Source organism: Cetorhinus maximus, chromosome 14, assembly GCF_964194155.1.
Source record: "Cetorhinus maximus chromosome 14, sCetMax3.hap1.1, whole genome shotgun sequence".
Taxonomy (NCBI): domain Eukaryota; kingdom Metazoa; phylum Chordata; class Chondrichthyes; order Lamniformes; family Cetorhinidae; genus Cetorhinus; species Cetorhinus maximus.
The window spans coordinates 70,642,949-70,787,127 of NC_135892.1; the positions used below are offsets into that span (position 1 = coordinate 70,642,949).

At 42.9% G+C, this 144,179-nt stretch overlaps 1 protein-coding gene across 1 annotated transcript; it reads left to right on the forward strand.

Moving 5' to 3' along the window:
* The first annotated feature begins 249 nt into the window (after positions 1–249).
* On the forward strand, positions 250–102,611 carry cenpf (centromere protein F). The gene is made up of 23 exons (XM_078557066.1): positions 250–531; positions 4,570–4,765; positions 20,079–20,275; positions 21,443–21,549; positions 21,989–22,080; positions 25,986–26,277; positions 28,051–28,253; positions 45,674–45,799; positions 49,166–49,294; positions 49,686–49,808; positions 52,062–52,197; positions 60,344–64,266; positions 66,547–68,829; positions 71,606–71,758; positions 72,260–72,433; positions 76,484–76,621; positions 85,771–85,923; positions 88,917–89,090; positions 94,346–94,480; positions 96,151–96,328; positions 97,422–98,018; positions 99,864–100,051; positions 101,595–102,611. Exons 2-23 carry the CDS (start codon positions 4,604–4,606, stop codon positions 101,835–101,837), a joined length of 9,906 nt encoding a protein of 3,301 aa, XP_078413192.1. The 5' UTR covers positions 250–531; positions 4,570–4,603; the 3' UTR covers positions 101,838–102,611.
* The last annotated feature ends 41,568 nt before the right edge of the window (positions 102,612–144,179 follow it).

Consider the following 144,179-nt stretch of genomic DNA (forward strand, 5'->3'; position numbering starts at 1 on the left):
TCCAATCAAGAGGCGGGCTCACTCGAATAGCGCAACGGCTGTGGCGAAACAGCCAATCAATGAAGAGGCTCGAGTTTGAATTTAAGACCAATCAAACATTGAACCTGTCAAATGTTGAAATGGACCTATCAAGGGCGTGTTTTAAACGGGCGCATTCTAAATTTATCCAATAGGAATGCTCGATCTGGGGGACCGCTGCGCAGTTGGTTAACGCACGGGTTTTAAACTCGAGCGAAACAATTTGAAGTTGGTGTTGATGGAGCTGTCGGCTGAGGTTTGCATTTTTATATTTTATTTTTGACGGTGATGTGTCCGAGTTGTTGTCGGTTCCTGTGCGCGGGGCCTGAAGCTGTTTGTAGGTGGTTTGGAGATCGCTCCCTTGGTTTGTGTTGATAGCGGCCGGTTGGGAGCTAGGGCTTTGCATCGCAACCGTCAGGGAAAATGTGAACAGCGCAAAGCCATTTAGCAAGTGAGCTGTGTTTACATGGGTTCACCTTGGTACTTGCTATCTGCCGAGCTGGAGTTCGGACGGTATGTAAAATCCTTTAAACTGAAGAGCATTGAACACTGGATGTAGTGCAAACCATTCAAGCACAAGGTTGGGAGAGTGTAAACCCGTGTAAGCAGTGTGCATAATGCAAGTCGATGTAAACTGTGAGCTGAGTGATCTGTGATAGAAGTATAAACTATGTAAATACAGTAGTAATACAAAAGCAAGATAATTTTTTTTAAAAACAGAATATGCTGGAACTACTTCGTAAGACAGGTAGCATCTGTGGCGAGAAACAGTTAACGTTGGCCCGGAACATCGTTCTCCAAATGGTTGTACCCCCCTCCCCTGCCCACATTTAAAGGCGCGCTGGAGGATCCCTCGGAAGTCTTGACACACTATGTGGGAATTGCTTGTGAAGTTTGAACTTCGAATGAACAATCCCCCTGCATCTGGAACCCTCTGAAATTGTGAGTTGGAGCCTTTGGATGGTTCTGACTCACCAGAATAGTTTATGTATGAAAGGTTAGAAGGATTAAAACCAGTTCTAACTCCTGGATAATTATACTACTGACTCACCACCACCACCACCACCACCACTCCCCGCCCCACCTGACTATTCTCACCCACTTGCCTGCCACCCTACTGCCCTCAACTCCTTGCCTTAGACACTTATCTTCGTTCTGTAGCTTCTCAAACTGGCTTTGGGACCTTAAACTCAACCCATGACCGTTACCATCTCCAAGAGCAAGGACAGCAGATACATGGAAAAACCACCACCTGGAAGTTCCCTTCCAAGCCGTTCCTTCACTGTTGCTGGGTCAAAATCCTGGAACTCCCTCCCTAACAGACCTGTGGGTATACCTGCATCACATGGACTGCAGCAGTTCAAGAAGGCAGCTCACCACCACCTCCTTAAGGGCAATTCAGGATGGGCAATAAATGCTGGTCTAGCCAGCGACGCCCACATCCCATAAATGAATTTTTAAAATCTTACTGGAATACGGCAGCTAGTGATGTAAAGAGTGGGAGTGGCTTGGCTTCCCCTAATGATCCTGCACTATGAGGAATGACTACAGAATAGGTATGCTCCGCGTTTCTGAAGAGGTTCAGTTTGAGTGAGAAATCCGGAGCTCTGGTGCAAGGTTTAAAAAAAAAAATGAGTGCGGTGGCAATCTGACGGTGAGTGCCACTCAAAAGATTTGGCCCAATGTTTCAGGTTGATGACCTTTCATCAGAACATCAGTGTTCTTTAAGCCAGTAGAAAGTGAAGAGGGCAGGAAGAACCTGAGGGAAGGTCTGTGGTAGGGTGGAGGGCAGGAGAATTTAACTAACAAAAGATTTCATGATGCAAAAGACAAAAAAGTGGTAATGGGTATAGTAAAGGCATAAAGATTGTGTCCAAATGAGGCATGCATGGCTACACAGCAGCTATCTGAATGTATCATGAAGGGATAAAGAAACAAGCCAGCAAGAAAGGCCATGGATGGAAAGGTCAGAGTGGGAGCAAGGTGGGGAATTAAAATAACAGGAAGCTTGAGGTTATTCTTGTGGACTGGATGGAGGTGTTCCACAATGTGGTCACCTGGTCTATGTTTGGTCTCCCCAGTATGGAGGAGACCACATTGTAAACAGTGAATACAGTATACCAAATTGAAGAAGTACAAGTAAATTGTTGATTCACTTGAAAAGAATATTTGGGGTCTTGGAATGTGAGAAGGGAGGAAGGACAGATGCTGCATCTCCTGTGCTTGCACAGAAAGGTGCCATAGGGAAGGGAGGGAGTGTTTGGGCGACTGAGGAGCAGGGTGTCATGGAAGGTGATGTCCATTTGAAATGCTGAAAGGGTAGGGCAGGGAAAGATATGTTTGATGATGGCATCAGACTAGAGCTGGCAAAAATGACAGAGGATAATATAGAGGTTGGTGGGGTAGAAGGTGATGATGAGAAGGACCCTATCATGGTTCTGGGAGGGAAGGTGAGAGCAGAAGAACAGGAAATGGATCATACATGGGGTGGGTGGGGGGGGGCAGTAAATCATGCTGGGTGGGAACCCTTGGTTGAAGGAAAATGAAGCCCTGTCAGAAGTGCTGATGTGGAAGGTTGCATCATCAGAACAGACACATCTGTTCTTCCCAGAATGATGATAGGGTTCCCCTTGTCCTCGAGGCTTGGGACTGGCAATGGTGAGCCAGTGGTGAGGGATTTGGTGTGAAGTGGGGTTGGGGGCATGAAGAAATGAAAGAGAGATCCGGGAGAGGACAGAAGGTGGGTTCAGGGACATGAGCAGTGGAAGAGGGAAGGGCCTGGAGTCCTGAGTTTGGTGGGAGAAGTTAAGGTAAGAAAATGAGGGGCCTAACGGGTGGTGCAGTACTGTCCAAATGTGGGCCTGTCTTAGGATGTTGGCTGGCAGAGTCCTTACTTTTGAGTTCACCTACAACATTTGAATTATTCCTGCTGAGAGTGACCTCAGGCCATGTCCTTTACAATGCATAGAAGGGAGGGCCAGCAAAACCTGCAGGTTCAGCCATGTCCCACAGAGTGGCAAGTATAACACTGGATATTAACTTGAACATTCAATAAAGAGTGAATGCGAAAACACATCGCTTCTTCCGCATTAAAGAAATGCCCTTAACTCCTCTGGAACCATCATTGCGTGCCAACCATGAGGTGTGCCAGTATATTTAACTTTCTGACTAAGCTGCCAAAATGAATAAAGTGAAACCAATGTAATGTGAAATTTAAATTTGAAAAACATCATTGCCACCTTTGTACACTCAATAAGCCTTATGTTAATGGCAATCGAGTTGGGCAGGAAAGTTGTGGCTGCGATGCAGACCCTCCTTATTGGCCCAGGAAAGCTCTTTTGCATCCCACCTGTGCTTGCTGCATTGTAAGCTGATGGCAGGTTTCACCAAATAAAAACATCCCTGCCATGCGATCGCATGTTTCCCATGCACTCTGCTGGCACTTTAAATTTAAATTGTAATCCTGTGGCCGTTGAGAATGGTGCACTAAAGTTTCGCCCTCTGTTTCTCTCAGTAGGTCTGCCAGCATCTGTGGAGTATTTCCAGCATTTTTTTGTTTTTATTAAATACAGTAGTGATCCACGAGTGAATTGTAATCCAATTTAAATATTGGGCTGTAACTTCGAACTCCCCAGCGTCGGATTGGGGGGTACCCCAAAGATGTGCTGGGGAATCCCTCTCGGGGCTTCACAGATGAGGGTTTGCATGGCAATTGCCCAGAAGCACAAACTTCCTCTGGGCAATTGCCCTGCACTGGCAACTATCCGGAAATGCGATTTTTAAAGCGCAAACTTTGGATGGTTCCAACAGGGTTATGCCAATAGTTGCTGTGAAAAACTTAGAATTAAACCTCTTCTAACTTCTGGGTAAATATTGTAAAGACTCAGACCATCTTGGTTTTCCTTCTTAAATCCGATGTTTCTGTGTCATGTAAGTGGGACATGCAAACTGAAAAGATTTTGCAGCTTCTCTATTGATCTAAACAGTCTTAGTTTGTTAGGTCAGTGTATGGAAGATAATTTCTGAAACTTCATCCACTCAGGAGATTCACTCAACAATGATTCCCAGCAGCAGCCCCCCAGAACTAATTTTCTGGAATGGACACTATATTACAGTGGTGTGTAATTTGATTGTCTCTCATCTATTGCTAGCCTACGTCAATGTGTGGCAAAACATTTCTTTCAGCAGAAAAACTACCATTAGTTCACCTTCCCGATCCCTCTGAACCACCCATCAGTTTCTTTATTATGAATCTCGAGCTTATAGACTTGTGTCCTTTTTCCCTAATGGGAATGATCCTTTTTTCTTTTAAGCTGTCATTTCTGTTCCATTGCTCTTGCTGGTATGTGAAGGGAGCCATATGCTGCTCAAGCTTCACTCAGTTTAAAATTGATAAACACTTTGTTTTGACAACAGATGTGTATGTATGTTTTCCATGCAGACTATTGTAGCAAAATCTTAGAACTCTGACATGGACTTGGTGGGCCAAATAGTGCCCTTCTGTGTCATAATGACTCTGACTAATCTAGAATTTTCCTTTTATTTTCTTAGTTCATAATTTAAATTTTTCACAAAATTGAGCAAAATGAGCTGGGCTGTAGAAGAGTGGAAAGAGGGGCTGCCCACAAAGGCTCTCCAGAAGATACAGGAGATTGAAACTCAGCTGGATAAACTCAAAAAGGAACGTCAGCAACGACAATTTCAGCTAGAATCTCTGGAAGCTGCACTGTTGAAACAAAAGCAAAAGGTGATTATTCTTCACTTGCTTAGAAATAGTTTAGTTGTTCCTAGATGTCAGCTTTTTTCTTTTAGGTGTTAGCTTTCTTAGCTAAGCCAGAGGGTTGTAAGTTGAAGAACACCAATGGGCTTGAGGAGCTAAGTATTTCTTAAAAGTACTGACCAATGTCCTTCCTTCAAACACCATCGTTTGCTGTCCCTGAGACCTTGCTTCATGCAAAACTGGCAGTTACATTTTCCTACATGTCATGATAACAGTGACTGCATTCAAAAGTAAACAATTAGTTGGAAGGTGCTATGGGATGTGTTGGGGATTTCCTTTGCTCTGCTGCAGCCTTTTAACTCCTTCTACACCATGTATAGTTAGATTAGTCCATCATTTAATGAAGGTGTTTTTAATGGTATGCTTCATGATCACGTCATGTGCATCATTGAGTACCAAGTGCATTGCTACAGTTTGGGCTTTTAAAATCCCATTTTACTAATTGCCCATCAGTGCACAATGCCATTTACTAGTTTACTTTTGTGGAGGCTAATGAGGTCCAGGTCTAGTAACCACCAATTATAAATTTCATACTCCAGTTATATAAGATTCCCAATGCATCACAGCCTGTCCTGGAAATAGTAACTGGTCTTGTACAATCCAGAATAGCTCTGGTAGCTTACATGGTAAGAATTTACAAAGTTTGGGGACTGGGGTATGTAAAACTCAGCAAGATTATTTCAATAGCAACACTCCTCTGCAATGTGTACCACTGAGAAGAATGAGATCAACGATATTACGTGACCACTGTCGCATCACATACTACCTTAACATGGTCATGTATCACCATTACTTCATTGTCACTGGATCAGTGTTCCAGCATTATCTACCAAATACCTGTTGAGGAATTAACATCAGTAAAAGAACTGCATGTTTCAAGTAACAGGCCACTTACCATTTTCCCAACACAACTAGCGTTGAACGTTCAATGTAACTTCTGCTTAGCTGGAGCACTTTCACCTCCTGTGACAGTTGGTTGTAGATTCAAACTTTATTCTAAAGACTTGAGGACATAATCTAGACTGACACTTCCAGTGGAGTGCTGAAAGAGTGCTGTACAGTTGGAAGACATTCCTTTCGAATGAGATGCTCAACTAAACTCCTATCTGCCCCCTCAAGCAGATGTAAAAGAACATGGGATTTCTCCCAGTATCCTCGACAATATTCATCATTCTACCAACGTCACACCAAACATATTATCTGGTTATTTATTGAATTATTGGTTGTGGGATCTTGCTATGGGCAGGTTGACTGCCACATTCCTCTAAATTACAGTAGTGACATCACTTCAAAATATTTCATAGATGGGAAGCAGGTTGTGAAGTGAGGTATATAAATGCAAGTTTTTTCTTTATATCAAAGTCGAGGCAAAGGATGTATCATACAGTCTTACTGGACCAAGATCTGCTTTAATGTCATCTAGTCTGTAGAAGGTAAGGCTGAAGTGCTGCCACTGAAGTTGATGGTGATGTCCTGCTGAATCTGTCCTCTGATGCTCCATGCAGCAGCATGAGGACATGACCTTGTTTGCATTGTAGATAAACTGGACCTTTGCAGAATGAAACTCCTATTGTTCACATTTAACAACAGTTGCTTAGTTGGTTTCTTCAAAGCCTTGTGAATACCATCATGATGCCCTGTACTCTGCGAAATCCAGCTGACATGTAAAGTCCCCGACTGTACCTCCACTAGGGTGATTCCCTAGTGGAGGAATTTGGTCACTCTATGAACAAAGCTATTTGTCACTTGCAGGATAGTCCCCCTGACTAAAACTGCACAGATGCCTGGGCGGCCTGAAAACATGGTGGAACTGTAAAAATGAAAGATTCCATCCCTTTAGCTGCCATGGATAGAGCAGTTGTGGCAATGGATTGAGTCTGCATATCTTCATGATAAAGCTAACAGAGATGCTCTATGGTATCCTTGGAGGTACAGGGGCACCAGATGTGAGGGCATCATTGGACCAGTGTATGTGTCAGTATTGAAATAAGTAAGGACGGGGCTGAAAAGTTACTTGGAAATCTGTAATTGGTTAGTGAATTTGGGACACTCTTAACAAAATTGAGGCTCATGCAACAGGAGGGTCAGTGTTTAATTGGGATTTTAAAAAAAATTGGCCTAAGAACAGAAAACAACGAGTCTTGATAAATGGCTATTTTTCAGACTGAAGGATGGTAGATACTGGTGTTCTCCAAGGGTTAGTGCTAGGACCACTGCTTTTGTTTTATCTATATTTGAATGAGTTGGATGTTGGAATACTGAGTAGAATTTCAAAATCTGCTGGTGAAGATGATACAAATTGCCTGCAACATGACATAGAAAAGATAGCAGAATGGGCAGGTAAGTGACAAATGGAATTTTATAGAGAAGTGTGAGGTGCTCCATTTTGGCAGAAGGAATAGGAACGGACTAATATAGACTCAATGGCACAGTTCTAAAGAGTGTGCAGGAACAGGGGGATTTGGGGGTGCATGTGTATCAATCATTGAAGGTGGCAGGACATATTGAGAGAGTGGTTAGTGAAATATATTGGACCTTGGGCTTCATAAATAGAGACATTGAGTAAAAATTCAGGGAGGGCGTGCCAAACCTTTTATAAAGCTCTGGTTAGGCCCAAACTAGAATATTACATCCAGTTTTAGTCACCATGCTTTAGGAAGGATGTGAGGATCCTTGAGAGAATGGCCCAGGAATGGGGGATTTTAGTTACAAGCATAGACTGGAAAAGCTGGGGTTTTTCTTCTTGGAGCAAAAGAGATTGAGGGGAGATTTGTAGTGTTCAAGGTTATGACAAGTTTGAATAAGGTAGACAAGGAAAAAACTGTTCCTGTTAGCTGATTGTACAAGGATGAGGGGGTACAGATTTAAGGTTTTGGAAAAAGATGCAGGGGGAATGTGAGGAGGAATATTTTTGTGCAGTGAGTGGTTAAAAACTTGGAACTCACTGCTCATGAGAGTGGTGGGAGCAGAAACAGTCAATGACTTCAAAAGGAAATTGGATGGGCACTTGAAGGAAATAAACCTGCAGGGCTATGGAGATCGAGCTGGGGAGTTGAACTGACTAGATTGCTCCATGGAGAGCTGGCATGGGCTTAATGGGCCAAATGGCCTCCTGTGATGTAAATGACTCTGATTTTCTCTATAAGGGCAGGAATATTAGACATATAAAATAGTACAATTCTGCTGCTGAAGCAGTGTTTTTGAAGTGAGGAGAGTTATGTGCAGTAATAGAATGTATTATTGTGATGGTACATTTTCTATGGCATTGGGAATATAGCAAATGTTGGTTTAAAACAATCTAAAATTAAATGTTAAGATTCCATGAATGCAAATGAAAAATGACATGTAATTGTTTATTGGAAAAACTTTAGAATTCTAAAAGTTTCTAACAAAAATATAGAAATTAAATGTGGAATGTATGAAATAATAAAATGTATTTTGTAACAATTTATTTAGATGGTGTCATAATCAAGAATATTTCTTCAGTATTTGCAACTATGTTTTAATAAAATTGGGGATCGGATCATAGAATGGTTATAGCACTGAAGCAGCCTGTCATGTTTGCAAGAGTAACTTGGCTAATCTCACTCCCCTGCCTTTTCTCCATAGCCCTGTAAATATTTTTCTCAACTAATTATCCAATTCCCTTTTGACAGCCAGGATTGAATTGGTCTCCACCAGACTCTCAGGCAGTGGATTCCAGATCTTAACCACTTGCTGTGCTTTTTAAAGTTTTTTTTCCTCTCTCATGTTGCCTTTGGCTCTTTTGTCATTCACCTTTAAATTGGTGTCTACTGGTTCTTGACCCTTCTGCCAGTGTGAAATAGTTTTTCCTTATCTACTATGTCTGACCCCTCATGATTTTGAACACCTCTACCAAATCTCCTCCCAACCCTCTTGAAGGAGAACAACCCCAGCTTCTCCAATCTACCCATGTAACCGAAGTCTCTCAACCCTGGAATTGCTTTCCTAAATCTTTTTCTGCATTGTATCTAAAACCTTCATGTCATTCCTAAATCCTGGTGCCCAGAACGGAACACAATACTCCAGTTGAGACTGAACCAGTGTTTTATAAAGGTTCGACCTAACTTCCATGCTATGCTTCTACTTGTAAGGCCCAGGGTCCTGTATGCCTCATTAATTGCTTTCTCAACCTGCCCAGCCATGATTTGTGCACAAAGGTCCCCCTGCTCCTGCATCCCTTTAGAATTGTACCCTTTATTTTATATTGCCTCTCTTTGTTCTTCCTACCAAAATTTATCACTTTTTGCCTGTCAAATGTCTGGCCATTCAGCCAGCCTGTCTGTGTCCTCTTGAAGTCTATCATTATCCTCCTCTCAGGTCCTGATGCTTCCAAGTCTTATATCACCCTGCACGCCCAAGCCTCTGTCATTAATATAGATCAAGGAACGTTGTTGCCTTAATATTCGCTCCTGAAGAACCCCATTATATGTCTTCCTCCTGTCTGAAAAACAACTCACCACTACTTGTTTTTGTCACCCAGCCAATTTCGTATCCATTCTGTCACTATCCCTTTTATTCTATAACATTGCATTTTATCCACATCTTTGTACATGTACATCACACCTGCGTTACCCTTGTCAACTCTCTCTGCTACATCATCAAAAAAACAATCAAGTCAGTTAAACACTATTGTCCCTTTTAAATTTTTGACTTTCCTTAATTTACATTTGTCAAAGTGACTGTTAATTTTGCCCTTGATTATTATTTCCAAAAGCTTCCCCACCACTGAGGTTAAGCAGATTGGTCTGTAGTGAGTTTATCCTTCCACCCTTTTGAATCTGCAATTCTCCAATGATCTGGTACCAAACCTGTATTGAAAAACGATAGGAAGATTATGGCTAGTGCCTCCACAATTTCCATCCTTATTTCCTTGATCCTTGGATGCAGCTGATCCAATCCCGGTGACATATCAACTTATAGCCAGCCTTTCTAACAACTCCTCTTTTTATCATTTTTTTTTTAGCCCATCGAGTGTTTCAACTACCTCCTCTTTGACTGATTTTTTTTTGCCATATTTCCTTCCTTGGTAAAGACAGATGCCATGTACTCATTTAGTACATCAGCCATGCCCTCTGTCTCTGTGTATATTCTCTTTTTTTATCTTTGAGCCCTAATTGACTCCACTCCTCCTTTTACTACCCTTTTTACTATTTATATGCCTATAAAAGACGTTTAGATTCCCTTTTTATATTGGCTACTAGTCTCTTCACATACTCTCTCTTTGCTGCTCTTTCTTGTTTTTTCATATTCAGTTCTCATTTGTATTCTCAACCTGACATCTGTCATACATGCCCTTTGTCTGCTTCACCTTACTCTGTCTTTAATCATTCATGGAGCTCTGACTTTGTTTGTCCTGCACTACCTCCTTGTTTGAATATGCCTGAACCATCTGTAAAGGCAGCCCATTGTTGTGTTAGTTTGGCCTGCCAATCTTTAGCTCCAATTACCTTGCCCAGTTCTTTTCTCACCCCAACAAAATTGGCCCTCCCCCAATTAAATGTTTTATCTCTGGATTGTGCCTTCTCCTTTTCCATAACCACCCTAAACATTATGATACTGTTCTTACTGTGTCATAAATGTTCTCCTACTTACACTTGATCCATCTCATTCCTCAGAAACAAATCCAACAATGCCTCCTTCCTCATTGGACCAGACATTTCAATGTCTAGAAATTCCTCCTGAACACGTCAGAAACTCTCCTTTTTCCCCCCCCACCTCCACCACCCTCCCTCCCACAGCCCTTTATATTATCACTGTCCCAGCCTATATTAGGATAATGAAGATCCCCATTATATCTACTCTACATGTGACAGCAAAATCTCAATTTGCCATTCACAAAAGTTTGTGGGAGGTGAGATGGCAAAGCTGGACGACTTCTTCACCATGAGGAGGGATCACCAGGAGAAGGTGGCTTCCTGATGGTGCCATCAACTGCACTGCTGCCCCTTATTTCTTTGGGGTAATTACAAGGGCCACCATTCAATAAATGTGCAGCTAGTCTGCAGCCACATCAAGGAATTGTTCTCAAATGAGAGCTACCCCTTCCACACATGGATAATTGAGCCCCTTCAATCCTGTCAAAGATGAAGTCAGTGAGCCTGCAACGAAAGCCTTGGAGCCACGTGTAACAATGTGGAACAAGCCATAAGTCCACTGAAGCATACGTTTCGCTGTTTAGATGGTCAAGGAAGCAGATTGGGGATGGGGGTTGGTTTCCCTACAAGAGGGTCTCCATGTTTGTGGTGGTGTGTTGTGTCCTCCACAGCCTTGCTAATATGAGGGCCTAGCTGCTACCCCCTGGAATCTGGATGGCCACTGAAGGAGGAGGAAAAAGCGAGGCGACCATAGCTGCATCTGGATGGAGCGAGAGGGACTGGATAGTGGGGCTTCGCTTCATTTGAAAGCTACTTCCCCTATGTCTAGCATAGACTCACCATCCCTTATACTACATATCCATTTCAGAGCCCTCATGACAAAGTCCCCTTGGCCTACGTTGTTCAATAAAGACTAGCAATAACCTTCATACAACAACTTTTGTCTTGCTGATGTCCTTGCCTGGCCTAGTGCTCATATGCAGTGCTACCCCAGTACAACACATCTAGTGGAAGGCTGCTGATTTTCCCTGGTGGTGATTGGAGATGGCTGTTCAGGATGCCCCTGAGTTGTTCTAGGCCTTGAGAGTTTTGCTTTGGACTGTGCAACGCCAGCATGGATGACAGCAGTCTGGGCTGGCTGGCTAGTTGAGAAACAATGGCACAGACCTGGGCAGAGTGGTAGTGGTGGGAGCTTAAATGCTACCACCCTGAGAAAGGGCAGCAGGTTTAAACTCTATGATGCCACTCCCATGGGGTGGCATCTCTGCACTCATTATCATACTCTAGAGCACAGATTGCTTACCTGCTGTCAGAGTCTACATGCCCCACTGAGCACAGACCCATGATGGCAGCTGTTTGCACTTGCATGCCAGAAGCCAGGAATCTCATGGGGCAGAATTTTTGTGGCCCTGGGGCGATAGGCTGAGAGGCAAGGGAGGGTCAGAAACATATGGAGCCATGTTGGGCTAGCATCCCAATACATTCCCGCCGCCATTAAAATAAACTAAAATCTTGCCCATGATCTCTGCCTGACTGCAGCATTGATGCATTGGCAGAACTCTGCTTATGCTGCAGTGGAAACTGAGACAGCGGCCATTAGATGCTGTATTGAGTCGGTCTGGCAGTGCTACCATGGAGGTGCCCACCACATTTATGATGGAAAGGATGGGCTCCAAGCTCTGTGTGATGCCCTTTGCCATGGTGGAATCGGAGTTCTCCATCTTCCTAACCAGTGAATAAAGGTGAGCATCTCTGTGTGCATGTGCATCAATGTTCTCCTGTAGTTTGCCCCATTGAGGTCCTCATCTGAGTCACCTGCAGCAGAACTAGTGTGTGACCTTGCCCTCTGGAGAGTTCGCACATGAGCTAACCTACCCCCTTTCTGCTTGGAGCGCACGTGCTCATTGACTCAATGCATGAGATCAGAACTCGAAACCGGCCTATAAGGTTCATGGCTGAGTGTTAGGTTGAGTGATGGTGCTTCTTCTAGGCTTATCTTCCTTCTTTTGCCCCTTAACTTGCTGCTGGAGTGTCTGAGCAGCTGGTGATCGGAAAGTACAAAGGCATAAGGGAAAAGTAAAAGATGAGGATGACTTTCTTAGAGGATAGTGAATCTGTGGAGTTCTTTACTGCAGAGGGCTGTGGAGGTTGGGTTGTTAAGTATACTCAAGGCTGAGATAGACAGATTTTTAATCAGTAAAGGAATCAAGGGTTATGGGGAAAAGGCAGGAAAGTGGAGTTGAGGATTATCAGATCAGCCATGATCTCATTAAATGGTGGAGTAGACTTGATGGGCCTAATGGCCTACTTCTGCTTGTACGTCGTAAGATAGTGGTAAGGGAAGAAAATCAGAAGGTCCATGGTCACTCCATTAGTAGTTTCTATCTTATGGCACCTTTCAGGATGTGGTTAGGAGTTACTGGAGAAGGTGCATAATGCAGCAGTGCCTTAATCCAGATTAGCCTCTACTGCACCAGATGCTACTGGCCCTGCAGCATTGCATGTGCATCAATGTTCTGCCATTTCCTCCAGGGTGCTGAGGGGATGTACATGACCTGGTTCTCCTCTAGCCCCCTGACTTTTTCTCTTGTTGTGGGTAACCTCCACCTGCAAGAGAGGGAGCTAAACGTCATTCACTGTGGGTCTGTGTGTTTGGGTGGTGCCTGCCACAGCTGAATAGCTGGAGTTACATGGAAGCAGTGACAGGTACACTGTTTTTAGTAAAACAAAAGCCAATAAATTAAACAAAAATCAATAAATGAGAGGGGATGACAGCCCCTGATGGGGCACTGTAACAAGAATCAAAACGTGAAAGGAAACTTACAGAATCAAATTACAACATCATTTCCAGGGGTGATAATGCACCCCAGCACCCAGTGGTCGTGGAAGACGCCTAGCGTACTGGTGGACACCACATGCTTCCTCTCCAGGGCTACCTGGCCACGAACATAGCCATGTTCAGACAATCAGGTCAGAGGCCTGCTGCCTGAACCTGGTGATGGCCACCTTGGCCAGGCCAAGGAACAGTCTTACAAGGAGGTCCACCCCCTCCCCAGCCCCTTCTGCACTGGATGACCAAAGATCAGGAGCATGGGGCTGAAGTACAACCAGTAATTAAGAAGCAGCCTCTTCAAATAACTAAAAGGCACTGCAATCTTGGGTAGTCTACACAAATGTGGAACACAGACTCCCTTTGGCAGCAGAAAACACATGCGGCCTGGGCAGTGAGAGGCATATGTGTGGCTACATGCTTCAAAGATATGTGTCAGTGGGGTGTGATGTCAGGGTGTTTGGAGTGAATTCTGAGTTTCAGGGTGCAATGCCGTGTGAGTGATGAGGATATGTTACATTGAGCAATGGAGAAGTGGGTAGCGTGGTGTGTGAGATGTGACATGCAGATGTGCACTTACCTTGAGCACTTGAGTGAGGTTATTGAACTTCGTTCTTAACATAAGAAATGGGAGCAGGAGTAGGCCATTCAGCCCTTTGAGCCTGTTCCAACATTCAATGAGATCTTGGAAAAGTATTGATCTTAGTCTTGAACATAGCCAATGACTGAGCATCCACAACCTTCTGGGGCAGAGAATGTCAAAGATTCACCACCCTCTTGAGTGAAGAAATTCCCCCTCATCTCAGTCCTAAATAACCTTCCCCCTATTCTGAGATTGTGCCCCCTGGTTCTAGACACCCCAGCCAGAGGAAACATACTTCCTGTATCAACCCTATCGAGTCCTGTAAGAATTTTGTATGTTTCAATGAGATCACCTCTCAATTCTAAACTCCAGAGAATAAAGGCCCAGTCTATTCAATCATTACTTATAGGACAATCCCTCCATCCCAGGAATTAATTTAGTGCACCTTCATTGCACTCCCTCTATGGCAAGCATACCTTTCCTTCGGTAAGAAGATCAAAACTGCACACACTACTCCAGGTGAGGTTTCACTAAGGCTTTATATAGTTGCAGTAAGATATCTTTATTCCTATACTTTAAACTTCTTGCAACAAAGGCCAACATACCATTTGTCTTCTTAATTGCTTGCTGCTTTGACTCTAGTACAAGGACATCTAAGTCCCTTTGAAGCTCAACACTTCCCAGCCTCTCTCCATTTAAGAAATACTCTGCCTTTCTGTACTTCCTGCCAAAGTGGTTAACCTCACATTTATCCAAATTGTGTTCCATCTGCCAGATTTTTTGCCCACCCGCTTAGCCTCTCCAAATCCACTTAAAGCATCTTTGCATTCTCCTCACAACTCAAAACTTCCACCTAGGTTTGTGTCATCTGCAAACTTGTCAATATTGGCCAGAATTTTCCAGCCCCCCAGCAGCGGGTTTCCCCGCGGTGGGGCCAGAGAACTATTGAAAGCTCCGTTCATTTCGGCAGGACCAAAGGATCCTGCTGCCGTGAAGGGCTGGAAAATTCTGGCCATTTCCTTTAATCCACACATCCAAATCATTGATACAGATTGTGAATAGCTGGGGCCCAAGCACTGATCCTTGCTGTACCCCACTAGTCGCAGCCTGCCAGCCTGAAAATGACTCATTTATTCCTACTCTACGGGGAGGATTTTCCCCTCACATAGCAGGTGTGGTGGGTGGACTCTGGAGCGGCTGTGCAATGGTCCGCTGCCCATGAATGGGCCCTGAATTGCATGCTCAAACACTCAGTGCTGCCTGGGTGGGGAGGAGGGCAAGGGCGGAAGTCAGCGCATGCATGCGGGTGTGCTCAGTAAAAGTTCCCTGAAGGCACAGAACTACCTCAGGGAGCTGAAGTTTTTCCACATTAAAAATAACATTTTTAAAAAATAAGGAAAACATGCCCCCTCATGTGACTCTGTCAGCAGGGACATGTTGTAAATGAGTTCTGAAAATTTTTATTTTTAATTAACATCAGAAACCTCATCCTACCCGTGGTTGAGGTTTCCTCAAAAATAAAAAGACCACTTGGCCAATTCACCCAACTGCCAACCGTAAGATTGGACAGGCAGGGAAAAATTCTAGTTAATTAATCGATTAATGGGCTTAACAGTCCCCTTAATTGTTGGCAGGTGCACTGTCGATCAAAATATCACGAGTGCACAATGACGTCGGGATGCTCGCACGATTTTATTACACGCTATTTCACGCTCGTGCATGTTGGGCACGCACCCGCACGCCAAGGTCTGTTAGCCAGTTCTCTATCGATGCCAGTATGTTCCCCCAATTCAATGTGCTGTAATTTTGTTTACCGACCTCTTGTGTGGGACCTTTAAAAGCTTTCTGAAAATCTAAATATACCACATCCTCTAGTTTCCCCTCATTTATTCTGCTAGTTACATCCTCAAAAAACTCCAACAGCTTTATTAAATGTGATTTTCTTTTTATAAATCCATGCTGACTTTGCCCAATCCTACCATTATTTCCTGTTTCCTGTTATCACATCCTATATTATAGATTCTCACATTTTCCCTACTACTTATGTCATGCTAACAGGTCAGTCGTTCCCCATTTTCTCTCTGCCTCCTATCTTAAATAGAGGGGTTATATTTGTCACCTTTCAATCTGCAGGAACCATTCCAGAGACTGTAGAATTTTGAAAGATGACCACCAATGCATCTACTACCTCCTCAGTCACCTCTTTTAACACTCTGGGATGTAGATCATCAAGTCCAGAGGATCTGTCTACTTTAAGTCCCATTATTTTCTCTAGTAATATTTCTTTACTAATAATATCTTGCAGTTCCTCATTTACATTAGTCCCTCGATTCTCCATTATTTCTGGGATGTTTTTAGTATTTTCCTCCTTAAAGCCAGCCACAATGTATTTGTTTAGTTTCTCTGCCATTTCCTTATTCCCCGTTATAAATTCTCCTGACTCCACTTGAAATGGACCCATATTTGATTTTGCTAAACTTTATGTTTTTGCATACCTATAGAAGCTTTTACAGCGCATTTTTATGTTTCTCTCTAGTTTACTCTCATTCTATTTTCCCCTTCTTATTCTGGGTCTTCCTTTGCAGGCATCAGAAATGCTCCTAATTCTCAGGCTTACCATTTTTTTTGACAACTTTATACGCTTCTTTGTTCGATCTAATACAATCCTTGATTACTTCCGTTAGCCACAGTTGGAACACTTTCCTTGCTGTGTTTTTATGTATTAAAGGAATATATTTTTGTTGGAAAGTGTGTGTATATTAGGTTTTTACATTAAGAGATATGAGAGTAGACAAGCAACAACTAACATTTAGTTTCCCAATCAACCATACCCAATTTGTCCCTCATACCCTCATAATTTCCTTTGTTTAGTTTTAAGACCCTAGTCTCTGACTGAACTACATCTTTCAAACGTAACTTAAAATTCTATCATATTATGGTCACTCCTTCCTAAAGGCTCCTTTACAACAAGATTATTGATTAGCCCTTTTTCAGTACATCTAAAATCACCCGTTCCCTTGTTGGTTCCTCAATGTGCTGCACTAGATAACCATCTTGCATACATTCCAAGAATTTGTCCTCCACAACATGCGTACTAAATAGGTTTACCCAGTCGATAAGTAGATTGAAATCCCCCATGATTACCGTATTACCCTTGTTACACGTACCTCTAATTTGCTGGTTTATACTGTGATTTACATTATCACTGCTGTCTATAAACAAATCCCACCAATTTTTTCTGACCCTTATTATTTCTTAGTTCCACCCAAACTGATTCCATGTCTTGATCTTTAGAACTAAGATCATCTCTCGCTACAGTACTAATGCCCTCTTTAATTAACTGAGCTACCCCCACACCTTTTCCCAGCTTCCTGTCCTTCTTGAATGTCGCATACTGATGGATATTCAGGTCACAGCTTTGATTTCCTTCTGGAATTACAGAATTGTGGCTATCAGATCATACATATGAATTTCTATTTGAGCTCACAATTTATCTGGAGAATGTTGTGGGAATTCAGATACCTTAATTCAGTTTTTTAAAAAACTTTTTTTGTAAACTCTGGCCCTATCTGCTGGCACACTCATAAGTTTGCAATCACTGTCCCTGCTAGCCATACTGTGACTATCATTACCTTTATAGCTACCGTGACCTATTATTGCCGTGTCATTTTCCTTGAATTTACACAGTCTCCCCCCCTTTGTTTAGTGTAAAGCCCTCTCTGCTTCCCTTATTATACGACTCGCTAGAACACTGATCCCAGTACGATTCGGTACAGCCCCCACTTCCCCCACTACTGATGACAGTGCCCCAATAACTGGTACCTACTCCCACACCAATTTTTGAGCATTCATCTCTCTACTTTTATTTACTTTTATGCCAAATACCACATGGTTTATGTAATAATCCAGAAATTATTACCTTTTGAGTTCTGCTTTTTAATTTAGCGCCTAACTCCTCATGCATTCTATGCAGAACCTCTTTCCTAGTTCTACCATGTCGTTGGTACCTACATGGACCACGACAACTAGATCCTCCTCCTCCCACTTTAAGTTCCTCTTCAGCCCTGAGCAGATATCCCAAACCGTGACAGCGGGTAGACAAGGCAGTCTTCTGGATTCTCGCTCTCTGCTGCAGAGAACAGTGTCTATGCCCCTGACTATATTGACCCCTACTACCGCTACATTCTTTTTAACTCCCCCATTTGAATGGCTTCCTGTACCATGGTCAACCTGTTCACCCACATTGCAGCCCGTGCTCTTGTCCATACGAGCTGCAAGAAACTCTAACCTGTTGGTCAGTTGCAAGGATTGAGGCTCCTCCACTCCCACCTTCTCGATCCCTTTACCTGCCTGTCTCACAGTCACATCCCGCTGTCCCTGACCACTAACCAAATCCGATGATGCTAACCTAAAGCGTGTAATACTTTTTGGAACAAAGTGTCTGGGTAACTTTCCCCCTCCCTGATGCGTCGCAATATCTGTAGCTCAGCCTCCAGCTCATTAACTCTGAGCCAAAGCTCCTCAAGCTGCAGGTGCTTATAGCAGATGTGGTTGCCATGGATTGCAGTGGCATCCAGGAGCTCCCACATGCTTTAGCCGTGACACATTACCCTCCTGCCATCTTTATTGTGTTAATTAAATAAATAATTTTTTCTTAATTCATTTATAGTTATCCTCCTCACCGAACTCCCTCACTCACCAAACTCCCCCTGGCATTCCGTGCACTGAAAGCAGCAGTCAGTTCAGTATGTTGCCAGGTCCATAGGACCATGCTTTGAGCATTGACTACTTTGCAACCTGCAACCACTCCCTTGGACTCCCCACCTCCCCCCACAGGGCCTCCTTTCTGCCTTCAACCACCCGACAGTACGTGTGGAGGGTAGAGATAATTGCTGAATCCAGGGCATGGCTTGCAGTGACATGGCTTCTATTTGAGGGTCCAAAACCAATTACCCTGTTGTACATTGCTACAATTTCCCTTTTATAGGGATTGCGCCTATTAAATTGGGGAGGTCGCCTGGAACACATGTTTGCTAATGAATGCTGCTTGGTCCCCTGCAGTGTGCAGTGGACGTCTGTACCGATACGTGTACAGCGGCTGCTCCTTTTGACACGCAATTACGGAAATGGAGTTGCCTTACCCAACCCCTTTTCCAATGGTCATGGGCACACTGAAACACAGCCTTCATGTATCGAAATTGAGGCAATGTAATTCCATGGTCACAGTCTTGAAATCTAGAGAGGGTAGAAGGAAAGATGATTTCCCTAATAGATAGACAATTTATATATGTATATAATTGTAGCCTGAAGGACATACAAACTAAGAATTAAGTAGTGTATTGGCTAAGGAAGGAGTGTTAAAGGAATCTCTTTTGGGGGAAAACTTGCCAAAACAGAATTAAGTGCTTTCATTGCATATACTGATTCATTTCCTTCCTCACACTGGCCTCCAAGTAGTGTCAAAATTATTTTATTTAAAAGACTTGAATTTATTTTGCATGTTTATCTCTGAAAGTTCCCAAAAACACGTTACACTCCATGAATAACTTTGAAATGGAGTGACTGCATTGTAGGTAAATGCAGCAGCCAATTTATGCAAGATACTACAAACTGCTATTGGATGACTGATTGTTTTCTTTGGCGATATTGGCTGAGGGAATAAGGAAAAGGCCAAGGGAACTTCCTGCTCCTCTTGGAATAATGAAATCTTGAATGTTCACCCTGAGCGAAATGACAGGACATGTCCAAAGGATGGCATCTCGGACAATGAAACAATATATCAGCAGAGAGTTGGAATGTCAGCCTTAATTGCAGGGGTGAAGTTCTCTGGTTGTTCTCCCGATCTTCTGTTATAACACTCTTTGTTTGTATTGCTTTTCTGGGGATTCCTCTGCTCATCCTCCACAGAAATTCACACTATATGTTTAAATCCTAAAGTCTTCTGATTTAATTGTGGGAGTGCTATCGACAGCCAAACAGATACAGTAAATCCATACTATAAGATTAGTTTGATCTTAAATCTATCATATCTGATGCTTCTATGGGAAAATAGCTTGTTAGAGCTCACTGTCTGAACTGAAATCAACAATAAACCACTCTGGGTGCATTGCACTAGAAGAATCATAGCCTATTAAGTCAAAGCCTGCAACAGGTGGTGCAAAATGCGTGTTGTGGTTATCATAAGGTAGTTTTTCTTTCTATGGTAGAAAGTATATTGATAATCATTTTTCATCATTGCTTGTAAAACAGGTAGAGAATGAGAAGACTGAAACGAGTGCTCTGAAGCGGGAGCACCAGGGCCTAATAGAGTCATGTGAAAACCTTGAGAAAACCAGGCAGAAGATTTCACATGAATTGCAGGTGAAGGAATCACAAGTTAATTACCTGGAAGGGCAGCTTGCATCAAGCAAGAAACGGATGGACAAACTTGAGCAAGAGAACAAGAGGTAAAGAGATTTTTAATACTGCGCTGAAGGATATAATAACCCATAGTCACACAAAGAATACGAAGGAGGCACTGCTTTGTGCCAAAGGGGTGCAGCACTGCTGGAAACAATACAATCAACTAGGTGACCTAAATCAGACTCCAAGTAAACCTCCACCAATTAACTTTTTTTCCCCACACTAATATAAGACTTTGGAGCATGTCCTCGAAGTTGGAAACACATGATACCTTTTCATTGGTTAAAAATGTGCAGAAGAGTAGCTTAAATGTTCAAATATTTGAATTAAATATTTGAGAAAACCTGGTGCTACAGTAGTTAGCCAGCAGAGGGTGATATTTAAATTCATAAGGCAGCTTGAACTATTTTTGGAATAACAGAACAGATTTTTTTTGCATAAGGTGTGTTTTGTCTAATCTTCTGGCTCTTACTATGAAGATAACGCTGCACTTTAGCTTATCTGGTTAAGTTGGTGAGTGGCTAAGAAGTAAAGACCAGGAAATTCAGAGTTTGTGTTCAGCCAGTTGATCTGTATATATACCAGTAAGGGTGCTACAAATGTCTTCAGTTCTTCTGCAATGAGGAAGGAAAATTCACCACGCTTTCTATTCCTACTTCGTATCCAGTAATCCCTATTGAGAGTGCACGTGCATAGATTTCATGTTGAAGACAGTGTCAGACTCTGCTGTAACGATGTGTGTGGTAAAATAGCCAACTGACTTTCTGTCTTGTTTCAAACATAAATAACAGCTACTTGGGTTAGATACTGAAGGCTAATTAGCTTTTGTAGAACTGTATCCCATCAAGGAGTTGATGTCTTCAGGAGAAAGGAAAGGAGAAAAAAAAGAGGGGAAAAAAAATCACTGTAGTCAAAATAATGTGATCACTCCTGTTTTCCTCAGGGAATTGGGAGAAATATAGGTGCAGGGAATTAATAGACATCTGAAGCTATTGCATAATTATCTTAGTGCCCAAGAAAACTGAAGACAAGTCATTGCGTAACTCGCTATTTACTATATAGACAGGCTGAGCTAGATTTGAAAGACTTTATTAGATGTTGAAATGAAACGTAAGAACTATTTTTGCTTCTGTGAATAAAAGGTCAATTTAGATTAGACTTTCATCTAACAAACTGCACTATTTTTGTTTGATTTTTAAAAAAATATGTAGATACAAGTCCGAACTAAGCCAGCAGACTGTAACGTCAGCCGATGCGCAGTCTAGAACACCACAAAGAAACCTCTCTGGAACTATGACACCAAATAAAAATGTTGCTGGTAAGCTTGGATACAATTACTATTGCCTATTTCATATTAATGTTTTAAAGGTTTAAACATTGCAAAATAAATCAGATGTGGTGGCCTTGGCTAATGGGTAGCACATAGTAAGACAGATGGTTATGCATCAAACCCTATTCAGGACTTGAGCATGTAATCCAGGTTGTCTTTTAGCTGATGGTAAGGCCAATTAACATGCCCTTTGCTGCTGCCATGACTAAGATCTGCCAATATTTGGGATCTTTCTGGTCTGTGCGGTTAGGAATCCCCAAGTGGTGCATTTAAAATGAACAGACACAGCTACACTGCTAATTGGAGAATGCAGTCACTACTGATCTTGCAGAATGTACAAAAGGTTTGAATTTTTTTTGTTAACTTTTGCGAAACAAAATTAGAGGAGTTTATTCGTTACCAAGTCATTTTGATGATTTACTTGTAGATTCAAAACTGGAGGAACTACAGGAAAAATATAGTAAAGAAGTGGAAGAAAGAAGGCGATTGGAAACGGAACTAAAAATAATTCAGACCAAGGTGAGACAAATCTTTTATATCCACTAAAGAGAATATTCTGGAAATACATAGCAGACCTGTTGACATTTAAAAAGATGGGAAAGGTGGTAACTAAACTGAACTGTTCCCAGTTCTGGCTAAAAATGTCTCAACCTGCAATATTAATTTAAATGCTCTCTTTTGAGAAGCTTTTTAGAGCTTTTATTTTCCCTTTCTATCTCTGTTTTGCCCCCTGTTAATTCCTTAGTTTAGTTCAGCATTTTGCTCTGATGAAAGGCCACAGACCTGAAATGTTGATTGTTTTTATTTCAGATTTCCAGCATGTGAAATATATTTTGTTTGATGCTATTTAGAACTATAAGGGTGAAACCTGAATTGGTGGTAATGCAAAATGGGCAATAGTGGATTGTCAAACCATATTACACTTGACCCGATTCTATTCTTCTATTGACTTCAATTGGAAAATAAAATGGGGCTGAGTGCAAAGTGGCGATTCTTGTCAGCTGTTTTTGTGCTACTGCCCAAGGCATGTTTCACCACAGCTTTTCACTTCCATATTAACATATTACAGGTATACCTTAAGGCATAATGTATGTGTAACTTTTCAATCATATAATGACACTAGAATGTGAATAATATTTATATATTCTCTCCTTAAATTTACAAAACTGAGTGACTTTGAGAACTAAAGTATTGGTTTTAATTTTCTTTACTCTTTGAATGATGAGTGCAATAAGTTGTTGATGAATTTGAAAGGAGGAAATATCACCTTATTTTCATCAGGGGCATGCTAACCTCTCTTCCATGTATCCATCTGTAAAGTCACTCTGTTACTCTTCAAAAGCTTCCCTTGCATATGTGAGGTGCAGTTAGATAGAGACTGGTTGCATGGCAAATTCCTTTTTGTTGCATATGAATGCAACACCAACTTTCACTGATGTAGAACAATGTAATACCAAGCTGCAGTTAATACTTTTACACCCTCCCTGTTACTTTTCTCTACCTCCTCTTCTAACCCTGCCCTCCTCCCCCGCTGATGAACTAAATCCATGCAATATGCTCTAGTTATTCCTAAGCAGTCCAGGATAGGAAGAGTGCAGATTTATGGCCGGGCTTTTGGAATAATTTACCTGCATTTAAATTCTGTTTCTCACTAACCCTGCTTTCTAGTTTGCTTTCCAGCTATTAGAAAAGATCTTTTTTGCAACATGAAATGGTAGAATGTCAGTTCACATTCGTAGTTTCCTGTATGGCAGGTTCTGATCTTTGCCATCAGAGAGATTCAGCTGCAAAGCACTTTCGTACAATGAAAGAGATTCATGGATACAGTTAATGTACACCAGTCTCTCACACTTCTCCATTGTAGCATCATATCAATGATCCCATAAAAATATGGGAGATAGTTATGTACAAAAATATGAATTTGGGAAAATAAGGCTACTATTAAATAATTGCCACTATTGCATGGTGTAATATTTGTTAATTAGTAATATGTTTTTATAAAATCAATGGCATTCCATTTTTAAAATGAAAACATGTCTCTGCTACCTATTGTCTCCTTAAACCTTTCCCTTACCTCCAATAAATGTAAGGAGCTCACAGACTTCTTTGTCACCAAGACTGAGGCTATCTATTAAAGTGCTACTCCTGTTTTCGCTCCTCCCCTTTCTGCACACGGCCTGAACCCTTATCTGTCTGGCTTCTCTTCCATATTCCTCCATGCTATCTTCAAGCTGACCTCATCCATCAGACCAACCTTCTGCTCCCTGAACCCCATTCCCACTTAACTGCTGAACACCTAACGTTCATTCCTGATCTCATGCTAACTGACATGTTGAATGGTTCCCTCTCCTCTCTTCTGTGCCTTGTTCCTTTACAAACTGCCCATCATCACCCACCCCAGAAAACCCATCCTCAACTCATCTATCCTTGCATACTACTACCCATCTTCAACCACCCTTTCTTCTCCAATGCCCTTGAATTTTCACATGCTCTTGGTATCAAATCTCAATCTGTGCCTATCTTTCCTGGAGTTGTTTGACTCTCTCTCCAGTCAATTTTCCACCCCTGCCATAGCATTGAATAGCCCTGAGCAAAATCATAAATGACACATTCTGACTGTTCAGTATGGCTCCTCATCCTCCTTGACCTTTCTGCCTAACCAGGGCATCTCTGGCAACAGCTTCTCTTCCAGCCTACCATTGCCTCCAACAACCCTGAGGGAATCTATCCTCTGCTGTTCCTACTTAACTACTCGGTGCACCTTGGTGACACCATCCATGGATATGGGAGTCAGCTTTCATGTGTACATTGATGACACCCAGCCTCTATACCCCCACCACCTCTCTCATCAAGGAATGGTTACGCCTATTAGTGACGTAACCATATTGTGGAAAATGGAGGGCCAAAGGCTAGACAGTTGGAATTTAAAAAGTGGAACTGTAAGCAATGTTTCCTCTAGATTTTTTCATTGTACACAACCTGTTGATTTCAATGCGCAATATTTTTCAATTTTTTTGAGCGTTGTGCATCCACAGCAACTTAAGCAGCACAGCGGTACCTTCTGAGTTGCTGTGCAGCTGCGAGTGTGCACAGCTTACAGGAAACATTGGTTGGCAGTGATTTTAGGCTCAGGGTTTGTCCTAGTATGGACACAGGAGGGAGTATGGCTGTAAGGGGGTAGGGAATGTGACTGGTGAGAGATACAAGGAAGCAGTTGGAGATGCTTGGTCTAATTGAGACCATGGGAGTGGAGGTTATGGGAGTTGAGGGGCTGGCGGTGAGAATGGGTAGAAGAGTTTATATGGGATAAATGTTTAATGTAGACTGGAGGGCAGTGAATTCAGAGGTGAGAAAGCAAGAGAAGTTGAGATGAATTATTGAGGATGAGAAAATGCAATGTGGAAGTTTAAAGAGGATAACTCAGTGCGATATTTGGGTTGGTTGCAGGCAACAACAGTTTTAAAGAAGAGATGAATTGGAGGAACAATGTGAGTTGCTTAAAAGAGGAGAGAGCCAGTGGAGGAGGGGGAGAAACCAAAGTATTAGTTGTGGTAAGAGCCACACCATTGCTGCAGTGGTTTGGCATGGCAAGTGCTGAAAACTCTAGTTTGGTAGGGAGGCTTCACTCAGGGGTAAGATGTTGCCATCCATTCTGGAGGGAGAACAATGATTATTGGTTCAGTGACTGAGTCAAATAGGGTATTGGTAGGTGAAGTGACTGGGATGGGAAAGATTTATGAGGTTAGAAACCTGCAGGCACTGTAGGCATGCAGGTCTACGAGATAGGAGGATGGGGCGTTTGTCATTGAAAATTGTTCATCCTCATCTTTCCATCTTGTCATCGCATATCCTTGTCTATTTCAGTAGCATCCCCCAGTCATCCAAATAACCCCTCATCCTGAACTCTTCATTCTACTAAATCTGGCCTTGTGCAATGCCTCTCTCCTTTCAGTCTACCTTTGGCAGGCCTGCTTTCAGCCACATAGGTCCCACGGTCTGGAATTCCGCCCCTGTCTTTCCATCTCCCTATCCTCCTCTGGGATTCTTGTTAAAATCCACTTCTTTAACTATGTTTTAGCTCCTCCCATGTAGTCTGCTTTGGTTTGGTGTCTTTTTTCGGTTACATCTTTGTGAAGCACTTTGGGATATAGTCCATATTAAAAGCACCATATAACTACTAGGTGGTGTGGTGCCTCGATCTTTCTCTTCCATAATGTAGAAAGACACTTATGCTGGTCCTCTGGATTGTACAGTGGGTTAGCACACTGTTCTGTTTCTTTTGGGACCTGGGTATGTATCCCTGATGACTAAGTAGAAGTTCATAGACTGATAGGAGTGTTCTCAATTTCAGATTAAGGAACATAGTTTTAGTGGAACTTTTGATGGAAAACTCCTTTTTGAACTGAGCTTTTACAATTTTGCAGTTGATCAACCAAACACAGCCTCAAAGCACAATTAGCCATCAGAACATTGCACGGCAGCGATCTTCTTCTGTGTTTCCATGGCAACGAGATCAGACTTCAAGCCAGCAAACCCCCCATTCACTGGAGACCCCGTTGAAGAAGGGTGTTGCCATGAATCTTCAATGGGAGCAGGAAGAAACTCCCTTGAAACACTGTCCTAAGTCGCAGCAAAAGGTCACACACTCTACAGGCTTGTTTAATAACAGTATGGACAATTCCAAGCAAGACGAACAACTGAAATTACAAAATCAAGGTATTATAGTGACCAGAGAATAACAATTGTTCAGAACTAATAATTTTGAAAGAGAAACTGCTTTTAAGCAGAATGAGGAGTACAAGCGGTGATTTTACCTATCTCACTAACAATACTTCTTGATTTGTCCTTCTCTTTTACTTTCAATCATTGTGGTGTGTTGCCGCGTTCTTCAATTTGTCACCTGCTGTTGACATAAAATATTTTCAAGTAGTTCTAGCCCAGACAGCTGCAAAATTAAACTTTCTTTATTCAACCCTAGTAATGTGCCCTGAATAAAACTTTAGAAGTGCACCCTGGACTGCACCAGAGTAAATCTTTTTTATTTCCTGCACAAGCAATATATTGACTGTTAATTATATCCCGATTAGTATTAGTTTTGTACTGTAGCTTTGAATCCTCTTAAGATGTGGATCAAGATACCCAAACTCATTTCATCGAGGATCATTATAACAGACAAAGAGAAAAAAAAACTCCGCATTAGTCAGGATAGGATTTGAATGCAGGCTCCAAGAGATTGAAGAGCAGCGTGACAGCTTATCCAATCCTAAGAAGTCATTATTCAGCAAGTAACGTGTATTTTCCACGTTTTAATCTTTGTATTGATATAAATCTACATCTGTCTAATTCCCCTAGAGGCTTTTTTTGAAAACCAAAATGCTTGTAACTAAAATTGTGTTAGTAGGTTAGTTATCCTGAATTGGATTAAATCAACTAAGTATTTGAGGAACCCTTATGTTTTCTTCACAAGCTACAGCATGCTAATGAGTGTGCTTTTGCCCTGCCAGTAAACTGTGAAGTAATGTACATTGAGCGTTTTTATTTGTGTTATTGTATGTAGCATTACCTTGTCTTTACCCAAATACACTGGGGCCCTGCTATAATGTAGTCCATGGCCACTATATCTTCAGACTGCAATATAGGTGAGACTACATTATAACTGTCATCTGTCTCGATCGACACCCTTCTCAACTTTTCTTCACTTTTAAGCCACCCACAAAGCATTGATTCAACAATCCCCATTCTTTTCAAAATGAATGCTCGCATAGCACTTTCCTTGATCTGATCGATGATTTTCAGCTTATCAGCAATGATATAAGATTTTCTTTTCTATGATTCAGTGGATATGATTTCATTTTAATCATTGTATGGTTATCAGTACAATTACGATTGGCCCATATTTGTGCAAAGGAAAATGGCTTTCAATTATGATGGGAAAATTTCACTGGCTAAGCCCTTAGTCGTGAATCTGACATCTCATTGGCTGGTTCTAAATCTAACTATTATTAAAATAACAAAGTGTAAATGATAATCCAGCAGTTAATAAAGAGCTTAGTTTTGTGAATATTAAGAATCATGTTTATTTAAATTCATATTTCCATGTAAAGTTTGACCTGAAATTAAAAAGTTTGATCAAGTTTCAATTTATTGAATTGCTTGTTGGGTGGCAATAAGTATTATCTGACAGAAACTTTTCATTTGTGGAGCATTCATAGTTCAGCATTGTTTGACACATCTTAGAAAAGACTGGAAAAATACATTCTGAAGTGATAAATTTAATGGAAAATTTTGGGTCCAAAGGCCTGCATTACTCTGAGTTCTGTATTCTCACAGTGACCCAGTGTACTCTGTATTCTTGCAATACTAGCCATTGTATTGCTCTTGAATGAAATAGTTTATTGAAATGTTTCAGGTGAAGTAAACGATTAGTTGCTATACTGCAGCAATATCTAATTTATAGTCTGATGAAAAGCACTCACTTTTTTTTTGAAGAACTGCAAGCTAAAATTTTGGATCTGGAATTTCGACTTCAAGGTCAGGAAAAAGAAATCAAAAATCACATGAACAAGCTACATGAAATTCAATTCCAGTTTGATAAAGCTAAAACAGATCTTTCAGAGAAAGAACGCAAACTGAATAAGTGCAGAGATGAATTGACCAAGGTGACTGCACAGTGTGAACAAGCCAGTAGTAAGGTACAGTAGGATCAATTAATTCACTCTTCCAAAACTATTTTTTCAGACTTGGGTACCAGTATATTCTGTGATTGTAATGTAGCTAATCGGTTTAATTTTATTCAGTCTTTTAATCTGTTAAGTGTGCAGTTTTTGGAATAACTTTATACACTACTCTTTAATGTAAGATACTTGCTTGAAACTGACTTATTCTTCATTCTTATGTTTATATTTTATCTTATGTGATTGTTACATTGAGTCTACTGCACAAAATCAGGCCATTTGGCCCATGCCAATGTTTATGCTCACATGAACTTTATGCCACTCCTGTTCATCTAACTCCATCAGCAAATCCCTTTCTCACATGATTATTAAGCTACCCCTTAAATGAATGAATTATATTTCCCTCAAATACTCCTTGTAGTAGTGCATTCCGCATCCTTGCTGCTCTAGGCAAAGAATTCCCTATTGGATTTATTAGTGACTCATATTTATGACCTCTAGTTTTAAAATCCTTCAGAAGTGGAAATATTTTCTCTATCTCTACCCTATCAAATCCTTTCATTATCTTAATGATCCCTATCAGGTGATTCCTCAGCCTTTTTTCTTGAGAAAAGTCCCCTTGCTGTTTACCTTTTCCTGGTAAGTGTATTCTCCCAGTTCTCGTCGTATCCTTGTAAATATTTTTTGCAGCTTCTCCACCTCTTCTCTATTTTTATAATTTTCTAAAGTTAATATCATATATTTATAAGACCAGAACTGTGCACAGCATGCCAAGTGTGGTCTAACCAAGGTTTGATACAAGTTTAACATAACAACAACATAACTACTGTCCCCTTTCAGCTGATGAATCAGTACTCCTCCATGTTGAACACCACTTGGAGGAAGCACTGAGGGTGGCAAGGGCATAGAATGTACCCTGGGTGAGGGATTTCACTGTCCATTACCAAGAGTGGCATGGTAGTACCATTACTTCAAGTTGGCCGAGTCCTAAAAGACATAGCTTCTAGACTGGATTTTCGGCAGGCGGCGAGAGAACCAACAAGTGGGAAAAACCTATTTGACCTCGTCCTCACCAATCTACCTGTTGCAGGTGCATCTGTCCAAGACTGTAATGGTAGGGGTGACCACCACACAGTCCTTGTGGAGACGATCCTGTCTTCACATTGAAGCTACCCTCCATTGTGTTCTGTGGTACTACCATTGTGCTAAATGGGATCGATTTCGAATAGATCTTGCAACTTAAAACTGGGCATCCATGAGGTGCTGTGGGCCATCAGCAGCAGCAGAATTGTATACAACCACAATTTGTAACCTCTTGGCCTGGCATATCCCCCACTCTACCATTACCATCAAGCCAGGAGATCAACCCTGGTTCAAGTGCCCAGTGGATGATTCCATTTCGGCGGCCTCCTGAGGTCAACAGCATCACAGATGTCAGTCTTCTGCCAAATCGATTCACTCCATGAGATGTCAAGAAATGGCTCAGGGCACTGGATACTACAAAAGCATTGGGCCCTGACAATTTTTCAGCAATAGTACTGGAGAATGACGCTCCAGAACTAGGCTGCACCCCTAGCCAAGCTGTCCCAGTAAAGCTACAACACAGGCATTTACCCAGCAATGTGGAAAATTGCCCAGGTATGTCCTGTCCACAAAAACCAGAACAAATCCCAACCTGGCCAATTACTGCCCCATCAATCTACTCTTTCTTCAGCAAAGTGATGGAAAGTGTTGTTGGCAGTGCTATCAAGCAACACTTGCTCAGCAACAACCTGCTCAGTGACATTCAGTTTGGGTTCCACCAGGGCCTCTCAGCTTCTGACCTCATTGCAGCATGGACAAAAGAGCTGAACTTGACTGCCCTTGACATTAAGGCAGTATTTGACCGAGTGTAGCATCAAGAAGCCCTAGCAAAACTGAAGCCAATGGGAATCGGGGGGGAAAAACTATTCACTGGTTGGAGTCATACCTAGCACAAAGGAAGATGGTTGAGATTGTTGGAGGTCAATCATCTCAGTCCCTGGACATCACTGCAGGAGTCCCTCAGGTTAGTGTCCTGGGTTCAGCCATCTTCAGCTGCTTCCTCAATCACCTTCCCTTCATTATAAGGTAAGAAGTAGGGATGTTTGCTGATAATTGCACAACGTTCAGCACCATTTGCAACTCCTCGGATACTGAAGCAGTCCATGTCCATATGCAGCAAGATCTAGACAATATTCAGGCTTTACCTGATAAGTGGCAAGTAACATTTGTGCCAGGCAATGACCGTCTCCAACAAGAGAGAATCTGACCCATCTCCCTTTGACATTAAATGGCATTACCATCGCTGAATCCGCCACTTTCAACATCCTGGGGGTTATCATTGACCAGAAACTAAACTGGACTAGCCATAGCAATGTGGTTGCAATATCAAGTCAGAGGCTGGGAATTCTGTGGAGAGTAACTCACCTCCTGACTCCCCAAAGCCTGTCCACCATCTACAAGGCACAAGTCAGGAGTTTCATGGAATACTCTCCACTTACCTGAATGAGTGCAGCTCCAACAATTCAAGAAGCTTGACACCATACAGACAAAGCAGCCTGCTTGATTGGCGCCCCAGCCACCATCTTCACATTCACTCCCTCCATCACCGACACACAGTGGCAGCAGTGTGTACCATCTACGAGATCCACTGCAGCAACTCACCAAGGCTCCTTCCACAGCACCTTCCAAACCCGGGACCTCTACCACCTAGAAGAACAAGGGCAGCAGATGCATGGGAACACCACCACCTGGAAGTTCCCGTCCAAGTCACTAACTATCCTGACTTGGAACTTTATTGCTGTTTCTTTACTGTTGTTGGGTCAAAATCCTGGAACTCTCTTCCTAACAGCACTGTGGGTATACCGACACCACACAGACCACAGTGGCTCAAGAAGGCAGCTCATCACCACTTTCTCAAGGTCAGTTAGGGATGGCCAATAAATGCTGGCCTAACCAGCGATACCCACATCCCATGAACAAATAAAAAGAAAATTCCCTGGCTTTCTAATTTTGTCCCCCTAGAAATGAATCCCAGGCTGTCGGCATGCAAGGGTGGGACTGACGCACAAAATGACACGATGTCATCGCACGTCATTTAGATATTTTGTTTGGCGGGCACCAGAGGCATCTGCCCACCGCCCAACTGTCAATGGCCTATTAAGGCCATTAAAAAACCAATTAAAGTTAGTAAGGCTGCCCATCTAACCTTAAGGTTGGCGGGCAGGTGAAGAGCCCTAGCTGCCTTCGAGTTTTTCAAGAAACCTCATCCACGTGCGGGATGAGGTTTCCTGAAGGTTTTATAAAATTATTAATTAAATGTTGCACAATTCACAAATATGTTCCAGCTCATGTGACACTGCCACACGATGGGACATGTTTAAATAAATTTTTTACTCCTTTATTAAAAAGCTTTACACTCATTTTAATCTCCCTGAGGCACGGAGCTGCCTCAGGGAGATTGCTGCGCTCTTTCGGGTGCATATGCGAAAAAGTGCATGCCCCGGCACTCACTCTCTCTCTCTCTCTCTCTCTCTCTCTCTCTCTCTCTCTCTCTCTCTCTACCTCTCTCTACCCCCCCCCCCCCCACCCCACAGGTAGCACTACTGGCAGTGCGTCACGATGGGCGGGCCTTAATTGGCCCACCCACGCAAAATGGTAGCGCACAGCCGATTGCGGGTGGCGATCGGCTCCGTGCCCACTACCGCCCAGCCCGCCTGACATTGGTAAGATGCAGCCCCCAGTGTTTGGTTGCTTTTTCTAATGATCCTAATAAGCTCTTTTGCTACTTTGAGTGTAACCCTAGATCCCTTTTGTCCTCTACTCATTACGACTTTTATTATTCAAGCAGTATGTGGCCCCTTTATTCTTTACTCTTTCTGCCAAAGTGCACCACCTCACCTAACCGCTTTGTATTCCTTTCATCATCCTCTTTACTTTCTATGTAGTTAGCTTATGCCTTTTTCTTTAGTTTCAGTTTTACGATTGTGTCTTTATTCATCCATGGAATTTCGCTATTGGCGAGTTTTTTTTTAGGGTAATATATTTCTTCTGATTAAAAATAGCAAAATACTGTGGACACTGGAAATCTGAAATAAAAAACAAAGTGCTTGAAATACTCAGGCAGCATTTGTGAAGAGTGAAACAGTTAACATTTCAGTTCGATGACCTTTTGTCAGGACTCCAAAAGGTCAACGACCTGAAACATTAACTTTGTTTCTCTCTCCACAAACGTTGCCTGGCTGGCTGAGTGCTTCCAGCATTTTCTGTTTTTATAACAGATTTATCCTGAACTCTCGATCACTGTTTTAAATGTTACCCTTGTAGTTCTATCTCTTTGTTGTTTTTCCAGTTCACCTTCCCTAGTTCCATTCCCATTCCCAAAGTTGGCTTCCCCCCTCCAATATTACTTTGGCCTTGGTCTTACTTATTGGTTTCATGTCAGCAACTACTTCTGTTTTCCTTGGGCGAGATAGTGGCTATAGGCAAGAAGGCGTAGGCTGATTAAGTATTCAGAAACTGAACAATAATTCCAGTTAATTAGATCCACCCTCTAATTAATGGTCTTAAATTTTTGTTTCCCAATATCAACAGAAACTTGTTGCCATTTTAAAAACTATTTTGGAAGCTGGGTACTTCTTTCCTCAGTAGAGGTGCATTGCTGCTTTGCAACCACAAACTTAAGATATTTCATTTATTTTATCATGCACAGCTAATAAGCATGAAGATGCATTTTTTTCTGCACGTTAACATTACATACATTCATTTGCTGATTTGTTTTCAATCAATGTGGGTGAGGTTTATTTTATCATAGTCATAGGGGTCTACAGCACAGAAAAAGGCCCTTTTGGCCCATTGAGTCTGTGCCGATCAAACAAGTACCTAACTATTCTAATCCCATTTTCCAGCACTAGGCTTGTATGCCATGGCATCGCAAGTGCACATCCAAATACTTCTGAACTGTTATGAGGGTTTCTGCCTCGACCACCCTTTCGGGCAGAGAGTTCCAGATTCCCACCACCCTCTGGGGTGAAAAAATTATCCCACACATCCCTTCTAAACTTCCTGTCCCTCACCTTTGAATCTATGCCCCCTGGTTATTGATCCCTCCACCAAGGGAAAAGTTCTTTCCTGTCTATCCTATATATGCCCTCATAATTTTATACACCTCAATCATGTCCTCCCTCAATCTTCTCTGATCCAGAGAAAATAACCAATCTCTCCTCGTAACTAAAACTCTCCAACCCAGGCAACATCTTGGTAAATCTACTCTGCACTCTCTCTAGTGCAATCACATCATTCCTATTATGTGGATTACAGAACTGCACGCAATACTCTAGCTGTGGCCTAACCAGTGTTTTATATAGGTCCAGCATAACCTCCCTGCCTCAGCTAATAAAGGCAAGTATCCCATATGCCTTCTTAACCACCTTATCTACCTGTCCCACTACCTTAAGGGACTGGTGGACATGCACACCAAGGTCCCTCTGATCCTCGGTACTTCCCAGGGTCCTACCATTCATCGTGTATTCTTGTGCCTTGTTTGTCCTGCCCAAGTGCATCACTTCATGCTTATCCGGGTTAAGTTCCATTTGCCACTGATCAGCCCAGCTGACCAGCCCGTCTATATCCTCCTCACCATTTACCACCCCACCAATTTTCGTGTCATCCTCGAACTTGCTGATCAACCCTCCTACATTCCACTCTAAATCGCTCATATATACCAGAAACAGCAAGTGCCCCAACACTGATCCTGGTAGAACCCCACTGGACACAGGCATCCAGTCACAAAAACACCCCTCGACCATCACCATCTGCTTTCTGCCACTCAGCCAATTCTGGATTCAATTTGCTAAATTGCCTTGGGTCCCATGGGCTCTTACCTTCATTATCAGTATCCCATCAGAAGTCTTGCTGAAGTCCAAGTAGACTACGTCAAATGCATTGCCCTCATCTACACACCTGGTCACCTTTTCCTCTTCTATTTTCTAGATTTACATAGTCTTTTTAAAAGAGGACTTTGTTTCCATATATTAATGTTGCGGTTGGGTCCTCTTCATGCAATTAGTTAATTTAGTCTGTTACCTTTTTTAACCCTGTAATATGTGACATTCAAGTAACCCATGTCACTGTTAAATTTCCATAGTTCAATTGATTTTTGGGATTCTTGTGACAGCATTGACTGGATTTCTTAAGTAATGGCCACTGTACTTGTGTCTTCCCAACCCTGCTCCTGCCTTGACTTCACCAGCCTATGGCTTATAGCTGCTGTTGTTATTCTCCTGATTTTCCTGGTATATAATAAATGCATTAAAATTTTGATCTTAGTTTTCTTAACCTGAGCTGCAAATGGATGACAAATTGGCAATGTTGTTCTTTAAGTGACACTCCTAGCCACTTTTTCCAGTCAGACATCTTGCTCAATCTCTCAATCTATCAGTGATTCACTTATCATCTTGTTCAGACAAGTCTGCCTCCAGTGTGCAAGCTAAACTCTTAATCCAAGTGGGCCAATTATTAGTATTTGCCTTGCGTGGCCCCTCTTTTCTCTTTTGCATTAAGTGTTTGAGGTCTCGAGTAATGGAGGTTAGGGATGAGTAGGTCTGAGAGCAGGAGCAAGGGTTGAATAGATAAGGCCCTGTTAATAATGTCAAGGTGAATCATGAGCTTTTCAATATTAAGTATTCCTTATTTTCTTATCTAAAAAAATAAAAGTGGCGCTTTGCATGAGCTGCTCCCTATTTTACTTCAAGCGTTATGGTAGGATATGGCTTTGCAGCAATGTTTTTCCATGTGATAAGCTCGTTATTTCAAATTATTACAGAAAATCAAGTCAAGTGAAGACCGTATGTTTTTCCTTGGCGAGGCAGCGAAAAATGAACTCTTAGTAGCTTTGGTCCACACCACACCAGGAGTACTGTGACCAGTTCTGGGCACCACTCATTAGGAAGGATAAATTGGCCTTGGAGGAAGTGTAGGGTAGATTTACCAGAATGATACCCGGACTCCAAGGGTTAAATTAGAGATTATACAAACTAGGGTTGTGTTGCCTATTATTTATAGGGTCAAGGGATGATTTGATAAAAGTTTTCAAGCTATTAAGAGGAACTGATAGAATAGTATAAGAAAAACAACTGGGGAGTCTAGGACTAGAGGGCAGAATCTAAAAAATTGAGCCAAGCCTCTCTGGAGTGAAATTAGGAAACATTTCCATACGCAAAGGGTGATAGAGGTTGAAAACTCTCCTGCAAATGGCAATTGATGCTAGGTTAACTGTTTGTTTAAAACCTGGAATTGATGGGTTTCTGTTAACCTAAAGTATTCAGTGATATGGGACAAAGGCAGATATGAGTTGGGTCATAGATCAGCCATAATCTCACTGAATGGTGAAACAGGCTCAAGGGGCTAAATGACCTACCCTGCTCCTATGAAGTTAGACAACTTTAGCAAGTGGTTATATAATTAGCATTATCAGAATTCTGGAGCAGTTTCTCTGCTTACTCTAGATTAAACAAGGTGAAATTCATAAATAAGAATTTTAAACTTGGCCCACAGAGAGACCTAGTGTATGCAAATCTTTGAGGGTATAAGGACAAGCTGGGAAGGCTGTTAAAAGAATGAGATTCTTGCTTTACTGATGGAGAAATTGAGTACAAGAGCAAGGAAGTTGTACTAAACCTTCATGAAAGACTGGTTATGCCCCAACTAGAGAATTCCATAATTCTGGGCACCACATTTGAGGGAGGATTTGAAGCTTTGATGCCTACGAGAGGGTGTAGAAGTGATTTACTTGAATGGTGGCAGGGAAGGGGGACTTCAGTTATGCAGAAAGGTTGTTCCTCTTAAGAGCAGAGACATTTGATAGAGGTGTTTAAAATCATGAATGGTTTTGAAAAAGTAAGAAGAAACTGTTTCTAACAGCCAAAGGGTCAGTAACCAGAGGACACAGATTTAAGTTGATTGGGAAAAGAGGTAGAGGTAATATAGGAATTTTGTTTTATACAGTGGATTGTTGTGATCTGGAATGTACTTTCTGAAGGGGTAGTGGATGCAGGTTTAATAGTAACTTTCAAAAGAGAAGTGGATAAATACTTGAAAGGATATAATTTACAGGGCTATGGAAAAGAGCACAGGAGTGGTACTAGCTGGATAGCGCAATCAAATAGCTGGCCCATGCCAGATGGGCTGAATGACCTCCTTTTGTGTTGTATTATTCTGATTCTATAAGCACTGTAGCTTTCAGAATTGACAGTGTAGTATAAAGGGTTAACAGATGGGATATGCTAATATATGATATAGATGATGATGTACTACTGATACCAGTCAGTCATGTGTTAGACTTGCTTTCCTGCATGTCTGCAGTCAGTCTGAGAACCAAGTCCCAACATGGTGGCAGCTGTGGAGACAGCGATGTAAAAAACACATAGGTGTTAACAAAGGAACTACTGAGTGAAGAAACCTTTGAAAACAGCTTGAGAAATTTCTGCGGAAGAAGGAGGCACACTGCAGAGAGGTAATGATGACTGTACCTGGTGAGCAGTCCCTGCCCGATTGACTGTCTCAAGGGCCTGTAGAGAGATCTCGCACTGCTGACATGGAAACGTCATTTTCTCCGGTACCAAGCAGCGTAAGGTCTTCCCAAAAATGAGCCAAAGCTTCAAGTTAGTTCCTTTATTTATGCGGTAGGTCCAGTAGCAGACGCAGGGTGTGCAGGAGTCCACTGTGGACTTTGACCCCATTATTAAAGTCTTTGACACCTATTTTAGTCCGAAGCAAAATTTAGTAATTGAACAAGCATGTTTTAACCAGTGCTCGCAGCAACCTAGGGAATCAATTGAATTATTCCTAACCGACCTATATCGCCTAGCTAGTTCTTGCAGATACAGGGCATTGAAAGATGAGCTAATCCGCGATCACATAATCGTGGGTATCCGGGATGAAAACTCTCTGACTTGCTACAGACCAAAGATGATCTTACATTGGATCAAGCAGTCAAGTATGCGAGACAGGTTGAGCTTCAGGCATTTAATCGGTCTAATTTGTGGCGACTTTGAGGCTTCACATGACTCTGTGGATTGTGTGGGCCCACGAGCAGCGGCCCCACCCATATGAAAGCCTGCCAAACCAAGCGAAAGGGTGGTAAACTCCATGCTGTCAGCCATTGAGATGCTTGTGTTGTGGCATGAAAACCCAGTATAGATGCCAAGACTGTCCAGTGATGCGGGGGGTGGTGGTGATGGGGTGGAGCGTGGAATACTTCCAGTGTGGCAAGTTTCAAGCATTTCTGCAAATCCAGTAATTTTATTCAAAGTTGCAGGCCAGCTGGTATTGATGAAACACGTTCTTTCCAAGAAATGGAAAGCCCAGAAGAAGACAAATTACAGAGTTCCTCGGTGGAGTAGAAAATCTTAATCCAGACTACTGGTCACTTAGTCCAAATTCAATGCTTTGATACTTTGATAAAGGACCTTCTGTTAACATATTAGCAGATGATCTCGACTGGCTTCAGTTGATGACTCTTTATCCAGCAGATATCAAGTTACAAGGTCCTGGCGACGTAGCCCTTCCAATCAAAGGCAGGATTATTACTCTTAGCTACAAGCGGCGACAGATCGTTGACTCTGTCTATGTTCTTCACGATCAATGTACATACCTGTTGAGTGGCGATGTTGGCATACTTCTAAGAATCATGGAAAAAGCAGATGATGCTCATCATTTAAACGACTCAGTCTTTCATGCAAAAATCTTCAGTCGTTTACTTTGAAGCAGTGGAAATTCAGCTTTCAGAAGCTGAGGAAGTTTATACGCTCAGTAAGTTCTTTTCTTTCACAGAGACACCATCCACTACACCCAGGGCAGACATGGAAGTTATGAACCTCTCCGTTCTTCATGAAGTAAGGTCAGAGCTTGCGGAGACAGAAGACACTGCAGCAGAGAGTGACCATCCCCATGAAGACCTGCTGGACCTCAATTGGCTCTTCTAAGGGAGTGATGAGGAAGAATCGCTTGCAGTGCTGAGTGATCTCGTGGAGATTGAGGTCCTAGAGATTGATTCATCTTTCCCCGTTGATGGATGCACCTTATGACGTCTCTATTGTCTTTTTAGAAGAATCAGCTGTGCTTTTAATGGCTGAGCAGCATTCAGATCTTAGTTCCATTGAATCTAACAATGTATAGCTTACTTTATCTCCTGTTGTTCATGAAGAATCTTTCATAGACAAAACTTTGCCTGAATCCAGGTTAAAGTCCATAGAGGATCACACTGCTAAAAACCTGGTACTTTCTCAGGTTGAAAAAAAGGAGGCTTATTGCAGAAACAGAGGGCTGAAAACAGTGGAAGCCCTAGAGGGGTATAGAAAGTGTAGGGGGGTACTTAAAAAAAGTAATTAAGAGAGCGAAGAGGGGTCATGAAAAAACATTGACGGGCAAGACAAAGGAAAATCCCAAGGCACTTTATAAATATATTAAGGACAAGAGGATAACCAGGGAAAGAGTAGGGACCAAAGTGGCAATCTGTGTGTGGAGCCGGAGGACGTGGATGAGGTTTTAAATGATTACTTTTCATCCGTGTTCACTATGGAGAAAGACAATGTAGGTGTAGAAATCAGGGAGGGGGACTGTGATATACTTGAACAAATTAGCATTGAAAGGGAGGAGGTTTTAGTGGTCTTAAAAGCAGATAAATCCTCAGGCCCAGGTGAGATGCATCCCAAGCTGCTTATGTGAGGCAAGGGAAGAGATTGCAGGGGCTTTGCCACTCATTTTCAAATCCTCTCTGGCCACAGGAGAGGCACCAGAGGACTGGAGGACAGCTAATGTAGTTATTCAAGAAGGGTAGTAGGGATAAACCAGGCCAGTGAGTCTAACATCAGTGGTAGGGAAACTATTGGAAAAAACTTCTAGGGACAGGATTAATCTCCACTTGGAGAGGCGGAGATTAATCAGGGATAGTCAGCATGGCTTTGTCAGGAGGAGATCATGTCTAACAAATTTGATTGAATTTTTCGAGGAGGTGACTAGTTGTGTAGATGAGGGTAGTGCAGTTGATGTCGTCTACATGGACTTCAGTAAGGCTTTTGACAAGGTCTCGTGTGGGTGAATGGTCAAGAAGGTAAGAGCTCATGGGATCCAGGGCAATTGGCAAATTGGATCCAAAACTGGCTTAGTGGCAGGAAGCAGAGGGTGATGGTCGAAGGTTGTTTTTGCGATTGGAAGCCTGTGACGAGTGGTGTACTGCAGGGATCGGTACTGACACCCTTGCTGTTTGTAGTGTACATTAATGGTTTAGATGTGAATATAGGAGGTATGATCAGTAAGTTCGCAGATGACACGAAAATTGGTGGTGTCGTAAATAGTGAGGAGGAAAGCCTTAGATTACAGGATGATATAGATGGGTTGCAAGATGGGCAGAGCAGTGGCAAATGGAATTTAATCCTGAGAAATGTGAAGTGATGCATTTTGGGAATGAAATACACAATGAATGGTCGGACCTTAGGAAGTACAGATAATCAAAGGGATCTAGGTGTACATGTCCATAGATCCCTGAAGGCAGCAGCACAGGTAGATAAAGTGGTTAAGAAGGCAAATGGGATACTTGCCTTTATTATCTGAGACATAGAATATAAGAGCAGGGAAGTTATGTTGGAACTGTATAAAACGCTAGTTAGGCCACAGCTGGAGTACTGTGTGCAGTCCTGGCTGCCAAACTAAAGGAGGGATGTGATTGCACTGGAGAGGTTGCAGAGGAGATTCACCAGGATGTTGCCTGGGCTGGAGCATTTCAGCAATGAAGATAGACTGGATAGGCTAGGGTTGTTTTCCTTAGGGCAGAGAAGGCTGAAGGGTGACTTGATAGAGGTATACAAAATTATGAGGGGCATAGATAGGAAGAAACTTTTCCCCTTAATGGAAGTGTCAATAACCAGGTGGCATAGATTTAAGGAAAGGGGCAGGAAGTTTAGAGGGGATTTGAGGAAAAATGTTTTCGCCCAGTGGGTGGTTGGAATCTGGAACACAGAGGGTGGGAGAGGCAGGAATCCTAGAATCCTCACAACATTTAAGAAGTATTTAGATGAGCACTTGAAATGCCATAGCATACAGGGCTATGGGCCAAGTGCTGGAAAATGGGATTAAAATAGATAGGTGCTTATTGGCTGGCATGGACACGATGGGCCGAAGGGCCTGTTTCAATGCTGTATAAATCTGACTCTATGAAAGTCAATTGACTTTCTTCAGGCCCAGCTGAAAGTCGTCTGCTCTTCAGAGCTGAGGGTCAGCACAGAAGCTGTGGCAGAATCTTTTGTACTTCTGAAGCTGCAGAATCCTGTACAGCAATCTTGTTCCCGAGCTGATCAACTACAGTAAATTCTTCTAATTACAGAAGATGAACTTGTCTTGTCTCCATATTCTCAGAAATTCTTCCCATTGCCCACAGTGGAGCAACCCCATACAGAGAGAAGTGTGGCTCTCTTACCACTGCTGACATAAAATAGATGGCCCTTCTGAAATATCAATGGGAAATCAACTCTTCTTTTCCTGACAGAATTACAGGAAGTTGGTTGTTTTTTTCTTTTGTTGTCTAAATTAATTGGAATCTCAGACCTTCAATACCTTTTCAGTCTTTGATACAGCATTTAATGATATAAGTGTGACGGTCTTTACTGAAGTTGAAGATCATTTCTCTTCTGAAGCTTCTTCCCAGAGTCCTTCGAGGGAACAACAAGCTCCTCAGAGTGTCCTAAGTTCTTCTCTTCTAGTCCCAGAGGATCCGAAGGTGGAATCTCTTCAGTCTTCTCTTTTGGATCAATCTTTCATTGAAAAATCTTTCTTGTCCTTATAGTTCAGTCATGCTGAAACCTACACTCTGCTTCCCAGCAACGCTGCTAAAGTGTCGTCCTTTCTACAGGATGATGAAGTCTTAAAAAATGCAGATCTCCAGACATCTTCCCTGAGGGCTGAGAATACTGAGGGAGATTGAATCCCCCTGGACAGTGACTTGGGGAGGGGAAGAGTTGGAGTTGGCTAGAATCTGTAGTTGTAGAAAGGGAGTTACAAAAATGGAATGTGAATACTTAAAAGACTTAGGGCGGAATCGTCCCACATTTGCACAAAGAGCAGTAGTGGGCAGGAAAATGATGTTTTACCCGCCGGCTGCAATGGCGGCTTTTCGCACCGTATTGTCCTATTCTTGGCACAGTCCACCTCATTAATAATGTATTCACGGGAAACATGATGGATCACTGGTGGGCGGACTCAGATTTGCCCGCTCTGCTGTGACCTCAGCTCCCCCTCGCTTTGGGCACCATATTTAAACCACACCAGAGTGCATGCCTACTTCATGTCTACAGACCAGTTCTTCTCCAGACGACAGATGGCCCTGAAAGCAAAGAAGATGGTAGCCCCAAATTTAGTGACACCTCTCTAGGGCGCCTGCTGGATGCATTGGAAGGCCACCGTGATGTCCTTTATCCCCGTTCTGGCCGCAGGAGATCCATCAGAATCGCCCATCTGGCCTGGGAGGTGGTCGCAGCTGTGGTCAGCACCACTGGAGCAAAGAGGAGGTTAATGCAGGAAGAGAATGAATGAATGCTCTCATCCACCAGGATAAATCGACCACCTCATCACTCTCAACTCACACATTCCCAAACCCTTCACACATTCACAGGGATTACACACGTCAAGGGACAATATCACTAGTTCTCACACACACCCTCACATCTCCATCAGGCTCATATCCACTGGAGATCGCATCCTCATCCCGTTCAAACATTTCACAGTGCCATATGTCTTGCTCCCACTCTCTCCGTCTGTTTTCATGCAGGAGAAGCTGGCTCACAACAGAGGGAGAGGTCCCAGACCTGGGGTGGAGTGGCCCACATTGGATCTCTCACTCACTTTGAGGAGCATGCCATTGTGCTCACTGGTGAGGATGTGGACCGTGCCTGCGTGGATGATGAGGTCGGCAGCGAACTCCCACGTGAGGATCCTGCCCACATCATCCCCCTCTCAATGCAACTGTGACTGCTCTCTCTCCTGTTTGACTCTGCTGCCATGCACTAATTATCTCTACTTGGTTCACAGGGAGCTCTGCCAAGTGACTGACTCCCTCAGCCAGCCATTCCCTCAGCTCCATCCACATCCTTACCTCCAGCCAGGAGGACACCTCCTCTAGAGAAGAGCTGGAAATAAGCAGCCTGGAAGACCCCATCTCAGCACTTACCCACACCCTCCACCAGCGCAGAGACACATCCCTCGGTGGGATCTAGACCTAGAGCAGGTTGGGTTCACAATCTGATGGTCACTGCACAGACACGTGTCAGCAGCAGGAGGAGGCAGGTTCAGCCAAGCTCCCGGGCACTCAAAGGACTGCTGGGGAAGAGGCATCTGTGAGATCTGAGTCAGATGATGAGCCTCTGGACTTGGCCTTCCAACTCATCGTGGTGAGTCAGTATAAGGCTGGGGAACGTCACACAGAGCTGTTGGAAGCCCATAACAGAGTGGCATGACAGTCAGAGGAATGCATCTTTCTGCTCTCTGATGAAGTGGTGCCTCCATGGGAAGGATGGAAGATGCCTTGGAGACCCTGGCCCAGCAGGACACAGAGATGCACGCAGACCTGCATTCCATCGTGGTAGCCATGGGTGAGTTCCTGCAGTGGCAACGTGAGAGGGAAATAGCGCACCTCAACATCCCTCAGGTGTTCTTCCCCCCCCTCGCCCCCCCTCCCAAGGAGTCAGGCCAGGATCCTCAGGCACCTAAAGGAAGGAGAAGTGGCAGTTGGACATCCCTGGGTCATTTATTCAGGAATCTCAGAGGCTGTCCTTTCCCTCCGAGTCCCCTTTGCCTTTGACCCCCTCAACCTCATCCTCTGTCACCGCAGAGGGAGCAGCTGGTCCGGAGGATGAGAGCAAAAGTGCGGGCTCTCGGACTCCTGAGGATGAAGGCCGAAGTCATCACGGGTCTTTGCACAGGATGGCTCCACCCCTGCTGTGGATGTCAAAGCAGCACCTGGAAGAAGTGGTAGGCCTAGAAAACTTAAGAAATTCTGATCACTAGTGGTTGAACACGTTTTATTGCTGTATAACCTGAAAATATATTCACTTTCACTGAATAATATGTAATGTTGCCTTTCAGCTTCATTTACGTGCTTTGTGAGTTCTCCAACTGCATCCCCCACTAGCAGTTCACAAATGGTTCTGGAGGGAGAAATGTGTCTGTGGCAGGGCCTTTCAGAGTCCTGTGCGAGCACTCTCCCACGCACACGGAGCCTTCATCCATCACACTCATCTCACTATCCTGAGCATTTTCAATGCTGCCTGCTGGGTTCCTCTTTCAGTTGCCCATCTGAGCCGACCTGCATCTCCACCCACCCACTGATCACACTCCCATGCAGCACCTGTGCCTGTCCAGCATGAGGCTTCGCTCACTTTCGATTTTGACAGCCATGGTGGTCGTTAAGATTCTTATCCAGTTCCTATCCTTCCCCCTCCCCCAGTCACCTTGCCCCCATCAATGCAGTTCCCCCGGCATCACCTTCACCTCCTCAATGTCACCTATTAACATGAGCCCTTTTCTTTCCGGGATGTCCAGGTGAAAGTACAGGTTCCCTACCTTCCTGAGAATCCCAGCCCCATCCACATTGACCTTCCTGACCTCCTCCTTCGCACCCCCAGAGGCCGTGTCTGCCTCCAAGCCCACACCAACCACCCTCGCCATCCTTTCTACAACTACAGATGCGCCCTTGCCCTCCCATCCTTCAAGCTCCCTGTGCCCCCCATTATACTCATCATTCTCTCTACCACGCCCACCCTTAGTTTGATCCCCAGGAAACAATCATTGACTCCACATCGACATCACTTTTAGGGGGGCCTATGGGCAGGTCTCTACTTATGAGTCCAGCCATGAGGGGGTGGCTTTACAACAGCTGCAAGGCTATGGCTTGCTTGGAGAAGGGGAGTAAGTGGCGTCAGGCAAGGGAAGAGGCTGCAGTGCTAGGGCGTTACTGGGGAAGGGGGATATCCCAGGGTTTGTGGGGACACATGTTGATCTGTGCAAGTGGCCTCAAGTGAAGGCTGAGGAGGCAGCCTCCAGGGGAGATGATGCCATATGGAGATGTGAGGGTATGTGTGAGAGTGAGTGGTGATGTCCCTTGAGCTGGCTGTGAGTGATTTGCCAGTGAATGTGTGATGGCCTTGTGAGTGCGTGATTTTAGAGTGATGAGATGGTTGCCTTACCTTGGTGGCAACTTTAAGCGCTTGATGGCCAGCTTCTACTGTGCAGCATTGGCATTGACCACCTCTGCCACCACCTCCCAAGCCAGAGTGGTGATGCTGATGGGCCTCCTGTGGCCATAGCGGTGGGCTCCAATGTGTCCAGAAAGCATCCCAGGGATGCGTCACTGAATCAGGGGGGCTGCAGTCTTCTTGCCTCCAGGGCCATGTCTTCTGTGCAGCAGTCCTGGGCTGGAAGCACTGAGGTGTGTGCGCAGCTGCACTTTAAATCTGGCACTCGGCATGAAGAAGCAGCAAGGTGACAGTGTGGTGGGTGAATTGGAGGCCACCCACTAGCAAGACAGTGTGTTTCCCAGGAATGCATAATTAATGAGGCAAGATTGGGATGATAAGGCATGAAAAGCTGCCATTGAGGCCGGCAGATAGAATGTTCTTTTTCCCGCCTGCTACTGCACTTGGTGCAAATCTGGGATGATTCTGCCCTAAGGCTGGTAAACTCTTTGTGAACTATGGGTGGTGGAATTAAGAAGTACATGGTGATCAGAGGTTGGACTTCTCTAACAAAACTCATCCAAAAATTAACTAGATTCTGTCCTCAGTGTTGGTATATAAATTTATAGAACATGATTATCCAATAGTGTTTCATTAGCAAGAAGTACAGCTTTTAAAATCTGTTCATGTTTAATGCTGCATTTTACAAAATTAATATAGTGAACTAAATTGCCTTGTTAATAGAAGCGGGTGGGTTCTGAGACCCACTCCCACCCCTCCCCTCAAAAATGGCGGAGGGAGGAAAAGATGGGAGAATTTCCAACCATACTGGTCGGCCCTTTTTTTTTTTGCCATCCCACCTCTGTTCCTGTCCAATCGGGGACAGGAAAATACCAGCCACCACCTTCAATGAAGAATATAAGATTCATTTGATCAGAAAGGCAAAAATATTTTCATGTCCGAATTTGACAGGACACAAGCTGCAGCTGTGTGTACAGTTGTGAAACTGTCTTATATATCTTTTGGGTCTAAGTAACACATCAAATTTAAAAGTAAAACTTAACTACATATTTGATGCATGATATTCTATGAATCTAAGCATTTTTGAAGTGATTTTCTCTTGCATGCAATAATATTTGTGGCAGAGTACATTCCAGAGCAATATAAAAGTCACATTCCTATTTTTGTCTTTGTTAGTGTGCGACGGTGGAACAAAAGCTAAAGCAAGTGTCAGATGAACTAAGCTGTCATAGGCAAAATGCTGATAGTACACGACGCAACATGGAGCAGAAGTTAAAAGACAAGGAAAGGGACTTCCAACAGGTGATAAAGAATGCACTTACAGTATATTGCATTAGCTTTACTTGTAACCAAAGCCTACTCAAGTAAAAATGCACATTATGGTTTGAAGATGAAAATAGTTGCTTTATGAAGGCAGTTTCCATACATTATTGTAACTGACATGTGCAACTTGGGAGTCCAGTCATGGGGATGTATTTCCTCTGGGCTTCTCCCCATCCCCTATCATAACTTCAAGATTGCTGCCAAAGTTAAATTGGCAGAGTGAGAGCAAATTCATTCTTTAGTTAAGCAATAGTATCACAGCTAGAGATAACAAAGAAAAAAAAACTTTTTGAGGCTGCCAATCCTGTAAACTTGAATTGGAGCAAGTGCTGAAATAAAACATCACCAATAAGTTAAATTCTGCTTTTAGCAAAGTATTTGAGAACTGTAAAGATATTTTCATGTTTCTGCACTTTTGGCATTCTAAAAAGGTGAATGGGCTGGATTTTACACCCCCCTGCTGGCAGGTTTGAAGGGTGGGCGGAGGCTCGTAAAAATCCAGTGGGTGGCTATCCCACCACCTGCCCCAGACCTATCTGAAATTTTAGGGAGGATGGGGGAGGCGTTGGGCAACCCATCCACCCTTGGGGCTATTGAGGCCCTTAAGCAGCCAATTAATGGCTGCTTAAAGGCCTCATCCAGCCCTCGCTGCTATTCTATCTAGGCTGGGGGGGAGGCTTTAGCTGCATGGGCTGATGTCAGGCAGGGAGGGTCCTCCTTTGCAGGTCCCCTGTGCCCATCTGAGGCAACACCTCCAAAATCATACCTCCCTTTTTACCCTCTGCCCTCCCCAACCCCCACCCCAGCCTTTCAAACACGGCTCACCCCTCTCGCCAGGGCCTGCCAGCTGAACCCTGGCGATGCCCCAGACCTATCTATTGGTCCAGGCTCGGCTTCATCGGGACTGTCAGTAATTCCAGCAGTGGCCACCACTCCCGTCTAGCGCTGCTAGGGCTACAGAGCTGCCAGTCATCTGATTGGCTAGTAGCTCTCAAGGCAGGACTTCCTCCCGACATAGGGGCAGATGTCTTACCTTAAAGCGATTAATGCTACTCCCTGCGTTAAATTGCTGAGGGTCACCTGTCAGTAAGGTGAGTAGGCTCACTACCAACCTTTTAGCTGGGGCATGGGAGGGGACCTGGGTGGCCTGTAAAATCCAGCCCCTTATGTTGAGAAATAGGGGGCAAAATTGGGCTCTATTAGCGCCATTTTTTAAATATGCCTCTTGAACTATAGCACTGCCGTTTTGGAGTTCCATACTGCTGCCTATGCCCTCTCTTACCCTCGCATAGCTGAACACACGTTCAGTGGCATGAAGGGACACCTTCCCACCAAACCCCTAAGTGCCATCTCAAGAGATCAACAAATACTTGATAGTCAGTTGCTGGATTATTTCTTCTGTCTGGTCCTATAATTTCTATGGATTTTGGGTGCTTTTCCTTACTTGTTTAAAGCTTCAGTTGTCCACAGGACTTGGCTGGCAGGTGCACAAGTACTTTTTGGTGACTTAAAGGCTTGTGCACAAACGAATTGCACCCAGGAGTAGGTGGCATAGTAGGGCTTCATCTGGCATCGAGCATTACTGGGAGAATGAGCAGAGGTCACACAGAACAGGACAAGTTGCTTGAATAGAGAGGAGGAGACGGAGAATGGCATTCAGCGGTGGCCCTTGACATAATGTCCAGCACTGTCTCCTCTATGGGAATAACACACAGGCAGCTTCTTCTTCCACCCACCTCCCCCATTAATTCCTGCTGCCTCCTGTTGTGTGCCACTTTCTCCTACAAGAAAAAGGGAAGCATGTTAGTGAGTGTCCTGCAATATGATTAGGTGATGTGATCGTTGCGATTGAATAATAAACACCACAGCTGGAATTTTCTGGCTTCCCCCCATCTGGTGGGATCTTCCGGTCCTGCTGAAGTACATAAGAACAGGAATAGGCAATTCAGCCCCTCGAGCCTACCCCGCCATTAATTACGATCATGGCTGATCTCATTTCCGCCTCAACTCCAATTTCTCATCCTCGCCCCATAACCTTTCAACCCATTACTAATTAAAAGTCTGCCTTATCTCCTCCTTAAATTTATTCAGCGTCCTGGCATCCACTGCACTCTGCGATAGTGAATTCCACAGATTCACGACCCTTTGAGAAAAGTAATTCCTCCTCATCTCTGATTTAAATCTACCGCCCCTTAGCCTAAAACTGTGGCCTCTCGTTCTAGAATGCCTCACAAGGGGAAACATCCGCTCCACGTTTACTTTGTCTGTCCCCTTTAGCATCTTATATACCTCAATTAGATCTCCTCTCATCCTTCTAAATTCTAGCAAGTATAGGCCTAAACTGCTCAATCTCTCCTCATAAGACAAGCCCCACATCTCTGGAATCAATCTAGTGAACCTCCTCTGAACTGCCACCAGTGCAACTACATCCTTCCTCAAGTAAGGGGACCAAAACTGTGCACAGTACTCCAGGTGAGGTCTCACCAATGCCTTGTACAGTTGCAACAACACTTCCCTATTTTTATACTCTATTCCTTTAGCAATAAATGCCAAAATTCCATTTGCCTTCCTTATTACCTGCTGTATCTGCATACTAGCTTTCAGCAATTTGTGCACGAGGACACCCAGATCCCTCTGCACTTAAGCATTCTGAAGTTTCTCTCCATTTAAATAATAAGTTACCTTTTTATTCTTCCGACCAAAATGGATAACCTCACACTCATCCATGTTAAACTCCATCTGCCAAATTTTGAAGTAAACGCACATTTGAATGGCTCGCTGCATCTGCCGTGGGGGAACCCACTGCAGCGGGGTCAGAAAATCCTGGCCTATGTTCTCAAGGGCAGTGGTGGGGTGGGCAACAAATACTGACCTTGCCAGTGACACCCACATCCCATGAACGAATAAAGATGTATTTTTTGACATCACAAGAATACTGGGGCAGATTTAAATCCACAATTCATTGAATTTACCATCTCACCAGCCATACTACTGAGGATAAGTTAAACAGGTTATAAGCATCTATACAGCAATTAGGCCCCACAGCTGAATCTTTCTGCACAACATTATCCAACAAGAAGTTACAACGGTTCCAGAATAATGCAATAACATATGATTGTAATTTCGGAGTACCAGTGCTTGACTGAGTTCTTGTAAAGTTTTTCCATCTGACACAGATAACAAATTTAAGTTACCCCAATGGATGAGGTGTTGACACAAATTGTACATAATTGTGATGTTTAGCATTTGATTTCTAAAATAATGAAGTGTGCTGTGTGTTTACTAATCTAATTTTAAGTAATGATGTTTGTGTACTTAATCTCTTAAATATCATTTGTTATGCAGGAGCTTTCTCATCAGCAACACTCTCTTCAGAGCCTGGATCAACAATTTAGCCAAATGAAAAGTAAACTGAACCAGGAGTTACAGCAAGCTAAAAATGATTATAATGTTCTGCAGTTGGAGATTGATAAAGTACGTATTTTTGAACTCAAAATTGATGTATTTAATGTATACAACTTGTAGTATTGAATTATCTGAATTAACCCACTTAATTACACATTTAGACTTTTTTTTGCCCAATTTATTAAGCACTAAATTTACCCAATCTCAGGATGTCGAATTCCCTTGTTGTGCATTAAAGCCAATGTGAACTGTGATTTAGATAATAGGTAAATTTATTCATTTTGGTGCACCAGGTGTTTCAGGCCTGGGGTTTAAGTCCATTCGTTAAGGTTTCCATTCAGGTATGTTATAATTATTTTCTATTTAGGAGAACTAATCTTTAAAAATATTTGTGTTTTACCTGTGGGCAGTTAGAGATCAAAAAATAATTAACATTTGAAATTATATTTCCTGGTTACAGGTATCAGCACACAGACAGAAACTAGAAAGAGAACTGGAGGAAATTAGGCAGCAATTATGTCATTCTAACCAAATGCTGAAGGAAAACCAGACGAAGGAAAATGATCTGATAAAAAAGCTTGAAGTAAGATTGAGTAAACAATTCAAATTGTATTTTGGAAGGATGGTCAGTTTTACTTTGCAGTTTTGTACTTTAAGTCTTTAAAATAAAAGTGTTGGTCTCTTTTTTTCCTTGCTATATGGTTTTATGCTCATTTGGGTATCAAGGCTAGGCAGCACTCAAAGAATGAGAAAGGCTAAATCACCAGTATTCAATCTACCTGCTATATCAACAATAACTTGTATTGAAATAGAGTCTTTAATGTAGAAAACATCCTGAAGCATGAAGAAGAAATGATTCTGTTCCAAATGATAGATTAGGAAGTATGAGGAGGAACTAGTCAGAGGTGGGCTTAAGAGGAGACTTAAAAGATGTGTCATGAAGATGTGCTTTATGCTAAATAATCATTTTAATCCACTGCCTAGGAACCTGAATTAAACTTAAAAAAAAGACTTTTTAACAACACAGAAACTAAAGTGCTTTGAACTCAGAGTCCAAGATGGCTAACTCCAATTTGCCTTACTATACATTCCACATTCCAGTTCATTGGACTGGAGTCAGTCTGTCTGCAAAACCCGTCAAAGACAATCACTTCAGTGGAGCATGAAGGGCTCACATCTCCTTTCTCATCATCTATGGCAATCAACTGAGGTATTCAACTGTTGGAGATGGGTCATTAAGACTAATCACTTGGACAATGAGACCCTAGGTAAAATAGCTTTCCAGACATGAGCTGATAAAGTCACCTTTAGAATAAACTGACTTTATTTTTTGTTAATCCCCTGGCAGTTGGAAAGGAAGCTAACATGATAAGTCAACTCTTTGTATGTTTTAAGCACATTTTCTCAGAAGAATTGAGAGCAAACAGCTTAGGGAGAAAAACAAAGCAGGGTCCCTCCCACATCCATTTTTTCCCAATTTTTTTTTTTTCTCTTTATTCATTCGTGGGATGTGCCATTGCTGGCAAAGCCAGCATTTATTCCCGTCCCTAATTTCCCATGAACTGACCTTGCAAGGTCACTTCAGAGGGCAGTTAAGAGTCAACCATATTGTTGTGGATCTGGAGTCACATGTAGGCCAGACCGTGTAAGGATGGCAGATTTCCTTCCCTGAAGGACATTAGTGAACAAGATGGGTTTTTACAATAATTGGTGATAGTTTCATGGTGACCATTACTGAGATTCTCACCTGGTAAGCTTTGAACACTGTTTGCTGACTGCGATCATCTAGGGATGCCCTGCTGCATACAAATTTCTTAAAAGGAATCCAACCTAGCACTACCATCTCCCAAAGAATAACCAACTCCAGCATCTACATCTTTAAATCGAAAGCGCTCAGACCATTGAATTCAGCTTGAAGCCAGCCTATCCTTCCCCACATTGTACCTGTGTATGTGTGTGAACTTTGTGTGTCTGCATATGAAAGTTGGGGCATGCTTTATTGTTTTACTTAGATCGGTGTAAGTATAATAAAGCTAAGTTCTTTCTTTGTTCAACTCAAGAAAACCTGTGCTATTGTTTTTTTTAATGACCACAGTGTGTAAATAGTTAATTACTCACTGAATTGGCAAGTATATCCTTTTCCAACAAAAAACCAGTTGGGAGGAGAGGGCAAAGAGGGAAGCCATTTGACCCTTCCTCACTTGGTCACTACAGATTGCAGGAAGCTGGAGAAGTTCAGTAAGGGAACTTGATAGCAGCACCTACGCAGCTGAAGTCAGCAGTGGTGGGAAGCATGGAGAGAAGAGAAGATACACAAGAAACGGAATCAGGAACAGAGCATTTGATTGAGAGTGGGAGAGTTGAACGGTTTGGAGGTTATAAGGAAAGAAAATGTCGATTCTGTGTAAAAGTGAAATTTTAAATTTGAGCCATGGTGAGGGGAGAGAGCCAGTATAGGTCATGGAGTACAGGGGTAGTGGATGAGTGGGACCTGTGCAGAATAGGTTACAAATAGTAGAGTTTTCGATTAACTGAAGCATAGGGAAGGGGAAGAATGGGAATCTTACCAGGAGAGCATTGGAATTATTGAGTCTGGAAGTGACAGAGGCATTGATGAGGGTTTGAATGGCAGATAGATTAAAGTATGGTCGAAGCAGGTGATCCTGGGCATTTTTTTTAAGAAGTTCCTTTGTAAGCACCTTAATAATAAATAGTAACAGTTATTCGTGATCATTTTTAAATGATTCAAATAAATTTTATTCAGCTGTTTATTCAGATTCTCTTGAATTATGAATTTGATATAGAAGCAGTTTCACTAACAATTTTTTCCTGACAGAATATTCAGGAGGAAAGAAACTGTCTTAGCAAGCAACTTCATCAGAATTCTACACAAGTTCACCAACTGGAAGATGAATTAAAGAAGACCAAACAGGATTTCAACCATACCTGGAATTTTGGGGAAGAGATGAAAAGTAAAACTCTTTAATCAATAGCTATGTGAAATGTATAACATTTAACAAATTGATTAACTTAAATATTCCCCATTGAGTTGGCTTTAAAAAGAATTATGTAAGAATCTGCTCCGTTGTAGAAGATATAGCTATCCCTGGTTTAGCACTACTAATATTTCCCTAAAAACAGCATGCTAAATGAAAACTACTTAACCATCAGCAAACATGTAATAAGGGTGGGTTATGTTCCTGATCTGTAATTTTTACATTAAAAACTTACTGGTTGCCTTGAACCTAACTAGCCCAAAACTCCTCTCACTAACTCTTAATAACTTAAGAAGCCTTAATAGCTTATTAACTGTTTCCACTTACCTCATGCTTGCTGATTCCTGCCTCTAGCTTGCTGCCTCTTCCAACCCTCCCACTTGCCTCTTCCCTCCCCTCACCCTCTCACGCACTGCTTCCCTTCTGCTTGCTGCTCTCTGCCACCCAACTTGCTCCCTCCCTCTCGCGAGCCCTGACAGTGGGGGTGGGGGGTCACAGAAGGACAGCGAGGGAGGTGGGAAGCAGCAAGGATTCAGAGGAGGGTCAATGAGCAGGATGGTTGGGTGGGGATGCAGCGAGAAGAAAGGTCAGGAAGGGGAGGGAAGCGGGAAGATGGTGAGGGATAAGTGGTGGTTTGCTTTTTAAAAAAAAAAGGACTGAGCATGTGCTAAAATGAAAATGGAGATATCACTCTTTAGGGAATGCCCCTAATTAACAAACTGCGCTAAAACATAAATGTGCTATTAAATGGAGGATACCTTCATTTTAAACTGCAGTTTTTGAGCCCAACTGCTTTGTGTTTCCATGAATTAGCTATGGGACTGATTTTGTGCAGCTCTGTTAAAACAGTGATCCGCATCTTTTGCTGAACTACGTAGCTTTTAATCAGATTCCAGAACAAATGCACATGGGATACAGGGTAATTTTGATAAGGTGGATTCAAAATTGGCTTAGTTGTAGGAGACAGAGGGTGATGACAGGAGGATGCTTTAGTGACTGGAAGCCGGTGTCCAGTGGCATACCACAGGGATCTGTGCTCGGTCCCCTATTATTTGTCATTTATATAAACAACACAGATGACTATGTGGGGGGTAGGATTAGTAAATTTGCAAATGACACAAAGATTGGCCGGGTGGTTAAGAGTGAGGTTGAGTGTCTTGGGCTACAGGAAGATATAGACGGGATGGTCAAATGGGCAGATAAGTGGCAGATGGAATTTAACCCTGAAAAGTGTGAAGTGATACACTTTGGAAGGAGTAATTTGACAAGGAAGTATTCAATGAACGGCACGACACTAGGAAGTTCCGAGGAACAAAGAGACCTTGGTATGTGTGTCTATTGATTTCTGAAGGCGGAGGGTCATGTTATTGGGGTGGTGAAAAAGGCATATGGGACACTTGCCTTTGTCAATCGAGGCATAGATTACAAAATTAGGGAGGTCATGTTGGAGTTGTATAGAACCTTGGTGAGGCCACAGCTGGAGTACTGTGTGCAGTTCTGGTCTCCACATTATAGGAAGGATGTGATTTCACTGGAGGGGGTGCAGAGGAGATTCACCAGGATGTTGCCTGGGATGAAACAGTTAAGTTATGAAGAGAGGTTGGATAGACTTGGGCTGTTTTCGTTGGAGCAGAGAAGACTGAGGGGTGACCTTATCGAGGTGTACAAGATTATGAGGGCATGGACAGGGTGGATAGGGAGCAGCTTAGTTGAAGGGTCAGTCACAAGGGGGCATAAGTTCAAGGTGAGGGGCAGGAGGTTATGGGGGGGATGTGAGGAAAATCTTTTTTACCCAGAGGGTGGTGATGGTCTGGAATGCACTGCCTGGGAGGGTGGTGGAGGCGGGTTGCCTCACATCCTTTAAAAAGTACCTGGATGAGCACTTGCCACGTCATAACATTCAAGGCTATGGGCCAAGTGCTGGTAAATGGGATTAGGTAGGTAGGTGAGGTGTTTCTCATGTGTCAGTGCAGAGTCGATGGGCCGAAGGGCCTCTTCTGCACTGTGTGATTCTGTGAAAGTTTCCAATACTGTATCTAGGATTTCCAACACTGGTTGGATGTATCCCTGGAGCAGGTCAGAGGATGGAAGTTCTTTGGCGCGTAACTCACCTCCTGACTCCCCAAAGCCTGTCCATCATCTACAAGGCACAAGTCAGGAGGTGGGATATTTTCCACTTGTTGGGACGAGTTAGAAAAAAAATACTGAAGGTTGCGAGCTTACTCCGATTTTCTTTAGGTTTGATCACTCGTGGGGCAGAATTTTTCCGTCAGCGAGCTGGGGGTGGGGTCCGCTCGCCGACGCGAAACTGACGTGGGATGACCGATGTCATTCCGCCCCATTTAAATATTCAGGAAGGCGGGGGGGGGACAGCAAAATCATCTGTCCGCCCCTGACCTGTCAATGGCCAATTGAGGCCATTGACAGGGTAGTTAAATCAATTAAAGGCCCTGCCTGTCCAACCTTCAGGCTGGCGGGCAGGCCAGGAGCCCCAGCGGGCTTCTGAAAAAACATGAAACCTCATCCACCAGTGGGATGAGGTTTCATGTCGATTTTATAAATCTTTAATAAAGTTTCTGTGATATTTATTAACATGTCCCATCTCGTGTGACATTGTCACACGAGGGGGGCATGTTAATTTTTTTATTTTTCTATTTTTACACTTTCAAAAACTTTCAGCGCTCTCCCTCAGACAGCACTTAGCCTCAGGGGGATGTGCGCTCTTTTGCGCGCATGTGCGAAAGAGCACACTGACAGTTGGGGAATCCCTGCCCGCACAGGAAGCGAATAGCGCTTCCCATCGGGCAGCCCGCTGTTTGGGCCTTAATTGGCCCGCCCACTTAAAATGGCGGCGGGGCCCGTTTCGGTGGCGGCAATCAGCTGCCCACCCGCCATCGAGCTGGTGGGGCCCGCCCGCCTATCAAGGGCAAAATTCTGCCCATGATTTCATAGCCAGCTGACTAGCTCCTTGCCAAGTATGCAGATCTGAAATAATAGGTTCCTATTGGCAAGGGAAAATAAAACTGAAAGCTCAGATGATTCCTACAAAGCTGTGTTGCTTCTTTGCCTAAATAGTATTAAACATTTTATCCACCCATTTCTCCCTTACCTTTCAACTTAACCATGTGAATTGGTTCATTAGTATAGAATTTTGTTTTTAATTTGCTTCTCAGTTTTTTTCTACTTTTAAGTTTAAAGTTTCAGCTAAAGGTTAAAAATACTCTGCTAATGCTAGAAATTTAAAATCAAAACCTTGGTTGCTATTTCAAGAGTAATTGGCAAGGATAAATGTCCTTTATCTGGTCTATTGGTAATTAAGAGAGTGCAAAATGGAGCGCAGAATAAAATGTGTAATGATTTAAATTATTTCCAATGTATTACAATTAGAATTGTGTATTATGTAACTTTCTAAGTAACTCTACATAATGTTGCCATGTTGGGAAGCTGAGGAGAGATGGCACTGTCAATATAAGTTTGTGTATCTAAAAACAAGAAACATGGCATTTCTTATTTTAAAATGTTATGATCAACTTGTAGTAGAATGGCTGCATTCATCTTAATATCATCTGTGAGAAATGCCAAGTGATGGCTAGGCACTCCCATGGCTAGGCATAAGGAGGGAGGAAAATTTGAAGCGTGAGTTAATCCTTTACCTTGTACACCTCCCAGTGGCAGGCCAGTGAACAGCAATGGTGGATGCCTTGGCAAAAGATTCCTCTCTATCCTTTAATATGTATGATTAGGAGAGTTTAAATTGCTACTTTAATGCTTTTACAACAAGTTCTCTAATTAATAGGGCAATGTAAAAACAAAAAGCTCTAATTCTTAACTGCTGTACTAACTTGAGACTATAAACTCAATAATGAAAGTCTTTTAAAAGAAAACTAATAATAGAAGAATTAAGCATGGATTTTGTGGTCAGAAGCAAAGCAATGGAGCTTGCCACTGACCTCAAAGCTACCTGCCACTAAGAGCTAGTGATCTCTGGCATGGTGCCAGGTTAGGGGGACACAGCAGCAATGATGTCAGCAAGTAACCAAGTTGAAATATTTACCTACTGCAAACTAGGAAGTAAAAAGCATTTAAAATCCTTCACTTTTAATTTAAATTTTCATATAGTGAAATAAATGTATGTCTGTATTAAGGTAGAAGCTAAAATATAGATGAATAAAATTATTAAAAAGCGCAAAAAAGATTTTTCAAAAATGAGGAATTTTTAACCATAGTGAAGAAATCTGGCATTCTATAAATATAAAATTAATTTTTCCAGGCCAGTGAGGGTGTTTAGCAATAATGATGAAGTTAATGACATTAAAAACTCAGTTAACACCTCATTCAACAAGATGTAACTTTTTCTAGGGTTTTTACAGCAAGACCAGCGTTAAGAGTAGAAGTTCCCGTTATGATTGCAAGGGGATAGCAGTCTGTGGGAACCTCTTTGTGCATCCTATGGAGGAGCAAAGACTCACTGACAGCAGCTTCTGGTTTCCTACATTATTCTGCACTTGTTTGAGCTCCCTAAGTTGCAGTTAGTTTCAGTGAAGTAATGATGGCGAAAGCTAATACTTATTTCCACAGCAAAACCTGGGCCACAGAGTTAGACTGGCAGTTTTTAATTCTGCTGTTTGATAAGTCTATATGGATGATTCTCCAATCATTAGGACAGGATATTATTCCATTGTCAACTTTAGAATAATAATTCAGAACAAGGCATTTGTGGAATAATACAAAATATATGAATTAGTAAGTCTGTTATTTACATAAGAACATAAGAAATAGGAGTAGGCTAGTTGGTCTCTTGAGCCTGTTCTAACATTCAATAAGAACATAGCTGATCTGACTGTTGCCTGCTCACCATAACCTCTGCCTCGCTTGTCAATTAAAAACCTGTCTAGCACAGCCTTGAATATATTGAGTGACCCAGACTCCACTGCTTGCTGGGGTAGAGAATTCTGAATATTAATAAGCCTCTGAGAGAAGAAATTCCCTCTCATTGCCATCGTAAATGGCAGATCCTTTATTTTGAAACTCTGCCCCCTAGTTTAAGGTTCTCTTGTGAGGGGTAACATCCTCTCTGCATCTACCCTGTCAAGCCCCCTCAGAATCTTATAGGTTTCAGTAAAATCACCTCATTCTTTTAAACTCCAATGAGTATAGGCCTAACCTGCTTAACCTTTCCTCAAAAGACAACTCCTTCATCCCAGGAATCGACCTAGTGAACTTCTCTGAACCGTCTGCAGTGCAAGTATATCTCCTTAAATAAGGAGACCAAAACTGTATGTGGTACTTCAGGGCGTGTGAGGCCGCACCTATACAGTTGTATCAAGATGTTCCTACTTTTATACTCAATCCACCTTGCAATAGAGGTCAACATTCCATTTGCCTTTTTTGGTTACTTGCGATACCTACATGTTGACTTTGTGCTTCATGTAGGATCCTTCTGTAGCACAGCTTTCCATATTCGCTTTCTAAATAATATTCCGCTTTTCTAACCTTTCTGCCAAAGTGGACAACCTCACTTTTTTCCACATTATACTCTTATCTACCAAATTTTTGCTCATTCACATAACCTATCTATACCTCTTTGCAGACTCTTTGGGTGGAATTTAATGCTCTCCTTCATGGTGAGTTTGGTGGCTAGGGGGCATTTAATCAGGTGAGAGAGAAGCTGGTAGCCCTCTCAGCCCTGGTGGGGGACTTGCCATGCAGGAAACCCAAAAAGCAAACCCTGTTGGTTTCCTGACAGGGAAATAAGACCATAACGGATTGCAAAGATTTCTCAACAACCCACCTAAATGTCACTAAACACTGAGTCAACCAGTTTTCACCTTCGAAGACCTTGCCTTGGAATTTTCTCCAGAAGTTGCTCCAACTCGGACAGCCTCAATGGTGGCACACCTCGCAGGGTTTCAGTCTTGTCTCCTGAGGCTCTGTTCCCTTGGATTCCCGAGTAGGCACACAAGCACCAACTCACAAGCACAACTTTGGCTCTTCGGTTGCGCTGAACAGAATACTACTGCTCCAAACTACTTTGCCCTACAGCACAGAGTCACCAACCTTCTGTTGCCTTATTCAATTTTCCGGGCTTTTCCTGAGCCCTCACCACTTAAAGGTCTGTCAGCCGCAGCCCTTTTCCTGCATAGAGCTTTTCTCTGCTCCTCTTTCTTCTTAACTGGGACCTCTCCCTGTCTCTGTCCCTTGCCTGTGACTCCTTTTTTGGGACCACTTCCTGTCCCCTCTCCTTGCCCCCTGCCTGGGACTCTCTCGACTATGGCGCCATTTTTTTTTTTCTTTTTATACAGGTGCACCGTGTCAGGATGGCCGAGCCCTATTGCTCCAAGCCCGCACATGTGCAAAACCTACGAGGGCTGTCAGGACTTGAGTTCCTGACTTCCCCGTTCCCCAAGAAGGTAAGTGTGGATTTCTTGACATGGACCCCATGGCGACCCTGGACTTCAGATGGCTGCATTACAGGCAGTAGGCACTGCCTCCCTGGTGGCACTGCTGAGCACTGAAGATCTGTTGGGCTCTGATTGGCCAGTTAAGCACCTGAATGTCCTTCTCACAATTGGCTTTCTCAGCTATGTATTGTCAGCAAATTTGGCTACTTTGTACCTTCATCCAAACCATTGTATAGATTGTAAATAGTTGTGGCCCCAGCACTGATCCCTGTGACACCTGCCAAGTTACAGTTTGTCAACCTGAAAATGTCCCATTTATTCTGACTGTTTCATGTTAGTTAGGCAATCCCCTATCTATGCTAATATATTTCCCCCCCGCAACACCATGAGCTCTTTATTTTGTGCAGTAACCTACAGGTTCCCATTTATCCACCTTGCTTGTTATAGCCTCAAAGAACTCTAATAAATTTGTCAAGCTTGGTTTCCCTTTCGTAAAACCATGTTGACTCTGCCTGACTGTATTATGATTTTCTAAATGTCTTGCTACTATTTCCATAATAGTGGATTCCAGCATTTTCCGAATGACAGACATTAGGTACATTGGCCTATAATTTTCTTTCTCCCTCCTTTCTTGATTAATGCCTTTACACTTGCAGATTTCCAATTCGGTGGGATCTTTCCAGAACCTAGGGAATTTTAGAAATTTACAAGCAGTGCATCCACTTTCTCTGCTGCTACTTCTTTTAAGACTCTAGGATGCAGGTCTTCACGTACAGGGGACGGGTCAGCCTTTCCTGCTCCTAAGTTATATATTCCTATGGTTTAGTTCCATTAGTTTTCCTAATACCTTTTCCCTACTGATAATGATTGTTTCAAGTTCCTCTTTCCTTGATCCTAGTTGAAACTACTGACTAGTTTGGAGAAAAGAACCCATAATGATCAGCCATGATCTTATTAAATGGCGGGGCAGGCTTGAGGGGCTGAATGGCCTACTCCTGCTTATGTTCTTATAAAACTCACCAACCAATCATCTAACTGCTCACTTCATCAATGCTTCTAGGCTTCAAGTCTCACTGTCTCTTGCTCCCTTTCTCAGACTGCTGCTTGCCTTATTTAAAAAAAGAACAGCACCTTTCCCTCACTCACCAAATTCCCAGTTAAGTATTCTGTAGAAGCTGTACTCTGTTGAGCTGGCCTCCATTTGTTAACAAAGGCCTCCTATATTTATTCTAGCCAGCATTTCCAAAGACCTGAGTCTGCCCCTGCTGACCAGGTAACCATTTTATCTAGTCAACTAATTAACTGCAACTGCCACTAACAGGCAGATTATTTACCATTGACTAATGCTGTTAAAGAGAGTTTAAGTGCTAAATGCAAAACTTTACTAGATTTCAGAAATTGATCAAGCTTTAAAACACTCAGAATTCTCTCATTCTCATCAAATTCTCTCACCATTCACCAAATTGCAAAAGTAAGTGCATTTTATTGAAGTGTGATGTGGTTAGATTTCCTTAATTGTAAAACAGTATCGAACGAACGCATTAACAACTTCTTACCCACAGCACACAGAGCAAATCTTCCTTCTCCACAAATGTGATAAACATAGCATTTTGAATATTAATTAACTCAGTTGCAGTGTGACTTCACTTTTTTTATCTTGAGTTTTGATTTGCTGATGAAATTGTGCCTTTTTATTTCTATGTACCTTTTCACCTTTTTAGGTAAGAACACTGTTCAGGAAGCTGAGATAAAAAATCTACAACAAAAACTAGATGAACAGAGCAAGTCAATGTGTATGAATACAAAAGACCTTGAACAACAAATTTCTCATCTGAAAATGGAACTTGACTCTGCTTTTAAGGATGGGAAAGAGAAAGAAAGAAATGTGGAACAGCTGAATGTTCAGATTGGTATAATGGAAAATGAAATTGAAGAACTACAAAAAAATATGCAATTAAGGGAAAAGGCATTTCAAGAACTAAAGGAAGAAAGTAGTTCCCTGGCTCAGTGGAAGGTGCAAAATATGCATGTTGTAAATAATTTACAATGTGAAAAGGGAGTAATGGAAAACAAAATTAAAGAATTGGAACAAAGTCTTGAAGTTTCTTTAAATAAAAATCAACAACAAGAGCAGAATCTAGAGGTTTATCGGTGCAAGAGTGAAAAGCAATCTGAAAAACTTAAGTCTCTTGAAGATGAAAAGGAGAATTTGCAAAGCCAGACTGATCATCTTAAGAATATGCTCAATAACAAAACATCTGAGTTAGAAATACAGAAGCAGGCCTTTGAAGAATTCATGAAAAAAGCAAGGCAAGAGGAACAAAAATATGGAAAGGAAGTAGAAAACCTGAACTTGAGCATTTCTCAGCTAACAGCACAGATAGCTGAACTGGAGAAAAAATTGCAACAAGAAACCGACAAAGTTGTGGAATTAGAAGAGTCTCAACGTGTATTCTGTGCTGATTATGAAAATGTCAGTAATTTGGCAAAGTCAAAAGATTGCTTGATTGAACTGAAGGAAACTGAGATTTTGAATTTGAAGGACCAAATTTTGCAGACCACAAATAATCTTGAAGAGCATCTTGCCAAGGTTGAAGCAGAGAAAAATCATTTAATGCAGGAGTATGAAAAAAGCTTACTTGACAATCTTGAAGTTGAAAATATAAAGTCAACACTAAAAAGTTACCAACACAATATCTCTACCTTCAAGGAGCAGATTACTTGTCAAGAATCCTCTCTGAAGCTTGAAAAACAACAACGGTCTGAGATGGAGAGCAAGTATGAAACCCTACTAAAACTGAAAGAAGAATTGGAAGAACAATGTGAGGAGACAGAAAATAAATATGAGAACTTGCAAGCAGAAATGGAGCAAGAAATTCATCAGCTGAAAATGCAACATGCTGAAGCGTTACAGTTTACCATAGTTGAGAAAGATAAATCTATTCAAAATATTGCACAAGAACTTGAGACCAATATGAATAATTTTAAATGTTTGCAGATAACCAACAAGGAGTTAGAAGCAAAGCTGGAAGCTTGTCTTCAGTTTGAAAAGTGCATTCAGGAAAAAGAAGAGTTAATTAGTTTAAAGGAAAAAGAACTCATACGGCTTACTGAGGAAAATGAAGAACTGAAAGACTCCATCAATACTGTGATGCAGGAAAATATGGAATTGAACAAAGTGAATTCTAGTTTTACTGATGTTGTGAAAAGGAATGAAACAGCGCTGCAAGAGCAGACCAAAAAATATGAAGAAGAAGCTGCCACTAAAGAGAACACACTTAAAGAGCTTAAAACTTTGTGTGAAGAACTAACTTCAAAACAAAGATTGCTGCAAAACACTGTAGCAGACAAAGAAAATGATATTAAACAATTATTGGAAAAGATAAATGAAAAGGACACTAGGGAAGATGGATTAATGCATCAGTATGCAGTGTTAGAAGAAGAATTAAAGAATCTTCAAGAAAAATGTGTTGCTTTGGAAGAAAGCAAAGACTTCTTGGAAAAGCAGTTACGTGAGAGATCACTGGAATTAATGAAGAAAATTACAGAAGTAGAGGAGCTGGAAAGAAGCCATGCTGAGGGTTCTACTGAATATAATGCTAAAATTATAGACTATGAGGAAAAGATTAAAGCAATGATTGAAGAAATAGAGTGCCTACAGGCACAGCTAGAGAAGATGGAAGAAATTGATCATTTAAAAAAGGAACTTTCTGAATCTTATGCAAGGCAAAATAAAATACTGGAAGAGCACAATGAATTACTTCAAGAAAAAGAACAATTGACACATCTGATAAGAAAGCAAGCTGAAAAAGAAGCTGTTTTTGCAACAAAATTAGAAAATCTTGAAAATGATTTGATTATAGTGCAGTCCGAAAACATAAAAAACAATAAGTTAATAGCAGAGAAAAATCATATTTCAGACCAATTGAAGGATGCAGTAATAACAAAAGAAACGGAACTTCAGAAACTTCAAGCTCAACTCCAGCTTCTCCAGATGGACCTTGAAGATAAAGAGGCCTCTTTAGAATCTTATATTTCCCAAATAGAGCAAATGCAAACTGAGAATAGCAATGTGGAGAGTAAGTTTCAGCATTGTGAAGAGAATAGGACTCTTCTGGAGAAAGAATTAAGTGCACTGCAGACAGAGATGGAAGCTATGGAATTGAAATTTAGTGAAAGCAAGAACCATGAAGAATCATTGCTGGGACAAATAACTCTACAGAGGCAAACTATTGAAGAGCTGAAGAGTGAATTTGAAAAACAAAAAGAGGATCTTGATCACCTTCATTCCTTGGAAATCCAGCTTACTAAAAGCCAGAATGCAGAGAAGCAATGTCAGATAAAAGAAAAAGAAATAAAAGAGCTTCAAGAGAAGCTGTTTCAGTCTGAAATACAGATAAGTGACTTAATGAGTCGTAATAGTGACATTGAATCTCAAATGGAATCTCGACATCATGAGTTAAAAGCACAAATGCAAATTACTTTGAGCAATATGGAGAATACTCTGCAACAGAGTGAGGAACAAAGAACACTTTTACAGAAGGACTTGAGTAAAATACAGTCTGAATTATCAACTATGCACTTGCATTTCATTGAAGGCAAAAATCGAGAAGAATCTTTGATGGAACAGATAGCTATGCAGAAGAAAACTATTGAGGATTTGAAGAGTGAAATTGAAAGAAGTACAGAACAGGAAGCACATTACAACTCGATGGTGTCTGAGTTACAGTCTGTTATTGCAGCTCTGGAAACTGAAAAGGCTTCACTGTTGACTGAAGTAGATTTAACACACAAAATTATTGATATAGGTGCTCAAGAATACAAAGCTGAAAAAGAAGAAGAAACGGTTGCACCCCAAGAAATTAGGCATCAATACAGTCCAGAACAGAAACAGATGGCTGACAAAGTTGTTGAGAATGAATCATCAGGTGAAAAGAAAAGCCTTTTAAACACAATTGAGAAAAGTAATGATTTCGTGGAAGAATTAAAGACAGAATTGTCCAAATTACAAAGTAACTTGATGGAAACCCAGTCTGCTTTATCCGGAACAAAGACTGAAAAAGAAACACTGCAATCTCAGTTGAGAGCACTTGAATCAGCACTAGAAAGTGCACACATTCATATGTCGGAGCAGAAAGAGCACTTGGAGCAGCTAGAGAAGGTGATTCAGGAAAAAGGTGATGAAGTAATTTTACTCCAGCAGCAGCTAAAAGAGAATTCAACCAATTTGACTGTAAATGACCAGGCTACCATTTCTGTTAAAGATGCTCAACTGAAAATGAAAATAGTAGAACTGGAAAGTTGTTCTGTGACTTCTGAGCAGTCCCTTACATTGCTCAGAGAACAACTTCAGAAACAGCAAAATTCTGCAGATCAAGCTCGGGAATTGCATCAAAACTTAGCTGCAACAAGACAAGAACTTGAATCTCTCAAACAACAGCATTTATTTGAAATTGAGAAATGGCAGCTGAAGTTAACCAGTCTAACAACTGAGATGGAAAACAAGTTGGCAGCACAGAAACAGCAGACTGAATTGCTGTCTGCAGAGTTAGAAGGTGCGAGGATCCAGCTTCAATCTCTGGACCTCAGTGCTCAGTCATTGCTGTATACCAGCTACCTTTCTGAAGAGAGTACTCCACATAAGGTGAATAATAAAAATCAATATTGTAGTTACTAAATATTGAAATATGTAATTTGTGTTCAAAGGAGGATCGTAAATGTTATAGTTATTAAATTAAGTATATGCCATAACTCTTGAAAAACATTTTTTTGGTTCATGGAGGGAATCGCAGCTGTGCTTGGTTCTATCCCTAACCAGCATCACTAAACAAGTCTTTCCTTCCGGCAGTGACTATAAAATGGTATTCAGAAATAGCAATCATAGCTTTCTAGCCCTTTCCCCTGCAGGCGATCCCAGTTAAGTCAGTCCATTTGTGGTGCTCCTTTTGTCGCTCAATCTGAAATTATAAAGAAGGAATTGGAGCCTGTGATCTTTCTTCTGTACGATACAGAATGTGTATCAACCAATGAGCCATCAGGAGAGCTGAAATTCCATGAAACACTTGTTTTGTTTTGTCAAGCTATGGAATACATAAAAACACAGAAAATAGGAGCAGGAGTAGGTCATTCGGCCCTTTGAACCTGCGCCGCCATTCAATTTGATCATGGCTGATCTTCTATCTCAACGACATACTCCTGCACCCTCCCCATACCCCTTGATGCCTTTAGACTCCAGAAATCTTTCTATTTCCTTCTTAAATATATTCAGTGACTTGGCCTCCACAGCCTTCTGTGGTAGAGAATTCCATAGGTTCATCACCCTCTGAGGGAAGAAGTTTCTCCTCATCTCACTCCTAAATGGTCTACCCCATATCCTGAGACTGTGACCCCTTGTTCTAGAACCCCCCCCACTCAGAGGAAATATCATCCCTGCATCCAGTCTGTCCAGCCCTGTTAGAATTTTATATGTTTCAATGAGATCTCCTATCGTTCTTCTAAACTCCAGTGAATACAGGCCTAGTCTGCCTGATCTCTCCTCATATGACAATCCTGCCATCTCAGGAATCAGTCTGGTGAACCTTCGCTGCACTCCCTCTCTGGCAGGTATATCCTTTCTTAGGTAAGGAGACTAAAACTGCACACAATACTCCAGGTGTGGTCTCATCAAGGCCCTGTACAGCTGCAGTAAGACATCCTTACTCAAGTCCTCTCGTAATGAAGGCCAACATACCATTTGCCTTCTTAACTGCTTGCTGCACCTGCATGCTTGCTTTCAGTGATTGGTGTACAAGGACACCCAGGTCCCTTTGTACATCAACATTTCCCAATCTATCACCATTTAAATAATACTCTGCCATTCTGTTTTACCTACCAAAGTGGATAACTTCACACTTATCTACGTTATACTGCACCTGCCATGTATTTGCCCACTCACTCAACCTGTCTAAATTGCCTTGAAGCCTCTTAACACCCTTCTCATTGCTCAGACCCCCACCGAGTTTTGTGTCATCAGCAAACTTGGATATATTACATTTGGTTCCCTCATCCAAATTATTTTTATATTTTGTGAATAGTTGGGGCCCAAGCACTTGGTGCTGCCTGCCACTCCGAAAAAGACCCATTTATTCCTACTCTGTTTTTTGTCTGCTAACCAATTCTCAATCCATACCAGTATATTACCACAAACCCATGTGCTTTAATTTTACACACTAACCTCTTATGTGGGACTTTAGCAAAAGCTTTCTGAAAATCCAAATACACCACATCCATTGGCTGTCCCTTATCGATTCTGCTCGTTATGTCATCAAAAAAACTCCAGTAGGTTTGTCAAACATGATTTCCCTTTCATAAAGCCATGTTGACTTTGTCTAATCCCGTTGATATTTGATATTTTCTAAGTGCCCTTAGAATGATAGCATGAATAAAAATATTTATTATAAAAAAAATATAAAATATAAAAAAAAACTTGCTCTCCACTTATAATATTGAAAATCTCCTCAATTGAGGTTCAAATTAAATAATATGTATACTTATTTAAAAATTTAGCATTGGTTTTGAATAGTCAGTTTGACAATTTGGACATTTTTATCAACATGTACTGGTCTCGAAAGTATCACTAGTATGCGTATTTCTAGAAAAAAATTATATTTCAATTGAGCCTGTCACTCATCTAGGACATCTCAAAAGTACTTAGAACCACCTTTTTAATAAAAGGTAAGAGTGTGAGAAATACTTAAGATAGCAGGAATAATCTAGCAATGTAGTTTTTATGGAATAATTTTGTTTTTATTATTTATATGTTGCTATATCATTACAATGTTTTATATATCAAGTTTGGCCATACATACTTAAAATTGTCAATTGTCTTTTTGGCTTACAAAGATTGATATGTTTAATTACAACTATTTTTGTTTTTCATTTAAAGCATACTGATTCAAAGAAACAACAAAGAGAGATGACTTTGGTCACCGATCAATTGGAATTGGTTCATAGTCTAAATGTGACCCCTGACAGTAATGTACAAAAGGAGCAGAAAGCTAGTTTGCAATCTGGCACTATAGGAGAAAATCCTGTATACTGCACCATACATTTTGATAATGCTGAGAACATAAGCAAGGATGTTGACGATGAGTTGAATGAAAGTAACACAAAACGAGAGCACATAGTTGAACAGATACATTTAGCTAATGAGGAAGTTAGTGTTCCAGTGGATTGCCAATCTACCCATGAAATCTCTATTGGCTCTCAGTTACAGTCTGGACAAATTCTGCATCTCCTTCCAGATGAAGAAAATAAGAAAATAACTGAAGTACTACTCAGTGAAATGGAGAATTTGCGATCCAAGCTAGAAACCCATCAAAATGAACTGTTTTTCAAAGCTGCTGCTTACACCAAGTTAGAAAAGAAAATGCTGTTGTTTGAAGAGGAGAAGCACTGTCTACATAATGAGTTGAAGTCCTCAGCTCTTGAAAATCAGAATCTTTCTGACAAAGTAAAAAACCTGGAGGAAGAACTCCTTAATATTTCACTACAGCTGAATGTGGACAAAAATAAATTGTCTGATGTGACCAAGATGTTGGAAAGCTTAGAGGTAGATAAAAAAGACAAGAATGAACAATTCTTTGAACTGGAAAATGAACTGAAACGAGCTAAATCAGATAAAGCTAACTTAGAAAAACATATCCTTGAAATGGAAGTTGGCCTGGATGAATTGCAGATCAGAAAGCAGTCTTTGGAAAAAGAACTTGAATCAAGTCAAAGGACCATTTCTGTTCAGGCAGAAAAGCTGACTGAGCTTGAAACAGAAAATAATGGGGTTATTCAGGAGCTTAGCACTTTAGCTGAGACAAATAATGAATTGGAGCAAACCGGTAAAAAGCTAGAGGCAAAAGTTCAAGAGCTTGAAGCAGAAAAAATCTATGATTCTAATACCATCTGGGGGCTTGAAGCTGAAGTAAAGAAACTAACCAGTCAGCTACAAGCTGTTGCTGAACAAATGGAGAAAGTTTCAAAGGAAAAGGGAGACATGATCCAGGAAGTCCAATATTTGGAGAAGAATGCTATGTTGGACACAGAAGGAAGGGAGGAATTGCAGCAGCAACTGAATCAGTTGAAGAAGGAAAATTTATCCATGCTGGAGCAGACTGAAATCATGCAAAACAAGATTAATATTGTAGAACGTGAAAAGTTAAAGCTACTCCAATCCTTGGAGTCCTCTCAGTTGGAAAAAGGGGAATTTGCAGGAAGGTTGAACTCCACCAAGGCAGAAGTAGCTGAAATGCGGCCTGCCATTGAGAAACTTAAGGTGCGCATTGAAGCAGATCAGAATAAAAGTCGACATATGGCTGAAAAACTCAAAATCAGTGAACGAAAAGCAGACTCCCTTCAAGACAAAATTGAGGCACTTGAGCGGGAGCTGCAGACCTCTGAAGAAAATATGGAGCAAATAATATTGCAAGCTGAAACTGCAAAGGAGCAGGTTGAGATAGTAAAGGAAGAGAAGGAAGCAATTACTGAGAAACTGAAGCTATTGACTATGGACCTTAATTCTCTCTTCTCTGAGAAACAAGCTTTAGAGAAACAACTGCAACAAAGTCAGGAAAAGTTAGAAACTCATTGCTCAAATTTGTCAGGAAAATGCGAAACAGTTGAAAATGAAAAACTCAAAATGACTGAAGCTTATGAAAGTTCTGTTAATGAGCTACAATCTCAAATTGGCCATTTAAATGAACAAGTAAACAAGTGTCACAAAGAGTTGGAAAAACTGAGAGAAAATGAGAAAAATTACCTCAATCAAAATTCACATTTAGAATGTGAAAAGATCCGGTTATCCAACCAAATTCATGAAACTGATGAGTTCAACGTGGAGCTACAGTCTGCAAATACAATACTCAGTAAAGATCTTCAAGTAATTCAACAGCAGGTGAATAAGCACATAGAAGAAAAAGATAAACTTCAGCAACAGATTGCAGATCTGGAGCAGTTGAAGCAAAAAGATTCCGTGGATTTGTGTAACTTGCATATTGAAGTGGAGAATTTAAGGAGAGAAAGGAAGGACTTGCAGACGACAGCAGCTGAATCTCAGCAAGCAGCACAAGATCTCTCAGCTAGGTATAGGGTCATGCAAGAGACTAAGGAAAATTCTGAAAAGGAACTACGAAATGAACTACAAGTTTCTCAGTTACAAGCTTCTGCACTTCTTAGTCAGGTATAGCAATTTCACCAAAAATACTTAATTAGCTCTTTAGGTGACTTTTCTGTAAATAATAGATGTATATTTTGACATTTAATACTCTTCCCCACATTCACTTCAAAGTCTTTTAGAATGAATGTATACAGAAGTTACAAGAGCGCACAAGAATTAGGAGTAGGCCATTCGGCCCCTTGAGCTGGCTCCACCATTGAATAAGATATTGGCTGATTTGATTGTGTCCTCAACTCCACTTTCCTTCTTGCCCCCCATAACCCTTGAATCCCTTGTTGATCAAAAATCAATCTAACTCAGCCTTGAATATGTTCAATGACCCAGCCTCCACTGCTCCCTGGGGAAGATGATTCTACAGATGAATGACCCTCTGAGAGAAAGAAATTCTCCTCATCTCAGGCTTAAATGGGAGACCCCTAATTTTTAAACTGTGTTCCCTAGTTCCAGGTTTCCTTACAAGGGGAAGCATCCTCTCAGTACCCACTCTGTCAAGTCCCCTCAGGATCTTGTATGTTTAAGTAAGTTCACCTCTTATTCTTCTAAACTCCTAATGGGTATCGGTCCAAGCTGTTCAATCTTTCCTCATAAGCTAACCCCTTCATGCCAGGAATCTGTCAAGTAAACCTTCTCTGAACTGCTTCAAAGTCTACTCTGTTTTTAATTGCTGTTAAAACAAATACTGTAACTTTCTACTTCTCTCTGTCCTGTCATTAGGCTATTAAATACCAAACTTGGCTCAGTATGATCACTCCTTCATGATTTATATGATCTCTACACTTCAGCTATCCTGGGACTTTCGCCATAGATTTGTCAATTTAACGGGAAGTTTAATTTTTAAATCATTTATCTATTTATTTTATGCTTCACTTGCCATTATTAAACTATTGAATCACAGTCAAAATGCTGTGAATTTTGTTTTTTATTCTTTCACGGGATGTGGACTTCGCTGGCTAGGCCAGCATTTTTATTGCCCATCCCTAATTGCCCTTGAGAAGGTGATAGTGAGCCAACTTCTTGAATAACTCAAATATTTCACCCTGTATTCCTGTTAACTATTCCTTTTAACCTTTTTTTAAATCTGTTGAATGACCTGCAGTAGTTTCATTGTTCTTTAGTTGTCGGCGAATTCTGTAGTTTCAGTTTTTTGACAAAAATATTTACAAATTAAGAAAATCAGCCATTAACTGAACTAGCGCATACCATGACCAACATTGCTACAACAATATCAATAATTTGTATTTATACAGCATCATTAATGTAGAAACAAGTGCTTCAAAAGTATAAGGAAAATTGATACTGAGCTCAAAAGAGAGAGATTAAGAGGGCGACCAATAAAGTGGCCTAGAAACTGGTCATTATATTGAGGCTCTAAGCCCAATATCTGGGCTATCATTGGCTGTATCATTCTGGCACAGGGATGCATAACGCTGCACCCCTCTGGGTAGTGAATTTTAAAGATGGTTTTTAAAAGAGGAGATGGAGAAAGAACGGAGGGGTTAAGGAAGGCAATATGGACAGTGGACCTAGGTGACTAAGGCTCAATGTCATTATAACCACCGGCAAACAAGGGGAGTTTTGTGGGATGCAAGAGAACATTTGTTGTTCCCTGACTTTATATAAATACCAGAACTTGCAGTTTTGAGCTACAGTTTTTTTTTAAAGTTGAGTTAGCATAAAAAGCAATATTATTGACCTCATAACTCAGATGAACACGATAAGACAGATGCTGTCATGTTTAACTGTTCGCTGAAGTAAAAAAGCTGTTCATATCTTTTTTTTTTATCCCTTTTCTAACTCTTAACTTCCCCACATGGGCTGGCCAAGATTAAGGAATTAGTTATACAAGTATTTTGGCTTGCTGGTTTCTAGAATAGGAACAGTAATATATTAGCCCAGATATTGCAGTTTTGATAACTGCAAAACTATCGGTGTTCACTGTCATTGCCTTATGAAACTGACAGCAACTTTTGGCATCCACACACATGCAGTTAATGCAGAAATACAAAAGTTGCTGCCAGTTGATTCCCTGCTCCTCCACAGGATGTGCTGTTGAAGCCCAAGCAGACAGCAATCTGTACAAATGACTGAACTGATGAGAACTTCTCCTTTTAGAGTGTGATGTTACTGTTAAAATCCCTGAGTAAATTAGGTCTTGTTAATGAAGTGTAACTTTTTAACAGGGCACTAACTCATAACTGGTGTTGAACATCCTCTTTGCCCCTGGAAAATTAATTTTATATTTCAATAATGTCAAATTTTTCCATTAATATTTTTAAGTTTGTTCATGATATTTCAGCTTCTAATGTGTATGAAGTATTCTTGATTTAGTTTCTGTAAAATTTATATAAAGGTAAGTAAAGATAAGTATAATTAGTGCATTGTACTTCATTGTTTGTTGTCTGAGAATTCTTCAGTGTAATTGGCTGCTTATTCTGCCCTGTTAACATCTATGTTGCTGGATGTCTAGAGATCCCTTGGCTTGGCGCCAGGTTCACAGTAACATTGTGGCTGGAGAAATACATACAATAGATCACTATATCTTTGTGGGCAGCTTTCTTCAACATCAGCAGCGAGCACTGTCATTTTGCTGCTGACTGCAAAACCCATGCTATTGTCTAGTGCCTTAAACCGACTATTTTGATGCTGATACAAGTTAACTCTTCCGAGTTATACAATGTAACTATACAAAAGGTTATCATGAAGATTGAAAAAAATACTTAATAAGCTTCTTCAAAATGCTATAACATTTAGTTTAATAAGTAACCATAATATCTTTTAGGTCAATGATCTCACAGAGAATAACCGTAAACTGCAGGATGATTTATCCATAGCCAATGAAAACATGCTGAAAATGCAGCAGGAATTTGATGCAGAGAAGAAGTTCATTTCATCCGAATGTGAAGAGTTCAGAAATCGGACAGAAAGCTTTAAGGTTCAGTATCAGAAAACTCCAACAATCTGTCATTTTCCAAAGATCAATGTTTTCCCTGTATTTTAATCAACAAAAAAGTGTAAAAAGTCTAGATATATTTTTAGTGCAGCTGTGTCATTATTTATCTACAGAAATACTTAGTTGCAAATAAAACTTTCTCTATTCATAAGAAATAAATGCTTACAAAATGTTATACTGATATAAGACAGAGGCTTTGTTTGTCGGAAAGTTTTGGAAAGTACACAAGCAATATTTTTGTCACAAGTTAACCAAGCCATATTTTTAAGGTAATAGGAAACTAGTTGTGACCATGGACTATAATCTAACAAGAACAACATTTCTATTCCTTTGTGACAGAGTTGGGTGGAGGAGAAAAAGTCCCATTCTTTGTTTTCATGAAAAATCAAATTAAAAATATGGAATATAATAATGGAAATAGTGTTGAAGTTATTATCGCAAGTTATATTTCAGATGTAATTGTAAAATTGCTTTTATCTCTAGTTGCAACTAGAAATGTCTCGATCAGAAAAATACAAGTTAGAAAAGGATGTTGGGCATTTACGGAATGAAATGCAAATCACTGATGTACTGAAGAAGGAAGTAGATGAACATAAACAAAGACTAAGGTGCATCCAAGAAGAGCACCAAACTGTGCTTAAAGATTTACAGGATCAGGTAAATTATTGCCCTAAATCAGAGTTGATAAAAGATTCATCCAGAGATCGGACAAAAATCAAACAATTAGTTTTGTATTAGCTTGGTATTGGAAATCTTCCAAAATACAAGAGCTGTCCATAGCCCCGTGTCTCTCCATTACAGAGCTTAATACGGTGAATTGCCTTTAGGACTTGGTGACTGTAATACGGCAACATGGGAATCATTTTTTAAAATTCATTCATGGGATGTGGGCATTGCTGGCTAGGCCAGCATTTATTGCCCATCCTTAATTGCCCTTGAGAAGGTCGTGGTGAGCCGCTGCCTTAAATCGCTGCAGTCCATGTAATGTAGGTACACTCGGTGCTATTAAGAAGGGAATTTCAGGATTTTGACCTGGCGATAGTGAAGGAATGGCAATATAGTTCTAAGACAGGATGATGTGTGGCTTGGAGGAGAATTTGCAGGTGGTGGTGTTCCCATACATCTGCTGCCCTCATCTCCTAGGTGGTGGAGATCGTGGGTTTGAAAGTGCTTTGGAAGGAGCCTTGGTGAGTTACTAAAGTGCATCTTGTAGGTCGTACACACTGCTGCCGCTATGCGTTCATTGGTGGTGGAGGGATTGAATGTTTAAGGTGGTGGATGGGGTGCCAGTTAGGTGGGCTGCTTTGTCCTGGATGTTGTTAACTTTGAATGTTGTTGGAGCTTTACTCATCCAGACAAGTTGAGAGTATTCCATCACACTCCTGACTTGTGCCTTGTAGATGGTGGACAGGCCTTGGGAAGTAAGGAGGTGAGCTACTTGCTGCAGAATTTCCTGCTCTTGTAGCCACAGTATTTATATGGCTAGTCCAGTTCAGTTTCTGGTCAATGGTAACCCCCACCCCAGAGGTTGATAGTGGAGGATTCAGCAATGGTAATGCCGTTGAATATCAAGGGGAGATAGTTAGATTCTCTCGTGTTGTAAATGGTCATTACCTGGCATTTGTTTAGCTCAAATTTTACTTGCCAGTCATCAACCTAGGCCTGAATGTTGTCTAGGCCTTGTTGCATATTGACATGGACTGCTTCAGTGTCTGAGGAGTTGTGAATGGTGCTGTGGAATCATTCACAAACACCCCTACTTCTGACCTTATGATGGAGGGAAGGTCATTGATGAAGCAGCTGAAGATGGTTGGGCATAGGCCACTACCCTGAGGAACTCCTGCAGCAATGTACCGGACTGAGATGATTGACTTTCAACAACCACAACCATCTTCCTTTGTGCTAGGTGTGACTCCAACCAGTGGAGAGTTCCCCCTGATTCCCATTGACTTCAGTTTTGCTGGTGCTGCTTGATACTTGTGACACTCTGTCAAATGCATCCTTGATGTCAAGGGTAGTCACTCTTACCTCACCTGATGTGCAAAATCCTAAGAACTGTAAGGAGAGGAATGACCAGTTGTTACCATATATAATTATATTTAAGATGATCCCAAGCAGGATACAACTCCTTTCTCTAAAATAAATTCATGATGCTTGTATAAGATGTGGGTCAACATTATTGAATCCTTTCCTCCTCCTCCTCATTACTGTTAGTGTTCTAGTCTTTCATTACCCTCCTTCTCTTGTACTCTGATATTTACAGTGTTTGTCGTGGCTCAGTGATAGCATTCTCTGCTTTGAGTCAAAGTTTGTGTCTTGAAACTTGAGTGCATAATCCAGGCTGCCACCTCAGTGCAGAATGGAGGAAATGGTGCATCTTGGATGTCCCATCTTTCGGATAAGAAATTAAATGAAGGGCCTACTGTGCCCTTGGAGAGGAAAAGATCTCATGGCATTATTCAAAGAAAAGTTTTCCCTGTTTCCTGGCCAATGTTTATCCTTCAACCAACATTGCTAAAACTGACTGTCTAGTCATATATCTCTTTGGCATTTGTGGGCATATTACTGTGTGACCATTCAAAAAAAGACGCAAGGCAACAGACACAATTTCCTGGCTCATGGTTGGATGGAGAATATGGGCTGGGTTTAACGTTTCATACCTGCCTGCCACTGCAATTATACCAGTGGTGGGGGTGAGTTGGGCAGCCCACCCCTATTGGGCCAATTGAGGCAGTTAATTGGGCAATTAATGCCCACTTAAGGGCCTCATCTCTCAGTTGTTGGGAATTAACCGGCAGTGGTAGAGGCTCACACCATGCAGCCTGCCCAGCATGTTTCCCTGCATGGGCAGGGGATCATCAGAGGGCCTCCTCCACGGTTTGGCTTCCCACCCGCCTCCCCGGTTGCCCCCTCCCCATGGTCTCTCCAACTCCAGCACCCCATCCACCTTGTCCCCTGCCAGCTTGGCACCTGGTAAGACCCCCAAACACTTAGTAAATCTCAATCCAGCACCATGTACTTCTGTTGCAAGAACCAATCATACGCCGGCAGCTCTCTCTGTGGCTGGACTTCCTCTCCCAGCAGGGAAGTGTAAAATTCAGCACACATCCTCCAAACAACCATGAGCCAGGCAATTGTCCGTTGTCTTGCATCTTTTTTGAATGGTCACACAGTAATATGCCCACAAATGGCAAAGAGATATACGACCAGATAGTCAGTTTTAGCAATGTTGGTTGAAGGATAAATATGGCCCAGGAAACAGGGAAAGCTCTTCTTCGAATAGTGCCATGAGATCTCTTCCTCTCCAAGAAAGGGCACAGTGTGCCCTTCATTTAATCTCTTATCCAAAAGATGGGACATCCAAGGGTACACCATTTCCTCCATACTGCACTCAGGTGTCAGCCTGGATTATGCACTCGGGTTTCACCTGGCCATCACTGATGGGACTGGGGGTGGGGTGATGGAAATCCCTTTCACAGAGCGGCTGATGGCTGCTACTGAATCCAGGCAGTCAAGAAGAGGGCCCCAAGGCAGCTAAATTGTCCTCCACCATTTGCGGGGAGCTGGAGGCCAACTGGAAAATCCAGTAAGGCTCCAATTGACATTAAATCAGATTAACTAGATCAATTCCCCCTCCTCATCCTGCCTAGGGAAAATAGCTGTGGGTGGGTTAGAACCATTGAACTGGCACGCCAGCCAGTGGCACTATTTTTAGTGCCTGCCTGCTTCCATTCCTGACCCTGACAGGGACTAAAAGTTCTGACTCAGGGAATTGTAGAATTTTTCTGGGTAACCATTTGGCTGATGACCTTCTCTGATTGGAATTCTTATAATGTTGCTTGGATTTTTTGGCCAACATGTCTAGTTTGCAGCTGCAATGGATGAGTTGGCAAAGTAGTGGATTGTTTGCTGTGCCTGAGACTTTGAGCATTATAGACAGGTATAGAGGTCTGTAAATCCCCTCTTGGTCTTGGCAGGGTCAGAGATAAGCTTGCCCTCTGTTTTTCAAATGAATACAATCGTTTCGTACTTGTTTTTCATTAGAGATATAGGCTTGGAAGTTTCTTGATTTGTCTCCTTGCTTGTGATAGTTGTAAGTCGTTATAGAAGTTTTCAGATCCTGCTTTCAACAAGCTGCTTAGTTAACTTCCAAGCATTATCTGAACTACTTGTTGCTTCAGATTGTTCTGGGAAGGCAGAATTTCTTTGAAAAGTTGATGGAAATAACATTGCCTGTGTGTACAGTTTTAATGGTTTCCCAGTGTGATGTTGCATTTCCCATTCTCTGATGTGAAGTAGACAAGCTGCTTCCACATGAAAGATGTGAATTCCGAGTTCTCAAGGAACATGTTTAGGCTCCAGGTTGGTGAGAATGAGGTGGAAAGAACAAAAACACATTTTAAAACCAAGGCCCAAAGAAACAGATCTTTCTTAAATGGGACACTGAAGTAACTGTTAAGTGAGAATATAAATATTTATCTTGGGTTAATTATCAAAATTATACTGTTGATGTAAATCATTCATTGAAATTTGTTGAGATTAGATTGTCTTAATGCTTTGGAATTTTCAAAGTTAAATACCTGTTCACTAGTAATTTTTCTTTATTTTACTTTTTCGAACATCAGTTATGTCAGAGTACTTTGTACATACAAAAAAGTTGATGAATATTTCTTTAAACAAAAGCAAATACTGCATTTACTTTGTCAGCATGAAGTTCAAGTACAGTCATATCAAGAGAAAATGGCCGGGATGGAACAACAGCTTACTGCGCAAGACATGGAAATCGACAACCTAAAGGCTGCAAAAGAAGAAGTAAATGTTGCCTTAAAAGATGCTATCAACAAGGTAAAACTTAGTGAAATCTGGACATTTTGCCTATTTTTACATGCAAGATACTCCTCTCGATGTAAACTGACTGCTGTTAGGAGTGGCTTTTATGTTGCACGAATTCTGAGAGCCATGCATTTAGGCACGTATCCATGATGCCCTACATAAAATTATATGATAACCTAACCTTTGGTTAGGCTATGAATGAGATATTCCTGTTGTAATTATGTGCTTCCATGATCTTTTCAAAAACAGACAAGTGAAAAATTAGAAAATCAGCAGATATGAAACCTTACAGTATTATATCAATGCATGTGAACATAAAACAGTAAGTTATTATCAGACTTACTGCATTAAATTAGTACAACTCGCCTCTATGTAATAATACCAAGTGATGAAAATATTGCCCTTCCACACTTCACTGTGTTGTCTTTGCCTTAGACAAAATAATTTCTTCCTTAGTTGCATTCTATTTTGAAGCTTGGTATGAGCTTGTCCTTGCAGCTTTGTGTTTGTTTAAAAAAAATCCTGACTGTTCTTTTCTTTAATTTCTTCCTCTGTTCACAATTAAAGGGAAAGGCTTATGCCAGATGACTGTTGCCGAGCGTGCAATCATGTGCGTCCCAATGAAATGAGTGAGATGTTTACTGACTACTGGACAGGCTAATGAATAGCTTATTATTTATAATTTTGGGAAAACAACTTAAAGCCTAGCACATTAGCTTTTTAACCTTAGCGCTTCCTTTTTAAACTTGTATAAATATACTTTGGCTTCAATTTAGCACTCCCTCGCCCACAAACACACTGGGCTGGATTTTGCCATTGGCGAGCAGGGGGCGGGGCCCGCTCACCGACATGCAAAATGACGGGGGGAACCCCCGACATCATCCCGCCCCATTTAAATTTTCAGGAAGGTGGGGGCACAGCGAAATCAGCTGTGCGCCCGCCAACCTGTCAATGGCCAATTGAGGCCATTGACAGGATAGTTAAAACAATTAAAGGACCTGCCCGTCCAACCTTAAGGTTGGTGGGCAGGCCAGGAGCCCCAGCGGGCTTCTGAAAAAACATGAAACCTCATCCCGCCGGTGGATGAGGTTTCATGTAGGGTTTAAAAAACTTTAATAAAGTTTTAGTGAAATTTATTAACATATCCCATCTTGTGTGACATTATCACATGAGGAGGAGATGTTATGGATTTTTTTATTTTTCTATTAATGTTTGAACAACTTTCAGCAATCTCCCTGAGGTAGCACTTAGCCTCAGGGAGATGTGCACTCTTTCGTGCGCATGCGTGAAATAACGCGCACTCACATTCGGGGAGTCATTTTCTCCCCCCCTCACCTGCACAGGAAGCACATAGTGCTTCCCGCCGGGTATCACGCTGGGCGGGCTTTAATTGGCCCACCCACTTAAAATGGCGGCGGGGCCCGCTTCTCCAGCGGGCATTGGCTCCCCGCCCGCCAGAGATTGGGTCGGGCCCGCCCACCCGGAAGGCAGAAAATTCTGCCCACTGTGTCCTCCATTATGTAGTACCAAATTCAACTCATTGATCACCACTGTCCCTCTGATTGCTGGTAACTGAAACATTTGAAGATTCAACAGGTTTGCAAATTACACATTGAGCCAGACAATTAGGAAGGAACACCTGCAGACTGCAGCAGCTCCGGTATAATAATTTCACCAGAATGATTTCATCACTTTTTTTAGGTGCTACTTCTGTTAATCATAGCCAGTATATCCACACTTAATTCTCTTCACCATTGCTCCAAAATTCTTTAGAATTAATATGTACACCCTAAATTTGTGTTTTTAATTGCAGTGTAAAAAAATACGGTCTCTTTCTGTCTTTGCTACCTTCTGTCATTCGGCTTTTGGATCCTAAAATTGGATCAGTGTAATTATTCCTTCATTATTTTCCTAATCTCTACTCTTCAACCATCCTGGACCTTTCACCCTAGGTTTGTCAGTTTAAAAGAAAATTTATTTTGTTATACTTTGATGTATTCACTTTATGTATCCCTTGTCATTATTGATCTATTGAATTGCATGAAAGTGTTGCAGTGCAATAATAGTACAAATAGTTCTCCCAGTGTTCTTGTTAACTAAGTTCATTATCTTAGATTTTGAATGATCTGCAATGGTTTCATTGTTATTTGGTTGTTATGATTGGGGAATTTCATAAAGTAATTACAGTTTCTGGATGAAAATGATTTTTATGTTCACAAAATTAAGAAAATCAGCCATAAACTGAACTAGCAAATACTGCAACCAACGTTGCTACAACAATGTTGATACCTGTAATTTGTATTTATATAGCAGCATTCTTGTAGAAAAATGCTCCAAGGTGCTTCAAGACTGTAAGGAAAACCGATATTAAACTAAAAAAGGACGGATTAGGAGATCAATAATGCAAGCTTGGATACTAGCCAATATAATGAGACCTACGGCCCAAATCTGGGTAATGTCTGACCTCCCCCATTCAAAGTTAGGGAAATATACGCTACACCCTTTCTAGGTCTTGGATTTTAAAGATGGTTTTAAAAGAGCACAGTGGGGATGAGGAGCAGCGGTGAGATTTAAGGAAGGGATCGTCGGAGTTGGTAGAGTGGTTATGTTACTGGACCAGAAATACTTAAAACTGCAGAAATACTAGAGGCCTAGACTGAAAGCATCTCCACAGATGCTGCTGAGTTTTTCCAGCATTTTATGTTTTTATTATATATAATGATGAGAGTTGGATTCAATTCCCACCATGGCAGCTGAGGAACTTAATTCAGTTAGCTAGTATCGATAATGGTGACCATGTAACTACTGGATTGTCCTAAAAACATACATGGTTCATTAATATCCTGTAGGGAAGGAAATCTGGCCCCTTCACCTGGTCTGTCCCATATGTGACTTCAGAACCACTGCAATGTGGTTGACTTTTAAATGCTGGCTTTACCAGATATGTCCTCTTGAATATCTCTTTGCTTTGCAGGGCATATTTGATGCATTGTGCGGTTTCTTTAAGATTGCGATACATCCATGCATGTGTGCATCTTAAGGGAATGCTGGTTGTGGACAGCCTATTTGTTCCAGAATGCTGCACGGCCAGGCACCCTTGCAGCTTAAAGGGAACATTGCTCATAAACGATGCCCACATCTTGTGAATTAATTAAAATTTTGAGAGAATGGACTTAGGCTGCAAAAGTCTTGATGCTATTATTACACTTGTAATGGCACTGATTAATTATTATAATGGAACTTAGAGGGAGTTTTTGGGGGTGGATGAGAAATTTTTCTTGTTCCCTGACGTCATATATACACCAGAATTTGCAGTTTTGAGTCTTAGGCCTGAATTTTCATTATGACGGAGAGCCTCTCTATTGTTGCGAAAATGGCAGACTACCCAGAAATTGTAAGTCCTGCCCCCGAATACAACACCTACCATTTTTGTGGGAACAGGAACGGGCTCAGGTTGGGATTTGCGCATGCATGTTTCACAGAGGTAGCTGCCTCCATCAAGTTGGATTTTGGTGTCTCAGGTGTATGAAATATGATGTGCTAGAAGGCCTGGTATGAGCAGGTCTGAACTTTGTTCATTTCTTTGGATAACCAGGGTAGCCCTTTGGAGAGGTGCAGGTACCCTGGTGGAATTTACTTTAAACTTGTAGTAACTGCCTCAGAATTGGCAAAACCTGAATTCAAACTGTCTTACTTTAATCCAAGGGTGTAGAAGGACAGTTTTTTATTGCCCCTATTGACTTATGCACCCAGGTGCTAGGAAGAATCATGTGCTTAAGGGTGTGTTGTGCTTTGTGCAAAGAAAGATACAAGATGGGCATTGCACCCTTGCACATTGAAGCCAGTCAACGTGGGCAGCCAGAGGGCAGAAGGTCAGGAGGAAGAGATAGTGCCATGTGCACCAGGAAGGTGGAGGAGAGGCAGGACAATCAGGTACTACCCTGTGGGAAGGGTGTACCGACCTAAGACATCCTACCTCAATATGATGGAGAACCAGTTCTGAAGGTGATTGAAGCTAAGCCGTGAGGCGGTGACAGATATGTCATGTGGTCTAGCAACAACTTGAGCCACACTCTATTGACCCCCATGCCCTGCGTGTCGCTGCAAAGATAACTGTTGCTTTCAATTTTTATGCCTCAGACTCTTTCCAGGGATCATCAGGAAACTTGTCTGGTAGATCCCAGTCAGCAGCACATAGCTGCATTAAGGCTGTAACTAATGCCCTGTTTGCTTGTATGGGGGATCACAATTTCCCTGTAGATTTGGCGTCTCAGACACAAAGACATACAGCTTCCCTCAGGTGCAGGGTGTTATTGATTGCACCCATGTTGCCATAAAGGCTCCAACTCATAATTTGGACACCTTCGCCAACCAAATGTCTTTCCACTCACTTAAGGAGGTTTGTGACCACAACAAGGTGGTCTTTCAAGTGTATGCAAGGTTCCCTGGTAGCTGCCACGACTCCTTTGTACTAAGAAGTTCTCATTTCCCTTGGCTATTTCAGCCATATTTGTAGATCCATGGTTCTCTTCTAAGGATCTGGCTAATGATCCCATTTAGGACCCCTCAAACTGAGGCAGAGTGCAGCTTCAACAGCAGCTATGTCGTCACAAGGTGTACAACCTATCAAGGCAATGGCATTTTAAAATTGAGTTTCAACTGCCTCCATCACTGGTGAAGCCCTGCAGTATGCCCCAGCAAGCATTCTGCGCAACATTACGCAAAGGAGGGACTTACAGATCTATGACAACAAGGGCATGGACAGAGCTCCAACTACTGATGAGGATGAGGAGGAGGAAGCCCCTGTCCATTCTGACTATTTTCAAATGAAGGATGAAGAGAAGGCCGCCAATGGCAGAACAGCTGGGAGGCAAGGCCATGTAGCCAAGGTTGATCCTGTGTCCTTGTGCAAAATTGATTCACAGTGCCAGTGCCTGGTGAACAACTTCTAAATAAAGAACCTTTTACGTTGATGCCACAATTACTTGGGGGAATGCCCGTCCCCCACGGGAGAGAATCAACATCAATGAGTTTAACTCAGTTACATTAGAATGGTTGAAACCCTCACCATCATAAATACACATTGCAAGTAGTCCTTCACAACTTGGTCCCATCACATGAATGCCACTGTCTGTAAATGAGGTGCCAAAGTTGCCACCTTGCCCATAATCAAACCACACTCACAATGCTGAGAGTGACATCATTTAAAACTTTATACCCTCGACAAGCTGGTAGGATTGTACGTGCCAGCAAACATGCAGATAAGGCATATTGTACAGGATGAGCCCACAACTATATAGCAATAGCTCTTTGAAAAATTTGGGCACCGGCCATTCCTGCTAATGGTCCAGTGTCTGAGGTGGGCACCATATGCAACATTCCAGGCTTCCATAAACCTCTGCTTCCCACGCAAAAGGAGTTATTTAGGTATAGCCCTTCTCATTGTGAAAGCACGCTCTGAGGCATGCCACTTAACAATGCTTGCGCTGTCCATATGATGCAACACCATCCTTGCACTCACTCTCATGCAAACGACCCATTGTGCTCGGTGAACTGACATTGTGATCTCCACTATTACCAACATGTTCCAACGCGATGTTAACACCACCTTTATCACCTGTCACCGGCAATTCACTATCACCTACACTATCATCTGTTCAACCGAGCGAATTGTTCCCAGCCTGGCTGAACCCACCGCCAGTCCAGGCCATCGCCACTGCGTTCTTCGTTGTTTTGGTCTGCAACGACAACATGATTTCATGTTAACCTGATAATATAGTGCAAGCAGGGATTGAGCAGTGATACACAAACACATTAACATGTGTTCTCTCTGTACCTACATGAACAGCTTTCACATACAAGCCTCAATGCTAAAGCAGAGGTATGTGTCAGGTCTCACACCTTAGCTGCAGCATGCAGATGTGACCCTTCCCTTAGACCTCTATGGGGAGTCAAGCTACTCACCTTTCCGAAACTCAGCAGGTCACTGAACCTTTCCCTGCACTGAATCTATGAGCATTGATGGTCTCCTGCTGTGCTCGCTGCAGTTGTAATTTGAACTCGGGTCATGGTAGCAAGATGATGCCATCTCAGTAGCTGTGTATTGTGAATCCACTCCATGTTTTCAGTGCTTTAGTACAGTACACTGTGATAGGCAGCAACATTAACAATTCTTTTCCTAAGGAAAACCTATGGTGGGCCAGCTGTTCCAGAGTAAGCTAACATTTGGACAATAATTACAGAGTTCCCACTCACCTAATAAGTCAATAAAATCTCCAAGGCACAAGGATTTCACCATGGGCGACCAATCTCTCAAACGGGCCTTTCTGCGGGCCCGCTTTTTATATGTGCCCAAATTGCCTAACCCACCGGGCCTGCCTCCGACTTCTCACTACTTCAGGGGTCACCCACCCTGATTCCTCATATAGCTAGCCACCACCCCCCGGACTGAAAATCTGACTTTTGGTAAGGCATTTTTAGAAATTGGGTTCGCGGAGCTAGGAATTCTCCCGACTCTGCACACCTGGCACGTGGATGAAAATTTAGGCCTTTGTCTTTCAAAATTGAGTTGGTAAAAAAGCAATATTATTGACTTCGTATAAATCAGATATACATGGCAGGACAGGTACTGTAAATTTTCCTGTGCTTTTCAGTGAAGTAAAAAGGTTGTTCCAGTCTTCCCTTTGTTCCCTGTTTAAATTGGACTTTCTCCACATCAGATGCTGAAAATTAAGGAATTGGCTTTACATGTATTCTGACTTGCTTGCTTTTTGAAGGGAAACAGGAATATATTTGTTGGGATTATGTGGTTGTAATGATGGTGAAACTGTCGGCATTCATCGTCATTAAAGTCATCAAGTCTGGCATCCACAGGTACCCGGTTAAACACTAAAACCCAGAAGCTGCTGTCGATTGATTCCCTGCTCCTCCACAGGGTGCAGTGTTGAAGCCCTCGCAGACAGTAACCACAGAATTACACAGTGCAGAAGAGGCCCTTCGGCCCATCGAGTCTGCACCGACACGTGAGAAAATCTGACCTACCTACCTAATCCCATTTGCCAGCACTTGGCCCATAGCCTTGAATGTTATGACGTGCCAAGTGCTCATCCAGGTACTTTTTAAAGGATGTGAGGCAACCCGCCTCCACCACCCTCCCAGGCAGTGCATTCCTGACCGTCACCACCCTCTGCGTAAAAAAAAGTTTTTTCTCTCATCCCCCCTGAACCTCCTGCCCCTCACCTTTGAAATTGTGCCCCCTCGTGACTGACCCTTCAACTAAAGGGAACAGCTGCTCCCTATCCACCCTCTCCATGCCCCTCATAATCTTGTACACCTCGATCAGGTCGCCCCTCAGTCTTCTCTGCTCCAACGAAAACAGCCCAAGTCTATCCAACCTCTCTTCATAACTTGGATGTTGCCTGGGATGAAACAGTCTAGTGAATCTCCTCTGCACCCCCTCCAGTGCAATCACATCCTTCCTATAATGTGGCGACCAGAACCGCACACAGTACTCCAGCCGTGGCCTCACCAAGGTTCTTTACAACTCCAACATGACCTCCCTACATTTGTAATCTATGCCTCGATTGATAAAGGCAAGAGTCCCATATGCCTTTTTCACCACCCCACTAACATGCCCCTCTGCCTTCAGAGATCTATGGACACACACGCCAAGGTCCCTTTGTTCCTCAGAAATTCCTAGTGTCGTGCCATTCATTGACTACTTCCTTGTCAAATTACTCCTTCTGAATTGTATCACCTCACACTTTTCAGGGTTAAATTCCATCTGCCACTTATCTGCCCATTTGACCATCCTGTCTATATCTTCCTGTAGCCCAAGACACTCAACCTCACTCTTAACCACCCGGCCAATCTTTGTGTCATCTGCAAACTTACTAATCCTACCCCCCACATAGTCATCTATGTCGTTTATATAAATGACGAATAATAGGGGTCCCAGCACAGACCCCTGTGGTACGCCACTGAAAACTGGCTTCCAGTCCCTAAAGCATCCTTCTGTCATCACCCTCTGTCTCCTACAACTAAGCTAATTTTGAACCCACCTTATCAAATTACCCAGTATCCCATGCGCATTTGCTGCCTTTATAAGTCTCCCATGTGAGACCTTGTCAAAGGCTTTGCTGAAATCCATATAAACTACATCAACTGCACTACTCTCATCCACACACCTGGTCACCTCCTCAAAAAATTAAATCAAATTTGTTAGGCATGATCTCCCTCCGACAAAGCCATGCTGACTATCCCTGATCAAACCTTGCCTCTCCAAGTGGAGATAGATTCTCTCCTTCAGAATTTTCTCCAGTAGTTTCCCTACCACTGATGTGAGACTCACTGGCCTTTTTCCCTGGCTAATCTCTACAACCCTTCTTAAATAGCGGAACCACATTAGCTGTTCTCCAATCCTCTGGCACCTTCCCCGTGGTCAGAGAGGAAACCATTTTAACAAATCACTGAAAGGATGAGAACTTCCCCTTTTTCTCTGTAATGTTACTGTTAAAATCCCTAAAGAAGTTGTGCCTTGCTAATGATGCATAATTGGGTCTTTAATGACACATAAAGTCATAACTTCTGCTGAACAATCACTTCACCTGTAAGAAATTAATTTTATATTTAGTCAAATATTTCCATCGTGATAAAAATTGTATAGGTCAATGATATAATAAACTTTAGAAAAAATTATAACATTTCAGCTTCCAGTATGTATTTTGCTTTCTGTATACTTCATAAATAGAGAAGAATAATTAGACCTTTTTATTGCCTGCTTTTTCATCTGTAAGGATTTTTCCGCATGGTTGTCTGCTTAGCTGACATCTGTGTAGCCTTGAGTTGCCCCTTCACTTTGCACTAGATTAACATTAATGTTGGGAAAGGTGAAACCCATACCACACAGATCGCTAGACCTTTGTTGGCAGCTTTCTTTGAGTTCAACAACGAGCATGTCACTTCATTGCTGGCTGCAAAATCTGGGCCATTGTCTTAAATCTCTTAAATCGACTACAACGTACCTTGATATTAATACAAGCAGTCTTTCTCCAGGCTAACCTTGCGTATAGTTACATTAAATGTGTGGTAAGATATTAACACTTGGTGATTTGATCAAAATGCTATTATGTTTAATAACCAACCTAATGACTATCTTTTAGGTAAATGACCTGACAGAGAATAACCATAAACTGCAGGACGATTTAACCAAAGCTAATGGAAAGATTCTGAAAAGGCAGCAGGACTTTGATGTGGAGAAGAATTTGATTTCAGCACAACTTCAAGATTTCAAAAATCAGACAGAGAGCTTTAAGGTTCAGTATCAGAAAATTACAACAATGTCATTTGCCAAAGGTCAATGTTTTCACTACTGCAATCAACAAAAAAGAGAAATAAGTCTAGGGGTGGAATTTTCTATTGTGGGGACTAAGCCTGGTGGCGGGCAGGATAGTTGGTATTATTCTCGTTGGGTGGGTGAACACGTGCGATCTTCCACTTTTAGATACTAAATTAATAAATTAAATCAGTATTCACCAAAGAGAAGGACTTAGCGGTCGATTTGTCTAGGGAAGAGTGTGTAGATAGCCTGGATCATGTTGAGATCCAAAAAGAGGAGGTGTTAGGCGTCATGAAGAATATTAAGGTGGATAAGTCCCCAGGGCCAGATGGGACCTACCCCAGAGTACTGAGGGAGGCAAGGGAGGAGATTGCTGGGGCCTTGACAGAAATCTTTGTATCCTCACTGGCTACGGGTGAGGTCCCAGAGGACTGGAGAATGGCCAATGTTGTTCCGTTGTTTAAGAAGGGTAGCAGGGATAATCCAGAAAATTACATGCCAGTGAGCCTTACGTCAGTGCTAGGGAAATTATTGGAGAAGATTCTTCGTGTCAGGATTTACTACCATTTGGAAGCAAATGGGCGTATTAGTGAGAGGCAGCATGGTTTTGTGAAGGGGAGGTCGTGTCTCACTAACTTGATCGAGTTTTTCGAGGAAGTGACAAAGATGATCGACGATGGAAGGGCAGTGGATGATATATACATGGATTTCAGTAAGGCCTTTGACAAGGTCCCTCATGGCAGACTGGTACAGAAGGTAAAGTCGCATGGGATCAGAGGTGAGCTGGCAAGATGGATACAGAATTGGCTTGGTCATAGAAGACAGAGGGTAGCAGTGGAAGGGTGCTTTTCTGAATGGAGAGCTGTGACTAGTGGAGTTCCGCAGGGATCAGTGCTGGGACCTTTGCTGTTTGTAGTATACATAAATGATGTGGAAGAAAATGTAACTGGGCTAATTAGTAAATTTGCAGACGACATTAAGGTTGGAGGAGTTGCAGATAGTGAAGAGGATTGTCAAAGGATACAACGGGATATAGATCGGTTGGAGACTTGGGCGTAGAAATGGCAGATGGAGTTTAATCCGGACAAATGCGAGGTAATGCATTTTGGAAGGTCTAATACAGGCAGGAATTATACAGTAAATGGCAGAACCCTTAAGTGCATCGACGGGCAGAGGGATCTGTGTGTCCAGATCCACAGGTCACTGAAAGTGGCAACGCAGATAGATAAGGTAGTCAGGAAGTCATATGGCATGCTTGCATTCATTGGCAGGGGTATTGAGTATAAAAGCTGGGAAGTCATGCTGCAGCTGTATAGAACCTTGGTTAGGCCACACTTAGAATATTGCGTGCAATTCTGGTCACCGCATTACCAGAAGGATATGGAGGCGTTGGAGAGGGTGCAGAGGAGGTTTACCAGGATTCTGCCTGGTCTAGAGGTTATTAGTTATGAGGAGAGGTTGGAGAAACTCGGATTGTTCTCACTAGAGCGACGGAGATTGAGGGGCGACTTGATAGAAGTTTACAAAATTATGAGTGGCATGGACAGAGTAGATAGTCGGAAGCTTTTTCCCAGGGTGGAAGAGTCAATTACTAGGGGACATAGATTTAAGGTGAGAGGAGAAAACTATGGAGGAGATGTGCGGGGCAAGTTTTTTTACGCAGAGGGTAGTGAGTGTCTGGAATTCGCTGCCAGAGGAGGTGGTGGAAGCAGGTACGATAGTGGTGTTTAAGAGGCAGCTTGACAAATACATGAATAGGATGGGAATAGAGGGATATGTACCCAGGAAGTGCAAAATGTTTTAGTTGACGGGCAATATGATCAGTGCAGGCTTGGAGGGCCGAAGGGCCTGTTCCTGTGCTGTACTTTTCTTTGTTCTTTGTTCTATTGAGCTCATTAATTATGCAATTGCAAGGAGTTCGGCAAGTTTCATGGTGGTGCGGCCCATCACCTCATGGAGTCGAAGGTCCTGGTGCCATATTTAAATAGCACCTGGACAGACATTCACTCACTGTAGGATAGGAGTTCCGCACTACCCCTCCAGAGTCCTTGCGGCTGCAGCTCGTATCGGAGAAGCTCACAGATGTGAGCAATCGCATGCTGGGATATACGAGGGCACCTCCGGCACTGCCTTTCACTCATCTCCAGATAAGAGTACCGCCGGCAATACGTCAATGGCTGGGCCAATGCTCGCTGTTGCAGTGGTCCACGTTCACCAGCCTTTTGACTTTCTAGAGGCTTCACTGCCTCTTGCTGCTCAGGTCCTTGTTCCTCCTGGTCCTGTGCCAACTGGCAACGGGTGTTCCTCCTTATCTGGTTGAGAGTCATTACCAAGGCAAGGTTGCCTGCAGCCTATATTATTGACACCATTGGATATGTGAATGAATTAAAGTGATACATTAAGTGAGCATGTCATTTACAGATTTCCCTCCACCTCAAAGCCAGCAGGCCCTTCGGTTGGCCTCCATCTAGACATGGCACCTTCACCCCTTCCAGGTAAAGCACATCCTGGAGGACCAGAGATAAGTTTTCCTCCCAATCATACATGACAGCATATGGAGACACTGCACTTTGACCAGGGTGATGAGAGCTATGTACAAGAGCCTCATTCAGACACTATCACCAGTACCCTGAATTCTCCCCCCACAGTCTTCTAAGACATTTCCCACCACGCCCCCCAACTCTCCCCAGCCTTCCCCAGATACTATCCCCACTCTTCCCCAGACACTCTTTCTTCCCTCCCCTGCCAACCACCACAAAAACCATACTTCTAAAGTTTTAAGAAACTAGTTGTGACCATGTCATGTATCTAACAAGAACATATTTTTTTGGCCGAGAAGAACAACATCCTGTTGTTTGTTCATAGTTTCCTTGAAAAGTTAGTTAAAAAGAAAAATAATAATGAAATTGTTAATGGAAGTTATATTTCAGATGTGATTGTTTCCATTTTTAAAACTGCTTTTACCTCTAGTTGCAGCTAGAAATCTCTCAATCAGAAAAATACAAGTTAGAAAAGGATGTTGGGTACTTGCGGAATGAACTGCAAATCACTGATGTACTGAAGAAGGAAGTAGATGAACATAAACAAAAAATAAGGTGCATCCAAGAAGAGCACCAAACTGTGCTTAAAGATTTACAGGATCAGGTAAATTATTACACTAAATCAGGGTTGATAAAAGGTTCATTCAGAGCCAGGAAACAAATCAAACAATTCGTTTTGTGCTTGGTATTGGAAATCTTCCAAAATATAAAGAACTCTCTATAGCCCCATGTCCCATCATCACAGAACTTATCAAAACTTACTTTAGAATGTAGTAACTGTTATATGACACCTGGAAACCATTCTATACAAGCAAAGTCCTAAAATCTGAAATGAGTTGAATGACTGGCTGGTTGTTACCATATATAGTTGTGATTGAGATGATTCCAAGCATAATACAATTTCCTTCTTTCTGCAAAACAATTTCATTACTCTTGGATAAGATGAGGGCCAACAATATAGAACCTTTTCTTCTTCCTCATTACAGTCAGGCTGTTCCAATCTTTCCTTACTCTGTTTTTCTAGCACTCTGATATTTACAGTGCCTATTGTGGATCAAAAGCAGCAGTGTCACCTCTGAGTCAGAAGTTGGTGAGTTCAAAATCCATGGAGGTGCAATATTTTAGATGGGAAGTTAAACAAAGAGCCCATTTGCCCTTTCTGTGGATTTAAAATTTCCCCTGGCATTATTTGAAGAAGAGCATGGGAGTTTTCCTGTGTTCAGTCAACTGTTCAAGGTTAAAAGCAGAGGAATACATGTCTGAGCTGTTAATTAATAAAAAGATTAAATCACAGTGGACAATTGACACAGTCAAATCTGAAAATCACTATTTTCCAATGCAGTAGAGCACTTTATCCATTAGATAATATACTCTAATGTACCTGAACATTTTTCTGCTATACGGTGCTGGTCAATTCAGTGGTCACTTACCTTTTTAAGAATAAAGCCATATCATCAATTGCTGCATTTCAAACATATTCAACATTATATACATCATTATGACACGTGAAGTTGGCGACATCCTTTGAACTTGCATGTCAAAAGGTTTCTGGTTCCAGACTAGGGTTCCCCAGGGTTCACAACTCCTCTGAGCTGCCATGAACCACATCTCCTTCAGAAGCTAGCTTGACTCCATCAAAATTGCAGGAGTCTGAAATGCCTACCCCCCCACAATGGAACCAGAAAGGTCAGGAATGTTATGTGCAGGATCACTACCCTGCACCCTTATCCTGTGCCACTAAAAATTGCTGATGGGGACAAGAAACTCAGAATCGGGTGTTGACCTGAATAGTAGCCGCTCCTCTCTTGTATATTTCAACCAATTCCACCTTCCCCATCCTTGCGGCACCTGCGGGTGTAGGCACACTGAATGATTGTGGATGGGGCACATCCGGCTGCTCCCGTACTGGATATTTTGCTGCCACGTGGTAATACAATATCTCCCATTCCCCATATATCCCAACATGGATCGGTCCTTTTGCAGCCCATATAGTTTCCATTGTACAATTTGCTGATGCTTTAAATCCGCACCTTGCCTCTTCCATCTCATATATTGGATGTGCGCATACTACTGCGATGGCCTCTATACTATACCCTTCTAATATGGTGCTAACTATGTTCCCTTCTATGTCTACTGCATATGGCAGAATGTCATGGTACCTAATTTATAATATAATTATAATATAATCCCCACCACCACCCCCTGTATCACCCCAATGTTTTCTACTCTATATAATGTTCTGCCGGGTGTTGACATAGGTATAACAGGTATCACTAAGACAATGCCTATTAGCACATTATTATTCACTATACATCCAACATTCATTCTATATACACGTGTAAACCTCTGAGCTGGCACCCAGTCAAGCCATGATCCTTATGTCGTGAAAGATTAAATAAATGTTCATTAGTTACCCATAAAGGAACTACCCCTTCATTAATCTCCTATATCCTCTCGGGCTTGTTCCAGTGCCCAGGATCCATAGGTGCTGCAAATATCATTTCTGCTTGCGTCATCTGAAATATTTTTCCCTATCCCGATCAGTTTATTGATAGTCCCCGCATGACCTTCCAGCACGGTAGCCAGGTTTTGAATTAACTGTATCATGTCCTGGTCTGTATTTAATTGGGTGTTGTGAATCCCCTGTCCCCGTTCTAAAATTTCCTTAAGTTTGGAGCTCAAGTTCCGGACCTTCTGATCGACAGTTGCAAGGTCAATCGAATTAACCGTTGATGTCCCTGTATTGAATATCGTAGCGGCATCATTTATCAGGCTGCGCTTAACTCTGTTCCCTCCTAAGCCTGGAGGTATAACCATCGATCACATCCTGCCATTAAGCTGAACTGCTTCAGTCATTAACTGGCCCATTAGAGCCTTATAAAGTGCATGGGTGCGGATTGAGCACCACTGGGCAGGGCTATACCAGATATGTTCAAGACTACGGGTATGAGCTCATGATGTACGTTATCATACTAAACTTTATTATGATTAACTAATACTAGGCCGTTCGTTGGACCTGGACTCTCAGCTGGACAGGATGGGTCAGTTGGTGTGTGTTGAGGGGCTTCAATTGCCGCTGTTTGGATTGTTGATACAGTTGTGGGAGGTGATTGGGTAGTGGTATTAATCTTCTCTCTAGGGCGTATCGCGCATGTCCATCTACCATCAGTATTTCCCAAGTCGGTACATCATTATCGTTTGGGCTACAAATGTTCCATTTAGAATTCTTAGGGTGGGAATGAGCAACCATTGATGCATACATTGTCAAGTATGCTACATAAACATAATTCTGTTTCACAAACAAAATCGAACTCTCTTGCCCACTCCTTATGCTTAAAACACACAGTTGTTAGATTTGGAAACTTAACATAAGTGCCAGCTTTCCCAAACAGCCCCCACCACCTGCTCATGCATGACATATCCCTGACACTTCGGCGTCCAATCTGAAGTAAACCCTTGCTACAATTCAAATTCACTTGTTGTTCTACTGCGGTGCAGGACGAGCAGTGATGATCCCCAACCTTGTTGCCAGTATCGCCATGCACACGAGCGTCGACATTGCAATTAACATTCTGTGAACTTAAGCAGATAACCGTCCCAGTCGTCACCGGTCAGTTGTTGAGATTAGTTCTGTGGATAGAATCAGTTAATAAAACACTTCAGTTGTGACCAGTGTGTCCAGCGCCCCTTTCCCCTAAAGTCCCCATTGGTCATGATTACCTCATACAGTCCCACCCACTTGGGTGTGAACCCAGGTTTTACGGGAGCCACTTTAACCATTACCTTCACTTCATTTAAAGCCGTATAGTCAATTGACAGTTGATACGACCTGTCCAGTTTCTGAAAAAGCCAAATGGGGATGGACTGGATCCTCCTCACTATCCTGTACTGCTCTAAACTCTGTATGATATCCCACACTGCATTCTGTGCCTCCGATTTAATGGGATTTTGTTTCTTTGGAGGGTGTTCTGGCCCTGGAATATGTATGGGGGTCATGTTAACCCTACTGCAATCATGTTTATGTCGTGCCCAGACTCTGGCCACTTGCTGACACAGGATGCCCCATTGCCCATGTTGCCTCCATTGATCTGGGTCTATCCCTGCCACTGCAGCCACGCTGCACAGAAGAATCGGTGTTCGATTCTTCTTAAATGGACCCTGCATAATAATCTTACCATCCTATGGGCTGATTACTGCTCTGAGTCTTTTCAGGATATCCATTCCCATAATCCTTCCTTCATTAGTTTGTCCTACCCAAATCTGGATAGGGACTATCAACCCCCCTATCTCCAAGGGAGTGATCTCACTTTGTTTCACCCGCATATGCATCCCACTTATCCTTGTCATCATTATGGTAACACACGTAGTTGGTAGGTCCAGGTCCGTAATCGAAATGGACGCCACGATGTCTATTAACATTCTGCACTGCCGGACCCCTAACAGCGCGTCAACAAGCATCCGTGGGTCTCCGGCCCTGGATGTCCCAAGGGCCGGCGCTACCTATGCATGACTTGACAGGTCCCGAAACAACTTCCGGGCCTCGTGCACCATAAGCAGCTGTCGTCCCAGGTCAGTCCCCCAACTCCCCTACCCGGAGACCAGCAATCACTCCGGAGGTGCCTGGTCTTCCTATAGTTCGTACACCGCACTTCTGCATTCACCTTCTTTTGCGGATTCCTACATTCCCTAGCCATATGCCTCTCCTTTCCACAATTAAAACATTCCCTCCTTGAGTTGACAGCTGCCACTGAAGCCGTTTTATGCCCTTGGGTCTCCAATTCTGTGGCCCATCGCATGATGTCCATATAGTTCCCTCCTACTGAGAGGCCCATCCTAATGACCTTCTGATGTTCGGGCCCAAACCTTTCCTTTAACACTTTCAGGAAAATCTTGTCATCCTGCTTGGGACGCGGATGTCCTGAAAATTGTACACACGCTTCCGTCCTGCATAGTCCATTGCGGACTCGGCTTTTTTTTGCGCCACAGATGTTATACACCCCCAATTCGTGTCTCCCACCCCCAAAGCCTCCTTAACTACTCTCTCGAAATCCCTTTGCATGGCTAACGCTGTCTCCCGATCTGGGATTTCCTCAGGCTTTGCCCAATCTGGCATGTCCTCGGGCTTTGCCCAATCTCTGCTTCTCACTGGCAGAGGCAATCTTCCCCAAATATCCCCTGGGCATTTTGCCTTTACCAATATATAGCCCGCCAGTGCAGCTCTTCCTCCTCTCACGGTTGTGGTCCGGCCTCCCTGCGCGGCTTCAGTACTGTTAGCCCGCCAGCAAGGCTCCGCCTCCTACCACGGCGCCTCCTGTCTTGAGTCGTCCTCCCGGTTCTTTTTGATACTTGACCGGACCGTCTTCAGGTAGGCTAACTGCACTAACTACGGATGGTAAATAAAGTATACTCACCCACTTTGCAGAGCCGTCCTGAGGATCCGATCCAACTATCCTGCTGACTATGCCAAACTGTTGTGGGATCTTTGACGAACGAACCACAGGAGGCTCAGGTAGAAGCTATGATGGTTTATTCGAGCAATTGCAAGGAGAGATCTACCTCGAACTGCTTTGAGGTGGCTTTCTCCTTGCAATTGCTCAAATAAATGATTGTAACCTGTACCTGAGCCTCCTGTGGTTCGTTCATCAAAGATACCACAACACGGGTCCTCGCTGCCATTTTTAAAGCCTACCCATCCCTGTTCTGACATGGACAAAGGCATAAAAATCCAGCCCTAACTACCTGTTCACTAGTAAATTTTCTTTTACTTTAACACTGTTTTCATTTCAGAGTACTTTGTACATATTTACCAAAAATGTTTAATTTTTTTACCAATTGTAAATACTGCATTTACTTTGTTAGCGTGAAGTTCAAGTACATTCATATCAAGAAAAGTTGGCCAGAATGGAACAACAACTTACTGCACAAGGCGTGGAAATGAATGACCTGAAGGCTGCAAAAGAAGTAAATGTTGCCTTAAAAGATGCTATCAGCAAGGTAAAACTTAGTGAAATCTGGGTATTTTGCTTACTTCTACATGTGGCATAGTCCTCTTGATGTAAACTGATCACTGTTAGGAGTGGTCAATTTGACCAGGGCTTTTATGTTGCACAGATTCTGAGAGCCATATCCATTCTGCTTAATATCAAATTATACAATAGTCTAATCCAAGGGCAAAATCTAAACTGGATACTCTTGTCAGAAGCATATGTACCTCTGTTCTTTTCAAAAGTAAGCCAAGAAAACATTTACTAAATGAGAGCAGAAAAGAGACACTTAAGTTTTTTTTCATTTTAAAGCATGCAGTCATAAAGAGCAGCAGTAATTGTCAGACTTACTGCACTAAATTAATAGAACACGTGTCTGTATAATAGTACCAAGGGCAGAATATTTGGTGGGGCCCACGTGATGACATTGGGCATGTGTGCTGACGTCATGGTGCGTCATTCAGACTTTCAGTTTGGTGGGCGAGCAGCCGAGTCGTCTGCGTGCCCGCTGAACTGTCAAAGGCCATGTAACTCTCAATTAAAGTAACTAACGAAGCTGCCCGTCCAACCTAAAGGTTGGCAGGCAGGCGAAGAGCCCAGGCGGCCTTCGCATTTTTCATGGAACCTTATCCACGGGCGGGATGAAATTTCATGAATGATTTTAAATTTTGATAAAAATTTTTATTGAAATTAATGCACACGTCCCAGCGCATGTGATAGTTTCACATGAAGTGACATGTCAAAAAAATTTTCTCACCACTTTATTAAACATTTTGGACTTAAAACTAATCTACCTGAGGCACCCTGCCTCAGGAAGATATCTGTGCTCTTTTGCGCTTGGGGTGCCCATCAGGCCTGCACCTGCCCAGCCCACCTGACAGGCAGAAAATTCTGCCCCAAGTAATCAAAATGCTACCCTTCCACAAATCACTGGGCGAATTGCTTAAACATATATATTAAAAAAAATTCCCCTAGTTGCACTCTGTTTCAAAGCCTGATAAAAACTTGCTCTTGCTGGGTTCTGTATTTTTTTAGAAAATTCTTGACTGTTCACCCGTGTCTTTTACCTTTTTGCTTTTCCTGTAATTGTGAACAGAGGAAGGGCTTATGCCAGGCAACCCTGGCCGAGCGCCCGTGACCATTCACATCCCAACACAGTGAATGTGAGATGTTTACTGACTACCAGACAGGCTAATGAATTGCTTATTATTTATAATCTGGAAAATAATTTAGAAGCCTAGCACATCAGTTTTTGAACCAGCTTTCACCTCATTGCTTCTTTTGTAAACGTACCAAAAACTCTTCTTTTAAATTCTTCAATGTAGCAATTCACACTACACCCCAGTGTCCTCACTGTTAATTGTACTTAATTGTATGCAAATGAGTGAGCATTAACTTGGGGATTCACTTATGCTCCTATAATAATGACAGATTGAATGAAACTGTGATTGTGGGTTAGGAATTGTACATTTTATTGTGTATCTATAAGTAGATGCTAAAAGTGTGTAAAGATTGGCTCCAGTTCTATCCTTCAACACCTGGCTTTCTGGAGTCTAGGAAAGACTGAAGCTTAAAAAAATAGGCTATTAAAATGGTTTAAGTTAATGAATACATTCTTATATATTTTTTATAGAAGTATCTAAACCATAATTAATTGATGGTTGTTGATTTTTTTTCTAGGCAGATGAATTGCAAAAATCTATTGCAAAACTAAAAGGAGACAAGGACTGTGCTCAGAATAAACTGCTACTTTGGATGAAAAACTGTAAGCAGCTTGAACATGAAAAGGAGTCCCTAAAGAAACATATTCGGCAACAAGAGGCGCTACTCACAAAGCTACAGAAAAGCCAGAAACTGGGTAAGTAGGCAGTAGGTGAATCCGGCTTTTGAATTAGAGAGAAAACAGTTCAAGTTCAACCAACTTTTTCAGTTAAAACAAAATGCAAAATAATCTAGGTGATTTATTTAATTATTTGAACCAGTTGTTCACTTAATTTGTTTTGGACTAATTACACTTCAACTGACTCCCTTCTTGCTCCTAAGTTTTTATTTTTTTCCCTTTGTATTTGCTTTAATGAACAATATCTTTCATGTTTTTGAAAGCTTTAAGTAGCCCACCTTGACATCCCCTTTTCCAAAAAAAAAAATCCACTTATTAAAAAATGAACTATATGGTGTATTAATTTACAGCAGACAATGACCCAGAATTTGCCACACATTGATACTACGTTGTCAATTTTACAAGTAATCACTCTTGGCTGGTGTATGAGATGCAAAAATTTATACTGCTGCAGTTTGGAAAGCTCTTCTGATATTGCATTTGAGAACAGAGGGTATCTGATGTATGTTATCCCTCTACATGGTTCTGAAAAGAGCTTTGAAAAAACTGCATTGCATGCATTTCCTTTAGCACCTTTCCCACATAAGATGCCTTTCAGGTCATGCTAGTTTTTCTATCCTGAGTGGCAAAGCTTGCATAGTGAATCTGCCTTGATATACTTCACCTTGCTGCTCGAAAAGTCACCAAACTATAACTAACAATTGTTAAGTACATTCTCAAGAATCATTTTTTTACTAGCTCAGAACTAGTTTGAATTCTTATTTCCCTGTTTTTTAATGGTGGTTCCACCACACAGATACATTTCCTCTTTCAGTTCCTCTCCGAACTTAAGTTTTAATATAGAAATATACTTACTTGTGTGCTATCACAAGTAAATTTTGTTTTTACCAGCACTGTGCCAAATCATTAAAATGTATTGTCTCAGATTATTAACTGGGTTGGCTCTGTGTATGGTTGGGTGGTTATCGATGGTAAAATGCAGAGGGGAGGGGGAAATCACATTTAACTGTTTGTAATATACAAATAGCTTTTCATTAACCTGAATTTATCCAGCCTGTGCAAGGAATTCAGAGATTAATAAACTTTAATGTTTTAATCTTTCTAACACTAGTAGGTCCAGATTCACAGATAGATGAACTAACCACTGAGATGAACGAACTTAAAGAGGCACTGGAGGAAAAAACAAAAGAAGCTGATGAAAATATGGAGAAATATTGGAACCTTATCAAAAGTAGCCACAAACTAGAGGAGGAAAATGAAATGTTAAAGAGCAGGGTTATCTTGTTGAACAATAAGTTGCAACAGCTGAATACTCGAGATGAAAACAGTATTGCAGAACGAGCTGCTGTATCAAGATCAACTGTGCACAAAAAGTGTGAAAAGAAGTCACCTGGTCAGCCAAACAGTCAGCAAAAACATCTGAACTCTCCAGATGTGAGCAGTATTGCAGGACTGAACTTGGATACTCCATTGGAATTGGCTGTGAACAAAAGTCACAAAAAATGCCCAGATAGTCAGTCTAACCTTACCACAAAGAGAGTTAGAAGAGCTGAATCCAAAGAAGAGCAAGATGAAGTAGAATCAGAAGCTCTGCCGAATTCTGCAAAGAGAACAAGAAGTGACGAGGAGCATGAAGTCCTTTTAAGGTCAGCTACACGAGATGAAACTTCATGTGAACCAGAGGGTCTTCCACACATAGTTAAAAAGGGTGAGTTTATTCAACCTCGCACCACTGAACCTGAATCAAAAGATTGAGGTCATTATAAGTACAGATTTGCTTTTGAGGTTTTATCAATCACTGAAACTTGGAAAATAATTTCCTGAATTAGCAGCATTGATGCTACAATTGACTTTTGTCCATTGTCTAGAATTGGGAAAAATCAGCAATGATTGCAACTGACAAAACCCATGTTAGACCTTGGGTGAGGAATGGGCTTGGCTGTGATCTCAATGCTTACTATTCAGGCCCATTTATGAAGAATAACAGCTTGCGTGGGACAGCAGCAGCAGAAAACAACCGTTGGGTGATTGGCCATATATTTATACCCTGCCTGATTTTCCTTTCTGTTAACTTCAGTGGAAAGGAGAATCAGGTAAGGTGTGAAAAAAAAATGACTGATTCACTTTTGTCAATATTGTACCTCACACATGCTGCTCCATCACCCGCTACCACCACAGCAAAGTTACAGTCAGCCTTCACCAGGCTATGACCTTCAGGAGAAAATGGAAGGAAATGATGAAGCTAGGTTTCCAAAACAAAAGCTTATTGATAAGCTTTTCACAATCTAAGGTGGTAAACTGCAGCTGAATGATGTTTTTTAGACACTTTAACATTTGGAGTTTTGGTTGTTGAGCGGCAACATATATTCAGAGAATAAAGTTTAACTAACAAAAAGGGATGGGCTAAATGTATTGGACTGGGTATCAGCTCAAAGGCAGTGGGGAGATGGGGCTATTCTGAGGTCAGAAAACCTGAACAGAACCCTGTGCAGCTGTCAAATTTAACAGAGGACTTGATTAACATTAGACATCTTTATTTCCAAGCTGTAACTTGGGAATATTGAGGGGGCTGGCTGTTGGGCCGGTGGACCTTCTTCACCAGGAAACGGGCAGGAAAGATAGGAGTCCTCCATGTGGGAATCAAAAGGGCCTCAGTGAAGATTGGACGCGTTGGTTTGGAGAAGGGGTGACCTGGTGAGGGCTGGGGGGGCGGTGGTGGGGGGGTGCGGGCGGAGAATGCATAGAGTTGAAGTTTGAAAAGGTCAGTGATGGTTGGAGATCAGGAGTGGGGCTGGGGAAAGATTGGAAGGATTGGTGGTAGGAGAGATTGGAGGCCTCCTGGTCAATGTGATGGGGGGGGGGTTAATGCCAAGTAGAGATTGTGAGGGTTACAGGAGGGCAGGGGAAGAGATTGGAAGGGTTGGAAAGTGTTTGATCATGGGGAGTGAGTGAAGCATGTAAATTGGTAAGTGGAACGGGATCTAACCACCTGAGTCCAGCACTCCTTTTTGTTTTAGCACATGGGTTTCCCGAGGTCTGGAAAACCCAACCAACCAGGATTAAATTTAAAGTGGTGTTTAATTCTGAGGCACACAGCCTTATTACAATATTTAAATGACCAGCTTGCCTCCTCTGACCAGATTGGTTGCCTGTCCTACCATAAATAGTTTTAAAATTTTTACATTGCACCTGACCTAATCCCACCAATTTTTAGGGTTAAAATCCCCTTATCATCCCTGAAGGATGCAAGTCAGGTGGCTCAAAAAAGCTATGCCTAATGAAGTTTTCAACCAAATCAAGCCTCTGGCAGTGTCTATAATCCTTTGCCTGAGGATCCTAATAACCCTAAAAATCAGTGCCTTAAAAGTGGTTCTGACTGGAAATATGTTATAGTTTATCCAAGCATATTTCTAAAGGCTGATTGACTAATTTATGCAGGGTTGTTGGGTATGGGCAGGTTGAACAAATATTGACAATGATACAAGTTTGTCTAATTCAATACTGCTCGTACAGATGAAGTATTACTGCATCTGATGATATTTTCTCCTTTCAGGTTTTGCGGACATTCCTGCTGTATCACATAGTCCCTACGTCTTGCGCAGGACAACCTTACTCAACAGAGCTAATTCTGGGCTTGCGGTTCAGAGCAGGATATCACCCCATAGGCAGATGCAACATAAGGGAGCTGCACAAACTTGTAACAAATCAGAGACGACAGCAGAAGGCAGCCGTACACAACAGGTAATTTTATTCAGCAAGTGCAATTCTCCCTATGTTGATGTAATTGATATAGAAATATTGGTCCACTGGTAGAGTATGAAGAAATAAATGTGGCAAAAACTGATGAATTGGAAATTTTAGCATTATATACTGTTTTCCAGATGTAGTGTTGTGCAGTGAATTAGTTAAAGGTTAGAGACAGAGCTGATAAATTATTTTGGCTTGCATATTGAGGCTAATAATTTGCTGACCTTTGCTCCTGTGGTGTTTTGTATAGGTTGGGGGAGGGGCATTGGGGTCTGATAATGGGAGAGTTTGGAGGAGTGGGGGAAGGACTCCTACTCCTCTTCACCCAGATACAGTCTACTAGATTTCCTAGCTGGCCATTATAAAATTTGCAAAACAGGTTAATCCAAAGGCTGCCAGCTTTGTTAAAATATTTAAATTGCCAACCCAGCTGCTGGGATTAGCTGCCCACACCTTGTCTCACCTCCATTAAATCTGGAAGATTGGGGTTGGATTTGAGATTTTAACATGTGACCAGATTCCGTCCCATCCACTTTTGGGGGTTAAACATCACCCCTTTCTCTTTATATCAAAACTGATGAAGTGCTAGTTCTCTTGTATTTTTTTTTCTCATTTCATTGCACTTCAATTCAACTTAGGTTTTATATCTAGTTAAATGAATTGTTAATTATATTTAATCTTGCATTTTCTCTGGTCTTCATTCATGGACTCCGAAACTATAACAGAGCTTTAGGAACTTGCTGCAGAATGTTGGACAATCATCTGTCAAAACTTTTCCAAAAAGTACATTTATGAGTCATTAAATCCTTTAGTGCATAGCACAACTACAAATGCAAATATAGGACTGACTTTTTTTTCCTGTCTGCTGGTCTGTACTTTCTCTCCTATTGCATGTTGTCACTGCTTCATGAGCAGAATGTGACGCTCGTCGGGCGGGTGCATGCTCAACCCGAAAGAGCGTAAAATGACGTGTGATGACGTTGGCATCCCGACGTCGTCGCGCAGTCACATGATATTTCGGCTGGTGAGCGTGCAGGAGTTGGCAGCACACCTGCCAACAAGTAAAAGGCCTATTAAGGCCATTAACAATCCAATCAATTTAAATTTTTCACTGCCCGTCCAACCTTGGTGGGCAGGCGAAAAGGCCAGGCGGCCTTTGCATTTTTTGCAAAACCTCATCCACGGGCAGGATAAGGTGTCGATCTGTCATTTTAAAAACAACAAAAAAAATTTCATCCTAATTTCTAACATGTTTTAACAACTTAAAATTCTTCATTTTTTAAATATATCTTCATCTCCATGAGGGAGCTTTTTTAGCGCGCATGCCAGCGTGAAATCGCGGTCCGGCCCCCGATTGTGGGCGGCAGTTGGCTTCCTGACTGCTCCTGCCCATCCCCACCTGACTAGGGCAAAATTCTGCCCCATGCTTCTAATGTCTGATTGCACTCCCTCCTAATAACCAGAAAATGATTTATGATGTCTGCTCACGTCATAGGAAATCTCATGTTTGACTTTAATTATCATTTGTGTTCCTCAGTACCCAACTGAATCTACGTGTTCATCTTCAGCATTATTTCTGGCTTCAATACCAGCTACGGCAGAGCCACCTCTTTCATCTTTAACAAATACTCCAAAGAAAATGGGCTTTAATACTTCCGGTGGGAAGCAAACACAAAAAAATAGATGCCCATTGAATACAAAGAAATCTGTTGAACAAAATAAACAACAAAAGGAACAGATTGCTGTGACCGAAGAAAATGAAAACTGCAAAGTACAGTGAAACAATGTAGTAGAAATTGGACAGTACTGCAGATGCAATCTGTACTATAAAACCTCCGCCGTGGTACTATAAATTTTTTGGAGGTACAAAATAGAAAATACCAAGTGACTAAAGTACAGTGATTTAGAGAGACTAGATGACTCTAAACTTACAACAGTAACTTGCATTTATATAGCAACTTTAATGTGGTAAAATATCCTCAGTAAGAGACGCAACTTAGTAATATTATTACAAAATGGTTAAGGGTGAAAAGATCACCTTCACTGTTTGCAGGAAACTGATACTTTTATACATTTTCTTTCATAAATTATTCTACTAACCCCACTATTCAATTTTCTGTAAAATATGAGCAACAGCCTTATTGTCTTTAAATCACTTTTTTGAGATATGGGGTTTATTTTGTCTTACGACCACCCCAAAAAAGGTATTAATTTTGAATAATTCAGACAAATGTTTAAATGTTCTGTGAGTTTGTAACAAGTCAACTTTCTGAATAAAGCTTAATTTTGTCTTCTAAAGTTGCAAAACTTAAAATCTGTATATGTAGGGTTCATAACCAATAACTACCTTCATTCAGTACATGAGAACATATATTAATTTACTACATTTAAAACTGGCTTTATTTGTGGGAAACAAACAAACTTCCTTCTGCTCTTTTTAATGTTATATTTTACTCATACCATAGACTATGGATGTAATACCTATGTGCTTGTTTTATCTTTTTCTAGTATTTTGTATACAACTTGTACAGAAATAAATTAAAACTAACTTTCAGTTAATATTGTGGCTGATTTTTATTTAACAAAACTTTAGTTTCAATCTTTTATAGTAGTATTATCTATGTGTATGGTAGCAAAGAGGTTACATTACTGAACAATTAATCCAAAGGTCTGGATGAATGCTTTGGGGATATGGCCTAGCAAGATACTCAGTTGTATCAAATCGACATGATAAAATATAATGGAACCTGATGTACCGCCTGGCATCGGCCTGGACACCAGACATGAGAAAAGCATACCCAGTCCTCATCGTGAACATTTGGGGACTTATGCCAAAATCAAGAGAGCAAAACTGGGACAACTTGACATAGAAATGTTCACAGGATCACACCTTTCAGCCAACCTCACAAACCTCTTCACCACCAATCCTGGGTATGTCCTGAACCACTGAGATGGCAGTACAATCATATGCAATTAGGAAGGAGTCCTCAACATTGACTTAGACCCCCCACCCCCCTTGCTTTGAGTGCAGCTCCAGCACCACCATCCAGGCCAAAATAACATACTTGATTTGCACCCCATCCCCTTAAACTTACACTCACTTCACCATCTGTGCACAGTGGTAGCAGTGTGTACCATCTACAAGATGCACTGCAGCAGCTTGCTATGCTTAATTTGACAGTACCTTCCCTATCTGCAACCTTAAGGGCTACAAGTGTGTGGGAACACCACCACCTCATCCTCCCCTTTGAGTCACACATAATCATAGCTTGGAACTATATTCCTTTATCATTGCTCGGTCAAAATCCTGATACTTTCTACCTAACAACAATATGGGAGCACCTTCACCATTCAGACTGCAGTGGTTCAAGAAGACAGCTCAGCACCATCACCATGTCAAGGACAGTCAGGAGTGGGCAAAACATGCTGCCTTTACCAATGATGTAAGGAAATAAAAAAAATTCAATTAAAGCCTCTATTATTTCAAAGTTCTTTGGCTTATGCAAAAATTTGATTTTGCTTCAGTAAACATAATATAAATCTTAGTTTCATGACAGCTTGGACAACAATGAAAACTTTAATTTATTTAGTGCTATTTGTGTAAATTCAAAAAAAACTACAGGAATTCATGCAGGAAGTGGGAGGTGACCAAAAGTGTATTTAGTACAATCCAGAGTTTTCTGACATGTTTCCTATGTAAGTGACTTGGCTGTGTACAGAATTTAATCCAGGCAATAGGGATTGCCTGCCGGTTGAAGAGCTAGCAAGATCGCCTCATTACCTCCTTTGGAGAAGGCCTGTTGTATTCGGTATCGGATGCTTAAGCTCCCAGTGGCAGATCTTCGCTGAGATCAAAGAGTCCAGGGAACGGAAATCTTCATTGCGGGCAATGCCACTAGGGGAACGGTGGTAGCTCCTGGCAGTGGCAAGGATTTTGACCCAGCAATGATAAAGGAATGTTCCAGGCCAAGTGGGTATTAATTGCCCACTTAAGGGTCTCAATGGTAGGGGGTCAGCACCCCGCACCCTCCAGCCCAAGTAAATGCCCTGTCTCCAAACTCACCTCAGGGGAGGGCATTAATTTTTTCCCAATGTCATTAAAAATTAAAACCTGTGTCTTTTATTCACTTTTATATGCAGTTAGCATAGCTCACTTTTTTAACTATCAACCTGATCAGTAAATTGTTTGCTGGAGAGCATTTTCTGTCAATTCACAGAATTGTACAGTGCAGAGGAAGGCCATTCGGCTCATTGTGTCAGCACCAGCTCTCCGAATGGACAATTCACTTAATGCTATTCTCCCGCCTTCTCCCCCATAACCCTGTGCATTCTTCCCTTTCAGGTAACAGTCCAATTCCCTTTTGAATACCTGAATTGAACCTGCCTCCACCACACTCCCTGGCGGTGCATTTCAGACCTTAACCACTCGCTGCGTGAAAATGTTCTTTCACATATTGCTTTTGTTTTTTTTGCCAATTACTTTAAATCTGTGCCCTCTCATTCTCAACCTTTTCACGAGTGGAAACAGTTTCTCCCTACCTACACTGTCCAGACCCTTCATGATTTTGAATATCTCTATCAGATCTCCTCTCAGCCTTCTCATCTCCAAGGAAAACAGTCTCAACTTCACCAATCTATCTTCACAACTGAAGCTTTTAATCCCTGGAACTATTCTCATGAATCTTTTCTGCACTCTCCAATGCCTTCACATCTTTCCTAAAGTGTGGTGCACAATACTCCAGCTGAGGCCAACTTGTGCCTTATACAATGTCAACATAACCTCCTTGCTCTTATACTTATGCCCCATTAATAACACCCAGGAGCTGGTATTGGTATGAGATTGTTGGATTGTCATTACAAACCTCATTAGAGAAGGAAAACTGCCATCCTAACCCGGGCTGGCCTCTGAGTAACTACATTACCACACCAATGAGCTCAACTCTTAACTGTCATCTGAAGTGACTCAGCGTGAAACTCAATTGTATCAAAACCATTTTCAGTGCTCCAAGAAGGCCCACCGGCACCTTTTCAGGACAATTAGAGCTGGGTAATAAGCCTCATGCCAACTGCATACAGATTGTGGTTAATAAGTGGGGTTTACCACAGGGTCCATGGTATCAATTTAGGATCTGTCTTGAATTCAGGTTGTCTCACTTCCATTCACTTGTCTAATTTCCAGGGAGGCCAGGGAAATCTGGCAGACTGTGATTAAAAATTACCTTTAAAATGAAGGCATGCAACCTCAACCCATTATGGGGTTATGGGGAGAAGGCGGGGGAAGGGCAAGAGGTGAATTTGGAGAGCCGGTGCAGACATGACGGGCCAAATGGCCTCCTGAACATAAGAAATAGGAGCCAGAATAGACCACATGGCCTATCGTGCCTCCTCCGTCATGGCTTGACAAACAAAGTAGATGAGTTAAGCACACAGGTAGACACTGACAGCAGGATGTCATTGCTATAACGGAAACCTGGCTAAAGGAGGGACAAAACTGGTAGCTAAATATCCCTGGTTATAGAGTCTTCAGACACGATAGAGTAGGAGATAAAAAAGGAGGGGGGTGGGGGGGGGGTAGCACTAATGGTTAAAGAATCAATTCCAGTTGTGGGAAGGGATGATATACTAAATAGGTCAACAAACAAGGCTGTATGGATTGAGCCTAGAAATAAAAAAGGGGCAATCACACTACTGGGAGTATACTACAGACCCCCAAATAGTGAATGGGAGATAGAAGAACAAATATGTAGGCAAATTTCTGCTTGTAAGAACAACAGGGCAATAATAGTAGGAGACTTCAACTATCCTAATATCAGCTGGGATTCAAACAATATAAGGGGCACTGAGGGAGAAAAATTCATGCAGTGTGTCCAGGAAAATATTTTCAACCAAATAGTAACAAACCCAACAAGAGGAGGTGCAATTCTAGACCTAGTTTTGGGGAACGAAGAAGGGCGAGTGGATGAAGTGACAGTTGGTGACCATATCGGGGACAGTGATCACAATTCAGTTAGATTTAGCATTACCATGGAAAAGAACAGAGATAATGCAGGAGTAAAAGTCTTGAACTGGGGGAGGGCAAATTTTGCAGAAATGAGAAGGGGCTTGGCTGAGGTGGACTGGACAGCACTGCTGGAAGATAAAACAGTGGAAATCAGTGGGAAGCACTAAAAAGCGAGATCCTAATTGTACTAAATAGACATGTCCCCTACAAAAATAAGAGTGGTGCTGCCAAATCTAGAACTCCCTGGTTGTCTAGAGGAATACAGGGGAAGATCAAACAGAAAAAGAAAGTATACGATAGGCACAAAGAACTAAGCACTGCAGGTAGCCTAGACGAAGATAGGAAGTGCAGGGACGAAGTAAAAAAGGAAATAAGGAAATCAAAGAGAGGGCATGAAAAAAGATTAGCAAGTAAAGTTAAAGATAACCCAAAGATGTTTTACCAATACATTAATGCTAAAAGGTTAGTTAAGGAAAATGTGAGACCTATCAGAGATGAAGATGGAAACTTGTGTGTAGATGCAGAGGCTGTGGGAAGGGTTGTGAATAAATATTTTGTCTCCGTGTTTACAAAGGAAAGGGAGGATGTAGATATAGTAGTCCAGGAGGAACACTACGAGATATTGGACGGGATAGTCATAAAGAGAGAGGAAGTACTCGAAGGGTTGAAATCCTTGAAAGTTGATAAGTCACCAGGGCCAGATGGATTGTTTTCGAGGCTGCTGAAGGAAGTCAGGGAGGGGATAGCAGATGCTCTGAGGATGATTTTCCAATCTTCACTAGATACAGGGGAAGTATCGGAGGACTGGAGAAATGCAAACGTAGTTCCATTGTTTAAAAAGGGATCAAAGGAAATGCCAAACAATTATAGGCCAGTTAGTCTTACATCGGTGGTGAGCAAATTAGTAGAATTAATCCTGAGAGATAGGATTAACTGTCATGTGGAAAGGCATGGACTAGTCAGGGATGGTCAGCATGGATTTGTTAAAGGAAGGTCTTGCCTCACAAATTTGATTGAATTCTTTGAGGAAGTGACAAGAAGGGTTGATGAAGGTAGTGCAGTGGATGTTGTGTACATGGATTTTAGCAAGGCATTTGACAAGGTCCCACATAGCAGATTAGTCAGGAAAGTAAAAGCCCATGGGATTCAGGGTAATGTGGCAAACTGGATAAAATGTTGGCTTTGCAACAGGAAACAAAGGGTAATGGTCGATGGATGCCCTTGCGAATGGAAAGTTGTCTCAAGTGGTGTTCCCCAGGGCTTGGTGTTGGGACCCTTGCTATTTGTGTTATATATTAACAATTTGGACCTGAATGTGGGGGGCATGATTGGGAAATTTGCTGCTGATACAAAGATTGGCCGAGTAGTGGATAGTGTAGAGGATAGCCATAATCTCCAAAATGATATAGATGGATTGGTGGAGTGGGCGGTAAAGTGGCAGATGTATTTTAATATAGAGAAGTCTGAGGTCATACATTTAGGGAGGTCAAACAGTTACAGGGATTACAAAATAAATGGGAATATACTAAGAGGGGTAGATGAAATGAGAGATCTTGGTGTACAAGTACACAGGTCCCTGAAGGCAGCAGTTCAAGTAGACAAGGTTGTAAAGAAGGCAACTTTATTAATGAAAGTCTGTTATTTGATGAGTAGTTTAGCATGTACAAAGTGGCCTATGTGATACTTTCAATCCAAATGACAGTAGGGATATGAACTGGCTGTTCATATGAATGCTCTCCTTCATTGGCAGAGGTATAGAATATAAAAGGAAGGATATAGTGTTGGAATTGTATAAAACACTGGTGAGGCCACAACTGGAGTATTGTGTGCAGTTTTGGTCACCACGTTACATGAAGGACGTAATAGCTCTGGAGAGAGTGCAGAGGAGGTTTACAAGAATGTTGCCAGGGTTAGAAAAGTGTAGCTATGAGGAGAGATTGAATAGGTTGGGGTTATTTTCCCTGGAACAAAGAAGGCTGAGAGGTGACTTGATTGAGGTGTACAAAATTATGAGGGGAATAGATAGAGTAGACAGGATAAAATTGTTTCCCTTTGTGGAGAATTCTAGAACCAGGGGACATAGATTCAAGACAAGTGGCAGAAGGTGTAGGGGAGACATGAGGAAGAACTTTTTTACGCAGAGGGTAGTGGGTGTCTGGAATTCGCTGCCCAAGTTGGTGGTAGAGGCAGAAACTCTAAACTCTTAAAAAGTACCTGGATCTGCACCTTAAGTGCTGTAAACTGCAGGGTGCAGGAAGGTGGGATTAGAAAGGGCACCTGGGTGTCCTCGGGCTGGCATGGACAAGATGGGCGGAATGGCCTCCTTCTGTGCTGTAACTTTTCATTTCTATGATACTGTATGCTTTATTAATCACTCTCTGAACCTGTCCTGCCACTGTCAAGGACTTATGCACGTACACACCCAGGTCCCTGTGCTCTTGCACCTCCTTTAGAATTGTCCCCTTTATTTTATATTGCCTATCCATGTTCTTCATCCCAAAATGAATTACCTCACATTTCTCCACATTTAACTTTATCTGCCACCTGTCCACCCATTCCACCAGTCTGCTTAGGCCCCTTTGAAGCTCTACACTCTCCTCCTCATAGTTTACAATGGTTCCAAGTTTCATATCAACGGCAAACTTTGAAAGGTGCAGGTCATCAGAAAAAACAGAGTCGCAACATTGACCCCTGGGGAACTCCACTACAAACCTTTCTCCAGCACGAAAAAACACTCATAACCACTACCTTCTGCTTCTTGTCACTCAGCCAGTTCATATCCCTACTGTCATTTGGATAGAAAGTATCACATAGGCCACATTGTACATGCTAAGCTACTCATCAAATAACAGACTTTCATTAATAAAGTGCTTTTTCATGACCACCAGTTGCCTCAAAGCACTTAACAACCAATGAAGTACTTTTGAAGTGCAGTCACTGTTGTGATTAAAACAGAATTAATACATGTAAACACAAAGAAAAACAATGCTTCTATAAGATTACTGGAAATTGAGAGTAAAGGACTAGCCCACCTTTTCTCAATATTACCTTCATGAGGACAAAGATAAACAGTACAGCAAAATTTGGAAAAAAATACATGGCATCATTTGTGTTACAAATATCAAAGTGGCACTCTGCATGTGACATCGCTATGATAGATTTTAATGTGTATTCTTCTGGGTTATTTCTATTCCAGGAAAAATGGTGGCCAATCTTTCAAAAATTAATAGGCTGAAATTTTAAGGGAGAATGCCAGGTTTAATTTACTGGGCACGTTCAATCAGAACCAAATATGTTTTGTTCTGGGGAGGATACTGCTTATATTTATGTGCGCATGTTTAATTACAAATAAATAGAACCAATAAAGTGCAACTTATGCTATATTGGGTGGAATCATCCTAGATTTGCACTAAGTATGGTAGTGGGCGGGTAAAATTACAATTTTACCCGCTGGCCGCAATGGCGGCTTTTCACGCCGTATCGTCCCAAAACCGCTGCATTAGTTATGCATTCCTGGGAACAGGCCATTTTCATGGTGCGCCAGCTGTCATTCGTCCGCCACACCATCATCTCACCACTTCAGCATGCCAGACGCCATACTTAAAAGTCCAGCCTCGTGCACACATCTCAGAGCTTCCAGTCCACGATGCTGCAAAGAAGACATGGAGCTGAAAGACAAAAAGACTGCAGCCCCAGGTTCAATGATGCGTCCCTTGAGCGTCTTTTGGATGCAGTAGAGGCCCGCCGTGATGTCCTCTACCCCCACTATGCTCGCAGGATAACCATGGGAGGTGGTGGCAGTGGTGGTCAGCACCAACGCCCTTCAAAAGAGGACAGCCACTCAATGCCGCAAGAGGATGAATGATCTCCTCCGTTCTGCCAGGATAAGTCACTCTTCTCATCACTCTCAAGTCACAAACCCAGCACACATCCACAGGAATCTCACTCACTGCTGGTTCAAAGGACATCATCATTCACTCTCTCACACACAGCTTCATTGTCCTCATCCCATCCATGCGACCACTCACCACCCACACATGCCAGGGATACTTATCATCTGGCCTGGCAGGCATTCTGCTTACACTCTCTCCATCTCTATTCATGCAGGACAAGCTGGCACACAACAAGAGGGAGAGGTTGCAGAATGGTGGAGGAATGCCTGAAATCAAGTTCCTCACGGACTTTGAAAACAGATCCATCCAGCTGGCCGACGAGGATCTGGACCAGTCCTGTGATGACGGAGAGGTCGGCGGTGCTCTACCAAGTGAGGATCCAGCAGTGCAATATCCATCAGACAGCCATGCTGTGAGTCATGTGTCCCGTTTCACAGGCCACTGCCATGCACTAATTATCTCCCCTTGCTTCCACAGACACATCTAGGAAATAGCTGGCGGAGTCCACGATCCAGGGCCTCCAATCAAGCCCCGAAGAAACCTCTGAAAATAAATCTGGATACACCCTCCTTGAAGTCTCGTCACAGCGCTCACCCACATCCTCCACCAGTGCAGAGACACACACCTCAGTGGGTCCTAGCTTTACAGTAGCCTCGGGATCACAATCTGGTGAGCACATTGGATGGTCTGATCCACAGCAGGTGGCGGCAGGGACTTCCCAGGTGTCCGGCACTCAGAGGACTGCTGAAGCTCAGAAATTTGCTGAGTCCGAGTCAGATGAAGAGCCTTTGGATTCGATCATGTCACAGTTGCTGGAGCTGCAAAGGTAGGCTCGGGAACATGAGGAAGGGATGTCTGCTGTACTCCTCAGATTGCAAAGCACGATGGAGGAGTCTATCCACATTCAGTGAGGTGATAGCACCAGCATGCCATTGCACCAAGGTCAACACTGGTAGGATGGTGGCCGCCATGGAGACCTTGTTCCAGGAAGTCGCTCCTGCACTACTGTGCGGGCTGAACTCCATCACTGATGCCATAGTTGGCCTCCAACAGTGTGTACGCGAGAGGGGTGCGGGGCAGCTCGATCTCACCCCAGCTACCCCGTCTCCTCAAGGAGTCAGCCAGGGGCCCTTGGATACCCATGGGGAGGAGGATCAGCAGGTGTACCCCCCCCACCCTGGGGCCACCCATCCAGGTGACTCCGGGAGTGTCTGGCCCATCCGAATACCCTCTTCCTGTGACTGCAGCAGCTCCAGCTCCACAGGCCAAGGAGTGTGCCACTGCCACACAGCAGGGCCCCTAAAGCAGGCCAGGGCCCTCCAGGTCTCGGCCCTCCAGAGAACGCCCGCCAAGATCATCACAGTCAGGGCATAGCAGTCAGCAGGCTGCCTCCAGCTCTGCTGTGGATGGCCGGGAGCACCAAGACATAGTGGCAGGGTTAGGAAAGTTAAGAAGATGTAGTTGCACAGCCTGGAGGTGTGTTAAAGACTTGTACATACTGTTCACTATTATCAATAAACTCCCAAGAATGTCTCCCTGCATATAGTTCCTTGTTTTGATGAGCAGTATTTGTGTCACTCAGATATGAAACGTTTCTGCACAAGATAGAGGCAGGTGATTCAGTCCAGGGCCTCTTCCCCGTGCTTTGTGCAGCCTTCAGACCAAAGTGATGGTCTAGCCTCAAACTCCCGGGAAACATTACTGATGCCTGCACCTCGATAGTGCTTGTCATTGCTCCCAGAATGTTCTGGGCAGGCATCACAGAGTTCCGTTATTCTCTCTGTGTGCTCTCAGCACCTTTGGGGCTGGCCCCTATCTCTTCAGCATCTGTAACCAGTGATGCTGTGCTCCTGAAGGGCTCAGGTGCTGAAGGCGGACAAAGGATCAGATCTTTTAAAGTTTCATAGCTGTGTCTCTATGGTATGACCCTGATCACAGAGTGCAAGCGAGTTGCACTTGGCCAGACAGGAGTCAGGTATTCTCAGAGGCTATGTGAAAATCTACTGCATGTCATCATCATCCTCCTGCAATCGAGCGACTATTAGGGCCTCCACTGCATCTCCATGACATCTCCATCACTGAGGGTATGTGCGCTGCCATTAACCAGACTGGAATCAAATGTTCATAGATGTAATGTGAGGATCTATGGTGTCTCCTCACTGCATGTTGTCATTATCCTCTACAAACCTATCCTCCACAAACTATGAGGGCCTCCGGAGCATGCCTGCCTCGACTGTCCAGTGCGAGGGCTTCATCCCCTGTCATTGTCACCTTCGAGGACCTCCTTACCCTCATCCCCATCGGCACCCTCCTCATTGGAGGAGAGCTCCAGCTCCTCCAACTCTCCTCAGCCAGTTCCTCTCCCCGTTGCAGTGCCAGGTTGTGGAGAGTGCAGCAGAGGACGACGATGTGTGACACCCTTTGTGAACTATATTGCAGGGCTCTACCAGGCCGATCCAAGCACCTCATTTTCAGCATCCCAATGGTTTGCTCCACCAAGTTGTGAGTTGCAGCATGAGCTTCGTTATACCTTCACTCTGCAGCAGTTTGAGGCCACCGCTCAGTTGTCATCAGCCACGTCCTCTGTGGGTAGCCCTTATCCTCGAGGAGCCATCGCTGCAGCCTCTTTGGACCCTGGAAAATGTCAGGGATCTACGACCAACCGAGAATGTAGGAGTCGTGGACACTCCCTGGAAACCGTGTGTTCACCTGCAGGATGTGTTTGTGGCGGTCGCAGACCAGCTGCACATTCAGTGAATGGAATCCCTTGCGGTTGACATAGTTGACCGTGTGTTGCGACGGAGAACTGAGCGCCACGTGAGTGCAGTCGATTGCACTCTGCACCCGTGGGAAACCCGAGATCTGGGCAAATCTTATTGCTCTTGCATCCTGGCTGTCCTGGTCCCGGGTGAAACGCAGAAAGTTGTGTGCCCTCGCGAAGATGGCAGCCGTGACCTCATGGATGCTTTTGTGGGTGGAGGCTTGTGATATCCCATAGAGGTCACCTGTGCAGCCCTGAAAGGAGCCATTGGTATAGAAATTGAGCATCGCAGTCACTTTCGCGGCCACTGCGGTTGCCCTCCATGTCCCCATGGCGCCATATCCTGCAGTAGCTGGCAGACGTGACCGAACAGTTCCCTAGACATGCATGGTCTTTGAAAACAAAAATAAAAATACCTGGAAAAACTCAGCAGGTCTGACAGCATCTGCAGAGAGGAACACAGTTAACGTTTCGAGTCCGTATGACTCTTCAACAGAACTAAGGAAAAATAGAAAAGAGATGAAATATAAGCTGGTTTAAGGGGTGGGGGGTGGGACAGGTAGAGCTGGATAGAGGGCCAGTGATAGGTGGAGATTGCCAAAAGATGTCATAGACAAAAGGACAAAGAGGTGTTGAAATTATCTAAGGAATGTGCTAATAGGTGACATTAAGGGTAGAAAGCAGGACGAGCAAGGTTTCTACCCTTAATGTCACCTATTAGCAGATTCTTTAGATAATATCACCACCTTCAACACCTCTTTGTCCTTTTGTCTATGATATCTTTTGGCAGTCTCCACCTATCACTGGCCCTCTATCCAGCTCTACCTGTCCCACCCCCCTTAAACCAGCTTATATTTCGCTTCTTTTCTATTTTTCCTTAGTTCTGTTGAAGAGTCATACGGACTCGAAACGTTAACTGTGTTCCTCTCTGCAGATGCTTTCAGACCTGCTGAGTTTTCCAGGTATTTTTATTTTTGTTTTGGATTTCCAGCATCCGCAGTTTTTTTCTTTTATCATGCATGGTCTTTGGTTCTCGGTCATCTGCATGAATGAAAGGCACTGTCTATAGACCCTGAGTCTAGCTAGGCGCCGACCAGCAATGGCTCGCTGTGGCTCTTCGGCGATGTGTGTGGGAGCTCCAGCCGCCCCTTCTTCCAGAGCGTACTGCTCCTTCCCCTGCATAGCCAGGTGCCTTAGTCGTTCTCTTCTCCATTGTATTCGCTCTCTGTAAGCCACGAGGCATACAGTTAGGTCACAAGGCTCCATGATCCTGATATAACCCTCTTGCAGGATGAAAGAGAGAGGCATGTGGGTTAGCTTGGGTGTACTAAGAACCAGTCTTGGTTGAGTCTGAAGCCCACTTAACGTATCCTGGAGAGTGCTGGCTACTGCATGGATGGCTAGAATTTATTGCGCAGCATGGCTGCCCAAAACCCACCCACCTTCATCCCCACCGATTGGCAGCAGCTTTGCGCACTATGCTGCAGGCTGTGCTCTCAGCTCAGGTGCATGCATTCTCCTAACCCACACTGCAAACCTGCACTGTTAGCTTCAACTATGGGGAAAGGCTGGTCCAAGCCGGGATGATGACATTGCAAGGGGCTGTGAGCACCTCCAACAGTGATTGCTCTATGGCCAGCTTTTGTAAGGAGATTGTACAGGGTGGAGTGTTAAAATAGCAAGCAACAGGGAGGTCTGGGTCATGCTTGCGGACAGACTGAAGGTGTTCTGCAAAGCGGTCACCCAGTCTGCGTTTGGTCTCTCCAATGTAGAGGAGACTGCATTGGGAGCAACGAATGCAGTAGACTAAGTTAGGGGAAATGCAAGTGAAATGCTGCTTCACTTGAAAGGAGTGTTTGGGCCCTTGGACGGTGAAGAGAGAGGAAGTGAAGGGGCAGGTGTTGCATATTTTGCGTTTGCATGGGGAGGTGCTGTGGGTGGGGGTTGAGGAGTAAGGGGTGATGGAGGAGTAGACCAGGGTGTCATGGAGGGAACGATCCCTACAGAATGCCACCGGGCGGGTGAAGGGAAGATGTGTTTGGCGGTGGCATCATGCTGGAGTTGGCGGAAATGGCGGAGGATGATCCTTTGAATGCGGAGGCTGGTGGGGTGATAAGTGAGGACAAGGGGGACCCTATCATGTTTCTGGGAGGGAGGAGAAGGCGCGAGGGCGGATGCGCGGGAGATGGGCCGGACACGGTTGAGGGCCCTGTCAACCACCGTGGGTGGAAAACCTCAGTTAAGGAAGAAGGAGGACATGTCAGAGGAACTGTATTTGAAGGTAGCATCATCAGAACAGATGCGACGGAGGCGAAGGAACTGAGAGAATGGGATGGAGTCCTTACAGGAAGCGGGGTGTGAGGAGCTGTAGTCGAGGTAGCTGTGGGAGTTGGTAGGCTTGTAATGGATATTGGTGGACAGTCTATTACCAGAAATTGAGACAGAGAGGTCAAGGAAGGGAAGGGAAGTGTCAGAGATGGACCATGTGAAAATGATGGAGGGGTGGAGATTGGAAGCAAAATTAATAAATTTTTCCAGGTCCCGACGAGAGCATGAAACAGCACCGAAGTAATCATCGATGTACCGGAGAAAGAGTTGTGGGAGGGGGCCGGAGTAGGACTGGTACAAGGAATGTTCCACATACCCCATAAAGAGACAGGCATAGCTGGGGCCCATGCGGGTACGCATAGCCACACCTTTTATTTGGAGGAAGTGAGAGGAGTTAAAGGAGAAATTGTTCAGTGTGAGAACAAGTTCAGCCAGACGGAGGAGAGTAATGGTGGATGGGGATTGTTTGGGCCTCTGTTCGAGGAAGAAGCTGAGAGCCCTCAGACCATCCCGGTGGGGGATGGAGGTGTAGAGGGATTGGATGTCCATGGTGAAGAGGAGGCGGTTGGGGTCAGGGAACTGGAAATTGTTGATGTGACGTAAGGTGTCAGAGGAATCACGGATGTAGGTGGGAAGGGAGAGAGAAGGGAGTCAAGATAGCAAGAAATGAGTTCCATGGGGCAGGAACAGGCTGACACGATCGGTCTGCCGGGACAGTCCTGTTTGTGGATTTTGGGTAGGAGGTAGAAGTGGGCCATCCGAGGTTGGACGTCTATCAGGTTGGAAGCTGTGGAAGGAAGATCTCCAGAGAAGATGAGGTCAGTGACAGTCCTGGAAACTATGGCTTGATGTTCAGTGGTGGGGTCATGGTCCAGGGAGAGGTAGGAGGAAGTGTCTGCGAGTTGACGCTCAGCCTCCACGAGGTAGAGGTCAGTGCGCCAGACAACAAAAGCACCACCCTTGTCAGCGGGTTTGATGACAATGTTAGAGTTGGACCTGAGAGAATGGAGTGCAGTAAGTTCAGAGAGAGACAGGTTAGAATGGGTGAGAGGAGCAGAGAAATTGAGACGACAAATGTCACGCCAACAGTTCTCAATGAAAACATCAAGAGAAGGTAAGAATCCAGAGGGAGGGGTCCAGGTGGAGGGAGAATATTGGATGTGGGCAAAAGGATCCGTTGAATGGTGAGAGGACTCCTGCCCAAAGAAGTGAGCACGGAGATGAAGGCGGCGGAAGAAGAGTTCAGCATCGTGCCAAGCCCGAAATTAATTGAGATGAGGGCATAAGGGTATGAAACTAAGTCCTTTGCTGAGCACTGAAATCAGCGTCGGAGAGGGGAAGGTCAGGGGGTATAGTGAATACACAGCCGGGGCTGGGATTGGAAGATGGGGTGGGGACGGAGGGATAAGCAGGGGTGGAGGGTCCCAGATGGGTGTTGGTGTCGATGAGTTGTTGGAGCTTGCGTTCCTTAGCACTTGAGAGAAAGAGAAAAAGTTTCTTGTTGAGGCATTGGATGAGACGAAGAATAAAATGAAACTGGGGGCACGCGCAGCTTTGAAAAAGGGTGCTGCGGTGCTGCTGGAGGGAGAGGTCGAGTGTGTTCATGTGGCGGCGCATGGCACTGAGTGTGGATTTCAGAATGCGACGGGAACAGCAGTCCGAGAAACGTTTTATGTCCCAGAGATACCTGTAATCCTGGGTGGGTTCGAAACATGAGGGATGGAATTTCAGTTGAAATCCACGTGGGGTAAGCCGGAGACGGAGACAGTCACTGAGAAAGGAAATATGGCTGTGAAAGCGGGTTTTAGTAAACACCTTGTCAAACACCAGGAGAGAAATGGAAAGCAATGAAGGTGAACAAGGCAAAAGAGAGATTCGAAAATCCTGACGGAGAGTAGCACAAAACTTCTTCAAGGTAGGCATTTCTTGAAGAGAAGTGGCAGTCAATTAAACACAGAGATAAAAACAAAAAACTGCGGATGCTGGAAATCCAAAACAAAAACAGAAATACCTGGAAAAACTCAACAGGTCTGGCAGCATCGGCGGAGAAGAGCAAAGTTGACGTTTCAAGTCCTCATGACCCTTCAACAGAACTAAGTAGAAATAGGAAAGGGGTGAAATATAAGCTGGTTTTCACCAGAAATAATTTATATAGATTTTTCTTTTCCCACCTATTTCCATTATTTTTAAATGTATTCCACCCATGGTTTATTTCACCCCACCCCCACTAGAGCTACCTTGCTTGTCCTGCTCTCCACTCTTAATTAGCACATTCTTTTAGATAATATCACCACCTTCAACACCTCTTTGTTCTTTTGTCTGTGACATCTTTTGGTTATCTCCTCCTATCACTGCTTACTTGTCCCAACAACCCCCCCCCCCCACCACCCTCTTCACCCCCCCACCCCCTTAAACCAGCTTATATTTCACCCCTTTCCTATTTCTACTTAGTTCTGTTGAAGGGTCATGAGGACTTGAAACATCAACTTTGCTCTTCTCCGCCGATACTGCCAGACCTGCTGAGTTTTTCCAGGTACTTCTGTTTTTGTTTTGGATTTCCAGCATCCGCAGTTTTTTATCAAATCATATCATTGTGGCTGCACCTGAATTGTCTCAGCTGCAGAGGAATGGTTACTTTATACAAGGTTTCCCTAATGTGTGGCCGCTTCCCTTGCCCACCACCCCCCTCTCAACGCCACACATGCTTATGCGCTACTTTCAACTGCAGGGCAGCCCTTGGCCCCCCCCCCCACCCCCCAAACACGCCTCAACAACAGGGCAGCCCTATTGTTGGCCTTCTTGCCATATTGTCTGCCCACGCCACCGAACATGCCCAATGCCAGTGGGATGGATGATTCCGCCCATTGTTTGGAATATTGCGTAAAATTCAAGAGCAGTAATATGCTGAGAGGACATTGTGATTTTCTTCAGAGGTTTAAATCAAATAGTTTTTAGGTCAATTTTTAATTCAATTGTGCAATGCTTACATACTTGTGTCATGTTATATTATATATTTACAAGTGTCATATAATCTATACACAGAAGATTACAGAATGCTGTGCAGGTAATTGCCACCATCTCCATCTGGACGATAATCTAGCAGAGTATTATGAATGAGATGAAAATCAAGTGCGTTCTACAATGGGCAAGTGATCAGCTTCCAGGTGGTGAAAGTTACCCCCATAATGTAGTTACTGGATTATGGTTTCTCCTTCTGAAACTTAGTTCAAGCAGGAAGTGTGGGTAAGGAATTTAGCGAATGGCCTTGGCTGACCATACAACTTGGGCCATTTAGCTAGGATATTCATACCTTATTGTGGAGCAGTTTATTCCTAGTTTATTTCAGCTATGGAGTTAAAGCGCAGCTTGGACAGGTCTTGCAATGAGAAAATGCTTTCCCCATTGTGGCACAATCTGTTTCTACTCAAAGCTTAATTGAGACATATATCTGTCTGATTGGTTAATGCACAGGCAGCAGCAGACCTGGGAAAGCTGATGCTCAATTATCATCCATCAATGATCTATAACATCTCTGCTGCCCCTTACCCCCAGTCTGCACCTTGAGAAACAATCCTCACAGATGAAAAGAGTTGAAGATTTTTTCGTTCTGCGGGCTTTATTGTGTGGTGCAGGAAGGAATTGTGAAAATAATGAACTTGAAGTTGTCCCTCATTTATGACAAATTCTCAACTATGGCCAGGCCATTAAGTTGAGGTGTGGTATGTTTCCACAACAAAAGGGCAATAACTGGAAGATGAATCACAATGGTTGCTTAAAAGCGCCTTCAGAATTTCTTAGAGCAGGAAGTTTGATCACCTATTCACAACTGGAGATTGATAAGTTACAAGTGGCCTTGAAATTTAAAGGGTAGGACAATGATAACTACAAATGTCAATGGCTTAAGTAAGTTTTACATGCAGTACATCCTAAAACAGGTGAAAGAACACAGTTAGTCATCTGAGATATCTATGAAGAATACTGTGATCATGATAGGTGATATGTGGTATGTCTCCTTGCTATTTTTCTTCTGCTTGAAATAAAAGGTACAGAGACATGTTACTTGAAGTCTTGATCTACTGTAGAGAGCCTTGTGGCAAGTATATTTCTCACAATTTCAACCTCATTCTTTTTTGGGCTTTTTCCCAGAAACACACTTTCATTTTCAGCCAGGGTTGAGTTCTCATTCGCTGTTCTCCAATCATGTTTTCCTTTGGGATCGTCTTTAAAAATAAATGGTTCCTTGTTTACCGCAGTACGTGGTCTGTAGGATGTTTTGCCAAAACACAGGGTTTTCTGTGCTGTTGTACTGTATTCAGGGTAGCTAACAATTGGATCTGTTTGCAGCTCATTTCTCAGGTTTTGCAGCATATTTTTCAACTTATCCTACAAAAAGTTAAAGAAATGTTTGGATTAGTTTTTACCCATTTTTTAATACAGCACGACTGCATGCCCCTTAGAACTTCAGCAATCCATTGAACTGGGGAAAAGGCTATTGCAAAGTTTGAAATACCAACTTGTTTTTGCAAATCTGCATAGTTATTTTTATGACAATTCTGTCAATTTAGTGCTGATCGGTGTAAGGGAGGGTAGTGCTAGGGAGAAAATCACTTCCAATTTTAAGCACTGAAAGTTACTGTCAGAAACTTCAGGTCAGCTATCATATGGTTAAATGCAGAATAAAGCTGTAGGCCTCTCTGCTCTGTACTGATGAGGTAAATTTTACCTTAGTGCACCTGGCACTGCCTTTAAACTTTGAAACCTGAACTTACTGGAGTAAGGAATGAAGGTTTTTTTTTAATACATTCACGGGATGGGTACATTACAGGCAAGGCCAGTACTTATTATCCATCGTTAATTTCCCTTGAAAAGGTGGTGGTGAGATACCTTGTTGATAACTGAGGTGCTTGCTAGGCCATTTCAGAAGACAGTTAAGAGTCTTAAGGGTTAGCCATATTGCTGTGGTTTTGGACTCATGTCCAGCCCTGACTTGTTAAGGACAGCAAATTTCCTTAAGGACATTAATGAACCAAATGGGTTTTTACAACAAAACTGTAGTGTACATGGTCACTGTTACCGGTTATAGTTTTTTATTCCAATTATTTTTGTTAAAATAATTAATTATTATTTAATTATCTGAATTTAAAGTCCACAGCTACCATGAACTCAAGTCTCCAGATCATTAAGATAAAAGAAAAAAACTGCGGATGCTGGAAATCCAAAACAAAAATAAAAATACCTGGAAAAACTGAGCAGGTCTGGCAGCATCTGCGGAGAGGAACACGGTTAACATTTTGAGTCCGTATGACTCTTCAACAGAACGAAGTAAAAATAGTAAAGAGGTGAAATATAAGCTGGTTTGGGGCGGTGGGGGGCGGCGGAAAATGGGACAGGTAGAGCTATTAGTCTTGTTCTCTGAATTACTAGTCCAATAGCATAACCACTATGCTACCTCCCAGGTTTGGGCATTTTCAATAAGCCAGTATAATAAACTCAGTGTGAATCACATTCAAAGGGACCAAAGACTGGTTGTTGTGGAAAATGTTTAAAAATATCAAATTAAAATAAAAAATGCTGGAAATACACAGCAAGTTAGGTAGCACCTGTGGAGAGACAGAATTAATGTTTCAGGTCAGAACTGGAAAAAATAAAGATGTAATAGGCTTTAAGCACGTACAGAAGCAGGACAGGGGGTGGGCAGGTTCATGAAAGGTGGAATGTAGGAGAGATTAAATGGCAAAAGGGATGTTGGTGCGAGGTAATGAAAGATAGTAATAGGACGAGTAAAGAAACAAAAAGTTGGGTCCTTTTTGGAAATTGCGGAAGTATTATCAAGAGCCGTGATTTGAAAAAATGGGTGCAGAGGTTATGATCTGAAGTTGCCGAAACTCACTGTCGAGTCCAGAAAGCTTTCAGTTAGGAAGGCTAATTGAAAGATGAGGTGCTTTTCCTTAAACGTACATCGAGCTTCATTGCTCATGTAGGCCACTGAGGACAGAGAGGTCAGAATGAAGGGCAGGTGGAGAATTAAAATGATAGACAATCAGAAGCTGATGGTCACACCTGAGGACTGAATGATGATGGTTTACAAAGCTCTCACTCAACTTGCACTTGGACTCCACAATGTGGGGAAGATCACATCATCAGCAGTGTATACAGTATAATAAATTGGAAGACATACAAGTAAATCATTGTTTCTCCCGGGAGGATTTTTTGGTTCCGGGATATTGGGATAGAATGTAAAAAAGCAGATGCTGCATCTCCTGTGCTTGCGTGGAAAGATGCTGTGGGAAGGGGAGGGGATGTTGGGAGTGATTGATGGGTGGATCTTGGTGGTGTGGAGGGAATGGACCTTTGGAATGCTGAAAGGGGAGGGGAAGATGTGTTTGATGACATCCCACAGAAGGGGGTGGAAATGGTGGAGGATGAGCCATTGAAGTGGAGTCTTGTGCAGTGGAAGATGAGGACAAGGGAAATGCTACCATGGTTCTAGGAAGAAGGAAAGAGTAACAATAAAAGTGTGGGAAATGGAACTAACCCAGACATGGGCCCTGTCAACCATGATGCAGGAGAATCCTTGGTTGAGGAAAAGGCAAGACATATTAGAAACACTGGTATGGAAGGTGGCATTGTTAGCACAGGTGCAGAGACAAAAAAAAAAACTGGGAGAATGGAATAGAGTCCTTACAGAAAACAGGATGGGGGGAAGCATAATAAAGGTAGCTGAAGGCCTACAGTGGATACTGGTTTGCCTACAGAAATGAAGACAGAAAGATTGAGAAAGGGAAGGGAAGAGTTGGAGATGGACCATGGAAAGATGAAGGAAAGGTGGAAATTGGAAGTAAAGTTAATTAAATTTTCCAGTTTGGGGTGAGAGCAGGAAATGGCACCGATACAGTCATCAAGCAATTAGGAAAGCAAATGGTGTGTTAGACTTTGCTTGGAGTATATGAGTAAAGCAGTCTTACTACAATTATATAGGACCTTGGTGAGTATTAGGTACAGGTTTGGTCACCTTCCCCAAGGAGAGATAGACTTGCCTTAGAGGGAATTTAACAAAGGCGCAGTAGACTAATTCTTGGGATGAAGAGATTGTCCTACAAAGGACTGATTGAGAAGACTAGACCTATATGTCACTAAGCAGCTACAGAGTGCTCTGAGAGGGGAGGGCAAACAACCAGAGGTTGTGGTTCATATCGGTACCAAAGACATAGATGGAAAGAGGGATCAGGTCCAGAAGGCAGATTTAAGGAAGCTAGGAAGAATAGCAAGCAGGTGTCAAAGGTAGTAATCTCTGGATCACTCCCGGTGCCACACACAAGTGCAGATTGAAATAGGAGGATAGAGCAAATGAATGTGTGGCTGCAGAAATAGTGCAGGAGTGAAGGCTTTAGATTCCTGGGATATTGGGACCAGTTCTAGGGAAATTGGACTTATACAGGCCAGATGGGTTGCACCTCAACAGAGCTGGGATCAATGTTCTCATGGGGCGGTTTGCTAGTGCTGTTGGGGAGGGTTTAAATTAACTTGGCAGGTGCACAAAGAATTGGGAGAGACAGCACTAGAGTAAGAAATAGTAAAGTAATAAGTGGGGACAGAAAAGAGGAACTGCAATGAGTTCTAAATTGGGTTTACTGTACTTGTATGTAAACAGCACAAAACGTAGTAAATAAGGTTGACATGCTTCAGGCGCAAATGACCATACGGGAGTATGTTGTCATGACAAAAATGGGGACCTGGCTCAAAAAAGGCAAGACGGTACTAAATATTCCTTGATACAAGGTGTTCAAGAAAAATAGGGCAGGAAAAAAAGGAGGTTGGTGGTAATATTGATTAAGGAGAATATTGCAGTAGTGGAGAGAGAGGATGTTCTAGAGGAGATGAGGATAGAATCTATTTGGTTAGAGTTAAGGTGTAATTGAGGTACCATTAGATTATTGGATGAATTCTATATGCCATCAAATAGTGGGAAAGATATAGAGGAGTAAATTTGCAGTGAAATTACAAGGAGGTGCAGAAACTACAAAGTGGTGAAAAGGGGGCGCTCTAATTATCCCAATATAACTGGGATAGTAATACTGTAAAGCGGAGTGAGGGGGAAGAGCTTTTGAAGTGTGCTCAGGAGAATTTTCTTGATCAGTATTTTTCCAATGCAACGAGTAGGACCTTATTCTGGAGAATGAGGTGGATCAAGAGGAACAAGTGTTAGTCAGGGAACATTTAGGGAATAGTGATCATGGTATCAAAAGGTTTAGATCAGCTATGGAAAAGGACAAGGAACAATCTAGAGTGAAAATACTACTTAATTGGGGGAGGGCCAATTTCAATGGGGTAAGAAAAAATCTGGTTCTGGTAAATTGGAACCAAAGATTGTCAGGCAAAACTGCAATGGAACAATGGAGGCTGTCTTTAAAGAGCAGATGAATTGAGTACAGTCGAGGTTCATTCCCATATGGGGCAAAGGTAGGGCAACCAAAGCCAGAGTTCCCTGGATGGCAAAAGAGATAGAGGGTAAGACGAAGCAGCAAAAGAGTCTATCTGACATATGTGAGGTTGGTAATACAAGTGACAATCAGGCTGAATATAGAAGTTTAGAGTGGAAGTGATAATGGAAATAAGAGAGGCAAAGAGAGAGAATGGGAAAGGATTAGCAGCTAACATAAAAGGGAATCCAAAAGACATATAAATTATAAGAGGTAGTAAGAGGAAGGGTGGGGCTGATTAGGGACCAGAAGGGGATCTACACATGGAGGCAGAGGGCATGGTTGAGGTACTAAATACATACTTGGCATCTGTCTTTACCAAGGAAGAAGGTGTTGCTAAGTCATAGTGAACGACAATTTAGTTGAGACACTTGATGAACTAAACATTGATAAAGAAGAGGTGCCAGAAAGGCTGGCTGTACTTAAAATTGATAAGTCACCAGGACCGCATGCAATGCATCTGAGGATACTAAAAGGGGAAACTGTGGAGTACTTGCCATAATCTTGCAATCCTGCTTAGATACAGGGGTGGTGCCAAAGGATTGGAGAATTGCAAGTGTTACACTGTTGTTCAAAAAGGGGGGTAAAGGATAAACCCATAAACTACAGGCCAGTCAGTTTAAGCTCAGTGGTTGGAAAGATTTTAGAAATTATATCCGGGACAAATTCTAATAATCATTTGGACAAATGTGGATTAATTCAGGATAGCCAGCACAGATTTGTTCAGGGCAAATAGAGTTCAATTAGCTTGATTGAGGCAAGAGAGGGTTGATGATGGTAATCCAGTTGTTGTGATGTACATGGACTTCCAGAAACTGTTTGATAAAATGCCACATACTATGTTTGCCAACAAAGTTGAAGCTCATGGAATGAAAGTACCAGTGGCAGCATGGATACAAAGTTGGCTGAGTGACAGGAAACAGAGAATAGTGATAGTTGTTTTATGGATTGCAGGAAGGTATGCCGTGGAGTTCCACACTGGTCAATACTAGGCCCACAGCTTTTCTTGACAGCTATTAATGATCTGGACTTGGGTGCACAGGGCACAATTTCAAAATTTGCAGATGACACAAAACTTGGAAGTACTGTGAACTGTGAGGATAGTCATAGACTTCAAAAGGAAACAGACAGGCTGATGGAATGGGCAGACACGTGACAGGTGAAAGTTAATTCCATTAAAAAACAAAGACTCAGCAAGATCCATCTGTGGCTTACCAGGGAAGTTATGAATAGTAGCAGATTAAGAGACAAGACTTATAATGTTGTAAAGAATAGTTAGTGAGCTTGAGCATTGGGAATGTTTTTGAAACTAAAGGGCGACCAAAAAGTTGATAAAAATGGGGAAGATGAAATATGAGAGTAAATTAGCCAGAAATATAAAAAACAGATTGTAAGAGCTTTTGGAAGTATATAGAAAGGAGATCAGCTAAAATAAACATCGGTCCTTTAGAGACAGAGATAGGACAAATTGTCATGAGAATCAAGGAAATGGCAAAGAAATTAAACAAACATTTTGGGTCAGATTTGCGTGAAGGAGGCAGGAAGCCCGAGTCGGAAAATCTCCTGATGCTGCAAACTCGACTCTGTTAAGAAGGCCCTCACCTGCCATAAGTTTGCTCTGGGGAGGCGGGGACAGAATGGAGTCGGGCCTTCCACCTCAAGAGGTGGCCCAAGGCTGCAATGGAGGTGGGTGGGTCGCAAGGCTAGCAAGCTAAAAGGCCCCCTTCCATTGACTGGGACACCAACCCAGTTGTAATGATGAATCTCAGACCTGCACCCCCTCACCCACCCAACATGCCCCCCATGCCCCCTTATAACCCCTCCATGCTCCCACATTCCCCCTCAAACTCCCATATCCCTTCATCCTCACCATGCCCCCTCCATATCTCCCATGTATCCTCAATGGCCAGTCTGTTTGCTATGGACAGACCTCAGGAGCCATTTCATAGCAATGGAAAGTCATTGAAATGAAAGTGAAAGAAAACTTCTAAAAATCTTTTGAAACTGTGCCAAGCATTCATAATGGGCTCAGCTTTCAAAACAAATTGTCAACAAAACATCACAGCTCCTTTTATACTGAAATCGCATGTTTCTTTTCTACTTCAAAACAAATGGCTTGTGAATCAAAGAATTCCAGGAACAGGTGGCTGTTTCTTTTTGGGTTCCCCAATTGGATTGGGGTTTCTCCGTATTTCATGAAGACCCTCAGGTGCTGTGAATTATGTATAATTATGAAAAGCACCAGATTCCGCACCAGCAAAGGTGGGAGTGCTGTGTGGGGGGCTCGCTACCCGCACCCATCTTCTACTCTGGGAAAAACTGCAGGAAACAGGAATGGGGACCGGAATTCTGGAATTGGGTCCTACATGTCATTTTCAAAGGTGTTGGAGTTGGGTCCTCTGCTCTGTGGAAACAGTGCGGAGGCAGCCACAGCTGCTGGTGGGTGTGGAGCTGTGGCTGTTCAAAAGGCTTGGTGCTCTGGGATTTCATTCCAGTTGTAGTGAAACTAGTTAGGTCCTCTAGCTGTCACTGCTATGTGCCTTAACCCACCCCACCACTCTCCATGCCCCACCCATGCCATCTCATGCCCCCAACCACCCCCATGGCCCCTGACACCCTCCATGCCAACCTCTGCCCCTCTAACCATCCTCATGGCCCTTTATAGCCCCTATGCTAATTTAGTGCCAACTTATGCCAGTCCATACCTCCACCCACCACCACTTTGTGCCCTTACACCCTGTATGCAAACTCAGCCAGAATCCACCATGGGCAGTACTCATGAGCCATGCTGAGATGAAATAAAATAAAGTTCAAAGTAACTACTACAGACTTCACTATATAAAAAAACCACTCATTGATAAAAGCCCATTCAATACATTTAAATCCCTTCAAGTACTTAATCCCTTATAAAACAAACATTTGTATTAATTACTCCACACCAAATACAACTAATCCCTTAATAACCTTTTCAGGCTGTCGATCAAGTTGTAAACTTACAGACCCTCCAATGTGATAATAATAGATTGTGGAAGCAGTGAAACAGTAATAATGCTATAATGTTAGCTACTGAAATTGCAAGCACCAATTTTTTTTCAACTCAGAGACAGGGCAGGCTTTCTTTTTCAAAATTTAAAAAGCAGGGGATTTAAATAACTTGACAGTTTGACAGTTCCACAGATCTTATCTACCTTTTACGCACATTCACATCTACTCTTAACAATCATAAGTCACACACTATGGGAAACATATCTTGCTCCAGTGAAAATGGGGCCTGTTTAAACTCAGTACGTGAGTTCAAATGGACTTGTTGGGTTTGGGTTTTTTCCATGTGTGAATTACATTTCGTCCAGTTGCCCCTTTCTCCCGGCAAAAATAGGGTCGGTCGGAAATCGGCACGGGCCTTCCAGATCAGGGTAGCGGCATGAAAATTCAGGCTAAGGGATAAATGGGACATTTTCAAGTTGGCAGGTTGTAAGTAGTGGAGTGCCACAAGGATCAATACTGGGTCCTCAGCTACTTACAGTTTACATTAATGACTTGGATACATTACTTTTGGTGACTTTGTCTAAATTTGCTGATAAGACAACATTGGTGGGAATGTAAGCTGTGAGGAGGACACATGGAGGCTGCAAAGAGTTTTGACAGGTTAAGTGAATGAGGAACAAAGTGGCAGATGGAGCATAATGCCGGGATGTGTGAGATTATTCACTTTGGTAGTAAGAATATAAAAGTAGAATATTTTTTAAAAGGTATGAAACTTGTAAATATTAATGTTCAGAGAGACTAGGGTGTACTCATACAAGGAACACAGAAAATTAGCATGCAGGTACAGCAAGCAATTAGGAATGTAAATGGCATGTTGGGCTATATTGCAATAGGACTGCAGTACAAGAATAAGAAAGTCTTGCTACAATTGAGACCTTGCTTTAGTGAGACCACACCTTGAGTTGCTAGGTGCCATTTGGTCTCCATATTTAAGGGTGGATATACTTACATTGGAGGCAGTGCAGCGAACGTTTGCTAGATTGGTTCCTGGGGTGACAGGGTTGCCTATGATAAGAGGCTGAGTAAATCGGATCTTTTTTTTGGAGTTTAGAAGAATGAGAAGTGATTTCATTAAAACATACCACTCTGAGCGGGCTTGACAGGGTAGACACTGAGAGGTGCACAGTAAGTATGGCGGGGAGAGTGTGCAGAAATCATAGTGAGCCGTGTAAGGTTGGTTCCCCCACTTGGCCCCGCCATCAGGATATTGTACCGGCTCTGGTACTGCAAGTGGACAGGCTGCCAACCCCAAGGAGGCTGGCAGCTAATTTCCAAACTTCAAGTGCCATCAGCATCTTGCCGATTGACCCCCCTGCTGCGTGAGGTGGCCACCAGCTAAATGGAGGACTCCCCCTACCCATCCAGGCAGCCTGGATGTGGGGAAAGGTTTTATGAAACCAAGAGAAGGTTGTGGGCTGGGAAAGCAGCCCCCATGGCCCCAACAGTTTTCTCGGAGGGGTTTCCCCTCCTGCGCACGGTACTGTGATCACTTAAAATTTCTTTACACCTACCTGCTGTAGGCCCCACTTTTCCTACCAGCTCAGCAGCGACCACCATTCCCAGTGGCTCTGCTGAGGCTGTTGAGCTGCCTCTGATTGGGCCAGCAGCTCTTGGGAGCAATTGGCTGTCACCCATAAAATGTAGCCCTGGGTCCTGTTGCCAATCGAGGTGCGGTCGCCCCCACCCTCTACTTTTGGCTCAAGTGGCGGCACTCCTGCCATCTCCAATAAATTCTAACCAATGTATCTTTAAGAGGCTTTTCAGTTATGTAATGCTTCATAACACCACCTCTTCATATGTTAGCTTTATTTTCTTACTCTCGTCATTAACATCTGTTGTAAACACATTCTTGGTGAGAGAGAAGATGTATGTAAACCTTAAACCAGTTTCTGCTTGTTATTTTCTACCTTTAAATTCTACATTAGCTGCAGGGTATCTTTCTCAGCTTCTAATAAACACTTCAATGGCCCTGGTATAACATGTTTTCTGACTGTTTTCCAAAAACTCCATGCAGGTATTCACAAATGCCCTGTATTTTGAAAAATCATGAGTTACAGTTCCATTGTAGCTTAATCAGGTTATTGTTGTACAGATAAGTAAGAAAGCTCCACAATGCCTTCAATCGCCCTGCTACATTTGTGCTAAAAAAGCTCCATAAAGAGTATGCAACTGACTATCATTTAATTAGTACAAGCAAATATATTTGACTTAATTGTTTCTGAAAGCATTTCAGAATGATTCACAGTACAAGAAGGATGCTCCTTCAGGCTATTAACGTTTCACATGATTTCTTCGTAAATGAAGCACAGGCTTATTTTAACAAATTATGATTTTCTTCTTGCTCTATATCCAACAATAATTGATTTTTTGGAAGGGAGAAAGCACAGCCTTATTTTATTTCCTGATTAAAGTTATAGTAACTTTATGAACTGAGATTGAGTTATAAAAAGTTTTAGTTATAGTATCAAAGATGTTCATCAGGATCTAAAGAATTCTATATCTGATTCAAGAGGTTCATTGATATTTGTTTCTTTATGGGGTAATATTGTGAGATTTAATTAATTAATGACCATGAAATCAGTGGATCTGCCAATCAGAGCACTGACCTACACACCCAAATTCCCAATATTCCCTTGTTAGGAAAATATCAGCACCAGTGCTAAATTACAAAGTTTACTCCTTGGTATATTTCTAACTAGCTTCTTGTGGCATTGTTCATGGGCAATGTGCGTACTTCAACATGGCTGTGATGTTTAGCTGCAAAAATAGAAGTGGTGCATGTGGATTTGAGCTCATTTCTCAACCACTGATTCTAGCGAAGTGCTCTAAACGGGAATGTGGGAAGGAAAGTTAGGGGTTGATTGCTGGTGTTCAGGAAGGTTTATCTCCACATTGGTAACTGCTTTTAAATCCCTAGCATTTTCCTTTGGGAAAAGGCAAGGATACCAAGGTCTGCAGAAACTAAAAGAAAATCATTGGCTTTATATCTTCTTGTTTTCTATCTGTTTTCAGTGTGGTACTTGAGCCAATCAGGTGTAAACATTGCATACGAAGCTCTTCTTTCCAACTATATCTTGACTCCCACACAGATTATTTTCCTTTTTCCTGCCCACCATTTATGAGGAATGCTATGATAATATAAATATATTTATAAATATAAATATAAATGCCCTACGGCATTTTCAAATGTCACATTCATCACTATTAATTCTATCCCTTCACAGACATGGAACTAGTACAGCCAGGAGTTCAAGAATCATACTAAGTCAGGCAAGGAATGAGAAACCAACCAGAATATCCATTCATGCACTGTACAAAACATGTCCTCCACTTACCAATATCTCCTCTACCATGCCCTTAAAGCACTTTAAATGCTTAACATGAATGCCCATTAGGCAGACAGGTACTCTTTAACTGTCCCACTCTCCAACCTTCACCAGAAACTAATCATTCACCCTCATTCCTGCACGCATTCAGTGAATGAGCATCCCACATAACGAAGCTACCTGTTACATGCACAAATAATCAAAATCATTATGGGATACATATGATTTCACACGTCATGGTAATGATAGTTAATGCTCACTTTTTGCACCATTTTTCAAGAAAACAGCACAGTGTAAAGGGCTAGCTCTAACACTACTCTAACAATAGCTACTGAACATGTGCGAAAGGAGCTATGTAATAATGATGTCACATTGAAGAGAATGAGGAAAATCTGAGAGATGGGCTAATCTTGTATATAAGTTAGTTAAGTATGTAAATAAAGGTTACTTTGAAAAAGGATCTTTGCCGTCAGCCAGATCTCTTGCTGAGAGTAAGGCACCCAACATCTTCCAAGGCGAACCAACAACGACAAACCCAGGGCAACTGGAAGAGAACAGGCAGTGCTGGATGGAAGCCCCACGAACCTATGACAATTTACCTTTATCAGAATTAAGTTCTAGAAATCTGTGGCAGGCCATCCATTGAGTATGCCAGAGATGAGAAGTAAAAAGTTAAAAGCCTACTCCAGGTTTGTGAGAAACTTCTGCTTCTCTTTTTTGATCCTAATGTATTCTTCATTAGTGGCGATGTGTGCAGACCTATACTCCAATGTGGTAGCCATGGATGAGTTTCTACAGTGGCAATATGAGGGGGAAATGGGGCACCTCAACATTAAGCTGTCTTCACCCCTGCTGCAGATGTCAGGGCAGCACCTAGAAGAAGTGGTAGGCCTAGAGAAGTTAAGAAATACTGATCACAAGTGGTTGCACGGGTGAATACATTTTGTCACTGTATAATCTGAAAATATATTAACGTTCACTAAATAATGTGTAATGTTCTCTTTCAGCTTCATTGACAGGCTTCACGAGTCCTACCCCTGCATCCCCCCACCACTAGCAGTTCAGCTGTATGCAGCCAGGCCACAAGTGATTCTGGAGGGAGAAGTGTGTGTGGCCGAGCCTTTCGGAGACTCGTGCGAGCACTCACCCATGCACGCAGAGCCTTCATCCATCACACTTATCTCACTGTGGTGAGCATTTTCAATGCTGCCTGCTGGGGTTCTCTTTCAGTTCTCCATCTGATCTGACCTGCATCTCCACCCACCCACTGATTGCATTCCCATGCAGCAACTGTGTCCATCCAACACAAGGCTCCGCTCATTTTCAATCTGACAAACATGGTCGTGGTAAAGTTTTTGATTAGCTCTCTGGTCCTTTCCCATCCCCCAGTCACCCATGTCCTTTCCCACATTACTGTGGACCCCCCAAGCATCACCTTCTACCTCCCACCGTCACCTACCGACCCAAACCCCTGTCATTCCGGGATGTCCAGGTGAATGTGCACGTTCCCTACCTTCCGGAGAACCCCACCCCTGTCCACATTGACCGCCCTTACCTCCTCCTTCCCACCCCCAGGCTCCGTGTCTACCCCCATGTCCCCGCCAACCACCCTCGCCACCCCTTCAACCGTTACCAACGCACACTCACTCTCCTGGCTCCCTCTGCCCCATCTCACACTCATTGTTCCTTCCTACCACGCTCACCCTCAGTTCATTCCCCAGGAGGCAGTCATTGACTCTACAGACCCCTACTTGTATGTTCACCTGGGTACCCCCCCCTTACTCCCTCCTCCACCCTTACTCCATCCTACTCACGGACACATTCCCCCCTTCCAACTCTTACACCTTACACCACCCCCCGTTACACCCTCCTCTCCTAAGACACCTACGTCTCCCCTCCTTACCTCTCCCCTTGGAAACCTTCATCCCAACCTCTTCCCCCCGACAACTTTGTCCCAACCGCCCCCCCGACACCTTCGTCTCCCCCTCCCAACACTTTTGACCCCCCTCCCACCAACACCTTTGTTCCGCCAACCTCTCCACCACACCTGGCACCCTCATAACCCCTCCCAACCTCCCCCGACAGCTTTGTCCCCACCCAACCTCTCCCCAACCCCAACACCCTCGTCCCCCCTCCCAAACCTTCCCCCACCCCAACACCTTCGTACCCCCTCTCCTAACCTCTCCTCCCACCCCCAACACCCTCGTCCCACCCCTCCAAACCTCTCCCCCCACTGACACCCTCAGCCTATCCCTCCCAACCTCTCCCACCCCCATCGACACCCCTGTCCCACACTTCCCAACCTCTTCCACCTGCACCAACAACCTCATCCCATTACTCCCAACCTCTCCCCTCCACCAACACCTTCATACCCCCCTCCCAACCTCTCCGCCCACCCACGCCTGCGTACTCCAACTTCTCTCCCCACCCCAACCTCTCCCCCCAACCCCTGACACCTTTGTCCCCTCCCACCCCAACACCCACAGTCCCCCTCCCAACCTCTTCCCCCACCCCCTCCCAACCTCTACCCCTCCACCAACACCTTCGTACACCACCTCCCAAAGTCTCCCACCTACCCAAAACCCTCAACCCCCCTCCCAAACCCTCCACCCCCACCAACATCCTCACCCCCCTCCTAAATTTTCCCCCCGACACCCTCCCTCCCATCGACACCCTCGTCCCCCCTCACCCCAATCCACACACTCGTCCCCCGCTCCCAAACCCTCCCTCCACAAACACACTTGTTTCCCCCCACTTCTCCTCAGATGTCAGCATGGCCCTAATGGTAAGTCCCAACTTCTGCACCTTATGCTCGTCCAGGCATGTTCTGGGCTGGCGTGTTTTCCTGGTGGCATAATGATAATTTGGACATTGGGGGGACGATTCCGGTTAGGCTTTAATTTGCATCCAATTAGTGGGATACAAATTGTGTTCACGCCGGCCTCCAGTGAGATTCGCGCTCCGCCTTGACGGACACTCTCAGGATGATCCCACTGTGATTTCATGCCGGGGTGAAACCAATTTCTGCTCCTCACACTGAATTGTCACGCCGTCCGCCCGCCATGATGCCCGCCGCCAAAGGGACCAGTGATTCCACCCATTGTCTCGGGCCCCACACTGAACGATGATTTTTTCACTGTAATTTTTTTTAAAAATTGTGATGAATTGTGGTGAATAAAGGCCCTTGTTGCAGGTACAAGAATTTATAAAGAGCAATCAGGAGTTTTCCAGGAGAGCCCAGATACCAAAGAATACATTCATTTGTAGAAAATAGTAAACGTTAATAAATAATGCAAGATGGAATAAGCCATAATTTTGATGCTTCTCAAAGTCTTTTTGATAGCATCTGCAAAAGGTCCTATTATAAAAAGCAATACACTAATGTATTTCTGATGAGCATTTTAATTATTATGACTGGAGAATGAATAGAACATTTTAGGGAACAGTCAATCCTGACATGATTCTGTCTTAATTTACCCCCTAATAACAGGTTTCAGTCTGTATCTCAAAACATAATTTAGGATGTCAGTTTAGTTGTAAAAGATAAAATAAGTTATCAGACACCAGCTGCACTTAAAAGCATCTCTCACTACAGCTGAGACTGCTTCCATACAGGTGCAGGAAGTGCTTCCCCTAGTGTCACAGCAGAAATAAATACAGCTGACATGTCCCTAAGACATGAAAGAAACCATAAACTATGTAAGTCAAACTTTATTCTTTTTTGCGTATTTAGAAATGAACTCTGTTGAACCAAAAGAAGGCTGCCATGAGTCATTTGATGTCTGGAATTGAAAGGTAACCACTAAGGCATTCTATGGATTCCATTGGAGACATGCCCTGACACATTGCTCATGGAATTTCACACCTGGGACCGTCAAGGTCTATTTCAAAAAGGAACTATTGAATGGAAATGGACATCATTTGCATCTTTATAAGCTTACTCCTCTAGCAAAGTCCGAGGGTCTACCAAGGCTATAGCTATCTGGAACACGGTCATCGATAAGGATAATGACTCTTTCAGAGGCTAATGACTGGGACCTTATAAGCCACAAAACAAAAGCCAGATCCAGACACCAGATAAACATCCCTTTATGAAATCATTGTGGAAGAAGGTCACATGACTCGAACGACCATTTTAAAACCTTTACACATAGTTGAGAACCCAGAGGCAGGGCAGTCTGCTGATTTATCTCCAACCTGCAAACATCAAAAAGCAGGACTCCAGGCTGACAAAGCAGCCTGCTATGACTCTAAGCCTCATTGAAGCCTATTTCTCTGGAAGCTCAGGCATCACATGCCCACTGAACAAGTCTCTGAAAATCAACCTCATCTCACTGGGTGGTCATCATCTTCAAAGGAATGTTTGCACTTCTGCCTTTAGCCTGAAACCTGCTCAAACTGGAACTTCTCCATGAGGGAACCCCCACTTCCAACCCAGCCCCTCCCTCTGGGTTTGGACTTTCTCTGGCAGTCACACAAACTGATATCCATTTCTGTAGTTCTTTTTATTATTAGGTTATTCATTGTTGTAAACCCCTCTTTCCTATCCCTTTACTGTATGTGTGTGTGTGTGCGTGTATGAAGTTGCGATCATCCACCCCTGGGTTTGAATGTGTTAATAAACTAAACTTCCACTTTAATCCAAAGAGAGTTTGCTATGAGTCACTTTAAAAATTGACTACACAAACAAAGGGTTTTTGGAATAAGCGCCACAGCCTATTTCTTAAACAAAAAACACTGTTGCAAGACAATAGAGGAGTTCAGTTTAGCCTCTCTCTCCTGTCCGTAAAACAGTCATTAGGATAAAGGGACACAGGCTCAAAATTTAAAACTGATGGCAGGATATATTCACACACATGGCATAGACATACTGATAGAGTAGTGGAGCCAAAAATTCTGTAAAAATTTGAGATGCTGCAATTTGGGAATATAGGACCTTTCCGGATGGATGAACTAAGGTGGCCTAAATTGCCTCCCTCATTGGTAATTATCTTGTGATAGGGATCAGAAATGTGTCTGGTTTCTGTCAAACAAAAGATAGTTTTAGAATGCTGATTGAATACAAAGAGGTTCAGTTGTACCTGTTTATGTTATCAGATGGCTGGTTGGATAAGCCAGTGGGCTGGATTTTACACAGAGGATGTGAGGGGCTCTCGACCCCCCCAGCATAAAAGTTGATCAGTTAATTGGCTTGAGGTGGGGAGGAAGTCCTGCCTCCGAGAGCTGTCAGTCAATTAAATGGCCAGCAGCAGGTTCAAAGTCCCAGCAGCACCACAAATGGCCACTGCTGGGACAGCATCCAGTCCTCAATAGCAATTGTTGATGGAGACAAATATAAAGGCAGTGCAGGGTGGGGAGGGGAGAGGTGGAATGTATCATCAGAGCCAGTTGGAAGGCCTCAGCAAAGGGGGGGAGGGGGGGCAAGGTAGACAGGGTGAGGGAGGGGACCCATATCGGGGTGGGAGGGCTTCTGATGGTCATAAAGGAGGTAACCTGTCAACAAGCCTGGCCAACAGCCCAAGCAGTGAAAGTTACCAGCTGCACATTTGGCCAAGGCCTCTCCTGCCTGGGATTAAATCCCAGCGGTGATGGGAGCCCCAATTAAGGGCTTCAATTGGCCCTTAAGCTCCTATGGCTCCCCTATGCCTGCTCACTTGTCCCTGGAGAGGCTGTACGATCTAGCCCAGCATGTTCTAATTATCACATATGCATGAACTGCAAGACAAATACCTTTGCATTGTTGAAGAATTGTTAACCCTTTAACAGAATACACGAAATGCAGTTTTTGTGAATCAGCTTTGTCTCAATACATCTTCAAAAGGTTTGGAATGATTCTTTTATGAGTGGGTGTTTCAGTGGTGGAAATCTTTACTTACCTGACCAACAGTTCCTTCACTGTCACTGGGTTAAAATCCTGAAACCTCCTCCCTAACAGCACTATGGGTGTTCCTACACCACAGGGACTGCAGCGGTTCAAGAAGTCAGTTCACCACCACCTTCTCAAGGGCAATTAGGGATGGTGTCATGAGAGTATAATAATTTTCATAATATTTTTCTGGTTTACTGGTAAAGTAGGTTTATGGGGTGTTATGTTGTTTTGTCTGTGCGTGTGATTTAATTACATTTTGTAGCCAAGCAGGCTGCAAGTTGAAGTTATCAAAAGAAGTAAGATGTAGAAGTGTTTTTAATATGCTAATGAATAAACATGGTTGGGGTCTTAGCATGTAAGCTGTAAAGGGAATTTGCATTTTAGATAGATAAAGGGGGATTTGGTTTTGAAGGGATCTCAGTCTGTTTACAAATAGCCAGGCAAGCAAGTTAAGGAATGTGTTTATTTTTCTCAAGAGTTACTGACAATATATAGTGGCAACATGAAAAGATTTATATTATGAGAAATGTAAAGTTTTAAAGATATATGGGGCAGAATTTTTGGGTCGCCGACGCGTAAAATGACGTGCGGTGACATTGAGCGGGCGTCCCGACGTCACCGAGCGCCATTTAGATTTTCAGTTTGAAGGGTGCGCAGCCGAGTCAGCCTATTAAGGCCTATTAAGGCCATTTAAAAACTAATTAAACCAATAAGGTGAGTTGCCCATCCAACCTTAATGTTGGCGGGCAGACGAAGAGCCCAGGCAGCCTTCGCATCTTTCATGGAACCTCATCCATGGGTGGGATACATGAGGGGGTACATGTCTTAAAATTTTTTCCTTCCTTTTCAGCTTTTTAAAACTTAAACTAATCTCCCTGAAGCACAGAGGTGCCTCAGGGAGATTTCTGCGCTATTTTGTGTGCATGCCCCCGACTCAGGGAACCCCCCCCAACCTGCACAGGGAGCACTAAGTGCTTCTGGGCGCGCATCACACTGGGCTGGCCTTAATTGGCTCGCCCACATAAAATGGCGGCACGGACCTGATCGGGGGCGCCGATCGGGTTCACATCTGCCCCCGACGGGGGGAAAATTCTCCCCATGGAAACAATGGAATTTACTTATTAAAAAGGGAGAATATATATAAAGGAGACTGAGGCTATGTATAGATAAGTAGTATGTCATAAATGATCAGCTGTCCTTTTTTACTAACAGGCAGCTTGATGTTCATTCTTGTCAGGGGAAGGCATTGTAAGATCTAACAGGAGTGTGTGAAATAGCCTTCATGAAGTCTCCAGCATCTGTGCATAAACCTGCTGTCTACAGAACCGAAGCTGGAGAAAGCCACTTTGAATTCCACTGTCCAGTGTATTGTGTTACTTTGCTGGGTCTGTTTAAAATCTAAAATCTATTTTTGGACTGTTGCCCTAAAGGGGATGTAACTGGGAGTCAGGTTAATTAGAAATTTGAGGAATTATTATGGTAGTAATTTGTAGATCTATGTACGTGCTTAAAATCTTTTCTTTTGTTAATAAATATTTTAATTTTAGTTTTTTAAAAAATCTCTAAAATCTTAGTGGACTTATTACTTCTGAATTCAAGGCATGTACCTCAAAATAAATACAAATTGCAAAACCATTGATAGGACGATCAAGTTGCCTTCATGGTTTTGATCCACCTGGCACACACCATCTGCCGCATCATAACAAAGGGCAATAAATGCTGGCCTAGCCAGCGACGTTCACATCCCATGAACGAATAAAAAAATAAGGTCAGTTAGAAAGTTGAGGGGGACCTGCAATTCAGGGTACACCTAAACATTGTGGAGTTTTGACATGCAGGGCCTCTAGTCAGGCCAGGAACTGGTCAGTGAAGGCCGCATCAGCTGTGGGTAAATCCACTTTGGTGGGGGTTGGGGTGGGGAGCTGGCGGTGGAGGGTGCAGGTGGTTGACTTGGGATGGGGAAGGGGGTGTTGATTGGAAGGGGATCTGAGGGAAACCCAAAGTTAAAGATGAAAACCTGCATGACAATGAGGCTTGCAGCCTCATTATCATATTTAAAGTGCCAATCCACCTCCTTGGGTCAGGCTGGCTGTCCACTTTCTGGACTCAGTTAAACAATAAATGGGTAGGTTGGAGGTCGGTTTGAGTTGGAAAACACATTTATTGGACTTTAATACCCAATTAACCCAAACTTGTCCTTCTGTAAGTTAAAACAACCCCCCAGAAGTAAGTCTGAAGCCAGTAAGAATGTGTGAGCTGTTTGAATCTGCAGTGATTTTGAATTGCATCATCTAAGAATAGAGCAACTGTATTCAGGTATCTAGTTGTTCAAAGGGTTGCAAATCATCAAGTACTTAAGTTATTTTGATTTATTGGAGAGAACAGTTAAAAGTTTACAGTTAAGAGAAACAGAGGAATAGATCCTTGCTTTTACCCCCTGAGCATTAAATATCATTTGGACAAAGTGTAGAAATGAAAGGTTAACAAGGTTCAGTATCAGAACTCACCTGATTTTCATTCCATTCAAATAAGCAGTGGTGGCACCTTGTTGATCGAGTATGTCCAAGCTGTAAGTGATTTCAAAGATCACACTAAACCTATGCTTAGGAGGAACGGTGCATGCTGCTGTCTCAAAGCTCTTGGCTTTTGCATGATAATGGAGGCAAGGAAGATCCAAGACATCTAGGTAGGTTGGCAGCTGCATTACTATGGAGAAGGTGAGGATGCAAGCCCCAAGAACTAACTCAGCTGGTACAGAGATTGAATATGTGCTGTTGGCATTATTCCGCACCACACTCTTAGCCCACTGAGCTAACCAGTTATAGTGTAATGGATTAATAGAATGGTTACGGTAATGAGTCATGTATACCATGATGTAACAGTGACATCAGCGGTCATGTGCTAGACACTCAGGAGAGAGGATGGAACAGTCTGTACTCATGAGAGATATACCTACCCTGTAATCTATCTTATACATAGTGTTAATAAACCAGTTTGAAGCAACTAACATAGTAAGACTACAATCTCTCTGGATAAGATAGGCCATGCATACAGCATATGAAACATGGTGGCAGCAGTGGGATCACCAATCTAATGAAGGGTTGGTGCCATTGACAGAACACCCATGGCATGAAACTGGAAGAAGACCTGATCGAAGCGAGAATATGCAAACGTTGCTAAGAAGAAGTCATAGTGGAAAGTGGTAATGAAGCCTGCACTAGTTGAGCATTCATTGCCATTTCTGCAGCCACTCAAAAACCATGGAGAAATCAGAACTGGAAGTTGTGGAGAAAATGCTTCCTATGGTATTGAGCAGCATTGGACCTGCATGCTAAAGGGCAGCAGCACCAAGTCAGTTTATTCCTCTATGCTGTAGGGGCTGTTGCCAACAATGTCCTCTTGAGACAGGGGGTAGAAGAGACCTCTGCAGACTTTGAAACAATCCTAAACGCCTTCAACACATTTTTAAGACCACCATGGAACCTCGAAATTGAGCAAGTGGTTCAGTATGCTAGACAAGCCAAACTCAGAGATAAATCAGGCTACAATCTGTTGTGATACCAAGGCGATTCTATTAGCTGGGTAGGCCCACAAGTGACAGCCCACCAACTCAAAAGCCTGCCAAAAAGGGTGAAAGGGTGGGAAACCCTACAGCAGCCATTGTGGTGCATATGCTACGGTGCAAAGAAACAGCACAGATGCCAGGATTGCCCAGCAGGGGTTGCAGAGTGTTTCTAGCGCAGGAAGACTGGTCTTTTTAAGCGCTTCTGTCAATCCAAGAATGTTAATAGAGAAAGAGAACAAGAGAACATTTATGCAAGGCACCCCATACAAGAAATTGGAAATCATGACAGATGAAACTACAAAGTGCCTAGGGGGAATAAATGGTCCGGATTCGGACTTTTGGTCAGTTACAGTGGAAGTTGAAGGCCTTGACACCAACTTTAAAATTGACACTGGAGCTAGCTTTACAATACTAGCTGACTACCTGGACTTCAATCAATACCTCTATTGCAAATAAATTGCAAGGCCCATGTGTCACAAGCCTTCCAATAAAAGGTTGGCTAATTATCACTCTTTGCTACAAGGGGGCAACAGATTGTGATTCCCTCTATGTTGTTTACAATCAACGTGTGTACATAATGAGTGGAGATGTTGGAATGCTGCTCAGTATTCTGGAAAAAGTGGATGGCAACCTCCAAATGGACAACTGGATGCCTTTCATGTAAGAATTTCCAAAGTCATCTATAGAACGAGTGGATTTTCATCTTACAGCAGTTGGTGAGGTTTATTCATTGAGCACTGGTTCACTCGCCATCACAGAGGGACCATCCATCAGACCCTGGGCAGAGATTGAGATTGTGGCTCTCTCAGTTTTTTTGAAGCTAGGCCAGAGGATGTGGATACAGAAGGCATTGCGACAGACAGTGGCCATCCACAACATGACCTTTTGGAGCTAGGTTGGCCCTGTTCAGAAGAAAGTAATGCAGAAGGAAGCCGTTGTAGCACCGAGTGATCCATTGGGTGGTGAGATCCTAGAGGTTGGCAGTCCACTCCACCTTATAGCCAAAGCATATTCTCTGGTTTCCTTTTTGAGGAGTCAGTTGTGTTTACTGCGGCAGATCAGCACTCAGATCTTAGTCCCACTGAAGCCACCAATGCAATGCCTTGTATATCGTTGGTTAACCATGAAAAGTTGTCCAGGGTGAACAAAATGCTTGAGTTCACAGAGGACCACACTGACAGAGTGTTGGTAAAGCCTATTAGCTTGGGTGAAAGTAAATTGATGCCCACATTTCAGTCTCATCTGAAAATCTTCCCACTACAACTGTCCTTCAGCGTGGTAGCTGAGGCCAAATCTTCAGAACTTCTACAGCTTCAGAGTCCTGTACAAGAATTTTGTCTTGATATTGTCCTACAGATTCATTCCATTGTTGAAAATGGTGTTGTCTTATATTCTTATCCGCAAAAAATCTTCCCATGGCTCATGGTGGAGCAGCCTTGCAGAGAGGAAAGTGTGACAGTGTTACCATTGTCTACAGAAAGTGAATGTTGTTTCTGAAATGTCATCAGCAAATAATCTCTTCTTCGCATTCTGCAATGCCTGCTGGAATTTTGTCGTTCTTCTTCTCGTTGTCCAGATTCCTTCGAATCTCAGATCTTCAATAACTTCTCCATCTTCAGTGCAACAGTCAATGATACGGCTGTGAAATTCTTCATCTTTCCCCAGTGTGTTTCGTGAAGCAGAAGATTCCTGGCAGAGTCTTAATTTCTTCTCTTCCAGTTCAAGGGAGTTCAAGTGCTGACATCCTTCATTCTTCTCTCTTGGATCAGTCTTTCTTTGAAAATGTTCCACGATCTTTACAGTCCAGCTGTCCTGAAGGTCACACCCCAATTACCAGCAGTTCTGGAAAGCTACTGGCTCATTACGCCGATGATGATTTCCACCACAGAAAAGAGAACGCCCACATGTCGCCAAAATGTCTTCCCAAAGGTCCGAGAACATGGTGGGGGATTGAATCCTGCATGACAGTGGCTTGGGGGATTGAAGAGTAGGAATAGGAGTTACATAGAATCTGTAGCAGTAAAAAGGAGTTATAGAAATGCAATGTAAATAATTTAAAAAGTAGGTTAACATGGTTATTAAAGAATTTGATAGTATACTTGGGGAGAAGTGTAGTGTTAAATGTGTTAATAGAATAGTTTTGGTAATGAGTGACAAATACCATGGTGTAACAGCGACATCAGCAGTCATGTGCTAAATACTCAGGGGAGAGGATGGAACAGTCTGTACTCATGAGAGATATACCTACTCTATAACCTATCTTATACATAGGGCGAAATTTTCTGTGCCTGGTGTTGGGCATCATCATGGCAGGCATGAGCGGACAGTATGACAGGAAGGGCAAAAGTCAGTTCCATGATGTCGTGAAACCAGTTTGCAAGCGTCCGCTCAGCCCATCAATGGTGGGTTGCGTTTTCTGCCACTGCACATCAGGAACTTCATTGAAATACATTTGCATATCATTATAACCAGCTCGCAGGAATCATTCCCTTACATTGGATCACCCAAGCATGTTGGCGTGATTGCATGCTGACATGTTTCACAACAGCATTTATAAGGCGTGCACCTGGCGAGCTGCACTTCAAGAGGAACATGGAGGTAAGTGCACAGCTACGTTGCACAGACCCCAAGGTTAAGGCATGGTGTATTCAGGCGAGGGCACAGGCAAGTTGTATTTTCCAGGCTGGCTAACAGTGAGGTGCTGGGACAAGGGCTGCACTGCAGTTGAGGCGAGTTGGGGGGTGGTAGGGGCAAGAGTTGCACAGCAGTTGATAGTAATGCACAATCATGTGCGGGTGGGGGGGCTGGGGAGGGAAGTGGCCACGCATTAGGTAAACCTTCTATAAAGTATTCCTCTGCAGCTGAGACAGTGCAGTCGCAGCCACATTGGCATGCTTGAAGTTGGGCCTTTAACTTATCTGCCCACTCAAGCAATGCAGAAAGTGCCACCAAATGCTACAGAGTTTTCACCTCTTGGGTACAGGCTGCAAACTAATAAGCGTTTTAGTGGACTGCAGATCAGTTGGATGACTGTGCACGTTGTACAATCTCCTTGCAAAAGTAGTCCATGGAGCAATCATGGGTGGAGGTGCTCACAGCCCCTTGCAATGTCACCATTCAGGTTTGGACCAGTCTCTCCCCATGGTTCAAGCTAATAGTGCAGCCTTGCAGTGTGGGTTAGGAGGAGAATGCCTGCGCCTGAGCTCAGAGCACAGTATGCAGTCCAGTGGGTGAAGCTGCCGCCATACGGTCAGGTGGAGTGGGACAGAAGAGGGTGGGGTTCGGACAGCCATGCAGCTCACTAAACTCTGGCAATTCAAGTGGTGGCCAGCACACTCCGGGATGCATTAAGGGGCCTTCAGACTTAACCACGGGGGGGTTCTTATATATATCCAAGTACACCCAAGATAACCCAAGTATCTCTCTCTTTCATCCTGTAGGGGGAGTACATTAGGATCATGGAGCCTGGTGAACTAGCTGTATGCCCTGTGGCTTACAGGGAGTGGAGATGAAGGAGAAGAGAGTGACGGAGGCGCCTGGCTGGGCAGGGCTCTGAAGAAGGGTCATACAGATTCGAAACGTTAACTCTGATTCTCTCTCCACAGATGCTGTCAGACCTGCTGAGAGAATAATGGAACTCTGTGTCACCGGCCCAGGACATTCTAGCAGCAATGATAAGGGCCACCAAGGTCCAGGCATGACTGATGTGACCAATAACAGTGAAGGCACACCATCAGTGTGCTGGGTAGGTTGCACAAAGCACAGGGAAGAGGCCCTGGACTGAGACAGCTGCCTTTATCTTGTGCAGCAACCAAGGTTTCACATCTGAATGACATGAACACTACTCATCAGAACAAGGAGCCATAGGCAAAGAGACATTCTTGGGAGTTTATTAACAAAGTAACCATTATATACAAGTGATTAATACCCATGCCCAGGCTGTGCAACTATATCTCCTTAACTTTCCTAACCCCACCGCTATGTCTTGGTGCTCCCACAAGATCCACAGCGGAGTTGGAGGCAGCGGTTATGCCCTGTCTGTGATGACCTTGATGGGCGTCCTCTAGAGGGCCTGCTTTCAAGGTCCTGCTGTGTGGCAGTTGCACCCTTCTTGGCCTGTGGAGCTGGAGCTGCTGGAGTCACAATAAGAGGGGATTCGAATGGGCTGGACACTCCCGAAGTCACTTGGGTGAATGGCCCCAGGGTGTGCACCTCCTGATCCTATGGGTGCCCGAAAGCCCCTGGTTCATTCTTTGAGGAGAAGGGGAAGCTGGAGTAAGATCGAGCTGCCGCGCACCCCACTCGTGTTAACATTGTTGGAAGCAACTATGGCGTCAGTGATGGAGTTCAGCCCACTCAGCTGTGCAGGACTGATGTCCTGGGCCAAGATCTCCATGGCGGCCATCGTCCTACCAGTGTTGACCTCGGTGCATTGCCATGCCGGTGCTATCACCTCAGCCTGAAGGCAAACAGACTCCTTCATCCTGCCTTTCAATCTAAGGAGTGCAGCGGACATCCCTTCCTGACGTTCCAGAGCTTGTATTTGCAGCTCCAGCAACTGAGGTATGACCGAGTCCAGAGGCTGGTCATCTGATACGGATTCAGCAGATTTCTCGCCCCCAGTAGTTCTCTGAGTGCCAAAAACCTGGGAAGTCCCTGCAGCCGCCTGCTGTAGATCAGACAATTCAATGTGCTCACCAGATTCTGACCCCGAGGCTACTCTAAAGCTTGGCCCCACCGAGGTGTGTGTCTCTGTACTGGTGGAAGGTATGGGTGAGACTGTGACGGTCTTCAATTAGGGTTTCAAGCAAATCCCTCTTCTGAGGTGTCTTTGGGGTTATCACTTTTCTCAAA

What these genes read in the sequence shown, in the direction of transcription:
- cenpf (XM_078557066.1), top strand. Translation starts at nt 4,604, where the DNA reads ATGAGCTGGGCTGTAGAAGAGTGGAAAGAGGGGCTGCCCACAAAGGCT. An exon ending in AGGAAAGGGACTTCCAACAG is followed by an intron (nt 45,800 to 49,165) that starts GTGATAAAGAAT and finishes TTTGTTATGCAG; the next exon opens with GAGCTTTCTCATCAGCAACA. An exon ending in ACAGAAAAGCCAGAAACTGG is followed by an intron (nt 96,329 to 97,421) that starts GTAAGTAGGCAG and finishes TTCTAACACTAG; the next exon opens with TAGGTCCAGATTCACAGATA.